The sequence below is a fragment of the Coenobita brevimanus genome, chromosome 24 (genome assembly GCF_032717465.1).
Source record: "Coenobita brevimanus isolate Jiangsu-jjx chromosome 24, ASM3271746v2, whole genome shotgun sequence".
Taxonomy (NCBI): Eukaryota; Metazoa; Arthropoda; class Malacostraca; order Decapoda; family Coenobitidae; genus Coenobita; species Coenobita brevimanus.
In genome coordinates this window covers 12,802,207-12,932,850 of record NC_136977.1, presented here as the reverse complement: position 1 = coordinate 12,932,850, position 130,644 = coordinate 12,802,207, and the positions used below count along the sequence as shown (strand labels likewise).

At 45.5% G+C, this 130,644-nt stretch overlaps 1 non-coding gene and 1 pseudogene across 4 annotated transcripts; one reads left to right on the top strand and one right to left on the bottom strand.

Annotated features, from left to right (window-relative positions):
- Positions 1-40,488: 40,488 nt before the first annotated feature.
- LOC145393494 (methionine-R-sulfoxide reductase B1-like) lies at positions 40,489-111,038 on the top strand (annotated as a pseudogene). 3 transcript variants are annotated; one of them, XR_013896193.1, is made up of 4 exons: positions 40,489-40,655; positions 50,028-50,176; positions 98,024-98,141; positions 108,786-111,038. The product of XR_013896193.1 is annotated as a methionine-R-sulfoxide reductase B1-like, transcript variant X2 (transcript). The 3 variants fall into 3 exon arrangements; XR_013896194.1 differs by lacking the exon at positions 50,028-50,176 and adding an exon at positions 48,892-49,034; XR_013896192.1 differs by lacking the exon at positions 108,786-111,038 and adding an exon at positions 71,075-71,308 and having other exon boundaries at positions 98,024-98,116.
- On the bottom strand, positions 87,904-88,022 carry LOC145393609 (5S ribosomal RNA). The gene has a single exon (XR_013896207.1). It is a non-coding gene; the product is annotated as a 5S ribosomal RNA (ribosomal RNA).
- Positions 111,039-130,644: the final 19,606 nt, after the last annotated feature.

The following is a 130,644-nucleotide window of genomic DNA, read 5'->3' as shown; positions in this document are numbered from 1 at the left end:
CCCAGCTAATGGACATCACTCTGTTACCTGGTTATATGGTGACCACCCAGCCTTGTAAACATTTTCCTCAGTTATGGGAAATGATTAGCCTTGTCACTTGGTACAGAGCCGCATGAAGTGGAAAAAAGAGTACATGTAATAAAATTTGATCGAAAGGAAAGGGAGAAGTAGGGAGAGGATTAGACAGATACAATGAGAAAGGAAGGAAGAAATGGGCAGACTGCATAGAGTGAATGAATGATGGTTGCCAACACATACTACTTTGTATCATAATGTAAGGGGAGTTTTTGTTTTCCAGTCTGGCCTTGTAGTTGCCCTGAGTGCAATGAGTCTGGGGAGGCACTGTCCTGTAATATCTTGTGCATGGTCCTTGAAGGTGTCTGATGTCATGTCCCTAAGGATCTGAGTGGAGGGTGTGTGTAGCACATAAACATTGACTTTGGGGGGAGGGGAGTGGTACCTGCAGAATATTCTTTACTGCAGGTTGAGTGCTGGGAGGGATCAGGCTGGGGTGATCATTACTCTGCTGTCTTCAACACTGCAGTGTGTTCCACGGGGTATTTCTTCACCAGTGTGTTGGCTGTCTGTATTGTGGTGTGGCCATGGTGATGTTATATGCATAAGAGGCAATGTTTGCGGGTGGTCGGGATGTGGGAATATGTATGTGTGGGTTAGAGAATTGTCTTGTGGAACTGGTACGGAAATTATTTGTTTGTGATGACTTTCCCTGAAATGTAATGTGCTTTTCTACCAGACAAATAGTTGGAAAGCCAGTTTGGTGGTGGTCTTCATGTTTGCATTATTTGATTAGTTTGTTCTGAGAGAGTATCAAAGAATTTACTGGTATTTATCTTTAAGGTAGGTGTTATGCTAGGCGTTTTTAGGCCAGCTTCACGCACTAAGAATGCCTAGGGTATAGCTGGTTTCCCTTTCTAGACCGGAGCTTTGACAGTATGAGAGGAACAGGGCATAAAAACACAAGGCAACAACCTTACACGTATATTAGTAAATTCTCTGCTACAGAACGGGAAGACAATTCTCACGATATGCTATACAAAGTTAATAAACAGGCAGGGGGATTGGTTTCGTGTATCACGCAGGATACAAGATATGCAATGGGCTCAGTCTGGATAATAGGTAATACACAGTTTCACAGTCCTTGTATGTGAGGCTCGCCTCACAGTGAGAGGGTGAAATATAGGTTTTACTGTGCCCGGGATAGTCCGAGTCCTTATTCTGGCAATGACTTTTTCTATGAATGTAGAATATATATATATATATTGTCACTGGATTTTACCTCTTGGTTTACACAAGGTGGATACGCACTGTCACAGGAGTTATTATTATGACACCGAGTTTTGCCTCATTTTGCACAAAGTGGGTATGCACTGTCACAAGCGTCTTTATTACTGGCACTGGAATTCTCTGCTTATCTGCGCTGCACAGTCTTTGCCTCTCACTTTCTGTCTGTGGGGACTACGTATAACAATCATTGGTTGGGGGAAGGGGGAGGGCCTGGGGACTCTCAGTTGTCGGCCTGGCGTGGGTGGAGTCCCTTCGTCCCGCGGCCACAGGACAGCTCGCAGGGGTGTCGTCTCTCGTTGAGGGCTGTGGTTGGGTGTGGTGAAGGGCCCCTTGCTGTCGGGGCTGGAGACTAGGGTCGCCCTCAGGGCTGGGGCCGAACAGGTTCTGGAGGCGCTTGCGCAGGCGCATGGTGGGGGAAGGTCGTTGCCTTCGTCGAGGAGGGGAGAGGTCTCGTCCAGGGGTCCTGGGGGCACCCTCAAGGATCCGTCAGGTGTGGTCTCCTTCCTGTTGCGCTACCGTCAGGGTGGGGCAACGGCGTCGCTCCCCTAGCACCGAGGTTGTCAAATATATATATGGGTGGGGTGATGAGAGAAGGAAAAACTTAAGTAATGGAGAGAGGGATGGCATTGGTAATGCTACTTACAAATACCGAACAAGATCTTGGTAGGGTAGTGCAGAGTTTTGCTGATGTCTGTGAGCGTTGTGCCTTGAGGGTAAATATAGAAAAGAGTACAGAGATGGTAATCAAAAAAGAATGACTCCCAGTGCGATGTTACAGTGAATGGAGAGAGACGAATTGGTGAGTTCAAATACCGGTGAAATGCGTGGCTTTGACGGACACACATATGGTACTCCGGAATATTCCGGAGAATACCATAGTATCCCCGACAACGAGGCGAACCAGAAACAACGGAGTTCGCCCACGAGAATGCCGACACCCCCACTCGGACCCCACGGGGTAGCCGCCACCAGCCACCACCATTCCGGGCAACAACGACGTATGTCAGCCCGGGCCGTGCGACCCTGTGACATTCAACCACCACGCCGCCGCCGCCGTAGGCGAAAGACACTACCTTCACGTGGCGGAATCACCGAGTTAGCTAGGGGTGGAGTCAGAAACTATACTCCAGGCAGCGCCCCTAAGGTAGAGACGATCTATGGTCGCTCTGATAGTGCTAAGGTAGAGACGATCTATGGTCGCTCCCATAAAAACCCGGTAGAGACGATCTATGGTCGCTCCCATAAAGCTCAGGTAGAGACGATCAACGGTCGCTCCCTCAGCACTCTGGTAGAGACGATCAATGGTCGCTCCCCTAAAAATCAGGTAGAGACGATCAATGGTCGCTCCCTGGAAGCTCAGGTAGAGCCGATCAACGGTCGCTCCCTCAAGCACTCCGGTAGAGACGATCAATGGTCGCTCCCCTAAAAACAAGGTAGAGACGATCAATGGTCGCTCCCCTAAAAACAAGGTAGAGACGATCTATGGTCGCTCCCATAAAAATCAGGTAGAGACTATCAATGGTCGCTCCCATAAAAACAAGGTAGAGACGATCTATGGTCGCTCCCATAAAAATCAGGAAGAGACGATCAATGGTCGCTCCCTGAAAGCTCAGGTAGAGACGATCCACGGTCGCTCCCTCAGCACTCCGGTAGAGACGATCGATGGTCGCTCCCAGGGTATAGTAAGGAGGAAAGACCTCCCTGTTTCCCCCGGCCTCTGTTCCCTGCGCGAGGCCCTTGAGAAGACCCACCTGTCGGGCCCCCGTGACAGCCGCTGCTGCAGTCCTCCCCTGTCGGCGCCCCTGCTCATAGGAGACCGCAGTCCGTCGCCTCTTCCGGCCCGCCCTAGGACACCCGGGCGAGACCTCACCACGCCCCCGCGACGCCGGGACCTGACCCAGAGGTTCCTAGCCCTCTTCGGCCCCAGTCCGGAAACCCCCGGACGTGAGAGGACGCCCTAGCGAGTCGCCCCGTGCCCTCCCGGCTCGCCCTACCCTGACGACACCCTCAGTCCGACCAGATCATCACTGAGGTAACCGTGTTTCTCTCCACGAGAAATACGAGTGATCCTGTAATAATCGTGAAGTAGGTTAAGTGTGACTCCTTTCCTCTTAGAATAAGACTAGTGCAGTAATTTCATGTAATTTCCATTGGGGTAAACCAGGACATAATACTCCGTTAAAGGGCGAGAATGTGGGTAGAGACCTCAAGTGAAAATTCGTGCGAGTGTCATCCCGAAGTTTTCTAAGGACTTCTCTCTAGAGCCCGAAGAAAGACTAACACATTATTGGAGTGCTATTGGCTAAGCTCTGAGTAATATAGTGGAATAGAATTTTCGAGGGTTCCGACTTTGTTACGCGTTGGGAAGTGCGAGTCTACATAACATACCGGGGAGATGTGTAATATAAAAGTTGTGCCGACAGAAACCTAGTGTCACCAAAACAACGAGGACAGCGAGTAATAACTATATTCCCCTGCTCCGCACGCTATCCCTAAAAACTCTCTCCATTCCTCACCCCCGCTCTTAAAGTCCAAATAAGAACCAGAGTTAATTGTCAAAGAATTCTTGCCAACAGAAAACACCTAAACTCCCTTGCTAATATCGGGCCTCATTAAATATTACCATAACTTCCCCCTCGCCTTTTTTAAGTCACTCTCCGTGTCTCCCTACTTCCCCCTCCCTCCTGGTAGATCACAAACCCCCTCCCCTTCTCCCCTCACGCGCTCCGCGCGCACGGGTATTTACTGTACTCCTATAGTCTGACAGATCGAAACGTAGGGTTTTGGTGGAGTCACCCCCTCCCTGCACTGTTGCCACGTTTCCGAGCTGACCTCTCCATCAGCGATGACCTTGACACTGTTTCCCTCTTGTGATCTCCGTTTTTCTAATACCCCCTATACCCCTGCCACCAACACCCCCTATACCCCTACCCCCAACAACACCCCCATCAACAACACCCGCTATACCTCCACCACCAACACCTCCTATAAATATAGACCCCCACCATCAACACCTGTATAATAATTAGCCGTTGATAATTGCTATACTTTTATTGAGAGCATACATTCTACCCTATTGCTCAAACTCCCTAATCTTACAATCCCATCTGTCTTAATCCTTCCCACTGCCTTCGTTCCTAAATCCCTTAATTGATCTATTTTTAACCTAAGTGTCCCCACACCTTTTAAACCATTTACCTCTCTGTCACTATTCTCCACCATATGTATCAACTTGTATTATATTGTGTATAGAACTTTCATACTGTATGCTGTACTACTGTATAATGTATAAGAATACCCACTGTTTAGTGGAAATAAAGTTTTATTATTATTATTATTATTTCTCTCTCTCTCTCTCTCTCTCTCTCTCTCTCTCTCTCTCTCTCTCTCTCGCTAGATTTTGTTATGTGTCATCCATGGTTTTTTACTTCCATTTTTATGTATGGATTATAATTTTGACTTTATTTCCGCACCACCCTTGAGGTAAAAGTCACGGCGCGTTTTTTTTATAGAGGTTTCCCCAATAGGCCTAAATCCTGTAGGGGGTTGGTGACCTCCCACAGCGTACACACAAACACGTGTCGCGTGAGTGCTGCCACCCCAGAGCTGTTTGATATATTTATTTTAATTATGAAAGGATCGCCTCTTCCCACTTTTATCCCTTCAAATTTTCTTGCAATTATACTTGCTAAATTAATTAGCAATGTTAGAAGTGTTGGGGAAGTAAATAATAATTAGAATATTTTTAGAGCAACACTGCCAAATTTTTATGCCACGTTTCTCTATTATCGTATAATATAGTATGCAGAATAGTTTTATTCTTCCTTGATACATGTCAGCACTTTCATTACAGTTATATTAGTATGAGTTATGTTTATGTATCATTCCTACTACACAAACCACAGGCGTTATACATCGTAGGGTTAGGAAACATGGCAATAGTGTAGGGAGGGGGTGACTCCACCCAAACCCTATGTTACGAGGAGGAACACTATAGTACTAAGATTTGTTGTATTGTCATTAATATCTAGGAAGCTAGTATCCTGCGAGATACACAATATTTTAGATAAGGTTTTGTATTGCTCTATATTGTGATGTAATGTCTACTGAAATGTCTTGTGTCTGACTGAAATAATACACGTGTATGGTGTTGCCGAAGGTTTTTATGTCCTGCCTCTCTTCACTGCACTAGCTCCGGTCTCGAAAGAGGACCCCGCTCCGTGTTGAGTTGATTTGGGACGAGAAGTCGAGCCAAATTCTACTCAGCATTACAACCTGGGTACAGTGATGGAAAAGAAAATGTGGAAAAGAAGTGAAAAATAAAGTGACACAAGGAAGGAAAGAAGATGGTGCAATGAAGGCCTTGATAAGAAACAGGCTTGAGTGTTGCAGCTGTGCAAGGCTTATATGAAGTGAAGGAGTGTTAGTGCCAACCTTAACATACGGGTGTGAGAATAAGATGTGGCAAGAAATGGAAAATCAAGAGAAAGCAGTGGAGATGGGACTGCCGAGGAATGTATGTGGAGTACAGAGTGGATAGGATACGAAATAATGTGATTCGTGAAAGATGCGGAGTGAGGAAGTCTGTGGACACCGGAATAACTTGTGTACTGGGATGGTATGGTCATGTGGAGAGAACTGATAAAATAGAATGGTGAAAAAGGTATATGTGAGTGAATTTGAAGGAGGGAGGAAGCGAGGTAGTCCACGGGGAAGGTGAAGGGATATGGTGGATGAGTGTGTGAGGAAGAATATGGAAGTTGGTGAGGCTAGGGGACTGACAAGAGATTGTGCTGGCTGGAAGAATGTTGTGTGAAGAGGTGCATGATCAGGGATTTGGCACCCCTTTGTAACATGACAGCGTTCAGAGTGACCATCGGATACGTTTGTGAAGCTACAGAATATGGTGAAAGTTTTTTGGCGTATCAGATAGAGCCAGGATTCCGGGGGCTTGAATGATGAGTGAATGGAAGTGTGAACCATTGGGCCGGTCATATTTGGGCTGTCTGGACTTTGCTACTCCTCACCCTGCCCTAGGGTGGGAAAGGAGGTCTGGATGGTTATTTCTATATCTATATGTACATCCATCTCTCTGTATATATATATATATATATATATATATATATATATATAATCAGCCATTGAGGTCCACTACAGGACCGGCCTATCCCTACCGCAGCAGGGACGATACAGCCTATGCATCTCTACCAAATGGCTTAGGCTGTCTGGTAGAGATTATATGTAGGGTGAGAGGTGTTTGTAAGTGTGATTGTAGTGTTGTAGTGGCTTTGGATGTGTGTGTAATCTGTGAACCAAGTGTAATCGACCCGCGTAAGCAGACCGGGTGCAAACATACTTTACAGTATGCGACACTGGTTCAACCACAGCATCCCTGGTGTCTGCCAAAGCAGTACATGGCCGAGAGGACGCTTCCTGAGTTTATTACCCTTGCGGGGTGCGAACCCTCACTCTCCAGTGTACGAAAATCCACACTTTACCAATGTACCACATAGGCTCCGTATATATATATATATATATATATATATATATATATATATATATATTTGTAGTTAAAATGCAGTATAGTGCCACAGAGGGCGACCTAACACCCCCAGAAGAGCCCACAGAGGAGCACCGACAGCGCACCGGGACTCGGGGCGACAACGACGAGTCTGCCTGGGCCACGCGCCCCTATGACCTGGAGCTCGCCTGCTGCCACCATAGCAGGAATACAAGACTACCTTCCGGAAGAGCCGTCCCCAACCAACATTGGGGTGGAGCTGTTACTCCAGCTCCAGTCAGCACCCCTGAGATGGCCAGTAGCCGCTCAACCCTGCTACAAGAGACGGCCTGCAGCCGCTCTGAAGGAAAACAGGAAACAACCTGTAGCTGCTCCCGCCTTCGTCAGGAGATGGCCTGTAGCTGCTCTGAAGGTGCCCCTAATGAGACAGCCTGTAGCCGCTCAACCCTCCTGCAGCCACTCCTGTAGCCACTCCAGAGGGAATCAGGAGACGGCCTGTAGCCACTCCTGCCTTTGTCAGGAGACAGCAGATAGCCACTCTGATGGTGCCTCTGAGTCGGCCTGTAGCTGCTCCTCTCCCCAGGCCACGGCTGGTAGCCGGGCCTAAGCTACGGCCTGCAGCTGCTCCCACAGAAGGCCATGGCCAGTAGCCGGGCCCTAAGGCAGGAGACGCCCAGCAGCCGCTCCTCTGTCAGGTGCTGACTCCTGCTTATCAACCTACGAAACAGAGGGAGCTCCCAGCCTGGAAGAGTACTGGAGAGGCCCCGTGACTTCCACCGGCTCTTCTCCCTGCAGCCGGATCCAGAGAGGACCCACCTGGCGGACCCCGATGTAGGCTGATGCCGCAGCCCCTTCCTGACAGCGTCTCTGAACACCAGGGACCGCAGTCCTTGGGACCTCCAGACCGCCCCCAGGACCCCCGGGTGGGACCTCCCTACCCCCAGACGCTGAAGATCTTTATCCTCTGTCAGGTGCCTGAGCGAGAAGTTCAGGCAGTTATTCGGCCCCAGCCCCGAGGGCCAGACTCCCGCCTCAAGCCCCGAAAGCGCGGGGCCCTTCGCCACCCACAGCCCCGGACAAGAGAGGACGCCCCTATGCGTGATCCCGTGGCCCTTGAACACAGAGGCCCCCGGCGGTACCCCACCCCATTAGTAGGGAAACTGGGCCTGTAATGCTAGGTGGAAAAAGCCCGACTCCTCGGTCCTAGAACACCTAACGTGTAGCGGGGTCCTCTTTTGAGACCGGGACTTAGTGCAATAAAGAGAGGTAGGACACAAAAACTCCAGGCAATAACCTTTACACGTATATTACCACAGTCAGACACAGGACAAAAACAGCAGATAATACAACACAATATATGGTGGAGAATAAAACCTTAACTAGATAATCAGTATCTCACAGGATACTAGCTTAACAGACACTGATGCTAACACTCTAGATTTAGTGCACAGGTGTTCTTGGAACACAGGGTTGCGGCGCACGTGGGAGAGTAGGAGTGGGTCTTACGTGGGGGGGGCGAGGGGTGATGCACGGAGGGTCAGATTATAGTTATAGTAATATTAGGAGGTAAAATGCGTGGCTTGAACAGTGCCCCTGAAGAATACCATAGTATCCCCGACGACAGGGCAAGCCAAGAACAGCGTAGTGTGCCCACAAATATGCCGACACCCCCACACGGACCCCACGGGGTAGCCGCCACCAGCCACCACCACTCCGGGCAACAGCGACGCATGTCAGCCCGGGCCGTGTGCCCCTGTGACATGCAGCCACCACGCCGCCGCCACCGTAGGAGAAGGACACTACCTTCATGTAGTGGAATTGCTGAGCTAGCTAGGGGTGGAGTTAGAAAACAAACTCCAGACGGCGCCCCTCTGGTAGAGACGATCTATGGTCGCCCCCAAAGTGTTTCGGTAGAGACGATCTGGTCGCTCCCAAGGTGTTCAGGTAGAGACGATCTATGGTCGCTCCCAAGGTGTTCCGGTAGAGACGATCAATGGTCGCTCCCAAGGTGTTCCGGTAGAGACGATCAATGGTCGCTCCCAAGGTGTTCCGGTAGAGACGATCTATGGTCGCTCCCAAGGTGTTCAGGTAGAGACAATCAATGGTCGCTCCCAAGGTGTTCAGGTAGAGACGATCAATGGTTGCTCCCAAGGTGTTCAGGTAGAGAAGATCTATGGTCGCTCCCAAGGTGTTCCGGTAGAGACGATCTATGGTCGCTCCCAAGGTGTTCTGGTAGAGACGATCTATGGTCGCTCCCAAGGTGTTCCGGTAGAGACGATCTATGGTCGCTCCCAAGGTGCTCCGGTAGAGACGATCAATGGTCGCTCCCAAGGTGTTCAGGTAGAGAAGATCAATGGTTGCTCCCAAGGTGTTCAGGTAGAGACGATCTATGGTCGCTCCCAAGGTGTTCCGGTAGAGACGATCTATGGTCGCTCCCAAGGTGTTCCGGTAGAGACGATCTATGGTCGCTCCCCAAGTGTTCCGGTAGAGACGATCTATGGTCGCTCCCAAGGTGCTCCGGTAGAGACGGTCAATGGTCGCTCCCAAGGTGTTCAGGTAGAGACGGTCTATGGTCGCTCCCAAGGTGTTCCGGTAGAGACGATCTATGGTCGCACCCAAGGTGCTCCGGTAGAGACGATCTATGGTCGCTCCCGTCCTCGTGAGACGATCAATGGTCGCTCCGAGAGTGTCGTGGTAGAGACGACCTATTGTCGTTCCCTCCCTCGTGAGACAATCTACGGTCGCTCCGAGGGCGTGCAGAGTAGAGAGACGTCCCCACGGCAGGAGACTGAAGCCCAGGCTTCATGTCCCAGAGTGACCCAGACAGGCCTCCCAGCCTTCCTTGGTCTCTGTTCCCTAGGCCTGGCTCTAGAGCAGACGCACCTGACGGACCCCAGTGGAAGTCGCTGCCGCAGTCCTCCCCTGTCGGTGCCCCTAGACGCTGGAGACTGCAGCCCACAGTCTCTCTCGGTTCTCCCCAGGACACCCGGGCGTGATCTCTCTACGCCCCCACGACGCTGGGACCTGTCACAGAGGTTCCTGGAGCTATTCGGCCCCAGCCCCGAGGGCCACACGCCGGAGCCAAGTCCGGAAGCCAAGGGGAGTCCAGGACACGAGAGGACGCCCTTCCGAGTCGTCCCGTGCCCTCTCGGCAAGCCCCGCATTGACGGTGCCCCTAGCCCAGCAGGATCACCGATGACATGTTCCTGCCTATCCCCCTGATGAATACGTGTGATATTGTAATATGAGTGATTTAGGTTAAGTGTGATTCTCCCCTAGTGTAAGTATTGTGCAGTGATTTCATATAGTGAATATCGGGGTAAATCAGATCACAGCGAGAAGTTAAAGGACGTGAATGTGGAACAAGATCTGATTGACTATACGTGTGAGTGACATCCCTGTTATATAATTAATAAGCCTGTGCCTATAAAGACATACCCCCATTACTGTGAAGGAATATTGTGAAAGGAAGTATTAATAGTATTCTATCTTTCCTCCACGCTGTGGAACAAGATCTGATTGACTATACGTGTGAGTGACAGCTCTGTTATATAATTAATAAGCCTGTGCCTATAAAGACATACCCCCACTACTACGAAGGAATATTGTGAAAGGAAGTATTAATAGTATTCTCTCCTTCCCCCACGCTACCCATAAAATCTTGCTTACCGCTCGCTCTCACTATCTCAGGTAAGTGTAAATCAAGGATAAGATCAATTACCAAAGTATTTTGGCTAGTAGGAACCATATAAATTTCACGGCTAATACCTGCCGCCTTCCAGTATTACCATAACTTTCTCCTAGCCGTCCCAAGTCACTCCCCGCACCTCCCCTATCTCCTCCTACACTCCCCCCCCCCCGCGCCCCCGCGGGCGCGCCTATATTTACTGCACTCATGATACACTAGGATTGTTGTGTTGTCATTAGTATCAGAGAAGCAAGTGTCCTGCGAGATACACATATCCTAGATAAGGTTTTATATTGCTATATATTGTGCTGTAATACCTACTGATTTGTCCTGTGTCTGACTGTGGTAATATACGTGTAAAGGTTGTTGCCTAGAGTTTTTGTGTCCTGCCTCTCTTTATTGCACTAGCTCCGGTCTCGAAAGAGGACCCCGCTCCACGTTAGGTGAAATAGGAACGAGAAGTCGAGCCTAATTTCACCTAGCATTACAGGAGGGAATTGATGTTACGGATTCTGACTTAGTATTTTCTGGTGGCAAGGGGATTTTGATAGTTGATTATATTGCTAGTCCGGGTTCTTACATACGCACTGACTGCTGAGAGGAGATTTATTAAGGGAGGGTGGAAGGCACTGAAAGTCTCGTTATGTTTATGGTAATACGAGCGGGAGGATATTATTAACACTTTCTCTTCACTATTTCCTGGTAGCAAGGGACGTTTGGATATTTTACTAAGGAGAATCTCTCGTGCTAGGAGTCTTACTGATTTTATACAAGGGCGTCACCCGTGAGTCAGATTCACCAGAACTTAGTGTCTTCACTCGTCCTTGTTCATCCGCCCCGTGATATCGCATATTCTCCTGTTATCTTCTGAACACTTGCCCTGTTATTCAACATATATTAAGTCACTGTATCACTTACACTAACTTTGGGGCAACATCACACTTAACATAAGTCACTTATACGGTGGGGGCGGCGGGGAGACACGCCGGCGACAATTCTGCCGGAACAGGGGCACTGCCAGGGAAGGGCATGCCGAGAGGGCATGGGACGACTCGCAAGGGCGTCTTCTCTTGTCCAGGGCTGCAGGTGGCGAAGGGGCCTGTATTCTCTGGGCTGGGTACAGGGGTGTGACCCTCAGGGCTGGGGCCAAACAAGTCCAGAAATCTCTGGCTCAGGTCTTGGCCAGAGGTGAAGGTCTTCGCCGTTGGGGCGTGGGGAGATCTTGCCCAGGCGTCCTGGGGAGGGCCTGGAGTACCCCAGGACTGCGGCCCCCAGAGTCAAGGGGCGCCATCAGGGTGGGGCTGTGGCACCGACCTGAATTAGGGTCCATCAGATGGGTCTTCTCCATGGTCAGGCGTAGGGAGCAGAGGCCGGGTGAGGCTGTAGGGCCTCTCTGGGGTCCTTCTGCGTCGGGGGTCTGGACACTCGTCTCATGCTGGGGCGGTGACACTGCTCTCACCTCTCTCTGGCCGTGGGGCCCAGCTATTGGCCATGGCTGCCCAAGGGCGCGACTATGAAGCTCAAAGGCCCGGCTATTGGCCATGGCTGCCCAAGGGCGCGACTATGAAGCTCAAAGGCCCGGCTATTGGCCGTGACCTGAGTGGGGGAATCAGCGCGCCTCTGGACACCTTCGGAGCGGCTATCGGCCGTCTGACAAAGGTGGGAGCGGCTCCAGGCCGTCTCCTGCAGGAGGGAGGGGGAGCGGCTATTGGCCGACTCGGAGGCAGCACCTTCGGAGTGGCTATCAGCCGTCTGACGAAGGCGGGAGTGGCCTCTTGCCGTCTCCTTCTGCCGGACGGAGGAGCGGCTATAGGCCGACTCGGGGGCAGCACCTGCGGAGCGGCTATCGGCCGTCTGACGAAGGCGGGAGCGGTATCTTGCCGTCTCCTTCTGCCGGAGGGAGGAGTGGCTATCGGCTGACTCGGGGGCAGCACTTTCAGAACAGCCATCAGCTGTCTGCCGAAGCCGGGAGCAGCCACTTGCCGTCTCCTGCCGGAGGGAGGAGTGGCTATCGGCTGTCTCCTGCAGGAGGGGGTGTAGGGTGGCTATCGGCCGTCCCTGGAAGGACACCTTCTGATGAAGGCAGGAGCGGTTATTGGCCATCTCCTGATTACCCTCAGGTCGGTGAGACACCGATTCCCTTACGAGGGCCAGGAGGCTATCAGCCATCCCAAAGGAGAAGACACCTTCGGAGAGGCTATGGGCACACTCCTGTAGAAGGCGGGAGCGGCTATCGGCCGTCTCCTGAAGGGTGCTGTTTGGAACTCGATAGGCAGCTCCACCCCAATCTGATCCGGCGTTACCTCTCCCTGAAGGTAGTGTTGAATTCCTGCTAGGGCGATGGTGAGGAGGCTGAGTGTTATAGGGGCGCACAGCCTGGGCTGACTTGTGCCATTGTCGCACTGCATCCTGTGGTTCGGCTGCGGCTGCTCCGTGGGGTCCAGTTGGGGGTGTCAGTGAGTTTCCGGGGGTACTATGCCGTAGCTCACACATGTTACCTGTCGGGGAGTTTCTGGGGGCACTATGCTGTAGCTTACGCATTTTAGGACCACTTTCGCCGCCCTTGTACCTGACCACCACGACACCCAGACCCGAAAAGAGTGGCAGTGAAAGCAGTGTCTGTGACTTAGTGACGTGAAGGCAGAGCAGTGAATTAACCAGATAAAGGTAGTCAGTGCGAGAAGACACCAGTGACAATAAAAAAGTGGTGGAGTACACAAAAACAACGGTGAAACTGGGAACACGGCCAAACCGTGAAATACGGGTCGATTACAGTGAATACGCTACCATCTAGTAACGTCACATCACGCTAAGATCATACCCAGACCCCAGTGTTAAAATAATAGTTACCAACAGTGAAATTGTGCCACCCACTCCACAAATATTTAACCTGGACTTCCTGCAATAATAATATAAATAAACCTCTGCCCTAAGTGCTATTCACCCTACCCAACCTTGACCTAAGTAGTATCCTGCGTGATACTAATAACCCATATCTAGGTCTAAGAATTATAAATGACCAGTGTATCTGTATTCGTGACAGCTACCCGTTCTGCTGTAGAATTTAGTAATACACATGTAAGGTTGTTGCCTTGAGTTTTTGTGCCCTGCCTCTCTCCTATTTGTCTAAGTTCCGGTCCAGAAAGAGAACCCAGCTACACACTAGGCATTAGAGGGCCGGGAAGCCAACCCTAAAACACCTAGCATTACACTGGTGGACAGTGGTGGTTCTTGACCTGGGCATACGAGAGAGGTAATCAGGAAATACCGGAAAAATGGCAACCAAACTGTAATGCTAGGTGTTTTAGGTCCGTCGTCCCATAAACGCCTAGCGTATAGCGAGGCTTTCTTTCTGGAACGGGGCTTTGACAAATAGGAGAGAGGTAGGACACAAAAACTCAAGGCAACAACCTAACACGTGTATTACTTAGTTGGACGGGGGAAGGAGTAGATGTCACTGACACAAATGCACTGGGCAGTTACAAGCTCTTATGTCTAGATATGGGTTATCAGTATCACGCAGGATACTGCTCGGGTCACAGTGAATAGCACTTGAGGCAGAGTGTTATTAATTATTGGAAGCCCGGGTTTTCTATATTCATGGAGTTACTAATGTTATTCCCTGCTGGTGAGTGCTACTTTGGCACTGGGGTCTGAATATGGTCTTAGTATTAGGTGGTATTTTCTGATGGTGGCGTATTCACTCTGTTAGACTCGACTCTCAGTGGCTGGCCGTATTTGTGTTTAGTTGTTTACACTGTCGCTGTTACTCCACCACTTTGGTATCATCACTGATTTCTATTAGATGGATAGTTCACTGTTCCATCTTTATATCACTGGGTCACCGACACTGTATACTGCAGTTGTTGTTCACTCCACTGCTTGGGTATTATCAGTGACTTCCATTGGAGAGTTAGTTCACTATTCTGCCTTTATATCGCTAGGTCGCAAACACTGTACTCTCACTCTCACTCCTGTCGGGTCCAGGCGTCGTGGCGGTCAGGTGCAAGGGTGAAGGGGTGTCACAGCTCCGCTACTGATGGGGCTGGGCACCACCGGGGACATCTGTATCCAGAGACCACAGGATCACGCGCAGGGACGTCCGTTCTCTTCCTGGGCTGTTGGTGGCGAAGGGTCCCATAATCTGAGGGCTGGGGACGGGAGTGCATCCTCAGAGCTGGGTCTGAATAACCGCCTAAACCTTTCGTTCAGGCTCCTGATGGAGGACGAAGATCTCCAATGTCGAGGTGTGGTGAGTTCCTGCCTGGGAGTCCTGGGGCCTGTGTGGGGTTCCCAAGGGCTGCGGTCCCCAGGGCTTGGCGGTGCCGTTAGAAAGGGGCTGCATCACCGGTCTGCGTTGGGGTCTGTCAGGTGGGTGGCTACAGGCCATCTCCTGCTGGCGGGCCCGGCTACTGGCCATGGCTTCCTGGTGGCGCAGCTACAGGCCGTCGCCAAGGCCAGGCTACTGGCTGTCGCCTGGGGGAGTGAGCAGCTACCAGCAGACCCAGAGGCACCTTCGGAGCGGCTACAGGCCGTCTCCTGACGAAGGTGAGAGCGGCTACAGGGCATCTCCTTCAGGAAGGTTGAGCGGCTACAGGCCGTCTCCTTCAGGAGGGTTGAATGGCTACAGGCCCTCTCCTTCAGGAGGGTTGTGTGGCTACAGGCTGTCTCCTTCAGGAGGGTTGAGCGGCTACAGGCTGTCTCAGGGAAGGCACCTTTGGAGCGGCTACAGGCTGTCTCCTGACGAAGGCGGGAGTAGCTACAGGCTGTCTCCTGACGAAGGCGGGAGTAGCTACAGGCTGTCTCCTGACGAAGGCGGGAGTAGCTACAGGCTGTCTCAGGGAAGACACCTTCGGAGCGGCTACAGGCTGTCTCCTTATTACCCTCAGAGTGGCTACAGGCCGTCTCCTTCAGGAGGGGTGAGCAGCTACAGGCTGTCCCCTTATTACCCTCAGAGCGGCTACAGGCCGTCTCCTTCAGGAGGGGTGAGCAGCTACAGGCTGTCTCCGTCAGGAGGGGTTAGTGGCTACAGGATATCTCAGGGGTGCTGGCAGGAGCTGGATAGACAGCTCCACCCCGAAGCTGGTTGGGGAAGGCTCGCCTGGAAGGTAGTCTAGTATTCCTGCTATGGTGGCGGCGGGCGAGTTCCTGGTCATAGGGGCATGTGGCCCGGGCGGACTTATGCCGTTGTCGCTCCGAGTCCCTGCATGCTGTCGTTGCTCCTCTGTGGGCTCCTTATGGGGGTGTCTGGGTGCTTTCGGAGGCACTATACTGCATTTTACCACTGTCTGCTGGGAAAAAGTCACGTCCCTGTGACTGGAGGTAGTAAACTTTGGTGTCGTAGGTGATGTAGACTGACTGTAGGTGTTGGAGGAGGGCGTGCCAGACTGTGGTGGCGGAGTTTTTGTCTTGTTTCTCATCACAGGTGAGGAAAAGGGTGGATGAGGCGGTGGAGGAGCGGAGGAGTTGCAGGAGGTGGTGTGGTCCTCGGACTTGCTGGTTACGTCCAAGGGACGGCGCCCATACAGCTTGCTGTATCTTCATGGTGCTGGTTGTTGTCCGTGGAGTGGGGATGTGTTGAATGCTGGAGATGGATGGTCAGTGTGAGGTTTTATGGCGGGGTAATGCGGTGTAGCATCTCTGGGGAGTGTAAGTGGCCGGGATTTGTGCATGGTGTATCATGAGTGTGAGATTATCTAGGGCAGGGGTAGGGGTGTGATTTTGCGGCGAGGCAGGTAGGGTTGGAGAGTGGATGTATCTGGCGGGTGGGTGGGGGAGGCACCCGGAGTGTGTAATGGTTGTTTTGAGGGTGGGTGTGGGTGGTGATGTGGCTGTGTGGGGTTGGCGTGTGTGTGAGGTGCGTGGGGCATGCAAGGGCGGCCATGGAGTGGCAGCAGTGTGGGTGCCACGGCGTGGGGAGCAGGGTGTGGGACGAGTGGGTAATGGTGTCGTGGGGCCATGGACGGTGCAAGTGGAGGTGGGGGGATGTGTGGGCGGTGGGCTGGGAGTTGCGGGGGCGGTGGTGGGCGGCAGTTGGGGCGGGGGTGTGGGGATGGGGGCGGGACACGTGGTACTGGGCGTGGGAGAGGTGGTGGCGGGTAAGGAAGAGGTGGAGGAGCGGTGGGGTGTTGGTGGTGTCGGTGGGTTGTCAGGTGAGGTGTGATGCGGCGTGACGGAGAGCTAGGTGGTAGCGGTGGGGGAGGGGGAGGGAGAGAGAGATGGGGAGGAGGTGATGTAGCAGTCATAGGTGGTAGGAGGGGGTGACACGGGAGTAGCGGGTGGGACGGGGCGCGGGGCCGGGGTGGTGGGGGCAGGAGAGCGGAAGGGGTGCACATGCTGGTTTCAGAGGGTGCGGGGAGTGCCGTGGTACTCGACGGTTACCTGATAGGGGTTAGGGACGCGGATGATGGTGTGGGGTCCCGTGAAACGCGGCACGAGCTTGTGGGGGCTGGGGAGCTGGGCTATCATCAGTGTGTCACCCGGCTTATAGGGGTTGGAGGCAGTGTCGGGGCTGAGGTCCAGGTTGTGTTGGAGGTGGGTCAGGCGGCGTTTGAGGTGGTGTAATGGGACTGTTGTGGGGGTTGAGGTGGGGGGTTGTATATGCTTCCAAGGGGGCAGGAGGAGGGGTGTTTCCCCAAACACTCGCTCATATGGTGAAATTCCGTCCTCTTGGGGGCAGGAGTTGATGCCCCATTCCACGATTTTTACATGGGGGGGCCAGTCATCATTCTTGGTGGCTTCTATCCGGGTGCAGAGCTGATTCATTAGTGTGCGATGGCTGCGCTCACATACGGCATTTCCTTCTGGCCAGTAAGGGGATGAGTGGGAGATGTTATACCCGAAGATATGGGCCAGCTCCTCCCAGATCTTACTAGTGAATTCGGGTGCATTATCTGAGTGGATTGCTTGTGGGATGCCAAAGTAGGGGAACACGAGCCGAAGTAGGGCGTCGACCACTGCAACAGCGTGGTGTTCCTTCGCTGGGCAGGCCACGACGAATTTGGAGTACGTGTCGACGAAAGTGATAACATACCTATAGCCTGATTTTGGAGGTAAGGGTCCCACCACATCAATCGCTAACAGCTGCCAAGGTCTGTGGACGATAATATGGCCCAACGGACCTGCGGTATGGGTGATGTCTTTACCAAGGGCACAGGTGTGGCAGGTTTGGATAATTTCCTTGGCAAGGGCAGAAGGATTTGGCACCCAGTAGGTGTCATTGAAGACCTGCAGTAGTTTTTTCGTACCCTGGTGAATGCCGTTGTGGGTGTGCAGTGTCGTAGGGCGTCGAGGGTGGTGTCAGGGGCTAGGAGGATATGGCCTGATGGGGTCAGTAGGTGGTCACCCTGGCGATACAGTTTCTTGAAAAGGTGCAGGGGGATCCAAGAGGGTCACTCCTTGCGATGCCACTGCTGGAGGAGGTCTGGCTCCGGCTGGGCGGTGTGGATGGGGAGCTGAGAGAGGGTGTCTGCGTTGGTATGGAGTTTGCCGGGGCAGTACGAGATTTCATAGTTGAATTTCTCCAGGGTTTCGCGCCATCAGATGAGCTGGGCATTGTGGGTGTCAGACTGCAGAAACCACTGGAGGGATTGGTGGTCAGTAATGATAGTGACTTGGGTCCCTGAGAGGTATACCCGGAAGTGCTCAAGTGCCCAGATGATGCCTAGGCACTCTCTCTTAGTGGCGGGATAATTCTTCTCCTCCAATTTAGGGTACGGCTGGCACAGGCGATGATGTGCCCGCAGTCCTCTTGGACTTGCGCTATCACAGCGCCGATGGCAATTAGGGAGATGTCGGTATAGAGCCGGAACGGGAAGGCATAGTCAGGAAAGGCCACGATGGGGGCAGAAACAAGCTTATCTTTAAGCTGTTGGAAGGTGACTCGTCTCTCATCCGTCCAGAGGAACGGTTCCCCCTTACGGGTCAGGTCGTGGAGTGGTTTAGCAATGTGGTCAAACCCCTTCACAAAATGGTGATAATAGGACGTCAAGCTGAGGAAGGCCCGGATCCTGTGAACGTCTTGTGGTGCAGGTATGTCCGCGATGGTGCAGAGTTTGTCTGGGTCAGGAGATATGCCCGCCTGGAAGATGACGTGCCCCAGGAATGAGACGGTTCTGGCGACCAGGATGCACTTGGTGGGCTGGAGTTTAAGGCCTGCCTGTCGGATCCTGGTGAAAACCCAGCTAAGGCACTGCCAGTGGTCAGCCCAGGTCTAGCTGAAAACGATGACGTCGTCCAAGTACGCAAGACAGATCTCCCACGTGAGACCACTGAGGACGGATCCATTAACCTGGAGAAGGTGGCGGGGGCGTTACGGAGGCCGAAAGGCAGAACATTAAACTCATAGTGTTCCCCGTTGCTAGTCGAGAAAGTGGTTTTGCCTCTGTCCTCCTGGTGCACAGGGACCTGCCAATACCCCGACTGGAGGTCGAGGGTAGAGAACCAGAAGGCTCCGTATAGGGAATCCAGGGAGTCGTTGATATGTGGGAATGGAGTGGCGTCTTTGGTGGTTAAATCGTTAACCCGGCGGTAGTTGACGCAGAACCACATCGTGCCATCCTTTTTCTTCACGAGGACGACGGGGGAGGACCAGGGGCTGGTGGAGGGGGAGACAACTCCGGCTTCAATCATCTCCTGTACCTGGCTTTCTTCCTCTTCCCGTTGTTTGGGGTTCTTCCATCGGGATGGCTGTCGAATCGGTGGGCCCGTCGTATGAATCTCTTGAGCCAGGTAGGTGGTGTGCCTGATGTCGGCTGGTCCCACCACAAACAGATCCTGGAAATCCAGGAGTAGGTGGTGGAGGGTGTCTGATTGGTGAGCAGAGAGATGGTTTGGGATAGGGGGCAGGGGGGTGGGGAAGTGGGAGGGGGAAGGGGCACAGGGCTCAGCTTCCTCCATCTCTCCGATTATGAGCCCTTCAGGGAGGGTGAGGGGTGAGGGGGCGAGGTTGGGAATCCAGACTGCCGTGTGATGCAGGGGAAGGAAAGTTTGGGGCAGAAGGCAGGCCGAGAGGGTTCCGGGAGGCAGGAGTAGGGAAATTTGGACTGAGGGGCCGGAGAGCTGGTTGAGGGGCACCCAGGCTTCATGGTAGGGGGGAATGGTGAAGGCAGAAGAAATGATGGCAGGAAAAGAAGGGGGGGAGAGGAGGAAAGGGGGGGGCAGAGTCTTCCGGTCGGGGCCGGGGCCAGGGGGTGCAGGTGCAGATGGCCCGAGGGGGGGTGACTGGGTAATATACATAACTGGAGCTGTCTGTTGCGGCAATCTATGGTGGCTCCTACCTTCTGCAATAAGTCCAACCCCATGTATCCGTCATAACTGCGGCAGGAAGAGTCGAATTTTATGAACTGGTGTTGGGTCGACACCGGTTGATGGGTGTCGACTCTCAGGGTCTGTGTTTCCCCACGGATGGGCAGGAGGCCATCCCCTGCAACCGCAAGGTGAGTAGCCATTGGGCGGAGTGAGCCAAAGGTCGATTTGTGGAGGGAGAAGTAGTGGCTATATAGGCAGGATCTGGCCGCTCCCGTATCGACCAGAAGTCTGGCTCTCACCCTGTTCAGCTTCATCTTGTGGTAAACTGGGGGGCGATATTTGGGGGAAATGGCCCCTGCCACCGTGGGAAGGTGCGGGGGCGGTCCTAAAAATCCAGCTGTCTGGGGCCTCCTTCTTCTTGCTCCAGCTTCTGTTCCCCAGGGTCGGTCTCCTCCACAGGTGCGGGTTCATTCTCTGTTACCTCATTCTCTAGAGAGGAAACTTTGCGTTGGCCTGGGGTGGTAGTTTTCCGTCGTGCAGCTTTTAATTGATCTCTGATATTGTGCAGTGGGCACCTGGAGCTGCATGTGGAGAATTACCAGGGATTCACTAAGATGAGGTTGGGGTTCTCCCTGTGGGTGGGGTGCCGGTGGGTAGGGTGTGCCCTAGGCGGGCTGGGTGCTGGGGATGGGACTGGTACGGGGCATAGGCGGACGTGGCTTGACTGGGGGAGCCGGAATCTTTGTGGGAAACTTCCTTACCACGTTGATTTGTTGGGGTGCAGGGCGGGAGGTCAGGAGGCACCGTATCAGTTGAACGTCCTTATCCATGTCTCCAGTCGGGTCATGGATTGTAAAGTGCTCTTTGACTATGCTGGGGAGCACTCTCAGATGAGTATTAAAGGTGTGTTGCTCCCGGGTTTCATCATCTGCCTCCGGGTATGCAGCAGCAATCAGGCGTCTCACCTGGATTAAAGTATCATCTAAGTTGCCATCGAAAGCTAAACTATCCAGTTGGGATAGTGCTGCCACTTTCCCTAGTGATGGGGTGATGGCTTGGATCACGAGTCTCGTGAAATTCTGCCAGGTGAGCCCCGGGACGATTTTGGGTGCTATATTAGCTGCCGCTTTGCCCAGCAGTGGGAGTGTGACTGCAGTTTTCTGCTTGTCATCCTCAAAACCGATATCTAGCAAAGGTTTAATAATTGCCAGGTATGTGTGAACATTATACTATTCGGGGTCAAACTTAGGTAATTGCACATGCGGTTTGGTTCCCATTTTTCCAGTATTTCCTGATTAGGCTACCTCTATCGTATGCCCAGGTCAAGAACCACCACTGTCCACCAGTGTAATGCTAGTTTTTTTTAGGTCCGGCTTCCCGTCCCGTGAACGCCTAGTGTGTAGCAGGGCTCTCTTTCTAGACCGGGGCTTAGACAAATAGGAGAGAGGTCAGACACAAAAACTCAAGGCAACAACCTTACACGTGTATTACTAAGTTGGACAGGGGAACGAGTAGATGTCACTGATACAAATACACTGGGCAATTACAGGCTCTTATGTCTAGCTATGGGTTTTCAGTATCACGCAGGATACTGCTCGGGTCACAGAGAATAGCACTTGAGGCAGAGTGTTATTAATTATGGGAAGTCCAGGTTTTCTATATTCATGTAGTTACTAATGTTATTCCCTGCTGGCGAGTGTTACATTGGCACTGGGGTCTGATTATGGTCTTAGTATCAGGAGGTACTTTCTGATGGTAGCATATTCACTCTGTTAGATTCGACTCTCACTGGGTGGCCGTATTTGTGTTAACACTGTCACTGTTACTCACTCCACCACTTTGGTATTATTACTGATTTCTATCAGAGGGGTAGTTCACTGTTCATCTTTATATCACTAGGTCACAGACACTGTACACTGTAGTTGTTCACTCCACCACTTTGGTATTATCACTGACTTCCATTAGAGGGTTAATTCACTGTTCTGCCTTTATATGACTAGGTCACAAACACTGTATTATCACTGGCACTCCTGTCGGGTCTGGTCGTTGTGGCGGTCAGGTGCAAGGGTGGAGGGGTGTCACAGCTCCGCTACTGGCGGAGCTGGGCACCACTGAGGGCCTCTATATCTAGAGGCCATGGGTTCAAGCGCGGGGGCATCCATTCTCATCCAGGACTGTGGGTGGCGAAGGGTCCCGCGCTCTGAGGGCTGGGGACGGAAGTGCGGCCCTCAGGGCCGGGGCTGAATAACTGCCTAAACCTTTCGTTCAGGCTCCTGACTGAGGACGAAGATCTCTGACATTGAGGTGTGGGGAGTTCCCACCCTGAGTCCTGGGGGCGGTCTGGGTTCCTGAGGGCTGCAGTCCCCAGGGTTTGGCGGCACCAACAGGAAGGGGCTGCGGCACCAGTTTGCGTCAGGGTCCTTCAGGTGGGTCTCCTCCAGATCCGGTTGTAGGGAGACGAGGCCGTGGGAGACCAAGGGGCTTCTCCAGTACTCCTCTAGGCCCGAGACTCCCTCTGGGGACGGAGGAGCGGCTACAGGCCGTCTTCTGCCATAGGGCCCAGCTACTGGCCGTGGCATCCTGGGGGCGTGGCTACTGGCCGCGGCCTGGGGGAGTGAGCAGCAACCAGCAGACCCAAAGGCACCTTCGGAGCGGCTACAGGCTGTCTCCTGACGAAGGCGGGAGCGGCTACAGGCCGTCTCCTGGTTCCCCTCAGAGTGGCTACAGGTCGTCTCCTTCAGGAGGGTTGACCAGTTACAGGCCGTCTCAGGGAAGACACCTTCGGAGCAGCTACAGGCCATCTTCTGACAAAGGCAGGAGCAGCTACAGGCCGTTTCAAGGAAGACACCTTCAGACCGGCTACAGGCCGTCTCCTTATTGTCCTCAGAGTGGCTATAGGCCGTCTCCTTAGTGAGGGGTGAGCGGCTACAGGCCGTCTCAGGGGTGCTGGCAGGAGCTGGATAGACAGCTCCACCCCGAAGTTGGTTAGGGAAGGCTTGCCCGGAAGGTAGTCTAGTATTCCTGCTGTGGTGGCGGTGGGCGAATTCCGGGTCATAGGGGCGCGTGGCCCAGGCAGACTCATGCCGTTTTCACTCCGAGTTCCGGCACACTGTCGTTGCTCCTCTGTGGGCTCCTTGTGAGGATGTCTGGCTGCTTTTGAGGGCACTATACTGCATTTTACTTTTTATAAGTTATTCGGCAATGTGTGTGTGTGTGTTTTACACGGTACTTGTATGATTTTTCGTTAAGCTCTGTCTATCTACATATCTGTCTGTCTGTCTGTTAAATCGTGTTGACAACTGGCTCAGTTTTTGTTGAATTGGTGGAAATGGTTTTGTGGCATTCAACATAAACATTGGCATGTAGCATGCTACATGAAACAACAATGTTGACTTGTCGCAGTCAACATGTCTCATGGTTGAATGCCGCATTCAACATACATGTTGAAAGCCAGGCAAGTCACATGCTACATATGTTGCCTGTGCTGTCCCGGTGGAATCACACCTTCAGACGCCAGGGGCCCAGGATGGCGTTGGTGTTATCTACACCACCGACGCCCATGTCTTTTGAAATCAGCCAGTGAATTCGGAAAATATAGTGCCATGGCCCACTGCTTAGCTTATGCAAGCAACAGCGAAACAGAAACAGCAAGCTAAGAACAATGATCCAATGGGATGCTTTCAAAGCTAGTATTCTGGTAGATGTCACAAGCATTGGGACAAACACATTCCCTGAACTGTTTAAAAAGAATATTTTTCTTTGTTAAATATCTACACTGTTGTGTGAAACTGTGAATCATGGTAATGTCATATACCGTATTATAAATAATACAAATAGAACACGTATATAAAGCGTAGCGTGAATTGTTTATATTTATCATAAACGGAAATTAAAATATCACTGATGGCATGTGATGGCAACCCGCCATTTCAGTGCTCCTATGTTATTTAATTTGTGCTACATTTAGTACAAGTTAGGTTCTTAATTCATAGATTGTTCAGACTGTAAATTATGCCTAGTGGGTATCTTGACTCATTCAGTCTCTATGTGGGCAGAAATTTAATGTTGAGTAAATACTGGGACTCAACATTTTGCTCACTCCCTTGCATGCACACAAGACAGTCCAGTGTTAAAGTTTTTTTCCTTGAGAGCTTTGTCTTCAAAACAATCGCACGAGGACTAATGCTTAAAATAATGCAATTTAGACTACTTGTGGTTAATATGCCTGCCCCCGCTGCCGGACCCCCCACATCTCTATGGAGCCGCAGCCCTATCCCTACCCCAGGAGGACACCACGGCAGGCCAGGTGAGTGCGGGATCGGCCCAGAACAAGACGGGCGCTGGGGCGCCCCGACCTTGTGTCCCTCTTCCTCCCAACCTACCCAACCACGACGTTGCAGGAATGCGGCACTACTCCTCAACCAGACCAGCCCTCGGCTGGACTTGGGTGGGGCTGCACCAAATACAGTCCCATGAGGCAGCACCGCGGTAATGGCCATCATCCATACCGGGGAGGGAACAGCCATCGTTCGTCCCTCAGCTGTTTCCCCCTGCAGCGCTGCGGTAACGGCCATCGTCCATACTGGGGAAGGAACGGCCATCGTAAGTCCTTCTGCTGTGCCAGATCTGGTGACCGCCTCGGCGAGTTAGCTATTGAACGCTCACCAACTGGCACAGGAAGGAGGAGTGGGACCGAGATGACGGCCATCATCCGCATCGGGGAGGCAACGGCCATCGTACTTCCATCACCCACTTCCTCCTCCTACGGGAGTAGCCCTGGAGTTGGTGAGTTAGCTATTAAGTGCTAACTGACAGAAGAAGGCAGGAGAGGTGGAGCCGTGGTAATGGCCATTGTCCGTACTGGGGAGGGAATGGCCACCGTATATCCCTCAGCTACTTCCTGTAGGGCAGGCAGAGCTGCAGTAATGGCCATCGTCCGTACTGGGGAGGGAACGGCCATCATACGTCCCACATCTGCCTCTTCCTCCTTCGGGAGCAGCGCCTCGGTAACGGTCATCGTCCGTACCGGGGAAGGAACGGCCACTGTACGTCCTTCTGCTGCTACCCCAGAGGGCTGTGGAGTCGCAATGACAGCCATTGTCGGCATCAGGGAAGGGACGGCCATCATAAGCCCTTCATCCACAGCTCTCGGGGTTTCCCTGGAGGGGAAGGTCCTTTGCACGACCCGCCCTCCACCTCTGCACTGCGTGGGATGTCCGTCTATCTCTCCCTCCAGGTGTGGTTCCCCAGAGGTGCTGCCGTCCCAGGAGTGGTGGCTAGGTCCTGCGACTGAAGGCAAGGTCCGCGCCCTGCACCCAGTCCCTGGATGACGCCGGTTCCTGACGGACACCCCGCAGGCGAGGTGCCGCAACCAACCCTTGATGGCTCCCCAACCTAAGGGAGGCCACAGTTCCAAGTCTCCCAGGTCCAGCCCGCGGACCCCAAGGCAGGACAGCTCCGGCCCCACTCGCCGTTGGCCCTCCGCTCAGAGTGAGAGGCAGCAGGCCCTACTCCTGGCCCTGTTCGGCCCTAGTCCCGAGGGCCCCCTACCAGGTCAAGGCCCTAACAAGGAAGGGCCTCCCTGCATCCCAGACCAGACACGCGCCCGGGCCACCACGCCCCCGAGAGTGATCCAGTGTCTCCTGCAGGAGGACTGTCTGGAAGGCCTCCCTCCTAATCCCTGGTGCCACCTCAGGTAAATCCAGGCCAAATGACACAGTGACGATGCCCTAACTCCCAGTGTCGTGTGAAAAGACAGTAGTAACAGTGACCTCCAGTGATACAGGGCAGTGAGACGGAAATAAAACCCACAAGGGTCGCTACTCCAGTCAACCCTGAGTATTGTGCCTATAACTAAGTTCCCTAGAAACAGAGTGATACCTAGAGTGTGTGACTCTGAGACTAACTCACTACCAACAGTCCAGTGATATAAAGTATGTAAACCAGTGTCGCCACAGCTCTGTGTTATTCGCCCTATATTGACTCAGATGTAAAGATCATGCTATGTACTGTGTTATTAGAGTACAAAGTTCCCTAGAAACAGAGCGATATTTAAGTGTGCAACTTGGGGACTAACTTACTAACAACAGACCAGTGAAGTAAATTGTATAAGTGAACGTCACCACAACTCTGCTATTCACCCCCACGCTAACTCAGGTGTGAAGACTGTGCCCATGATATGTTATAGTAATATTACCCCTGGGGGTAGGGGGGGTTTTCAAGAATACTCCCCCAGTATCCCTGCTTGTCGTAAAAGGCGACTAAAAGGGTTGGCGGAGGGTTAGTGCCCCTCCCCGGAAAACAACTATCTAAAAAGACAAACAAGAAGCCTCAGACAAGGACTGACCAAACGATGACGACCCAGGACCGGACAAAGGACTTGGAAATGGCAACATGTAATGTAAGAGGAGCGAATGATGAGGTGAAAGAGAGAGACATTATCCAGGTGCTTTGAGGGTGCGAAAGTGGATGTATGTGGAATAACTGAAACAAAATGGAGAGGAGAAAGTGTGAGAGAATGGGAGTATGGATGGGGTACATGTGCAGGAGTAGGTGAGAATGAGAGGGCAAAGGAAGGAGTATGTATAGTTGTGAGTAAAAGATGGAAGAAGAGCATAAGACAATATGGATCACTTGGGTCAAGGATTGTGTGGGTAAAGCTGAAAGTTGGAATACAAATGTGGGCGATTGTGTGTGTGTATGCACCAACGCAAGATCGTGCTAGTAGAGTGAGAGAAGAGTTCTGGACAAATGTGGAAGTGTGCATGGAAAAGTTTGGAAGGAATGAGAGAGTGTTTTTGATCGGTGATATGAATGGTAAAGTAGGGAATGTGAAGATGGATGGAATAGTTGGTGAGTGGGGTGTGCCTACCGAGATAGATGAGAATGGCAGTGCGTTAGTGGACATTTGTGCTGGGAGGGGGTTGGTGATAGCCAATACCCTCTTCAGGCATAAAATGATCCACAGGTATACATGGCGAGTGATGAGAAGGGTGGGTGGTGAACTGAATGAAAGGAAGGTAATGATTGATTATGTGTGTGTGGATGAAAGCATGCGAAGATGTGTAATGGATGCAAGAGCTTATAGAGGTTGGGGGAGTGGACTTTCTGACCACTACTTGGTGGTGGCCAGAATTAGGATCCAAGTAAGATGGAGAAATAGAAGAAGGGAAAGACGAGAGGAAGGAGTAGTTGCAAGGAGAGTGGAAAGGTTAGAAGAGGATGAGAAAAAGGCAGAGTATAAGAGAGAAGTGGAGGAACGATTGGGCAAATATGAATTGGAGCAGATGGGGGACGTGTGCAGGATATTTACAGAAGAAATATTTGCAGCATGTGATGTGGTGTGTGGGAGGAAGAGAAGATGGAGGGGGGTGCAAGGAACAGCGTGGTGGACTGAAGAGGTGAGACAGGCTGAGGCACAAAAGAAGAAAGCATACAATGAATGGATGAGAAATAGGGACGTGGAAGAAGTTGAGAGGCGGAAGAGAGAGTTATATGCAGAAAGAAAGAGAGAGGTGAAAAGATTAGTAAGAGAGAGTAAGAAGAAAGTGGATGAGGAATTTGGAAGGAATTTAAGTGTAAAGTGGAGGGACTGTAAGAAAATGTTCCGGAAAAAGGTGAAGAGAGTAAGACAGGGTGGATGTGAGGTTAACAGGGGAGTGAAAGATAAAGATGGTAGATTACTAGTGGAGAAGGGAGAAAAAGTGAGCAGATGGTGAGAACACTTTAAGGAATTGTTGAATGTAGAGGATGGAAGTAATGCGAGTATAAGTGGCTGGGGAATGGCTGGGAGAAGGAGGGAGGTGAGATGACAGGAAGAAATCAGTAGGATAGAAGTTGTGGAAGCAATGAAGAAAGTTAAATTGGGGAAAACCCCAGGAATTGATGGAGTGTGTGGTGAAATGCTGAAGCATGGGGGAGAGATAGTGCTAGAATGGATGTGGAAGATGTGCAGATTGGCCTGGGAGGTAGGTAGAGTTCCGGAGGATTGGAAGTCAGGTATAATTATTCCCTTGTACAAAGGAAAAAGGGAAAAAGAAGTGTGTGGTAATCGTAGGGGCATTTATCTTCTTAGTATAATAGGAAAAGTGTATGGTAGGATACTTATTGCCAGAGTTAGATAAAGAACAGAGGAATTAGTTGGAGAAGAACAGGGAGGCTTTAGAAAGGGAAGAGGTTGTGTAGATCAGATATTCATTCTTAGATCTTTAGTGGAAAAGTTTCTAGGCAAGGGAAAGAAGTTGTATGCGGCTTTTATGGATTTGGAGAAAGCATATGACAGGGTGGATAGACAAGGATTGTGGAAAGTATTACGAATATATGGAGTAGATGGGAAGTTGTTGAATGCTGAGTATGTATGATGGCGCTAAGGCTGCATTGCGTGTGGATGGTGAACTAAGTGAGTTTTCTCTTTGAAGGTTCGGTTGAAACAGGGATGTGTCTTGTCTCCATGGTTGTTCAATCTGTACATGGATGGGATAATAAAAGAGGTACAAGGTAGGGTAGTGGATGTTGGAGTGGCCCTGGTGAGAGAGGATAGTGTTTGGAAACTCCCTGTACTGTTGTTTGCAGATGATACTGTGTTGTTGAGTGAAGACAAAGGGGAGCTGCAAGGCTTGGTGGATGAGTTTGGGAGAGTGTGTAAGAACCGGAATCTAAAGGTGAATGTAGGGAAGAGTAAAGTGATAGTTTTTGAGAGAGGTGAAGTCAGTGAATGTACAGCGAGGTTGGATGGTGAGGAATTGGAAAATGTGAGTACATACAAGTACTTGGGTAGTGTGATGAGTAAGGATGGAGGTTTGGAGGGTGAAGTGCTTGAAAGGGTGGAGTAGGGAAGAAAGGTTGCTGGTTCTTTGAAAGCAGTGATAATAAACGGGGAAGTGAGCATGGAAGTGAAAAAGTTACTACATGAGAGTATTGTGATACCAACTCTAACGTATGGAAGTGAAGCTTGGACGTTGTTGGAAGAGCACAAGTCAAGAGTGATAGCAGTGAAAATGAGTTATTTAAGAGGAGCTTGTGGAGTCACATGAAGAGACAGGCTGACGAATGAGGATATAAAGGAGCATTGTGGTGTGGATGTGGATATGATAGGAAGCGTTATGAGGAACACACTGAGGTGGTTTGGCCATGTGGAGAGGATGAAGGGGGAAAGACTGACGAAGAGAAGGTATGTGAGTGAGGTGGAGGGGGAAAGAGGGAGGGGGAGGCCGAGGATGAGATGGAAGGATGGGATGGAGAGGTATATGAGAGAGGAGGGAGTGAGTTGGGAGCAGGGCAGTGAAATGGCTGGGGACAGGGCGACGGGGAGGGGATTTGTTTGTGACCACCCCAAACGGGATTGAGGCGTTTGGCAATAGATAGATAGATAGAATATTAAGTCCCCTGTCATTTTATTCCAATCATATCCATTGTACTGTACCTCTGCATGTATATTGAAAGGAAATTGATCCAAGGCAATAGATGTGTTAAAGTGTCCTGCCTAGTTTTTATGCCCTGTTCCTTTGTAAGTGCTCTACTTCTGGTCTAGAAAGAGGACCCCGCTCAGTTGCTGGTCGATCCAAAGTCAACCAGCATAACAATGGTGGCAAGCGGTGGTTCTGGATCCGATTAGAACATGGAGGAACAAAAACGGAAATCTTGCACAATGGCGGCCAAACCACACGTTCAATTGTCAAAGTTCAATCCCGAACAATACGACATCGATGTGTACTTGTTTATGGTTAAATCCTTATTGGACATAGGGTTTGATACCGATGTAGTGCCACACATTTGATATTCATGTATGTGTTTAGTAGTACTGTAATTTTAAATTAGATAGGGTGTAACCTGAATATTAGTTTATAAGTTCCTATCCTAAGTAGTAATTCATATATTAATAATTAATGTAGGGTTAACTATTTTTACATGTATGTATCTCTGTATCTATGCAGTGGGTGATGTAATTGTAGATGTTGAGCTATGGGAATTCCTCAGTCAAGCCGAGTAATGAAAGACACATGCGAGCAGCTTATCCCCTCCCTTTATGCGTCGTTGCCGGGCGCCGAGTTTAAACCTTAAACAGAGTAATGATGAATATACAATTCTTTCCGTAACCTAGTTGTGAAATGTTTGCTAATGAAGCTGCTAGAACACAAGTATGTAAGATTAGCAGTCCAAAAGGCCGAAATAATGTCATTTGTGAGGATTTAAAGTCCCGTTTATCTTGGCCGTCACTAGATGGCATGAGCTGCTCTCAGATTCAAATTGAGATAGTAATAGAATCAGTATCTAAATTAAGTAAGGAATAAATCCCAAATTTTCCCCAATTCAATCAAAAGTCCTGGCGTCATGAGTACACTGCTAAATAAATAGTAAAGAGAATTAAAACCCACCATATCGCAAAAACACAATCTCATTTGATCTAGCAGTGGCGTCCTTTGGTGCCCGACAGGCCCCACTAGCTGCCCAGACATCGTGTGTAACAGACGTTCGTTCAGGTGAGTCGTCCACATTTCTTCCTCCCCCTCTTTTTCTTTGTTTAATCCTTACTTATTATGGACTATGTGAAGTAATATTGTTGAGAGTTTAACGTAGAGTGACTTGCTGCCCAGACATCGTGTGTAACAGACGTTCGTTTAGTCCCCAGACACCGGCGGCGACGTCAAAGTGTACACGAGGCCTCCTAGTGGTATTGCCCGTAGACTTTTTACATACACATTTACAATACCCACAAAGTATTTTACTAACTGAAAGTAGTTGATATGTTATTAATGATCCTATCAAGTGAACTTCTTTTTGTAGATAAGGAATAGAAATATAAAAGTGATATGTTCTGTAACGGAAAGGAAAAAAATTCAAATTCATTAACTGTTCTCTTTCTTTAAAAATTAGTTTATTAGAAAAAAATAATCAGGAGCGTGGAAGGGAACTTGCTGATTGTGAGCAATAATGTGATATTTGAGTTGTACCTCGAGGCTAAACAAGCCTGAGTGATTGGGTGTTCCTGGAGATTATATTTCTTTTTTTTAATTATTCCTCGAGGCTAGACAAGCCCGAGAGGTTATGTATTTTCTAGTGACTATATAACATTATTGATGATGAACTGTAAATAATACTGACGATGTGGGAATCGAGAAAGGTACACGAGGAGAATATATTACATGGGTGAAAGATGAATACAAATAATCATTCTTATTATTTCGAGGCTATACCAGCCCGAGCAGACAATTCATACCCGTAAAAAAAAAAAATGTCCCTGTCTTGAGGCCAATGTTGAGCCCAAGAGTGGCGGCCAAAAGGAAAGGAAAGTACAACAACTCCATACCTCGCGTATACCAAATTGTTCGTCTGGTAATAATGTTAGAGGAATGATCACCCAAAAGCCTTAGTAACATTTACAATCTTCTCTCATACTAAAAAGGGTTATGTAATTAAAAATGTTTTGTGGAAATTAACAGAAGTATTAAAGTAAAGTATATATTATTTTCTTTTCTTTATTAGTATACCTAATCAAGGAAATTATGTCCTCAAGCCAAATTCACTCCCCTTCCAATTCAAGATTCCTTCGCTGAGGGAACGACAACCACCTGGGGTACCGACAAAATCTAATCTCGGCCAAAAACTACAAACGCTGCCACAATTCATTCTTTTCATAAATATTTACCATCCACTATACTAAGTCGAGTACCACTTGTATATCCATGGGTGAGTTGATCAATACCCACAACAGGTAAGAAAATGCATACCCCTATCATCATTACACTGGTGTCAGCCAGTGGCATAAAAATTCTTAGCATCACACTGGTGAATACCGGTGGGATAACAGGTCATTACCATTACACCGACAGGGAGATAATTGCAGTCACACTACCTCACTTGGGCAAAATTGTGGCAACCATAGCCACAAAAATCGTCCCTGACTTAAAATGGGACCAATTCACGCATATCGTGAAACAGGCTGTCATGCCTTTTTTGGGTAGAGTTGTTGCTGTTTCACAACTGGACGCCCTCACTTGCGGCGGTAGCCTCGATGACACTTTCATCCAGGCACAGCGACTCGTCACCGCCGCCTATCCCGAAGCCAGCACTGCCACTCGGGACCTACATACATTCAATACCCTGCTGAGAATCCTCCCGAGCACAGTCAGGGAACACTTCACAATATACGATCCTTCGGGAGACATGGACCAAGACCTACAACTTGTACGCAGCCTCCTCGTCGACCTCCCCACACCTCAACCTATACATGCAGTCAGTAATTTCCCCACAACCAAGGCGCCACCACAAAAGCAACGAACGCCCCCAACATCACCCACTACGCAGCCGTCACCTGCCATACCCAGAGCTCACCCTCAAAAGAAACGCCCTAACCTCAGAAAAAACTCCAACCTGATCTCCATAAACCCATGGGAATTTACCTCCTGCAGTTGCAGCTGCCCTCTGCATGATATATGCGAGCAACTGAAGGCCACACGACGCAGAGCGACCCCACAAGGGCGCCGGAAGATGTCATCTTTGGACAACGACGCACCAGATGATGACGCTCCACCCCTCCCTTATACAGACCCAGGAGAAGTGGAGCCCGATGAGGAGAGCAACATACAACAGGTGGATTTTTAGGTCCGCCCCCGCACCTCCCTGTGGTGGCGGGGGCCACTTCACACAATACAGACCCCCAGTCTACGACAAAACGAGGCTGAATGGGGACAAGGCAAGACTATTGGTTGACACGGGAGCAGCCAGATCCTGCCTCTACTCGCATTTCTACTCCTGCCACAGTTCCGCCTTCGGCCCCCTTCTCCCCACCTCAGCCAACCTCATAGACACGGGGGATGGCCCCCTGCCTATCCGCGGGGAAACCCGTGACCTGCAGACTGACACCCACCAACAAGCCACCGCAAGACACCCCTTCATTGTCTTCGACTCCACCTGCCATGCATACAACGGCTACCTGGGGCTGGACCTCCTACAGAAACTCCACACCAACATCAACTGCCGCAAGCACCACCTCCACTTCCATCCAGCCCCCCCCTTCCCACCCTAACCCCCCATACAGCAGGCGCACACCTCCACCCAACACATCCCCACTCCCGCCATCCCCTCAACCACTCTGCACATGTATCTCAGCTTCACCCTCATCCCTCCCATCCCCCACCATCATGCCTTCTCACCCCCACTCCTCTTCTCTTTCCTCTCCTACACCGCCTCCTCTGCCTCCAACTTTCCCTGCCACCATTGCTTCCGCCATCACCATTCCCTCACATCACGAGGCTTGGTTACAATTAAACCGGCCCAGCAATACATCCGTACTATTTTCACCCAACTTACCATCCGGGCACCTCTCATCATGTTTACTCTCTCCCACATTTCTTCCCCCCCATGTTCAAGCCGTGTGAATCGCCAACCTCGCCGCCATGCCACTTACCCTCCCTTGAGATTTACTAGTAGGCGACATGGAGGAAGCCTAGCCTTGTGAGACACCCTCCCCCATTCCCGCCACGTTACCTACCCTACCTGACCACCTCTCCACCCACCAGGCAAACAGCCTCTGACAACTCCTGGACTTCAAAGACCTTTTTTCATCTGGCCCTGCAGACATCGGGCACACCACCTACCTGAGACACGAAATTCACACCACGGGACCACCCATCTGCCAACCCTCACGACGCAAAAACCCCAAGCAACAGGTAGAGGAAGACCAGCAGGTCCAGGACATTCTTGATGCCAGTGTTATATCACTCTCTACCAGCCCCTGGTCCTCCCCCATCGTGCTTGTTAGAAAGAAGGATGGCACCATGCGGTTCTGTGTTGACTACCGTAAACTCAACGATGTCACCACCAAGGAGCCACTCCTCTACCCAGAATAGACGATTCTCTTGACTCACTCCACGGCTCTTCCTGGTTTTCCACCCTCGACTTGCAATCAGGATACTGGCAAGTCCCTGTCCACCCAAAAGACAATCAAGAAACAGCCTTCTCCATCAGTAATGGCAAACATTACGAATTTAATGTCCTCCCTTTCGGCCTCTGGGGGGCGCGGTAGCACAGTGGTAGCACGCCGGACTCGTAATCGGGGGATTGCGAGTTCGAGCCTCGCCCGGGCTGCCATGCCGGGAGTGGTAGCTCGCTCCTGTAATCCTAGCGGGGCTATATAGTCCAATACAGGGCTTAGCTCGGGGGAACTCCATTTCTCCCATTTCTCCCCTTTCGGCCTCTGCAATGCACCAGCCACATTCTCCCGTCTCATGGAGTCAATCCTAAGTGGCCTGACCTGGGAGATCTGCTTAGTGTATCTAGACGATGTCATCGTGTTCAGCCGAACCTGGGGCGACCATCTCCACTGCCTCAAACAAGTATTTACCAGAATATGCCAGGCCGGACTCAAACTCAAACCTTCGAAGTGCATCCTAGCCGAGAGATCCGTCTCATTCCTGGGACACGTGATCAGAGCCGAGGGCATCTCTCCTGACCCCGACAAATTGCATGCCATCACTGACCTCCCCCTACCTAAGGACGTCCACTAAACATGTGTCTTCCTTGGACTTACCTCATACTACAGGCGTTTCGTCAAAGGCTTCACTGACATTGCCAAACCCTTATACGATCTCACCAAGTAAGGCGAACCCTTTGTCTGGACAGATACCCGGGTAGCAGCTTTCAACACCCTCAAAACCAAACTCATCTCGGCCCCAATTGTCGTTTTTCCTGACTATAACCTACCCTTCCGCCTATACACTGATATTTCCTTGATTGCCATCAGTGCAGTCCTTGCACAAGTGCAGGACGGACGGGAACACATCATCACCTGCGCCAGCCGCACCCTCAACCAAGCAGAGAAAAATTATGCTGCAACTAAACGTGAGTGCCTGGGCATCATTTGGGCTTTAGATTATTTCTGATCCTACATATCTGGCACCCATGTAGTCATCATCACCGACCATCAATCTCTCCAATGGCTATGCTCATCTGATTCTATGGAGAGAAGCGCTTGAAGAATTTGACTTTGAAATATCATACCGACCTGGGAAACTACACACAAACGCCGACTCCCTCTCCCGCCTACCCATCAATGCCATCCGCACCAACACAGACCTCAGCCAAATGTGGCAGGCCAAGCAACGTCCCCCATGGATACCGCTGCACACCTTCGCCAAACTACACCAACATGGCGAACACCTGTTCAACCAGGATGGCCACATTGTCTTGGACCCCGACGCCGTGCGCGACGCCATGCTTCACCTCCATGCAGACAACGGTATCCACCTCGGCACAAAAAAATTACTGCAAGTTTTCAACGACATTTATTGGACATCCAACCCCTCGACCACTGCCAAAGACACCATTCAATTGTGCCGAGCCTGCTCCTTGGGTAAAGATATCACGCGCACAGCTGGACCTACGGGAAAAATCACGGCAAGTAAGCCATGGCAATTGCTAACGGTTGACCTAGACGGGCCCCTAACACCCAAAGCAGGCTACAAATACATCATTACCTTCTTTGATGTATATTCCAAATTTCTCATCGCCGACCCTGCAAAAGAACATAACACAGTGACAGTAGCGGATGCAATAGTCTGCCACGTTTTCCCCTATTTCAGGATTCCCCAGGCCCTACACTCTGATAACGCTACCGAGTTTATCGGCAAAGTCCAGGACGAATTAGCCAACCTGTTCGGCTATCAAATCTCACACTCCTCCCCATACTGTCCCCAAGGAAATAGTATCTGTGAGAGAAGTCATCGTTCCCTCCTTAATTAGGTACTGACAAGAATTTTACAAACAGGCAACGACGACTGGCCAGCCCACATGAAAATTGTTCAGTGGGGTTTAAACACATGCCCTAGGGATGATGGAACCACCCCTCACGAGCGAGTTTTCGGGGAAACCCCGCTCCTACTGCCCCTCCGTCACCACCTCCAACCACCCGCCACACCCACCACCACCGACCCCCTACACCACCTCAAGAGACGCCTCCACCATCTTCAACAACAACAAGATCTGCAACTGGACACACTCAGCTCCAACCCCTACAAACCAGGAGACTCTGTTGTCATGGCACACTTACCCACCCCAGACAAGCTATCTCCCCGATTCGATGGCCCCTTCACCATCATAAAAGTCCCTAACCCCTACCAAGTCACCATCCAACAGCATGGGCGCCCACGCACGTACCGCAACCGCCACGTGCGCCCCTTCCCACCCACCAGCAATGACATTCCCCCAGCCTGGGTGCCACACACCTCCCGCCGTGCAGCAGCCACCTCCACTCCTTCCGAGAATCAACCCCACGATTGATACTCCTGCTCCTTCTCACCCTCCCTCGCCACCTCACCTACCACGACCCCCCCTCCCACTACCCCTCTGCATGACCCGACGCTGACATCCTCCGATTCCACAACATCACCAGCCCCCCCCCCCTCCTCGACACCCAACTCAGACACCTCGCCATCACCTCCTCCACCTTGCCCATCACCATCCTATACTCCCCACCACACTTCAGCCACACACCACTCCATGACAACTCCTGCCACAACCCCGGTGGAAACAACCACCCGCACCTTGCCACCATGATGCTCACCCCCACCCACCCACACTCCCCCTGCCACCATCCCCCGTATCACTGCACCAGCAAACCTCCCACGTCCACTACCCACCACCCACACCACCCAAGCAGCCACCCCTACCCACCCATTACCCACCAATCATGCCAACTACACTCGCCACCCCTCACCACCACCTGCAACCATTCATGCCCAAACCATGATGCCCACACCACCACATGCCTCCACAGCTTCACCCCTCATGCCCGTCCTCACTACAATGACCACCAGATCTGCACGCCTCTCACGCCCACCAGCCAGATATACCCCGATGCCCATTCCTACATCACTGACACCACTACACTCACCCCCACACACAACATCCCCCCCCAATATTAGGCCCATCACCCTCAGCCTCCACCAGCCAAATTCCCCAGGGGAGCTGTCGCTTCGCCCCTCATCTCTCCCATAAAAGCCCGAGGACTTCACCCCTAGCCAGCATACAGCCACCAACCCTGCACCAAGCACAACCACCAGAGATGAGGATCCACAGAATTGTTTGGCATCCCCCCCACGGACCGGGACAGAGAATACAAGGGACGTAACACCTCCTCCACAGCCTTTGTCACACCCAACACATTTCCACATTCCACATCACACTTAACCCCCACCAAGAACCTAACCATATAACACACCTCTGGACCGCCTTCCTCCAATCACACCCGCACACCAGACCTCCACTACAACTACATACCTCCTCCAGTCACGGGGCCGTGACTTTCTTACCACAGACGGTGGTAATATGCCTGCCCCCACCACCGGACCCCCCACACTGCTATGGAGCCACAGCCCTACCCCCACCCCAGGAGGACACCATGGTGGGCCAGGTGAGTGAAGGACCGGCCCAGAACAAGACAGGTGACAGGGCGCCCAGACCTTGTGTCCCTCTTCCCCCCAACCTACCCAACCACGACGTCGCAGGAATGCAGCACTACTTCTTAGCCAGACCAGCCCTCGGTGGGATTGGGGTGGGACTGCACCAGATACAGTCCCAGGCAGCGCCGTGGTAACGGCCATCGTCTGTACCGGGGAGGGAACGGCCATCGTACGTCCCTCAGCTGTTTCCCCCTGCAGCGCCACGGTAACGGCCATCGTCCGTACCGGGGAAGGAACAGCCATCATACATCCTTCTGCTGTAGCCACATCTGGTGACCGCCTCAGCGAATTAGCTATTGAGCGCTCGCCGACTGGCACAGGAAGGAGGAGTTGGACCGCAAAGACGGCCATTGTCCACATCAGGGAGGGAATGGCCATCGTACGTCCCTCACCCACTTCTTCTACGGGAGCAGCCCTGGAGCCAGTGAGTTAGCTACTGAGCGCTCAGCGACAGAAGAAGGCAGGAGAGGTGGAGCCACGATAACGGCCATCGTCTGTACCGAGGAGGGAGTGGCCATCGTACGTCCCTTGTCCACCTCCTCCTCCTCCTTCGGGAGTAGCACCGGGATAATGGCCATCATCCATACTGGGGGGGGAAACGGCCACCGTACGTCCCTCAGCTACTTCCTGTAGGGCAGGCAGAGCTGCGGTAATGGCCATTGTCCGTACCGGGGAGGGAACGGCCATTGTACGCCCCTCATCTGCCTCTTCCTCCTTCAGGAGCAGTGCTGCGGTAACAGCCATTGTCTGTACTGGGGAAGGAACGGCCTCCGTACATCCTTCTGCTGCTACCCCAGAGGGCTGTGGAGCCGCGACGACGGCCATTGTCCGCATCGGGGAAGGGATGGCCATCGTACACCCTTCGCCCACAGCTCTTGGGGTTTCCCCAGAGGGGAAGGTCCCTTGCACGACCCGCCCTCCACCTCTGGGCTGCGTGGGACGCCCGTCTCTCTCTCCCTCCAGGTGTGGTTCCCCAGAGGCGCTGCCATTCCAGGACTGGTGGCAAGGTCCTGTTGCTGAAGGCAAGGTCCGTGCCCTGCACCCGGCCCCTGGAGAGCGTCAGTTCCTGACGGATGCCCCACAGGCGAGGTGCCGCAGCCAACCCATGACGGCGCCCCAACCTAAGGGCAGCTGCAGTTCCAAGTCTCCCAGGGCCAGCCCAAGGACCCCAAGGTGGGACTGCTCCGGCCCCACTCGCCGTCGGCCCTCTGCCCGGAGTGAGAGGTAGCAGGCCCGACTCTTGGCCCTGTTCGGCCCTAGTCCCGAGGGCCTCCTACCAGGTCGAGGCCCTAACAAGGAAGGGCCTCCCTGCACCCCAGACCAGACACATGCCCAGGTCACGACGCCCCCAAGAGTGATCCAGTGCCTCCAGCAGAAGGACTCTCCGGAAGGCCTCCTCTTACTCCAGGGCACCACCTCAGGTAAACCCCGGCCAAATGATACAGTGATGACGCCCTAACTCCCAGTATCATGTGAAAAGACTCAGTAGTGACAGTGACCTCCAGTGATACAAGGCAGTGGGACAGAAATAAAACCCACAAAGGTCACTATTCCATTTAGCCCTGAGTATTGTGCCTATAACTAAGTTCCCTAGAAACAGAGTGATACCTAGAGTGTGAGACTCTGAGACTAACTCACTACCAACAGGCCAGTGATATAAAGTATGTAAACCAGTGTCGCCACAGCTCTGTGTTGCCATATATTGACTCAGATGTAAAGATCATGCTATGTACTGTGTTATTAGAGTACTAAGTTCCCTAGAAACAGAGTGATATCTTAAGTGTGCGACTCGGGGACTAACTAACAACAGTCCAGTGAAGTAAACTGTATAAGTGAACGTCACCACAACTCTGTGCTATTCACCCCCACGCTAACTCAGGTGTGAAGACTGTGGCCATATGTAATAGTAATATTAAGTCCCTTGTCATTTTATTCCAATCATATCCATTATACCTCTGTATGTATATTGAAAGGAAATTGATCCAAGGCAATAGATGTGTTAAAGTGTCCTGCCGAGTTTTTATGCCCTGTTCCTTTGTAAGTGCTCTACTTCCGGTCTAGAAAGAGGACCCCGCTCAGTCGCTGGTGTCTGGCGCGAGAAGTCGATCCAAAGTCAACCAGCATAACAATGGTCTCGTTAGGGTAGATAAAGTAAGGTACTGTAATTGCTTTGGAGGGTCTGATGGCTCATTGCCTTTGGTTCCTTCTTCCCCCCCCCCACACACACACACAAAAAGCACCACGTCCTTCTCAAAACGTGGCAACATGGGTCTTGTAGTGTGCATGGGTGAAGGGAGTGAGCAAAATGTTGAGTCCCAGTAATTACTCAACATTAAATTTCTGCCCACGTATAGTCTCAATGAGTCAAGATACCCACTTGGCGTAAGTTACAGTCTGAACAAACTATATATTAAGAACCTAACGCGCTAAATGTAGCAGATTTTAAATAATATAGGACCACTGAAATGGCGAGTTGCCATCACATGCCATCAATTATATTTTAATTTCCGTTTATGATAAATATAACAAAATTCACGCTACGTTATATATACGTGCACTATTTGTATTATATTACGGTATATGACATTACCATGAGTCACAGTTCCACACAACAGTGTAGATATTTAACAAAGAAAAATATGATTTTTAAACAGCGCGGGGACTGTGTTTGTCCCAATACTGGTGACATCTACAGAAATACTAGGCTTTTCAGAAGCACCCCAATGACCCCATTGCAGGTTACACTATGTAAAATGTCCACGCCAGTTTTTCTATACGGCGTGGTGTTCTTTCTGACTTTTTCCTGCCGGCTTCGCTGGAGGGTTTGGAGGGCGGGGGAGAGCCTTCTTCTTTGCTATCCTTATCTTATTCTAGTAGTTCAGTTACTCTTCTAGGAGCTGCCTAGCATGAGCCAACCGGCCTACTGCAGTTATCCTCTCTTCTTATGTTCTTATTACCATTGTGGACTGGAGTCGACGAGTGGTGGTGTTTGAATATGGCGGCCAAAGCTATACGGTAGCTGCGGAGATAGCCTCTATGGCCTCTCCATATTACAGAGCTCAGTGGCGAAGACCCACCAGCTTTTGTTGTATATGTACTCTGTATAGCTTTACAACAATAAATATTTCCTTCAGGTAATAAATCTGTAATTGTTTGATGGCAGTGATCTTTGTTAATAAGAAATCAGTACAACTTTAGCATAAAGTAACTAAAATAAACGCTTGGCGTAAATTTGACACTTCAAGCATCTAGCAACTAGCATAATAATGTAAGGTGTCGCAACTTGGCCTTGGCCAAAACTTCCCCTCTTCTCCTCAGGGCCTCACGCAAGAACATTCCACGGAGGTGCATTAAGTGAAGACCTCTTTCAACCAAGAGATCATGGCCTTTTGTTCGTGGGTTAAGGAAGAAGTATATCGAGATCATTTTGTACCAGGTCAGTTCCACTGTTTTTAGATAAGCATTTTTCAAAATGCTTGATTGTCCTTGCTGGCTAATGTGATAGGTAGAGTGCAGAATGCATGTTAGTCCTTGCGGGCAACCTCACTTCCAAGCAGTCCACAGTAGGTAAGAGTTTATGTTCCACCTGCTTAATGCCCCCTTACATTCTCAGTTCTAACGTTCGTAAGGAAAGTGATTTTAGTACAGTATGCAACCTAGATAACTGCTTGTTGATTTTTAGACAGCAAAACGTTTGTGGAACAAACAAATGTGACATATTTTGGGGTATTCAAGGAAGCTGCCTAACTTCCTGGCAATTTGTTCACTGACGATCACGTCAACCAAACCCCAACGGGGGGCTACACCCTCCAGATTTCCTCTGCTTTTAACCACATAAGGCTGCCACTGAACCTAACGTTGGAAGCCCCCTGTTCCTGTCAGACTGAAACATACCGTACCCAACCCACCCAAATTGACTTGTTAAAGACCCATTTGAATAGGAAATTTGGAAGACCTGTGCCTGTGTGGTAAAGTATTAATGCAGGACCTATCTATCTATTGTCTGATGCTATAATCCCGTAAGGGGTGGCATTTGACTTTGAGTTATTTGTTTTACGGGGAGGGGCACTAACCTTCCACCAACCCACTTGTTGACACGTAGGAAGGATGTATGATTTAGTTATGAATGTAAAATTTTAAGGTATAACTTTAGATGTAACCAGCGTTACCAATTTTCATTATATTACGTCCCTGAACTATTCTAAGACTTAACTTTTAAGCCTAGTTTGAGTTGGAGGAGCAAATTCTGTAGGGGTAGTCATACAGTGACTTAGGCTATCGCTCAGTAGTGGATGAATGTCGCGCCATATTGGCTGGTGCAGGCGTGTGCACTCGGTCTTATGTCAGGCCCTAGGTTAGGCCCAGGTTAGGTTAGGTTAGGTTGTTAGTTTGGGTTCGTTTAATGCAAAATAGTGTGTTTTTAATTAATTTTTGATCTTGATTTTGGGGGATAAACCCTCTTTTGGAGATCTTACTCAAAATTCCAAAAGGGGGATTTTCCCCCCAAAATGAAGGTCAAAACTAATTAAAACACAGTATTTTGCATTGGAAAACATAAAAATAATAATAAAAGAAAACGTTGGTTACTTCTATAAATTTACCAGTTTTAAAATAATTTTTACATGGCTGTAACACCCAATTCCAAGGAAATATTGGGAATCTGTATGTTGCATAGTTCAGAGTTAGCTTTCTAGTGTGACATTTTCCAAGCAAATTAAATATAAGCGAGAGTTTGGTCTGAATGAATGTTTGTGGTGGTGGTGGTTTGTAAATGTTTACAAAACCCTAAACCAGGATTCGTGAGAAATAATGAGAATCAGCACATTACACAATTATAAGAATCAGTACATTGCACAATTCTAAGTCAACTTCTGTCATGTTTCTTCAGCAAATATAAAGTTAAATGAGATACTGTGGGGTCTTTGATGTGGTGTATTGGCTTTGTAAACATTAACCCCATACCAGGTACCATTTTAGGCATTAACCCACCCAAATGCCTGTTAACCTAACCTAGATCTGTTTCATTCGAGCCTAACCAAGACCAGTTGCCAGTATTATCCCTAGTCATCAGTGGAGTCCATATTGACTGATTTCATCTTTGAAAATCTGAGACACCTGCTTCCGGCAGTCTCATTGGCAGAACCATAATGCATCAGAAGTAAAGCATACCACCTATGATTATAATGCACCACTAAGAAACAAAAACACATCGCTTTTAGTGGATGTAAACAGACCGCCAACACTGGCACACATTAAAGACCCCACAGTATCTTGCCTATTACACTAATTTGCGGAAGAAATGTTACAAAAGAAAGTTGACATAGAACAGTGGAACGCATTGATTCCCAATTTCATAGCTTTGCAACCTGGTGTTTTGGTTTTGTAACCATAATCTGATTTGTTTATGTCCATTAAAGACAATGCGATACCTGTATTCTCGTTTCAGCTTGTAATCGATCCAGTTATTTAATAGGTGTTCTATGCAATAGGTAGATCTCATCAGTGCAAATGCCTGTTCTTCTCTGCCTCTTCTGTCAGAAATCATTAATAGTTAGATCTCATCAGTGCAAATGCCTGTTCTTCTCTGCCTCTTCTGTCAGAAATAATTAATAATGGAGGTATAAAAATTTTTAATCTAGTAATTTGGCAGCCAGGATGAAAGTCATGTCAAATTATAAGGTCTTGGGACCTCTGTTGTTTGTCCTGTTAATCAACAACCTGCCAGAAACAGTCTAATACAACATTTAAGTTTATCTGTACACCAATAACACCAAGATCTTCAGGAGAATTAGGAGTCAGGAGGACTGCAAGAAACTGCAGATTGATCCGGATGAGGTCAGACGATAGACAGGAAAATATGTGCTGTACTTTTACCCAGAAAAAAACAAGTACCGGTATGTGAGGATTGGCAGATCTGAGATTGAAGATCATGATTATAGACCTTATGTACGACAGGATCAGCAGGACCAAGACAAAAAGTTATAGCTATGAGTAATCATTGATGGTAAACTCAAGGTGACCAGAGTCCCGCTTGTAGGCGGGACAGTCCCTCATTTTTGACGTCTGTCCTGCTTATTTATTGCGACTAAAATGTCCCGCATTTTTAGCAAATTATCTTACATGACCCGCTTTCAGAATATTATTACATTAGATATAAGATGACCTTCTTTTATGAAACTATGATGAATTAGTAAAATTATGCATAATTAAACAAAATGAAATTCCGAATTATTAATACGGAATCTGTTATACTCATTAACTGACATCTTTGATCGGCTATTCACTGTACCATACGGTATGTTCGGAGTTTGTCTAAGACTGTTAGTGTTTGATTAGCAGCCTCAGAGTGAGTGCAGCTCTGTGTGTACATATATATATATATATAAATATATATATATATGTATACACACACACATGATAATGTCACGCTTTTAGCCCCAGTAAATCTGGTCACTTTAGGTAAACCATCAGTTACAACTGCCTTGCATAGATGATCAACATAGCTGACAAAATAGTAGATCTGATAAGAACCTTTGTCCACCTGGGTACTGCAGTACCGGGTATTCAAGCCCATGTACACAGCTCTAGTAAGACCGCAGTTAGAGTACGGCTACTAAATCTGGTGCTTACACTTCGTAAAGGACACTGAAGCAGAGGAGAATGTGCAATGCAGGGCCACCAAGCCAGTCCCCCAGGTTAAGGATGTGTCATGTGAGGAAAGGTTCCAGAAATTGGGATTACCAACATTAGCATACAGAAGATCAAGAGACCAGATAGAGAATTACAAGATCATATCCTACTACCAGGCATGCACTGAAGGACTGTTCCAGATGTGACAAGGCAACTCTGCCTGAGGGAATGCTAAGGAAATATCAAGACCAGAACAGCTGTGATCCTCTGGAAGTACTCATTTTCAAACAGTGATTAGCCCTTCCACCTCAGGGTGTTTTTTTTTTTTTTTTTTTCTTTTTTTTTTTCTGGATGTCCCTTATGTGGGGGTTTTGAGATATATAAAGAAAAATTTTCTGGTAAAATATTCCACACCAAAAAATAGACCATAGTTTTCTAAGTAAAATGATGTAAAATATAATGTAAAGAAAAAATAATTACAGGTACTTGTTTTTTCAGCTGTCAAAAACTGTGACATTAGATAGACGTACAGTGGGGCACCAATTTTTGCGCCTAATTGGGTCCAAAAATAATGCGCGAAAGTGGAATTAGCGAAAGTTGGGGCATTGTCTTTATGGCAAAAAGGCTAATTGGTTCCCGGTTATCCTAAAGTAACATCAGATTTTCATTTTCACTTGCAATACAGTACATCAAATCACTATTGTACATTGCATTGTGAGATACAAACAATAAAAACTGTACAGTACACATTATATGAGGAGAAACATACCACAGAGACCAGGTTGAGGTGTTTAATGGATGTAGGGGGTAAGTATCCGAGGCGCGTGGCGGGCTTATTTAGCCACGCCAGACGTATTGGCGGCACCTCTTGCTACCTCGCTACCACTCTCTCTCTCTCTGCCTCCTCAGATGCAACCACCAGGCTCTTCCCTCACACCACCAGGCCCTTTCCCCACACTACCAGGTATAGTAGAGGCCATTGAACCGTGAGAATCCAACACAATGGAGCTAGCACGCTCGTACACAATGGCGGGAATGGGTGGACAGTGTTGACATGACGTCATTCAAGATGGCGGTGGGTTGCGGGCGGGCGGTGCAGGAAATTCAAAGTTCAAAATATTGTCCCAAACCCAAAATTTGTGCGCGAAAATCGATTTTTTTCAAGCGAAAGTGGAAGTTAGGGAATATTTGGTGCATGCCGCGAAAGTGGATTCCGCGAATCCTGCTGTAGCGAAAGTTGGTGCACTACTGTATGCCATTCAGTATAATGATGAACTCGAAGCTGCCTTTTTTTTTTTTTTTTTTTTTTTTTTTTTTTTGAGCACAATGTCAGCAAAATAAGTTTTTTTACATTTTCACAAACCTGAAAAAATAGAGCGGGAGGCCACCGTGGCAGCAGAAACATCTCGTACCACCCGCATCAGTGTACAGTACATCTGGTCTATCTATCTATTGCCAGACGCCATAATCCCGTAGGGGGTGGCCATTTGACTTTGAGTTATTTGTTTTACGGGGAGGGGCACTAACCCTCCACCAACCCACTTGCTGACACGTAGGGAGCACATATGAGTTGGTTATATGGTTACCTGACAAATATAAGGGACATTAAAATAGTCCTCGCGTGATGGCAACACCTCAGTATTGTCACCTCCTGGTACGTGAACCATTGTTGGGTCCCCAGTGCTGGCGCGCAATTATGAAAAGTCCATGACACGTACAGTATACGTGTTGACTGATGGCTACAAACATTTTTGTAGTGGCATGTACATGTGCTATCTGATGTGAAAGGGTTAACAGCTGGAACAGGTTGCCAGAATGGTTAATAGGGGCTAAGTCAGTAGAAAAATTTGAGGCAAATCTAGATAAATTTTGGGAAGACCAAGAACAGAGATTTGATTATAGGGCACGAATAAATTTTGGAAAGACCAAAAACAGAGATTTGATTATAGGGCATGAATATCCACCACATGAAGCCACCTTCCAAGTAGAGATGAGAATAATCAGCTGTAGTCACAGGCATAACAGCCTTTTCCAGGACATCGTGTGTATGAGTCTGTATGCTTTAGCCAGTCACTCACTGGCTCTGGCTGAGTTGCTGCCACTTGGCAAATTGGTTTTGCCATGGCTTCTGTGAAAGTAAAGGGTGGGCTCTCATCCCTGTTCTTGTTTTATCAGGAATGTGAGGCTGATAACTAGGGTAAGGTTGGATTTTGTTTTGGTTAGGACTGATTTACTCAGGGTCTAGGAAAAGTTAAAGTATGTTGTCATGGTACGGTAGGTTAATGCCTTAAATGGTTTGTAATTCACTTATTTTGGAGGAGGGAAACATATCTCAGAAACTAGTTGTTTCTAAAGGAAATGAAGGTAAATAATGAATGAATCACGTAAAAAAAAGGAAAAGCCATAGTTTCACCACCATTTGGAGTATGGGCTAAAACAAGAAAATTACCGGCAATGTGACTTTGGCATAATTCAGTACTATATTCAGGCTTGGCAATAAGATTTACCAATAAGATCCATAGGTTCAGCAATGATCTGCATAAACCCTGTTGCCCACCTTAGTATGCCTCATTTCCTTGTACTCCTACCTCTTCTGAAAAAAATTTATGGAAGTATTTATATTTTCTGATAAAATATTGCACTGATTTGTCATTGCTTAATGTCTCTTGTTGAAGTGCCTGTTTGCAGTTGTTTGGAGCGACCTTTTGTTTTGGCATCTTGAAAAAGTCTCTTGGATTTATAATTTCAAATCCATTCATAATTTTGAAGATCTCCATCATATTTCCATTTTCCCATCGGTTCTTCAGTGTTGGTGTGTCCTCTTTGTAGGTATTTTTCACAACATTGGTTTTTAAGACTGTCATGCTGCCATGTTGCAGAACTTCTTACCGGAATTCTTTTATTCCCTGAACTACATCTCTTTGGAACTCGCTTCCCCAGAATAGTTTCCTTCCAAACTTCAGTGTTCGACAGTTCAAGTCCAGCTGTTATAGATTTTTATGAATGGAGGGCACCTGTAATCTGATACAGAATATGGATTTTTTTTTTTTTTCTTGCTCTGTTCATCTTCTGTAAAAAAAAAGAAAAAAGAAATGGATGTTTCCAGGGTGATTTCAGTTGTGCAAATAAAAAAAAGGTCCACAGGGGCCAAATCTGGAGAGTAGGGCAGCTGGGGTACAATAATCATCTTGTTATCCACCAAAAAGTCATGGATAAGGAACAATGTGTGAGCAGGTGCATTGTCATGATGCAACGTCCAGGTTTTGTTTGTCCTTGCCTCAGGCCTCTTTCTTCACATTGTCTCTCTCAAATGCTTTAGGACACCCAAGTATAACTCTTCATTGACTGTCTGACCATGCGAAACAAACTCTTAATGAATGACACCCTTCCAATAAAAATAATTGATCAACATCACTTTCACATTTGAGTTACTGTGGCTTTTTTTTTTTTTTTTTTTTTTTTTTCCCCCCCCACAGTAACCATGTTGCAGCCCACTGCAATGATTACCTTTTGGTTTGACATTGTAGCTATGCACCCACATTTCATCATCTCTTATGACATTTTTCAGAAAGTTTTCATCAGTATTCAAACAATCAAAAAGCTCCTGACTGACTGTGACACAGTTCTCTTTTTGTTCATCTTTCAGCTGATGTGGCACAAATTTTGCAGTAACACAATGTGTCTTCAGTTTTTTGGTTAAAATTCTGTGGCACGAATGTTAACAGATGCTTACTTCTTTGGAAATGTCACGGACAGTCAGCTGATGATTTTCGTGAATCACGGGACGCACGTGCTCAACATGATCGTCATTTCTTGACGTTGAAGGCCATCCAGATTTTGGATCGTTTTCGGTGGATGTTCTTCACGATTTGAACTGCTGGACCCACTTATGACATTGCATACAGGTCAAACAGTTATCCCCATAAGCCTATTGCAACATTTGAAAAGCATCTGTGAAAGTTTTTCCCAACTTGGAACAAAATTTCATGTTAACATGATGCTCTTCATGATCCATCATTTTTCAACTTGCAACAGATCAGTAAGTGCACCAAACAGTAAACACACTTGAGCATATGTACCCTGGTGGCTAAGTGACATGGCATGATCCAGCTAGTGTTTGACTAAAGCTCAAAGTTGCCACCACACAATGCTCCTGTCGTGATCACACCGGCTGGCAAGTTGGTGCGCTATTTAAAAAGTTTGGTTTCTTTTTGGACAGACCTCAAACAAGCATCTCTTAACTCTCTCCTTGTCTGCTGAGGGGAGGATGGTGACCTGCAGGAGAAGGAAAACTTGAGCCTACATTGCACTGAGTTCATGTCCTGATGGGCCAAGAACCACAATGACAGTAGCTTGTATAAGCTTCATTTATGCAGTAACTTTTATTAAGTTTTGATATGCATGTGGTAATGTGAGATTTTGTCTAGGGAAAGATAATCCACACATCAAGTTAGAGCATCATTCTCTCACTTGATGTAGTGCTGCCTACTTCTTCCTTCATCATCATCACTCATTTTCTGCATCTACCCTCTTCTCTTCCTGTTTCTCCCATCTTACTGTCACTTTATTACTCATCTTTCCCTTTCAGGTGGCTTAAAATTGAGTGACAAACCTAATGGTTTCCTGTAAACCAGGAAACCATTTACTGTGCTGGGTGGTAACCACATAACCAACCCACGTGTGTTGTCTACATGTCAACAAGTGAGTTGGTGGAGGGTCAGTGCCCCTCCCTGTAAAACCACTAAGTGAAAGACGAATGACCACCTCTTACAGGATTGTGGTGTCTGGCTATAGATAAACAGAAAGAAGTTAGAGCAGGCTAGCTGTTAATGTTAATGTGTCTGTGGTGGTGTTATTGAAATTAGTACCAGTACTATACCAGTGCAGTATAAGTATTGTGTTGATTCAGGAGTGGGTCATAGAATGTAACATTATTTTATTCTTCATTAACTGTACCGTACTGTTATTTCTTAAGACCTGTTTATGATAAGTGCTAGTTGTAAAGTCTGTAATTCTAATTTGATAGTGTACGTTATTTCCAGGGTTATATGTTTGCCGAAAGTGTGGACATGAATTATTTGCAAGTAGCATGAAATATAAACATGATACCCCATGGCCTGCATTTACAAACACTATCAGAAGAGACTCAGTCCAAAAGAGGAAAGAGAATAAACTAGCTTTGAAGGTAAATCAGCAGCTGCCACATTTTTTTTTCCCCTGCCTGCAGCAACATACAGAGTTGCAGTAACATGCAGTAGCAGTGCTCATGGTGTTGTTGCTTAACCCTGGTGTGTCTGCCTGTAGGAGAGCCTGTATAAACAGTACAGTGGTATCTGTACTACACTGATGACTAAGTTGGTATTGTACTGTTTATTTTTGCATTGTGTGGTGTTTTCTTTTGAGGAGTGCAATGTTGAATGTAGTTTTCTAGATCATATAAGATTTTTTTTTTTTTTTTTTTTTTTTTTTTAATACTAAACAAGCTCTTATTCCCAGAGAATATTAATGATAGCTTTTTTAAAAGATAAGTACTAAAACATTAGTACCTCTCTCTCTACCAAGATCTAAGTTGTTCAATTGCAGGTTATATATGTTGAGACATTCCAACTCTGGTGATTTTCATAAAGCACTGTATATGCTGTTGAATAAAGCAAATTAGTGGATGTGCTTGTTAGTACTGTAGTGGAGAGCTTCAGTTTGAACCTGGTTGTTTATTAAACAGTGCTGGCAAAGTTATGAAAAGAAGACTTCCAAAGAGAGTATGTTAGGCATAAGTACAGTAATTGGAAATATGGCTGGGAGAAGATCTTCAAGCTGCAAGGATGAAATGAGTTGAATTAATTGCAAGTGAGAGCCAGAGGGGGGAAAAATAATGACAAAATGAGAGCAATGGGTATGGAAAGGCCAGTAGCCCAGAGAAATTTTTATCATGGCCACCCTTTGTGAAGGCAGTACTGTGAGGTAGCAAGGCATCAGCGAGATGATTCTAGTATTGATACTGTTGGATGTTCCCTGGGGGGGGAAAAAATTGTTTACTGCATGTAAGTGCATAGTTTTCTTGTTGGTATTTCCTGTAGTCTCAGTAGGGGAAAAATTGTTGTGAGTTAGGAAGAAAAAACTAAATCTTTGCATGACCAGAATTTGTGCTTATTAACCCAGGAGGGTGGTTGGGTTACAGGATTGTACGTTTGTGTGGAGTGCGGCAATGATTTATTCTCCAGTGTGACAAAGTATGAGCATGACAGCCCCTGGCCAGCCTTCACACGCACCATCCACAAACACTCAGTAACCAAGGTTCCAGAGGAGAAGCGACCTAATGCTGTCAAGGTGAGACCATAGAGAATTTATGTACAGTATATGTGTAGATGTACAATAACCATTCACATGAAAACACTTCTGTTGTTGCCTTTACTCCTTTCTTGAATGGGCATCCATGGGAGGGTGGAGCATTTTTACACTCTTTCCATTGTAGTCTTGTAGTAGTCCAGAAAACTGGCTTATCCATTTTTAAAGGGAGTGTGCATTTCTCTGAGGTCTGCATTAATACCTTCTGCCTCTGCATGCACATTAAAAATCCAAAAAGTATACCAAAACACACATTTTAAAAATATTTTTGTTTACTGTGGGAGGTAGGGGCGCTTACCTTCCACTCACTCGCTATAGTACTGCTCTCGGGTGACTGCTCTTTCCTTTCTTCCTTCCATCGTTCCTCATCTGTCTTTCTTTCCTTTTCTCTTTCCTCTTCCTTTTGTGTATGGGTGACTCTACACTGAGTGACTAGCCAAATGGTTTCCTGTACACCAGGAATTTAATGTGTTAGGTGGTAACAATTTAACCAGACTAAGGCACCTTGTGGCATAGTGGGTAATTAAGGCACTCCAACAAGATTGAGCTTATGTAGGTTTATATCCAAGAGGTGGTTGGGGTTTATTGCTCACGTAATGCCACTCGGGTGAGTAAGGCTGGTCACTTTTGTCTTAAATGTCAGGACCAACTCGCCTAGCCTTAGGCTCCTATGCTTCTCATGGGACAACATAGGATGAGATGATGTACGGCATGCATATATGTATGAAATTTCAGTATTTATAATGCCATTTGTAATTGGAGAAACATCCTGATGGTTGATGCAAGTATTTTTTCCTCAGATAATTTTTCTGCTAGATCAAACATTCCAAAACACTGAACTGTGCAGGGTTGTTATGATTTAAGTCAAATGATTTAAATCGTGTGGTAGGTGGAGGCACCCATCATCCACCCACTTACTGTAGTGGTACCCTATTTTTAGGGTAGCTCTACATCAAGTGGCAAGCCAAATGATTTCCTGTAAACCAGGAAATCATTTACAGCGCTGGGTGGTAACCTTATAACCAACTGACATGTGTTCCCTACGTGACAGCAAGTGGGTTGGCGGAGGGTTAATGCCCCTCCCCCGGAAAACAACTAACTAAAAATACAGACAAGAAGCCTTGGACCAGGACTGACCAAAAGATGATGACTAAGGACCGTACAAAGGACATGATACTGATGGTGACCTGGAATGTAAGGGGTGCAGATGATGAGATGAAAGAGAGAGAGATTGTCCATGTGCTTGAGGGTGCAAAAGTGGATGTATGTGGATTAACTGAAACTAAATGGAGAGGAGAAAATGTGAGAGAATGGGAGAATGAATGGGTATTTGTGCAGGAGTAGGTGAGAATGAGAGGGCAAAGGAAGGAGTGTGTATTGTTGTAAGTAACAGATGGAAGGAGAGTATAAGAGAGTATGGATCACTTGGCTCTGGTATTGTGTGGGTAAAACTGAAAGTTGACTACAAATGTGGGCGATTGTTTGTGTGTATGCACCAATGCAAGATCATGCAAGCAGAGTGAGAGAAGAGTTCTGAACAAATGTGGAAGTGTGCATGGAAAAGTTTGAAAGGAATAAGAGAGTGTTTTTGATTGGTGATATGAATGGTAAAATAGGGAATGTGAAGGTGGATGGAGTAGTTGGTGAGTGGGGTGTGCTCGCCGAGATAGATGAGAATGGCAATGCTATAGTGAACGTTTTTGCTGGAAGGGGGTTGGTGATAGCCAATACTCTCTTCAGGCACAAAATGATCCACAGGTATACATGGCGAGTGATGAGAAGGGTGGATGGTGAACTGAATGAAAGGAAGGCAATGATTGATTATGTGTGTGTGGATGAAAGGATGCGAAGATGTGTAATGGATGCAAGAGCATATAGAGGCTGGGGGAGTGGACTTTCTGACCACCACCAAGTGGTGGTCAGAATCAAGGTCCAAGTAAAATGGAGAAATAGAAGAAGGGAAGGACGGGAGGAAGGAGTAGATGCAAGGAGAGTGGAAAGGTTACAAGAGTATAAGAATAGGGCAGAATATAAGAAAGGAGTGGAGGAAATATTGGGTAAATGTTAACTGGAGCAGTTGGGGGACATGGAAGGTGTGTGCAAAACATTCACAGAAGAAATATGTGCAGCATGTGAGATGGTGTGTGGGGTGAAGAGAAGACGAAAGAGGGTGGATGGAACGGCATGGTGGAATGAAGAGGTGAGACAGGCTGTGGTACAAAAGAAAAAAGCATATAATGAATGGATGAGAAATAGGGGCATGGAAGAAGATGAGAGAGAGAAGAAAGAGTTATTTGTAGAAAAGGAAGAGAGAGGTGAAAAGATTAGTAAGAAGAGAGTGGATGAGCAATTTGGAAGGAATTTGAGTGTCAAGTGGAGGGAATGTAAGAAAATGTTCTGGAAAGAGGTAAAGACAGTCAGACGGGGTGGCAGTGAAGTTAGTAGGGGAGTGAAATATGGTAGATTACTAGTTGAGAAGAGAGAAAAAGTGGGCAGATGAAGAGAACACTTTATTGAATTGACCTTAGAGAATGAAAGTAATGCAAGTATAAGTGGCTGGGTAATGGCTAGGAGAAGGAGGGAGGTGAGAAGACAGGAAGAAATTAGTAGGATGGAAGCTTTGTAAGCAATGAAGAAAATCAAAATGGGGAATGTTCCAGGAATTGATGGAGTATGTGGTGAAATGCTGAAGCATGGGGAAGAGATAGTAGTAGAATGGATGTGGAAGATTTGCAGATTGGCCTGGGAGGAAGGTAGAGTTCCTGTAGATTGGGAGCCAGGTATAATTATTCCCTTGTACAAAGGGAAAGGGGAAAAAGAAGTGTGTGGTAATCATAAGGGGATTTGTCTTCTTAGTGTAATAGGAAAAGTATATGGTAGGATACTTATTGACCGAGTTAGGAAAATAACAGAGGAATTAGTTGGAGAAGAACAGGAAGGCTTTAGGAAAGGAAGAAGTTTTGTAAATCAGATATTTATTCTTAGATCTTTAGTGGAAAAGTTTCTAGAGAAGGGAAAGAAGTCATATGCATCCTTCATGGATTTGGAGAAAGCATATGACAGGGTGGATAAACAAGGATTGTGGAAAGTATTAAGAATATATGGAGTAGATGGGAAGTTGTTGAATGCTGTGAAGAGTATGTATGAGAGTGTTAAGGCTGCAGTGCATGTGGATAGTGAAATGAGTGAGTTTTTCTATTTGAAGGTTGGGTTGAAACAGTAGTGTGTCATGTCTCCATGGTTGTTCAATCTGTATATGGATGGGGTTATAAAAGAGATACAAGGTAGGGCAGTGGCCCTAATGAGAGGGGGCATTGTTTGGAAACTCCCTGTACTGTTGTTTGCAGATGATACTGTGTTGTTAAGTGAAGACGAAGAGGAGCTACAGGGCTTGGTGGATGAGTTTGGGAAAGTGTGTAAGAAACGGAATCTAAAGGTGAACGTAGGGAAGAGCAAAGTTATGGTCTTCAAGAGAGGTTAAGTCAGTGATTGTACAGTGAGGTTGGATGATGAGGAAGTGGATAATGTGAGTACACTTAAGTCCTTGGGTAGTGTGATGAGTAAGGATGGAAGTTTGGAGGGTGAAGTGCTTGAAAAGGTACAATAAGGAAGAAAGGTTGCTGGTTCCTTGAAGGCAGTGATAAGAAACAGGGAAGTGAGCATGGAAGTGAAAAATTTATTACATGACAGTATTGTGATACCAACTCAAACAAACAGAAGTGAAGCTTCGACATTGTTGGAGGGACACAAGTCAAGAGTGAGAGCAGTGGAAATGAGTTATTTGAGAGGAGCCTGTGGAGTCACATGGAGAGACAGACTGACAAATGAGGAAGTGAAGAAGCATTGTGGTGTGGATGTGGATGTGATAGGAAGCGTTAGGAGAAATACATTGAGGTGGTTTGGCCATGTGGAGAAGATGGAGAGTGAGAGATTGACAATTTTTTTTATTTATTTATTTATTATTTTTCTGGCCTATTGACCATAAGTGCCAAAGCCCCTGGTCATTAAGGCCATATATGTATATATACTGTATATGTATACACATATACACATACATATGCAAACATACATGTACTGTATACAGTTCACACACACACACACACACACTTTCATGCACACGTACATATATATATATATATATATATATATATATATATATATATATATATACATATATATATATATATATATATATATATATATAAACGAATTAATTTCACTTCACTATGGGGTTGGTGGAGGATTAGTGCCCCTCCCTGTAAAACAATTAACTCTAAGCCCTTGACCACCCCGTTTGGGATACATGGCGTCTGGCAATGGATGGATATATATATATATATATATATATATATATATATATATATATATATATATAATTTTTATTTTATTTTATCTTTTTTGTATTTTTGTTTTCATTTTTTATTTTATTTTTTTTTATTTTTTGACCTTACATTATTCATAAACAAAAATACTTAATCCAAAGACCCTAAAACGAATCACCTAACAAACAAATTGCTAACCTATACTAAATCCTAAGAGACAAATAACTAAACCTACACTAATGGTAAAAAAAGCCTCGACCAAGAGAACACCATCGACTGCAGATATGTAATGCCTTTCTGCATTACATACCTGCTCTCATCATCTGCTGGCTGTCAGTCGAGGCACAGCCTAATATAGGGGACATCAGTAAATGAAAGGGAGCCAGACGAGTCAGGAACATTTCCATATATGTCAGCTGTCGGCCCTAATCAGAATAACTTAAACAGGATGATATAATATCAGTCAATCAATCAATCATTTCCTGTGGCACCCCATGGGATGCATAGGGCCTCAATGAACTCTCTCCACCAATATTTGTCTCTTGCTATCTCCTTCAGGTCCCACCAACACTCTTCTCCAGCTTCCTTTTTCAATGTCCTCAACAAGGTTTCCCTCAGCCTACCTCTACCTCTTCTTCCTCTAGCAGTCCACTCTGGCACATCCTGTATTAAACTACCTTCTTTTCTGTATATGTGCCCCAGCCACTTCCAGCGAGACAGTCTCACATATTCATTAACTGGTCCACTCTCGTAATATCCCTTACTCTTGCATTTGTAACTCTGTCTTGCCACTTTACCCCAAGAATCCTTCTCAGTATTTTATTCTCAAATCCTAATACTTTCTGATCTGTTGCAATTGTACTGTACCATGACTCATGCCCGTAAATTAAAATTGGTCTAACCATGGACTTGTAAATTTTCACTTTACTATGTACCGAAAGCATATTATTATTCCAAACAGATTTCAACATTCCAGCAGCTCACCAAGCCTGTCTAATCCTCTCCTCAATTTCATTGTTTAATGATCCATTAGATGATACAATTGTTCCCAGATATTTAAAGTTTTCTACATCCTTCACCACATTATTCCCAATTACACAATCGATTTGGTTCTCCACGTTCATATTAATAATTTCAGTCTTTCCACAATTTATTACCAATCCCACTTTTTCTCCTTCCTCCACCAGACAATCAAGCACCCTCTGCATCTCGTAAATACTTCCGCAAATCAGTACAATATCATCAGCATAGTCCAAATCCATCAGCTTCTTAACCCGTCACGTCCCGAGCCTTTCCGCACCTATGACATCCCCCAGTCCCGAGCCTTTTTGGAAAAAAAAATTTTCTTATGAAACTTCCGCTTAGGTCGAGAAACTATGGAAAATCTTGAAGAAAGTGCTCTCTGCGGTCTATAAGTGGTCTATACAGGTGCGGTTTCCCCTCGCAGGTATCGTATCCTGTAATGGGCTGGATATGCGTTAACGTTTTCTATGGTAAGGAGTAATGGAACAAACAACACACAACACCTCTACATTTATTGAATTTGTACTAATAAACAATAACAGTAACAATATAATGTATTTCAGACACATATATAGGAAAAATAAGCATTGTACCATCGCGCGAGCATAGCGAGTTAGGTCCGAGTCGTATCATGCTATCTGCTAATTTTCTGTTATGAGTCTACCGATCATTTTTTCTACTTGTATACTTCTGTTTCAATGACAATTTACCAATTACAACTGTTTGTAAGTGATTTCAGATGTTTTCATTCATTTTGTTGACATGCAGCATAAATTTAGCGCACATCAGCTTAGTAAGCGCACTCGCTATGACTCGTATTTCAACATACCAAATTGTTTTATCACTTTCCAATTATTTTCCCATTTACATAGAACCTTTCCCCCACCACTGTGAAGGTTTTCAAATATTTTCATTCATTACGAGGGCATTTAACGATATGCTAGCGCCTATTCACGTAGCAACCACGATCTCAAACACTCGTGTTTCATCATCTACTTTATTTATTCACTCCAATTATATTTTCCCACTTACATTACACACGTTTACACCCCTCCAATGCACTGTACATACTTAGTGCCATTATTTATTCAAGTGAGCGTGAGAATATCGCCTGAAAATACCCTCGCAAGGAATGTTACGTCATACATAATACTCACACACACATATACTAATTCACTCACACACTTATATACTAATTATTCACTTTATCACTTGCTGACTTTTATTTTGACTAATACGTGCCTTATTCATTCGACTAAGCGTCAGGAAATCTTATCTTTATAGACACGCTATGAATATTTGACTTAGGAAATACATCATCATATACAATAATTTGAACTTATATTATACCCGTAAGAATGTCACATAATAGAAAATTTATAATAAGGGGCCGTATTTATTGCACTGAGCGACAGAATATTGCATCAAACAACCCTCTCTATGTAAGTTTCAACTTAGGGCAGATTTATATACTTACACCCAATGTTTGCACTTATGTTCTACCCGTAGGCACTTTATACTAATATTTGACGATCCACATGACTGATATTTTCACAGAGCGTCTGTCTGTCGCATTTACATCATAATTTCAGCGTCCTTTCGCATTCACACCATGCTAAAATTGCAGCAACGTGTGATATTCACTAAAACATGGGTGAATACACAGACCTACGTCACACTGCACGCACTCATAGCGGGTGTCCTTCCTCTGTGTCGTGAGTCTCACCTGGGAATGACTGCACACGTGACACCTGCGCTGGGGCCTAGGTCTGTTGGGCTGGGGCGGGATAGGAGTGGGGAAATGGCGGGCGGATATTCTCTGTGGAGTGTGGGTAATATGGGCAGTGCGGGGGCGCTGTTGGGGCCTTTCAACAGCATACTTTGCAAAGATTTCTCGTGTGAGCTCCCTCACAAACCCTTCATAGGTTTCCTGAACTCCTGTGGTCATGGCGTGAAGGTGGTGGCAATTCAGAGCAGTGATATCTAGCAAGTGAAAGAACAGTTTTTTATACCACTTCATCGTGGTCCTGGCACACTCTACCGTCGATATCATGGAGTCTGACTGGTCCACGAGGCGCATGTTTATATTATAGTCCATGACACATTCAGGTTTCCAAACACGACGCCTGCTCTCGCTATGGTAATCAACAGAATCAGTACGGTGCATCAAGGGGCGGTGAACCGTGGACAAGAGGCTTACTTCTCTGTTGTGGTTCCACATTGTTGCAAGGATGTTGTTGGCTTTGAAGAAGACAACCTCACTCCTTGCAAGTTTCCGCCCTACCTTGACCATGTGACGCCGGTTCACCTTCACGGTTCCACAGACTCCCGTTTCATGTCTGTGAAGATAACGAGCGAGAAGAGGGCTAGTGTACCAGTTGTCGAGATAGAGAACGTGACCACGATGAAGGTAGTCTTGTATCATCGTCTTTACCACTGCTCCCGAAAGTCCTATACTTCGATCTTCTATTATGTCTGTCTGTGCACCGGTGTACAAGACTATGTCTTGCACGTATCCAGTCCTACAGTCACACATAACAAAGATCTTGAACCCAAAACGGTGCCTTTTGCTGGGTATATACTGTCTGAATGAAATATTGCCTCTCCACAACACGAGACTCTCGTCTATGACGAGATCTCTATAGGGATAGAATGAGGATCGAAAGGTTTGCCTGAGGTGATCAAAGACCAGCCTAATTCGCCTCATTTTGTCCGTGTTGTTTGCATTTGCAGGGTCATTAGCATCATAAAAATGGAGGCGACTTAGAATTTGTTGAAACCGATTACGGCTCATCACTTGACCAAATATGGGGGTAAACATAACGGGTCCGTAGTCCAGTAAGCAGGAATTCTATTTTTTCTTATTATACCCATCAAAAGGACAAGGGCAAAAATAAGAACATTTCTGGAATGGAGACAGGGTAATCATAAATCATTGAATGCCTACTCCTTGTTCCCAATCTTTCACTTTCTAGCCGCTGGCCGCTTGCAAACAGGTTTGTTTGAAACACGATCTGATCAACGAAGGCCTCACTGAAAAACAGGTGGAAAAAATCCAACCTGCTTGAATTACAGTGAATACCTGGTGCAATGCAGCCAGATCGCCCCTGCTCAGTGAAGGGGTGAATGAGGGGAGAAAATCACTCCCATCCTCCCAATCCCACGACACAAATCCCTCGTCCCCATCACTGCCTTCGTCTGGGTGGGGAGGAGATCCTGGTTGGGGAGGTTGGGGAGAAAGAGTACGGAGGGCTTCCCCACTGTCACTCCTCTTCCCTCTGCCTTTACCCTTTCCCTTTCCCCTTACCCTTACGGCCTTGAGGAACATTAGGGGGCTGTGGGGATGAAATAGTTGGATATTGGGGAGCAGAAGATGTGCTGGGGAGTGGTTCCTCCCCACCTTCCCCCTCCATTACCACACCACGTGCTCTCTCACGCAACCTTGCTCGACCACGTGTTAGGGGATATTGGGGAGCATAAGACGTGCTTTGGAGTGGTTCCTACCCACCATCCCCCTCCCCCCCCAACCCAAGGGATAAGGAACGCACCCGCACTGGCCCACGTGATCCACTCTGCCGCCTCACACTGCGTAGGGAGAGCAATGACTCACCCACCTCACTCTCACTTTCCCTAATCCCAGGAATGTCCATTTCACTCCCCACTCCCTCCACTTCACTTCCTACCGCCCCAAACAGAATGCTAGGCCCATACCTGCTTAGACGAGGTGGTGTGCGCTCTGGGCCACGATACGTAATCACCTCCCGCCCATACCACGTGGCAGCACGTCCCACGTCTCCGTCCTCGTCCTCGACCTCGAATTCGGCTTCCAAGGCACGCTGGGGATAGGGATATGACATACCACGTGCCTTCTTTGCCTCCTGCCCCTCTCTAGCAGCACGGTAAGTCACGTACTGCCGCTTCCTTGGTGATGGAACTTCCTTGTCACTGCTGGTGGTTTCTTCCTCCTCTGGCTGCACATAATCTTTGTCCATCTCCTCGTCATCCAGTGGGGAATCACTGTCGCCGGTAAAGGTGTCCAGGGCGACTTGAATTTCGCTCTCTGAGAGACCTCTCTTAGCCATGTCTGAGCAGTACCGTGGCTACCAGGTGAGTGGACGAGTGGCGGGCTAGCGCGGGTTGTGCGGGGTCGCCGAGTGTCCCAGCCTGGTGGCAGGTAGGGGAAGGTCAGGCGAGGGTACATACCGCAAATCAAGCGCGAAATTTGAAAATTGTCGAAATTATGCACATTGCAATTGCACGACGTACTGGTATGTCGCCGGGACTGGCAAATGCAAATCGTGGTGACGTACCCATACGTCATCGGGACGGGGCGGGTTAATATCTTTCCAGTTAATTCCTGCACCTGTTCTCCTTACAACCTTTTTCATAACATATTCTATAATCAAAACAAACAACAATGGCGAAAGAACTCCTCCTTACCTAACTTGAAATGGATCACTCAAAGACCAACCCACCATTACCTTACAAAAAGTACCTTCATGCATGCTTCTAATAATATTTACAAACTTCTCTGGTATACCATAGAATCTCATAATTTTCAACATAGCTCCACGTGAAACACTATCAAACGCCTTTTCAAAATCCACAAAACACATACTAAGTGGCATTTTCATCTCAACTTGTTGCATTAGATGCCTTGCAATAAAAATCTGATCATTACAACCTCGACCCTTTCTAAATCCCGCTTGTTCTTCTCTTAAAATTTTATCAATTACTGGCTCTATTCTGTTCAACAAGATTTTGGAAAAGACTTTTGCAACTACAGGTGTCAAAGTTATCCCCCTCCAATTGCCACACACACTTCAATCTCCCTTTTTTGGTATTTTTATAATCACTCCATTTTTCCACTCTTCTGGAATTCCATCATTATCCCAAGCCACATTAAAAAGTTTCAAAAGCGCATTCATCAACTCGTCATTTTCCACCTTAAGCATTTCAGGGAATATTCCATCCTCTCCTGGGGCCTTAAAATTCTTTAACTCCTTTATAGATTTTGCTACCTCTTCCAAAGTTATATCCCCTGTTTCTATCCATAAATCTCTCTCGGCTGGCAAAATGTCCTCTTCAGCTGGGATTGGTCTATTTAGAACAGATTCAAAGTGCTCTTTCCACCTTCCTTTTATATCCAAATCTTTTAGTCATCAAATTACCATTTCTATCTCGTACAGGTATTTCCTTCCTTCTCTTTTCAGTCCCAGTTAACTCCTTTATGGCCTGATACGCTGCTCTTGTGCTCTGACTGCCATTTTTACTTAATTTAATTTCTGTCTCTGTCGCCTTTTCATCATATAGTCTCCTCTTATCATGTCTAATGAGTCTCTTTACTTCAGAATGTAAACTCCAGTACTTTGCTCTAAGTACTTCAGCTACCTGGCCATCAACATGTTGTTTTTCACTTCTTAACTTAGCCTCTTTCATTTTCTGAATTGCATTCCATGTTTCATTTGACATCCACTTCTTTCTTCTCGCTTTTCCGTTTTTCTTAATAGTAACCTTAGCACTCTCATGCATAACCTCTTTTACCTCTCTCCACATTTGATTAATATCATTGTCTTCAGATTCCATCAAAGTCTTCAGGACTAGAAACCTGTTCCTACATTCCCACTGAAACTTTTCCCTCGTGCTCTCATCACTTCTCAGCTCATCCAAATCATAATTATTCCCTCCTGTACAATTACCATTAATGTTTCTCTTAAGTTTTATTTTAATCTTTGACACAACAGATATATTTACGTAATATGTACAAAAAGTGAAGGACCTCGCCCAACCGACCACCATCGACTGCAAGTGCCCAATACCTTTCTGTATTGCACACTTTCACTCATCAGCTGATGACTGTCAGGCGAGGAACTGGGTTTAATGTAGGGGACATCAATATTAGAAATAGATCAGTGGGAAGGAGGAACTATTTCAAATATGTCAACTGTCAACCCTAATTAATAGTACAGTATATACATAATTACAGTTGAGAAAAACCATAACCATACAGTACAGTAAAAAAGTCACATCACTCTGGTCAGTCTGGTCTCTCTCAAGAAAGCCATCAATTTATCAGTCATAACAATGTTATCATCACCCAGGATGGTGGAAAGGATGAAGGGGACATCTGCTGCGCCACAGTAATTCATAAGTGAAGCCCTTTCACGAATAAATCGCCAACAGCACAGGATGATATGACTGATAGATAACACCGCATCACAGATGTCACATTGCGGTGGGAATTGTCTTTCCATATAAGGTTTCATGTGCGTTAGGATGGTGGCATTAAGCCACAAACGAGCCAACACTTTTTCTTCCAGGCGACTGGAACGGTTGGCAGTATCCCAGTCACCCAGGTACGGCTTGCATGTTGGAATATTTAGTGTGGTCCACTGACCTTTCCACAGAAGATTTATTGATTTCTTTCCAAGAGAGAGACTCGACCGTAGATCACGAGGAACGTCCCAAGTCTCCTCGAGCTCTACAGCCGACTTTGCAAGTAAGTCAGCCTGCTCATTGCCGTAGATACGACAATGACCAGGCACCCAGATCAGCATGAAGGACTTGTTGCATGAATGCAGTTTATTAACAATGTGGCCCTGGATCTCATTAGAATCCGTAGTGCAAGAAGCAGTTGCCTGAAGGGCTGATTTTGAATCTGAAAATATGACAAATGAGTCATGCCTAGAATTGAGAGCATAGTCTATGGCTTTGTCAATAGCAAAAAGTTTGGAGGTAAACACACATGTATGAGTCGGCAAACGATACCTGAGGGCACATTCGGTCGACCATACACTTGCACTCACACATGCACTCGACTTGGAACCATCGGTGTACAATTGGTGGGACCCCTAGTGACGCACGATGTTGTTATGAAACCAATGGTGGACCTCTGCCTCCGGCACCGTGGCCTTTGGTGCTGGGAGCCATGATGCGTCAATGGTAAAGCCGGATGGCTCCCAAGGCGTTATATTTTTTGACACCAACTTGTCACAGTCACTGAGGTCCACACCAAGCTCCTGAGTCAGTAAGTGGAGGCGAACGGCAAGTGGCTGACGCACCCCCCGCATGAGATGGTGGTATTGACGCGGGGGGTACAGGCCACATTGCCGATATTACTTTTCCTTGATGTTTGTATGCCGTATGATAAGGCCAGGTGGTCACGGTGAATACAGAGGAGAGGCACATTTGCCTCCACTTCCATACGAGCTACATGGGTACACCGAACAGCTCCAAGACACATTCGCAAACATTTATTCTGCAACACATCCAATCCTTTCAGCGTGGCATCGGATGCCGAGCTATACACCTGTGCGCCATAGTCTAGTTTTGATTGAATAAGGGACTTATACACCATTAATAAAGATTTTCTGTCGGCACCCCATGTAGTACCCGCTAGGTACTTGAGGACATTTAAAGGTTTATCACAACAGACAATCAAATTATTAACGTGAATTTTGTAGTTCAAACGACGATCAAAAGGTATTCCCAAAAACTATACAGAGTTTTGAAAAAGGTACTGCCTGATTATCCAAAGTTAAGCACAAATTAGGTACGTTGCGAGTTGTACAAACTACAGCGGCAGACTTAGGGATGGAAAACTTAAATCCCCACTGCAAGGCCCATTGGTGGATGGAGTTAACGGCTGCTTGAATCCGCCCAGCCGCAAATTGTGCATTATGGGAAGAGTGCCATATTGCACAATCGTCAGTGTAGAGCGAGTATTTAAGATTCCTCGGGATAGGAGCTGATGACAGAATATCATTGATCATAATGCTAAATAAAGTAGGACTAAGCACACTTCCCTGCAGCACCCCGTTTTCCTGGATAAATATATCCGATGTTACGTTACGAGGCAATTGGACAGAGGAAGTCCTGTCCCGTAAGAAATTTGGAATATAAATAGGTAAATTTCCTCTTAAACCATAAGCATAGAGCTTCATTAGTATACCGTGTCGCCATGTCATGTCATAGGCTTTATGGATGTCCAAGAGCACCCCTATCATGAATTCTTTATTGGAAAATGCCTCTGAAATACAATGCTCCAAATTCATTAAATGATCTAGTGAACTTCTGTATTTACGGAAGGCACATTGTTGATCATTTAACAAATTCTTCGACTCTAAAACAAAAAGAAGCCTATTGTTTACCATTCGTTCCATGACCTTACATAGACAAGAAGTCAACACAATAGGACGAAATGAAGTGGGATTCACAAGACGACCAGCCTCTTTGGGTATCGGTATGACGTGTGCAAAGTGCCATGAGTTTGGAAACGTTCGAGATGCCCTGATTAAGATGCTGGATCATACCATACATGATGGTGTCTGGTCCAGGGCTGGTGTCTTTACAGGATTTAAGGGCAAGGAGCAGTTCATCTAGCATAAACTCTTGGTTGTACGGGGAGTCTACGACTTCTGTGGCAAAGTCTATGATCTGTAGCTCAGCCGTGCGTTTATGATGTTGAAAAAGCGGATCATAATTGGCTGAGCTACTTCATCCATCCATCCATCCATCATCCAATCCTGTGTTGCCCCATGAGGAGCGTAGGAGCCCGGGGATAGGCAGTTGGTCCTGACATTTAAGATGAGAGTGACCAGCCTCACTCATCCCTGAGTGGCATTACGTGAGCAATAAACCCCAACCACCCCTTGGATATAAACCTTCACCAGCTCAATCCAATTGGAGCACAATAATTACCCACTAAACCACCAGGTTCCAAAATTTGGTTATATGGTTACCACCCAGCGTAGTAAATGGTTTCCTGGTGTACAGGAAACCATTTGGCTTGTCACTCAGTGTAGAAACACCCATGGGCAGAAGGAAGAGGAAAGAATGAAGGAATGACAGACAGAAGAGGGAGTGTAAAGTCACCCGCAGGCAGAAAGACGAGGAAAGAATGAAGGAAAGAAAGACTGAAGACTTACATGAGAAAAACTCTTGGCGAGGATGTTAGCAAAGTCCACGGGCTCATCATATATAGTGTTGTTCACCTGCAGGGTTGTGACAGGGAAGTTTTGGCCTTTATTATTTAATATTCTTATAGTGGACCAGACTTTACTTAATGGTGTACTTAGTGGTGTAGTACGAGTCACCATGGACACAAAGGACCGCCAGGAGTCACTTTTGGCTCATCTTATTATTCTCCTTGCCTCAGTCCGTGCCTGTTTGTATGCAATAAAATTTTCCTCAGTGGGCTGACTATCAAAAATCCTGTATCTCCTATTGCGTTTCCTTAATGCTTGTCAGCAGTCCGGCGTCCACCAATGTGCTCTATGCTTCACATGAACTGTAGAAGTCTTGGGAATAGCAGCCTCAGCTGCATGTATTATGGAATTAGTTACATTTTCGACCTTAACATCTATGGTCTCCCCAGATATATCTAAATTGGCGATTCTTGAGAAGGATCCCCAATCTGCTTTCTTATAGTTAAATTTTGGGGATGGAGGGTCCGAAATGATGTCGCGTATATAAGAAAGACAGATGGGTAAATGATCACTTCCCAAAGAGTTGTCATAAGGGTCCCATGAGAAATCTTGATGTATACCAGGGAAGGCCAAAGATAAGTCAATGGCCGAAAAGTTAACAGTTCAATCATCTGCACGAGTCGCTCTACCATCGTTCAGAAGACAGAGGTTGGACTCTAGTATTAGGTCGGCTATTTGCTCCCCACGACCATCGATCCTCAAGTTACCCCATTGTTAGTGATGGACGTTAAAGTCGCTCAGCACTAAGTTATTCCCTGGAAGATGTTCAGATAGTGAATTTAAAGCATCGCTATCAATGAGGGCGTGTGGAGGACAGTACAGAGAGCAAATAGATAGGTATGTATTTTTAAATTTTACTCTGCATGCGACAGCTTCCAGAGTAGAATTTAGAATCACTTCCATTTGTGGGTGTGATTTGTGTGTGTATATGGCAACTCCGTGACCTTCATATCTTCTATACGAGTGGTAGTGTTTGAACTGTGGAGGATCAGGATGATCCTCCAGGCGCGTCTCCTGTAAACAAACAACGTCTGGCCTGTGTATTGAAAGCAAGGTTGCTAGATTTTGTAATTTATTCCCAATACCTCTACAATTCCACTGTAATATAGTGAAAGCAACGGTTTAAGATTTACGTTGGGGGCCAGTATGCTTCGTCTTTTTTTGCTGCCCTCCAGCAGGCGAGCAACTACCGGGGGACCTATTCCGGTGCTTGTTGACGGAAACCTCCATATTTTCATCAATAACTAGGCTCCCAGCCTCCCCCGAGGAAGAGCTAACCTTTCTCTCCCTCGCTGGAGCAGGAACCAGAAGAACATGAGGACGTGACTGTTTCATGAGGGTGGTCATGTTACTCTATAGGCTTGTCAGATTTTGGTTTAGGTTGTACTGATGGAGAGGCAGCAGCAGCCTGAGAATATGTGGAAGCCTGAGGGATGTCAGTGATAGAGCTGGAGTGGACAGGAGGCCGAGATGGAGAGGTACTGTGAGTGGCAGGAGGGAGAAGGACAAGGTCAGTTTGCGTCTCAACAGAGCACATCACAGGACGGGACATTACTGTCGAAGCATCGGACCTATTCGGCATGGGAGTTGCATGCAACTCCTTCGCCTTTTTCCCAGCTTCGTAGAAGGAAATACCCTCAGTTGCCTTCACCATGCAGACCTTCTTCTCCTTCCACTTGGGACAATCCTTAGAGGAAGTGGAGTGAGTACTCTTGCAGTGAAAGCAACATGCTCTCTCAGATGTGCAATGTTCCGCATCATGACCCTGGCTTGCACACTTGCCGCACACTGGCTGGGAAGCCCGACAAGTCTTAGCACCATGCCCATACAGCTGGCATTTCAAGCAACGCAAAGAGTTAGGGATGTACGGCCGAACATGAATGATTTCGTAACCAACTTTGACATAACTAGGAAGAGAAGCTTTGCCAAACGTCAAGATAATAGTTGCTGTCTTCGTTCTTGTGCCTTCCTAGTAACGAGTAATGAATTTAGCATCAGTTACATTTTGCTGCGCCAATTCACTTATGATCTCATCCTCGCTCATCACCATGAGATCCCTGCAAGTGACAACACCCTTGCAAGAATTCATGGAGACTGGGATTTTCGATTCAACATCGTAACAGTGGAATTTACGCAGTTTCAGCAAATCTTTCATCTGTGCCGAGTTTACAGTTTTGACCAGATCTCCGTTAGCAAGTTTTTTAACTTGTTCCACGTCGCCCGCACAGTGGTCAGTCACCATCTTGATAAGGAAGGGATTGAGACTAGACAGGGGAGTGGAACTGAGAGCATGGATAGTGACGTATGTTGCATTGTTTACGGGAACATCAAGTGGAGCTCGAGTCTGGTGTTCGTCAGTCTGGGGGTGGTCAGTCACGTTAAAATTATTGTCGTCAGGACCACCTCCACCCCTGAAGGGAGGAGAGGCAGCAGGGGCGTCTGCCATAGTAACCACTTCTCCCGTGAGGGGGAAGTGGGAAGAAAGAGAAGAACGAGCAAGGGACAGAGCACCTGGGGAAGACACACCTAGTCTGAGATTACCCTCTCAAACCACTCTCGGGATGATGCGCCAGTGTGTCACTCACACCCCAGAGTTATCAGTGGGGGGTACACTCCAGAGGCTAGTAAGCAAAGGCAATCTCAGGAAACAGATATAGACACTTAATATATCTCTGAAGGGCTGGGAGGAAAATTAGTAATAGCTAACCTAACTTTTATTCACACTATTTACAAAACTAATGCCAGTGAGGCAGCCCTGAAAGCTAGAGGAGAGCTCAGAAGAAGACATGTCTGCACTCCCCACGACCATGCATCAAAGAGAGACTGACGAGGAGAGTGTATGTGAGTGAGTGGGAGGGGGAGAGAGGGAGGGGAAGGCCAAGGATGAGATGGAGGGATGGGGTGGAGAGGTATATGAGAGAGGGGGGAGTGTATTGGAAGCAAGGCAGTGAAATGGCGGGGGACAGGGTGACGTGGAGGCGATTTGGTTGTGGCCACCCTGTATAAGGGATTAAGGCGTCTTGCAATAGATAGATAGATAGAAAGTAATGCTGTATGGTAGTGAGACTTGGGCAGTAAAGGAAGAGGATATTTGCAGGCTTAAACGTTCAGAAATGACAATGATTAGGTGGATGTGCAGTGTTTCTCTGAGTGTGAGTCCTGGAGGGGTTAGGTGATGGAAGAGTTGAGATGTAGGATGGGACTTGTGTATTGGTGTTGTGATGAGGATAGGTAGATGGAGATGGTTTGGGCGTGTGGATAGGACGGGGGATGATAACTGGGTGCAGAAAGTGAGAAGTGTTAATGTTAGGGGTATGGTAGCGAGAAGTAGACTGAGAAAGACCTGGAACGAGGTCATTGAGTGTGACCTCAGGGCTAGGGGACTGAATAGGGAAGTGGCCAGAGATTGAGCAGTGTGGAGAGCTGTAGTTAGGTGACCAAGGCCGACACATGCAAGCATATTGGAGCCTTCAAAAACGAAGTGATGCTGGATAAAATGTGTGTCTTAGTGTGATTTGAGTTACTGTACTGGAGACTCAAATCAAGATACCTTCAAGCTTTAAATCAAATTCCAAGTTTTAAGGAGTCCTGAGTCATTTCACCCAGTCATTGAGTCAATTTTTAAGACACAGATCTTCCAGAAAAGCAGGGACTTGGGTCGGATTCACCAGTGAGCAGCAGACTCGAGCTTCTATCACAAGTAGGAAGAGGCAAGAAGGGAGGCAGGAAGATAGATAGCAGCAGGGAGGGAGACAGGGAGGTGGGTTGAGGCAGGATGGCAAAAAGAGGCAGGGAGGGAGGGAAGATAGCAGATTAAAGGAAGGGAGGGAAACAGGAAGGTGGTCAGTGCAGGCAAGAAGGTGGGTAGAGACAGGGAGTGGGGCAGGAAGGTGGGTAGAGATGGGAAGGTGGGTAAAAGTAGAGAGGGAGACAGGGAGATGGGTTGAGGAAGGAAGGGAAGCAAGATGGTGGGTAGAGATAGGGACTGAAGCAGGAATGTGGGTTGAGGTGGGGAGGGGCAGGGAGACGGACATGATGGTGGGTAGAGGTAGGAAGGTGGGTAGAGACAGAGAAATAGGCAGGAACATGGGTGGAGATTGGGAGGGAGGCATGAAAGTAGGTAGGTAGCAGCAGGGAGGGAGATATGGAGGTGGGTTGAGGCAAGGTGAGAGACAAGATGGTGAATAACAGGAGGGAGGGAGACAGGAAGGTGGGTAGAGGCAGGGATGGAAACAAGAATGTGGATAGAGGCTGGGATTGAGGCAAGTTGGTGGGTAGAGGCAGGGAGGTGCTCTGAGGCAGGGAGGGAGACAGGGCAGTGCATTGAGGCAGGGAGGGAGACAGGGAGGTGTGTTGAGGCAGGGAGGGAGACAGGGAGGTGCGTTGAGGCAGGAAGGTGGCAAGCATAAGGGAGGGAGACAGCGAGGTAGGTTGAGGAAGAGAGAGAGAAAGAGGGGAATGTGTAGAGTCAGGGAAGGAGATAGACATGGCCTGAGGCAGAGAGTGGGGCCAGGATGGTAAGATAGAGGTGGGGAGGGAGGCAGGGTGGTGGGTGAGGGCAGGGAGAGAGGCAGTATGGAAGGGAGGGAGGCAGGGTGGTGGGTAATGGCAGGGAGAGAGGCAGGATGGTGGGTAGAGGTGGGGAGGGAGGCAGGAATGTGGGTAAAGGCAGGGAGGGAGGCAGGATAGTGGGTAGAGGTGGGAAGGGAGGCAGGATGGTGGGTAGAGGTGGGGAGGGAGGCAGGATGGTGGGTAAAGACAGGAAGAAAGGCAGAATGGTGGGTAGAGGTGGGGAGGGAGGCAGGATGGCCGATGAAGGCAGGAAGAGAGGCAAGAATGTGGATAGGGACAGGGAGGGAGGCAGGAATGTGGATAGAGCCAGAAGGTGGCTAGTCTGATGGAGGGAGGCAGTGAGGTGGGTTGAGGAAGGGAGGGAGATATGGAGGTGTATAGAGGCAGGGAGGGTGACAGGAAGGTGTGTAGAGACAGGCAGGGAGGCATCAAGGTGGGTAGAGATAGGGAGAGAGAAAGAGAGATGGTTTGAGGCAGAGAGGATGACAGGTTGGTTGGTAGGGGCAGGTAGGGTTCCAGGAAAGTGGGAGGCAGGAAGGTGGGTAGCAGCAGGGAGGGAGATAAGGAGGTGGGTTGAGGCGTTGAGGGAGGTAGGATGGTCGGTAGAGGCATGGATATAGGCAGGATGGTGTATTGAAACAAGGAGGGAGGCAGGAAGGTGGGTAGCAGTAGGGAGGCAGTATGATGGGTAGAGGCAGTGAGGGAGGGAAGGGAGAGATGAAGTTGGACAGAGGCAGGAAGGTGGTAGAGGCAGGGAGGGAGACAGGAAAGTAGGATGAGGCAAAAAGGTGGGTAGCAGCAGGGAGGGAGGCAGGAAGATTGGTTGAGGAAGGGAGAGAGGCAGGAAGATGGGTACAGGCAGGAATGGAGAAAAGAAGGTGAGTAGAGGCTGGATGGTGGATAGAGGCTGGGAGAGACGCAGGGAGGTGGGTTGTGGCAGGAAGGTGGGTAGCAGCAGGAAGGGAGGGAGACAGGGAGGTTGGTTGAAGAAAGGAGGGATGTAGGATGGAGGGAGGAAAGAAGGGTAGAGACAGGGAGGGGTGAAGGAAGGTGGGTTGCAGCAGGGAGGGAGGCTGAATGTAGGATGGAGGTAGGGAGTGAGGCAGGATGGTAAAAAGATGTAGGTAGGGAGGGAAGGTGGTGGATAGAGGCAGGAAGGTGTCAAGAGGCAAGGTTGTGGGTAGAGGCAAAGGGGAGGACAAGACAGTGTAGGTGCAGGGAGGGAAGCAGAACAGTGTGTAGAGGCAGGGAGGGAGGCAGGAGGACAGTTTGTTGAGGCAGGGAGGGAGGCAGGACAGTGTGTAGAGGCAGGGAGGGAGGTAAGACAGTGTGTTGATGCAGGGAAGGTTAGACAGTGTGTAGAGGCAAGGAGGGAGGCAGGACTCTCTCTCTCTCCCTCTCATTCTACGGTATGTGTACTATCTATATATATATATATATATATACAATCAATCCTCCTACATTGCGTGTTCATAATGCACGGATTCGTACATCACGGCTAAGTGGCCGTCAGACTGCCGGCAACCTTAAATCACTGTTAAGTCACGAAAATCACAGACCTAGGCACCCAAGTGGGCCTTTTCTGAGGAGAACAGTAAACCACGTTATTCAAATTGAAACTCACGACCCAAGAACCAGCTAGTGACATAATGGATGTGATTACTGAGAAGGTTGATGATGCTGAGGCTGTTGTGGGGGCTGTTATAGAAGACGATGAGCACATGGAAAGGCAGACCAACCGTGAAGTGAGTGAAGTGAATGTGCAGGAACGTGGTAGGCTTTCTATGAAGGAGCTCACTGATTTGCATGTTTATATAGACTTGGCCAAAGAGATTGTGAAATCCATTGAACGTGATGAGGAAAGATGTAGTGAGAGTATTGGTTACCTAGAAAAAGCTGTGCATTTTTACAAGGACTTGCATAATCGCAGAGGTAATGAGAGACATTAGGATCACATCACCTACTATTTTGCCCAGGTAAGGGCAGAAGCTGAGCTTGAACCACAACCTGGCCCTTCACACACTGAGGACTTGGATGATGTAGCATCTGTCATCTCTGAGGCAGATTTTGAGGGCTTCCTAAGGGAGGCAGAGGAGCTGGAGATGGGAGAACAGCATGAGGGAGCACCCCCACCTCATGCTGAGAGGTTCTAAGTTCTTCCCAACACCACCCCACTCCATTGACTTAAGCAGTTTCGTCATAGGATTAAGGTGAGATCCCTTAACGTTGCTTTTTTCTATTTAATGCATGCACTGAATATTCCTAGATTTGTATGTTTGTGTTTGATGGTGCCTAGATAGGTGTAGGTAGGGTGCTGTGGGGGCTGGTTGGCCAAAGGCCAGACCCAAATTAATTTTTCACTTAAGACATATTATTCATAAATCATGGAATTCGTAAATCACGGCGGTGGTCCAGACCCAAATTGCCGCGATTTACGAGGATTGACTATACAGTGAGTCCTCGAAATACGAAAACCCGAAGTACGAATTCTCGATGGTACGAAATTGATTAATATAGGACAAATTCCACAGTACGAAAATATGTGTCTCGATGATATGAAAATCGATACTCGATACGAAAGGAAATACAGAGATAGCCTGATTATCCAGACTATATGATGTGAAGAAGTGCCTGAATAGTCTGAAATCACGATTAATCTGGCAGAAAAAAAACACAAGTACTGTTAGATTGATTTATTTACCGGTAAATGTACAGTGAAAGACACAACTATCTTCCCAGTTCAGTCTGAAGAAAATTTACACCAGGCAAAATACTGTACAATGAAAACCCTGCTTCTACTAGTGCATGTTTCAAATGGTTCGATTTTTCCACGCTATATTCGTCAGACTTTGGGAAGATACTTCTGTCTTTCATTGTACACTTGAAGCAGCAGAAAGACTTTACCAATTCAGTTCATAATCCTCCAGCTTGTTTCTGTAATTTTCTGCCAACTTTCTGTTTGGCGAATTACTTTTTATTGCTGAAAAATTTCCTCCCTGTTATTATCGTCACTTTCCCCTACGATCGTTTCCAGCGCAGTGGAAGAAACTCAGCGTGCTCAAAGGTGGATATCGTTTCCCAGTTTCCCAACTGGAGGTTAGGTTAGGTTAAAATTATTCTATCCATCTATCCATCATCCACTCCTACATTGCCCAATGAGGAGCGTAGAAGCCCAGATCTAGGCAGTTGGTCCTGACATTTAAGATGAGAGTGATATAGGTACAGATAAGCTTGGTTAGGCCAGGTTTAGTTAAACACTTAGGGAAGAACAGTCCTTTCTGCCATTATGTTAATGAAATAAACAAGAGTTGTCACACCAGAACAGCTAAAAATGACGGGGAAACAGATTTAATAAGAAACATTTACTGTATTTACCAACCCAGAAATAATCTGAAAAATATAACAGACTATCAGGAAGAACTGATTTGGTAAGGTGCTTTTACTGCTTAAAGTAAAACGTATGTTTAGCCCCCTCAGTGGCTGTGGGTTCAGATATTTGCATGCTCCCGTGGTCAGCCTTGGGACCATTTTTTCAAAGTACTAAAATCAATTTCTTTTTCTTACATATGTGAAAAGACTCGTCTGGCACACCGGGCTTTTTTTTTTTTTTCAACCCATCCTCTGATTTGCTATGATTCGTGTAAGAATTAATAAAATTAGGATGCGTGTAACATCAGCATGTATACATTGGCCGAAAACATCTGGGACGAAGTGAACTGTGAACGCCAGACTGCTTGAGGTGATAGAGTAGGGTTGTGCAAACACACCAGTGACCCTCATCCTCTTCCCATAATTGCTCGCAGTTTTTTATAGCTCACCCTAACTCAACGTCACTGACACCAGTACAGTTAGGCGTTGTTCAGGGTCAGCAGCTATGAAAGCGATAATGGAATACATTATTGTTTGTATCAGTCCTCTCTCTTTCACACATACACATAAGAACAAACAAAAGAATGAGAAGTAAATGTACACTAACTCTAAGGAGCAGAAATAACTGTGCTCATTCGGTCTGAAATATATTGGGAAGAGTGATACCGAACGAAGAATGTGGAACTGAATGCTAACCTACGAGAACATGTGGGACGAAAGAGTAATTTTTTTCTGATTAGCAAACATTTATGTTCCATATCGTCTCTTAAAATTGTAAAACCCACACTCTTTCGTGTAAGCATACAGCCTAAAGACCTTACCAATTCAGTTCCTATTCCTCTAGCTTGTCTTCTTTACTTTTCTGACTATTTTGAGGGTGGTAAATTATGTTCTCTTGCTGAAAGAAACTTACTCAAAATTAGGGCGCATGTAACATAAGCATGTTAAACATCGGCGAATACATGTGGAGTGAAGAGAACGCCTGACTGATGGGATGGTAGAGTAGGGTCATGTACACACACCAGTGACCTTCATTCCCTTCCCGTAATTGTTCGCAGTTTTTTATAATGTCCTAACTCAACATCATTGACACTGAAACAGTGAAGTGTTGTTCAAGGCCGGCAGCTATGAAGCGGTTAATGGAATACTGTATGAAAAATTCCAAATGGGTTCGGTGCATAGCACCACACTCGCGTGCCGAGAGAAAATGAACTAACCCCTCTCTGGTAAACAAATTTTCACGCGCTTCTCAGTTGAGTCCATGTCCCTCCTCTCCTCACAGCCTCGCTGTACGTGAGGATATTTTCGCAGCCCTTCACCTTTTCGTATTGTTTCGCCATGCCTCCCAAGTGCCCTGCATCATCTCCAGCATTGGGGGAGCCCGCCGCAAAGAAGCAGCAGCACCATACTCTAGTTCTTGAAAGGAAATTGGAAATTATAAGACCCCATGAGGAGCGGCAGGGAGTCTCGGAGATTGGGCATGCTTTAGGCCTTGCTGTTTCCCCCATTGGGCTGTGATGAAGAAAAAGGAGATGTACAAGAATATGGCCACCTTCTCTACAATTGTATACAGGTATTGCATACTTCTTAATAGGGGGGAGTGAAATTTAGGTGGGGGTCCGAGGGGGTCCTGGGACGCATCCCCCCATTTATATGTATATTTCAATGGGGAAAATCGTTCTGATATACGAAATTTCGAATTACGAAAGTTTTTTTTGGTCCCTATCCCTTTCGTATATCAAGGACTCACTGTATATATATATATATATATATATATACAGTATATATATAAATAGTAAATATATATATACGTATATACTGTATACTGTATATACAGTACTCTCGTGTCCAACACGGTGATATTGTCATGCATGGGTCACGTGTTGGACTAACAACAGAGCTTATGGGGAAAAATGAATTATGTCAGCAACCCTAGGAAAAGTCACCCTAAATACCTACCATATACCTATACATATATTGGTACTATTGTAATAATAATAAATGGTACTGTGCAATGAATGATAACTAACCTTTTAGGATAGTGTTGGTGGGCTTGCTGGGAATGGAAGGTGGTATCCAAGGCTGTAGGTAGTCCTACTGGGTCCCCGGAGGATGGCTGCTGGCATCACTAGTGGGTAATGGCTGTTGCTCCTCCTCAGCCTCCCTCATAAATCCTTCGAAATCACACTCAGAATCACTATCTTCGTCCACAGCCATGGAATGTCCTGCTTCTGCCTGTCTTAGCACTCTGTAATCCTCTGCAAACGGCATGCTTCTCACACTGTTGCCAGAGCCCCGTCTCGTGACTGTGGAAAGTGATCGCTGTCGCTGACTCGGTAGAGAATAAAGAGAAGCAACTTTGTTTATAAACTGGTACACACGCCGATGAGAAGGGTTTCAAAACGATTGATATTTATTCTAAAATATTAATATGTATTCAATGTCAGGCTAAATGTTCAATGCTGTAGTACGATACATTCTCTGTCGAGTCGCCTGGGCTTTGGTCACACTGTTTTGCCCGTCGTATCCTCGGCAGGAATCCATCCAGATGATTTCCAAATGCCCATGGTATCGTCGGCAATTTTACCACATTACCGTTCTGATTTACCATCGTATCCTCGACACACCTGGTATGAAGTGCCATGTGATAGCCTTCGGCTGCCAGGATCTTGTCTTGTTTTTTATTATGGTCCTCACGTTGGCTTCATTCATGTCGAAGGTCTTGGCAATGTCAACTTTCCTCTCCCCTTTCTTCTTCCTCTCAATGCTGTCTAGCTTGGTGGCCTGAGGGAGGTGCCGATGCTTCTTGGGGTTCTCAGAAGGCTTCCTAGGCATCGTGAGCAGGGTAAAATGCAGTAACAAGGGCAGAAAATGCAGCAAGAAAAAAGCACCTTCCAATGCAATTATGCGACTGAGTGGCGCTGTGACAGGAGAAATTTAAACAAAACATCACGTGACACCAGAAGCGTTTTTAATTGGGCGACATCACGATCACGTCACGATAGTGGGTGGGGATGGCTACTTGATCAGAAGTTTTCATTGGCTATCATCATCATGGGAAAGTCCAGTATGACCGTGTTGGACCGGGCTGATCGTGCTAGAGTTGAACTCTGCGGATTTCGCCCACTTCTCGGAGCTCTGTGCGTGTTATGCTAACACACTCGTGTTGCAGTAATTAAATCGTATTAAATAATACTAATTATTTGCTCTCCGTGCTGGACCTGAATCGTGCTGGACTAACACGTGTTGGACGCGAGGGTACTGTATATATATTTTTTTACATGTTCGACTCTGAGCAAAGGCTTCAGGGCCTATTTCTCGGGGGCAGTGACCAATCCCAAGGCCCAGTAGTCCTCCTACGCCTCCACATGTCACCACATCAGCACTAACATCCACCATCCATATTGAATACTTGCTAGGGCTGTCTCATACAGGACTGGTGTATTGGTATTAGCAGTGGTATTTTTACGACATGTTGGCAGGTCATGTGGTAGATCAGGAAAGTCTGCTTTTTAGGAAATTTAAATCCTTAAACTGTTCCCTGCCCTAGCCGGGATTCGATCCTGGGTCCTTCAGGACTGCAGGCTGCCTCTCTACCGATTCAGCCACTGCCTCCCCCAAATATATATATATATATATATACATACATACACACATATACATACAGTATATATATATATATATTGCGTGAGGCTGAGCTATGATCGTATTATATTGTGATTGAAATATATTCTCCCATAATGGATTTACCTGGTTTGTCAAAAAAAAAAAAAAAAAAAAAAAAAACAGGTGGCTCAGCTTTTATCATGCTGTGGTGTTGTGGTATCAGTGCCTGACTTCAGTCTAGAAGTCTTGGGTTCAGTTCCTGGTCAGGAGCATAAGAAACATTTGTACACACAAGTGTAATGTGTATGTCTCCAACATATAAAGACGCTCGTGTTGTGTCTTGGATAGATTAAAACTGGTGTGTCACTTGCTGAGATGCCTGGGGCTTGAGCAATAATCCTAGTGTGTTGTGATTAAAATATATCCTCCCATAATGGATTTACCTGGTTTGTCAAAATATATATACAGTATATCCATCCATCCATCATGCAATCCCATGTTGTCCCATGAGGAGCAGAGGAGCCCAGGGTTAGGCAAGTTGGCTCTGACATTTAAGATGAGAGTGACCAGCCTCACTCATCCCTGAGTGGCATTACGTGAGCAATAAACCCCAAACACCCCTTGGATATAAACCTACACAGACTCAATCCAATTGGGGTGCCTTAATTACCCACCAAACCACCAGGTGCTATAATTTGGTTATATGGTTACCACCCAGTGTAGTAAATGGTTTCCTGGTGTACAGGAAACCATTTGACTTGTCACTCAGTGTAGAGTCACCCATAGGCAGAAGGAAGGGGAAAAAATGAAGGAAAGAAAGACGATATAGGGAGTGTAAAGTCATCCATAGACAGAAGGAAGTGGATAGAATGAAGGAAAGACAGAAGAAGAAGGTAGGACGAGAGGAAAGAGCGGACAGCCAAAGCAGCACTACATTGAGTGAGTGGATAGTGTGTGCCCCCACCTACCACCTTAAATACCTATGTGTTAGGGTGGTCCGTAATTTTCATCTTGAAAAATTTGCTTCAGCTGCTGCAAGACTTCATTCCTATTGATTTAAAAATTATGTATGCAAATCCTCATGCTTGTTAGATAATTTTAACTTGTGCTGCATCATGCTCAAAGTTATACTGTTATGGCAAAATATAAATACAGTATGCTATTGGGTTACCTAGGTCCCCCTCTTTGCAGAGTATTAGCCCCTTACTGGGGGTGGTATCATGGGAACCTGACTTCCACCTATTGTTGCCAAGTTTTATGGCTTGTAACTGCTGCCAGCTGTAGCCTTCTTCACATCTGGATACACTTGCCTGTGTTGCTCAGTGACCTGGAGAAGAATCTGCTGTTGATCTTCGTTATTGATCAGCACTGGATTAAACTCTTGTATCAGTGCTACCTCTCTTTCAGCAGTCATTTGTTACCTGTAGCCCTTGGACAATGCACTCAGCTTCCTTGTAATCCTCACAGCTTTCCCATGTGGATGGATCGAATTCTAGGAATGAATGAGGAAGGCCAAGCAGTGTGAAGATCTTCTTGGTGTTACTGGTCACAAAACTTGAAACTGTTTTCTGATTCAGTGCTATCGCCTCAAGTTCAACTGTTGCTCTCTTTAATTGATCTTTGCTTCCTTCATTGTTAAGAGCCATCACCATTTTTCTCTTCTCTTTAGGGTCAACTGTTGGATCAAAAAAGGCCAGTCCAACTAATTGCCCTGACAAATACCACAAGTGACGACCAAATGCTTTCAAGCAGACTTATGAGATGTCCATATCAGGATAAAGTGACAATTCCTGGAGAAGCTTCAGATCGTTTGCTGGAGCTAGAGCTACTTTTGTTGCCATGAACCATGATTTCAGGTATTGCTTCATGATGAACACAACAAACCGCTTCAATCCTTGGCCTCGCTTCAGTGTGATGCATGTCTGATGATGGAAAAGATAGATTCTGATGCAAGACAGTAATCAGTCTAATATCCGGACGCCCAATATCCGAACATCCCCACTAACCGAACCTTATCGTCCTGGGATCAAACATTCCCAAAATGGTCCGAAAATCCAAAAAAATTGGAAAAAAAATCGATTTTTTGCCGTCCGTAATTTGAACTTGCCGCGCGCACCGCGTGAGAGCATTGTTTTGGTTCGTCATTCCTCCGACGTCCGATAGAGCGCCGCTGCATCCTCCCCACTTCCCGCCTGTCTCTCACCGCGACAAGACCTACGCTCTTCGCCATGGCTGCCCACGTGCTCGCTTTTGTGGTGGTGCCGTACTTGCTGCAAGGCCTCCTGCTGCTCTCTGCCCTACTCTTAGTGTGTGTGATGATGGCCCCGCCTCCTGAGAAAAGGAAGAGAGTGGTGTTGACTCTGGAGAAGAAACGGGAGATATTGGAGAAAGTTGATGCGGGTTGGTCTTCCTCTCGCATTCTCCGCGAGTTCAACCTGGCCCGGTCGACTTTGTTTGATATCAAGCGTTCCCGAGACAAGCTCATGCAGTACACGGCTGACTTCTCGTCGAGAAGCAAACGCAACGTGGAGAGGAAGGTTATGTTTACCCCCAAGTATGCAGAGATCGACCGCTCCACGTTGATTTGGTATCGACGCAACGTGCAGCTGGTGTGATGGTACGTGGAACGGAGCTGAAGGCTGCTGCTGAGAAGTTTGCAAGGCTTCACGACGCCCTAGACTTCAAGGCATCCGAGGGTTGGCTCTTCGCGTTCAAGTTGCGACATGGCCTTACTAACCGTAAAGCACATGGCGAAGCATTGGACGCTAACGAGGATGGAGTGGACGAGTTTCGGCACAAGGTGAAAGGCTTGATCGACAGGGAGGGCCTCACTCTCGGTCAAGTCTATAACGCTGACGAAACTGGCCTATTCTATCGCTCGGTGCCAACGAACACTCTCGCCGATGAGACGGAGAAGCGTGTACCTGGCCGCAAGCTTTCTAAGGAACGGATATCTGCTTTGTGTTGTGCCAATGCTAACGGCATGCACCGGCTTAAGCCCGTTACTGTTGGCCGTGCAAAGCAGCCTCGGTGCCTTTGTGGGGTGATGGATGTCCTTCCTGTCGTATGGTACCATTCTTTGAAAGCATGGTTCACAGCTGTGATTTTCAAAGACTGGTTTCACCATCACTTCGTCAAGGAGGTCATACATTACCAGACGAAGACACTGGGAATTCCTCGCGACCAGGTAAAGGCTCTCCTTCTCCTCGACAATGCACCTGCCCACCCGTGCGACAAGGACTTGGTTGCTGAGAATGGCCGTATTAGGTGCATGTTTCTGCCACCTAATACGACTGCTCTCATTCAACCAATGGACCAAGGAGTGATCGTGGCAACAAAGCGCCTGTACCGTCGGAAGTTCCTGGACGAGGGGATGGTGGTTCTCGAGGACGAGGACGAGCGCAGGGAAGGACGTGACACTCGAGGCAAGCGGACTTTGGAAAACCTTCGCCGCTACAACATCAAGTCTGCGCTGTACAACTGGGCTAGTGCATGGAAGGAAGTCCCTGTGAAAACTCTTGAAAATGGTTGGTCTCGTCTGCTTCTCGGAACAGATGTGGAGTACGATTTCCTAGGGTTTGACGTGGATGACTTCCATGCACGGCTACGTACGCACGGCGACGATGTTGATGTGGACGATGTTCGTGAGTGGTTGGACGACGACTTCCGGGCGATCCTGGGTATCAGACGTTGTCTGATATCGAGATCGCGTCTTCGGTTGCTGGTGTCAGTCCCGAACTTGAAGATTCCGACGACGAAGGCGATGATGATGCAGACTCCGCCCAGCAGGACACTACTCCAGCCATCCCCAAGCTGAGCGCACTCCGGGAACATCTAGAGTTCGTCCTAGACTACCTGGAACACCCGGACTGCGACAGGGAGATGGGGCCCTTGGGACTCGTGAAGGAAGTGCGTGCTTTCCGGCAGCGCATCATCAATCGCCAGAATCGTCAGTCCTTGCGTCAGTCAACGATTGACAGTTTTTTCAGGCCCGTGGACCCCCGCTGTGCCAAGCCCTGGTTCCACTCCGTTGCCTCCCCAAGACAGGCCTCATGCTCCGAGCCACAGCCCAGCACATCAGCTACAGTGGAGTCACCGCTCGACGTGAGTTTGCGGCTGTCTTCAGAGTCTTCTGTAGTCGGTACGCCATCACCACTACCCACCGATGCACCCTTGGACGCCTGCCAGTGATACTCTCGGGCTCTGACAGTGAATAAACAGCAAGAACTTCTCCACTAGACCACACGGGAATTTTGAGTGTTGTGCAGTGAAAAACGGTGTGTTGTGTTAAGGTTTTCAAGTTGGGAGAAAAGACTAAGTAGAAAAGAAATTTAACGTAACTAACCTTCTTTGTTTTGGCTTTGGAAACTTAAAAAAACTTGGGAAAAGTTAATGTGCAACACTTAAATTTAATGGAACATTATTTGGACTAAAGTGAACACTGTGAAAAGAATGGACTTCTGTGTGTTAGTGACTAAGTTCAGTGCAAGACTTCAGGAAGAGTGTAGTGCAAGTGCTTCAGGAAATCGTTCTTACTGTCAGAGTCCGAGAGGAGGCGGTTATTCATCGAGGTGGCCAGGGACTTGCTGTAAGTAGCCAAAATGTTTCATGTTGTACTATTTTCCATACTATATTTACCAGAATGTTTCATATTGTATTTTTTCCCATACTATACTTACCAGAAAGTGTCATACTGTACTTCTTTCCATACTAAACTTACCTCATGCATGTGCAGTAGGAATGTGTTTTTCAGAGTTCGGTTAGGTTCGGTTAGGTTAGGTTCGGTTAGAGTCCATAAGTACCAGAATGTTTATTAATGTATGAACATACTTCTAAACCCACATTTTATGTGTCTATTGCATTTATTTCAGTCATTTATGTGCCTTATTGGTGTGATTTGGGTGTTAAATAGGTGCTATGCATGTCCGGAGGGAGTTGTATAGGTGTTTCTCTGTGTTAGGGTCCGTAAGTACAAGTCCATAAGCTGGGGCCCAATATCCGGACAAAACCAATATCCGAACCTACCGATGGCTCTATTGATCCGGATATTGTAGTGATTACTGTATATAACTTTAGGCATTCATCTGGCATGGTGGCAAGCACCAGGATGCTGAAACCGTGTTCCATGGGGCAGTGCACCACCCAAGACAACAGTGGACGGTTCTATCAGTCCTCGATAATCATCTTGAGGTTGGCTTTCATACAAAATGCTATGAGCTCATTGCTCGCCGTCAGTCACCAGCGTTTACTCATCGTCATTCAAGGTCTGAAAGTGTATCGTGTCATATGGCTTTGAACTGCTTGAATATGTGAATGTCAGGACCAGAGGATGGTCCAAGGCAAATGGTGAAGGCCTTTTGAGCAAGTATCTAAAAAATGTGATGCTGGTGTAATGGGGTGTATAAAAGCCCACGTTGCCTGTAGGCAGAGAGGGGATCCTCTCTTTTGCTCAGTGGTAACGTGTGCGTATTAAGCGTGAGGGCCCAGGATCGAATCCCAGCCAGACCAGTGATTAATCTGCTAAGTTTCAGCTCGGGCCATTACAGCGGTTGGCAGCGGTGTGGGATGTGAGGCGGGGCTTGGAGGGCCATGATGTTGTTGACAGTATCTTAAACCTTACATCCTGGGGATGAGCTGTCTGTGTGGTTCGCGGGCTCCTCCTAATGGTGGCCTCCAGTGTGCAATGCTACCACGTGTGTTTGTAACTGACCAAATTAATCACCAGGGGGAGAAAAGAGTGATATAATGTGGTGTATAAAAGCCCGCGTTGCGTGTAGGCAGAGCGGGGATCCTCTCTTTCGTTCAGTGGTAACGTGCGCGCTACTAGGCGCGAGGGCCTGAGTTCAAATCCCGGCCAGACCACTGTGATTAATTTGTTAAGTTTCAGTTTGAGCCTTTACACTGACAAGCCAGGTGGGGGAGATCCTAGTGCAACTGTAGTTGAATAAGGGTGCATGCCCCTGCCCACAATCTGGTATTGCTGGCAATGGTGTCGAATGCCATTCCTGCCACACACTCAGATATACTGTAGTCATTCGAGGTTTCAATGATGACATTGGCCATGGCCTTTCCTGTCCCTGATTCCAAACTTGGAACATTCAGAAGCTTTGAAACTCCATCACCTGAGATGAGAATTGGAAAGCGTTCAGTGACATTTGCTCCTGATACATTGGAAATTAATTTTCCATCCCAGTGCACTGTAAGTGGCATAGTTGGATGGAATGATTTCTTCAGACATTTTGCAGATTCCCTCTGGCTTTTCATTCGATCTCGGTAGGTATATACTGTACTTTGCCTGTTGATAGTATACATTGGTGGATATTGTCCGCAGGCAGATATGGTCACAGAAAGCTCCTGCTTTTCATCACTGGCATTGACAATTTCATTTCAGTCATAGTAAATAAGTGCTTAAAATAACTCAAAAGGCAAATCCCTGAAAAAAATATATATATGGGTAATACTAGAATGTAGCCTTCAGTGAAGTATACCTAAAACAAACCCTTTTTTCAAGTAACAAATTAGATTATTCTTACAACAAGAATTTTGCATATTATGCTCAAACTTTTGGTAAGGTGCGGCACCAGTAAATATCATCCAGTTCGGTTAAAATTTGGTGTCTCGAGTTTACACCTAAACTTACAATATACACTTCCAGCAAATGAAATATAATAATCATCGTCATCATCATGTAGAAAGAAAGAGAGAGGTGAAAAGATTAGTAAGAAGAGAGTGGATGAGGAATTTGGAAGGAATTTGAGTGTAAAGTGGAGGGACTGTATCTGGAAAGAGGTGAAAAGAGTAAGACAGGGTGGAAGTGAAGTTAGCAGGGGAGTGAAAGATAAAAATGGTAGATTACTAGTGGAGAAGGGAGAAAAAGTGAGCAGATGGAGAGAACACTTTAAGGAATTGTTGAACATAGAGGATGGAAGTAATGCGAGTCTAAGTGGCTGGGGAATGGCTGGGAGAAGGAGGGAGATGAGAAGACAGGAAGAAATCAGTAGGATAGAAGTTGTGGAAGCAATGAAGAAAGTTAAATCGGGGAAAGCCCCAGGAATTGATGGAGTGTGTGGTGAAATGCTGAAGCATGGGGGAGAGATAGTAGTAGAATGGATGTGGAAGATGTGCAGATTGGCCTGGGAGGAATGGAAGTCAGCTGTAATTACTTCCTTGTACAAAGGAAAAGGGTAAAAAGAAGTGTGTGGTAATCATAGGGGCATTTGTCTTCTTAGTATAATAGGAAAAGTGTATGGTAGGATACTTATTGACAGAGTTAGAGAAAGAACAGAGAAATTAGTTGGAGAAGAACAGGGAGGCTTTAGGAAGGGAAAAGGTTGTGTGATCAGATATTCATTCTTAGATCTTTAGTGGAAAAGTTTCTAGAGAAGGGAAAGAAGTTGTATGCGGCTTTCATGGATTTGGAGAAAGCATATGACAGGGTATAGATAAGGATTGTGGAAAGTGTTAAGAATATATGGAGTAGATGGGAAGTTGTTGAATGCTGTAAAGAGTATGTACGATGGTGCGAAGGCTGCAGTGTGTGTGGATGGTGAACTAAGTGAATTTTTCTCTTTGAAAGTTGGGTTGAAACAGGGATGTGTCATGTCTCCATGGTTGTTCAATATTTATATGGATGGGGTATTAAAAGAGGTACAAGGTAGGGTAGTGGATGTTGGAGTGGCCCTGGTGAGAGAGGATAGTGTTTGGAAACTCCCTGTACTGTTGTTTGCAGATGATACTGTGTTGTTGAGTGAAGACGAAGGGGAGCTGCAAGGCTTGGTGGATGAGTTTGGGAGAGTGTGTAAGAATTGGAATCGAAAGGTGAATGTAGGGAAGAGTAAAGTGATGGTCTTTGAGAGAGGTGAAGTCAGTGAATGTACAGCGAGGTTGGATGGTGGGGAATTGGAAAATGTGAGTATGTTTAAGTACTTGGGTAGTGTGATGAGTAAGGATGGAGGATTTGGAGGGTGAAATGCTTGAAAGGGTACAGCAGGGAAGAAAGGTTGTTGGTTCTTTGAAAGCAGTGATAATGAGCATGGAAGTGAAAAAGTTACTACATGAGAGTATTGTGATACCAACTCTAAAGTATGGAAGTGAAGCTTGGACGTTGTTGGAAGGACACAAATCAAGCATGAAAGCAGTGGAAATGAGTTATTTAAGAGGAGCCTGTGGAGTCACAGACGAATGGAGAGACAGGCTGACGAATGAGGATATAAAGGAGCGTTGTGGTGTGGATGTGGATGTGATAGGAAGCGTTATGAGGAACACACTGAGGTGGTTTGGCCATGTGGAGAGGATGGAGGGTGAAAGACTGATGAAGAGAGTGTATGTGAGTGAGGTGAAGGGGGGAAGAGGGAGGGGGAGGCCGAGGATGAGATGGAGGGATGGGGTGGAGAGGTATATGAGAGAGGGGGGTGAGAGTTGGGAGCAGGGCAGTGAAATGGCAGGGAACAGGGCGACTTGGAGGCGATTTGTTTGTGGCCATCCCAAACGGGATTGAGGCGTCTGGCAATAGATAGATGCATAGATTGTAGCTGTAGTTTGTTATGTTGGTGAGTGCTTGTATGCTTTGTGGTCCAAGGCGTATGTTGCTTATGTTGTCTGGTCCACAGGCAATGAGTGCTTAAGGTTGCTAATGATGTGCTTCGTCTGGTTGTAAGTGAAAGGTGCATAGTCTAGGTCTGTGAGGAACTCTCTCTTACTTCGGATAACACATTGGTTTACAGGATGGGGGTTTAGGTGGCTGATTTGTGAAAAGTGATCGATGAGAGTGTTTGCTTGTTAGTTTGAAGGTATGGTGTCTGTTGTTGTGATGGCGGCATGTGAGTGTGTAGTGTTGCTATTGGAGAGTGTGATGCTGTTTAGTGTTTTGTAGAGTTTACTGGTGTATGTTTTGTGGTCAAGTGTTTGGAGATAATTATTCCAGTTAAGTGTTTTCTGTTCTGATATTTTATTGTTTATTTGAGTGTTGAGTTCTTGTATTTGTTGTATGGTGTCTTGTGTATGGGGTGTTGGGGAGCGTCGCAGTGTGTCCCGTTGTCTGATGAGGCCTTGAATTTCTCGTGTGAAGTTGGGGTTGTGTCTCCTTTTGTTGCCTCTAGGGATATGTCTTTTGTCTGCATTTTGTATAATTGTACTGAAAGTGTGCACAGCAGTGTTGATGTTTGTGATGGGTTTACTGTTTAGTGCTTAGAAATGTTGTTCTGTTTCAGTTGCAAATGCCTCCTAGTTGGCCCTCTTATAATTAGTGTATGTGTGTCTGTGGCCAGCTGGGTTGATTCTGATTTTAGTAGTGATGATGATTGGGAGGTGATCAGAACCTAGGATTTTGACCACTCTCCATGATGTAGTGGGGGCGAGGTTTGGGGAGCAGAAGATGATGCCTGGGGATGATGGGAGGAAGAGGGTTTGGTGTGGGGTATGGGTATGTTGGTCTAGATTGCTCAGTATGAAAAGATGATCTGTCTGAGATGGTAGTACCAACCCTCTGTCTGTGTCAGGGTTGTTGACATGCCAGGCCGACGACATAGCGTTGAAATCACCACCCAGGATGATGTTGGTTATGTTAGTGATGTGGTGTATTTGCGGAGAGTAATTGCGTGGTACCGTGGGGAACGATTGGGAGGGAATGTATGCATTAGCGATTGTTATGTGTGATTTGTTACCAGTGCGTATTTTAATTGATTGTATTTCTGTTGTGGTGTCATGTGGGGGGAGAAATGACTGCATGTGTGCACTGGTATCTGCATAGTTGATGGATTTGTGTACCAGAGTGATGAGTCCACCGCCACCGCTGTTGGCCCGGTCTTGTCAAATGGTGGTGAAGTTATGAAATGTTGGTGTTTTCTGTGTTCTGTGTAGTTTTGTTTCTTGTAAGATGGCAATGTGTATGTTCTGTTGTTTGATGAATTGTGTGAGTTCTTGTTTTTTGGTGTTTATGCCATCTATGTTTAACTGAAGGATGTTTATTTGTGTGTGTGATATGTGTAGGCTGCTGCAGCAAGGGGGTGAAGTGGTGTGAGTGGAGGGGAAGGGGCAGGAGGAGGTTGTGATGGAGGTAAGGGTTGGGGTGGATTAGGATGGGTTGGAGTGGGAGGAGTTGGGGGATTGGATGGTGTGGGAAGGATGGGTGGGTTTGGCTGTGGAGGTGTGAAGGAAGTAGGAGTAGGGTTGGTTGGTGGGTTAGTGGGTGGGGGGAAGGAGCATAAGGAGCAGGTCCAGGTGTTTGTGTAATGTTTTCTGGATGCAAGTGTTGTGCAGGTGCAATGGGTCCAGTTTTTGCAGGAATTGCACTGAACTGAACCCTTTGTCTGTCAGCTCGACGTGATAGGTTTTGAGCATGTTGGACATATGTATTTGTTGGTGGACCCTGGACTGGTCTCAGTGTCCCCGGTTAGAAGAAGTCATCGAGAAATGACTGCCAGGGAGTCATTTCTCGGTGTAGAAAACGCAGTGTTGTTGTGTGTGTTGTGTTGGGAGATGTGGCACTTGCCCAGGCAACCGAAGCCACTCCCAGGTACTCAGGCCCCGTGAGGGGCTGAGGGGGTTTGTGGTGGTTTGCCCATGCTGTCCTTCTCTTCTTTTCAGCAGCCTTTGGAGGGTAGACCCACGACGAAGACGCCACTGCTTCAGGTCTATTCGAACTTGTTTTTTATACCTGTAGTTTTCCTTATCTTGTAGCATCTTATGTATAAAGGGCATTTATTTGGTTAAGTTCTTAATTCAATACAGAAATGGCAGTAAATTCTTTATTGTTTTTAGTCACAACATTTATTAACCCTTTGAGATTCCGATGACGATTTTCATCTTCATTTCAAATCCAACCTCAGAGATTCCGATGCTTTTAACCCCTTATGGGCGGGCAACTTACCAATTATACGACCATGTGGGGCGGCATATATTCAGAAAAATAAAGCATCAAGGAATAAGCCCAAACATGCATAAATTGATGAAAAATGGATGAAAAACAATGGCAAGAGGTCTTATATGTGCGGTAATATGTCTCTGCTGGCTGTGGGAGGAGGAGGGGAGGAGTAAGGGAGGAGGGCAGGCAGGCAGCTTATCACCAGGCGCGCCTGGGGGGAGGCTAACAAACTATTCACTCATTTGCTTTTTCTTCACCACTGAATACCATATTTATCATTTACGCATTCATTACACTATTCTTTGTCTTTAAAATCTTATGTATGTGTTTTCTATTTTACTTGAACACTCATAACAATAAAACTTATGTACGTATATACTATTTTACATGAACAATTACAATACTCCAACGTATAGATTATGTATATTCTATTTTACTTGTTTCAAGGCTTGGGAGAGTAGAGGGCAGGACAATAGGTGACAAGGATTCCTTATCACCCAATTTCACCAATAATTTAGGACTGAAAATGGCTGGACGTTACATAACGTCGCCTTCCTCCTCATGCACGGATGTTGCATAACCTGCCTGGTAGGGGTTAATCGACATTTTAGGAAAGTTTTGTAAAATATGCATCATAAATCACATTTACGAGTCATAACAAAGAGACTCAATCCTGACGTAAAGGAATGGTTGCTCTATGAGTGGCGGGTACTGCATAGCTGGTGTGACTCATGGCTTTGTTTCTTTATCACTTTATTCTTGGCAAATATTTTTCTACAGCAAGGTATAAAATTTTTGGTTTTTGCCTGACTTCAACTTGTCACTTTGACTTTTGAAATTTTCATTCATTCATTCATTGCCAGACGCCATGTATCCCAAACAGGGTGGCCAAAGGCTTAGAGTTAATTGTTTTACAGGGAGGGGCACTAATCCTCCACCAACCCCACTTGACACGTAGGGAGAACGTTATGCCAACAGCATCTGGTGTTCCTAGGCGGTCACCCATCCAAGTACTAACCAGACCCAACGTTGCTTAACTTCGCTGATCGGACGGGAAGCGGTGTACTCAACGTGGTATGGCCGTTGGCTACCTTTTTTGAACATACTATAATAAAATACAACTATTCAGCTTCAAAATAATACTACAACCAGCATCCTATCATAAAAATTGTATTTACACTGGCTGATCAAAGAAAAAGATTGCAAAGCGAATATGGAGCTGAATAAAATTGTGCATCTCTCTCCTCTCACTTTACCGCACAATAAAATGAAAATATTACCATAATCTACATATCATTGTAAAGGTAATTTAATGTAGTGTTGCATGGTTTAAACCAGATTTACATATCTTTATTAATTTTTTTTTGCCGAATATCTTTCTACGGCATGGTATAAAATTTTTGGTTATCGCCTAACTTCAACTCGTCACTTTGACATTTTATTTTCCTTGTTCTCCTTTTTTGAACATACTGCGATAAAGTACAACTATTCAGCTTTAAAATGATACCAAAACCAACATTCCATCATGGAAAGTGTATTTACATAGAGGGACCAAAGAAAAATATCACGCCGTGAAAATGTGGGTCAGTGTGAGAGTGGCTGACTCTAGCACAGACACAGTGTGCCCAGCCCTGAAACCTGATAGGATTAATACGTATATTGCAAGGTCACTTTCATTTTCACTTGATCTCATTTTTATAGCAAGGTTTATTTTCATTCATTCATTCATTGCCAGACGCCATGTATCCCAGACAGGGTGGCCAAGGGCTTAGAGTTAATTGTTTTACAGGGAGGGGCACTAATCCTCCACCAACCCCACATGACACGTAGGGATGCCAACAGCATCTGGTGTTCCCAGGCGGTCACCCATCCAAGTACTAACCAGACCCAAAGGTTTATAAACTACAATATAAAACCCTCGTACAGTACATGCCCTGAAAATTCATCGTCAGTTTCACCCCAACACGAATTTCAATGACAAGCCAAATGGTTTCCTGTAAGCCAAGAAACCAGTTACAACGCTGGGTGGTAACCATATAACCAAACCATACGTACTCCCTACGTGGGTTGGTGGAGAGTTAGTGCCCCTCCCTGTAAAACAAATACAGTACAGTAGGATCTCACCAATAACGATTTCGACAATAACGTTTTTGGCAATAACGATAAGTTAGAACAGATACCCAGTTTCTATAATAACGTTTGGATTCACATGAATAACGGTTATTTAGTGAATGCCAAGTTGTTATAGTGCAAATATGTCCATATAAAGATGAGGAATGAAACAGACAAACAAGAAAAGATGAAGGAAATCGCCGAAAATGTGAGCAGTAGCGAGGAGGAGATGGAGGATCCTTCCCTTGCCACCTCCCCTGACTCGCCCACTGCCGTCCCCTCCACCTCCACTGCCCTACCTGACTCACAGTCTGCCTCCCCCTCCACCTCCACAGCCCCACATGACTCACCTGCTCCACCTGGCATACCTGCAACCCCTAATATAATGACTGTTGCTGCATTCTGGAAGAATTGTAACATTCAACAGGCCGTAAATTTCTTTGTCAATGCCTGGAATAATACAACATTGGCAACCATTAAACATGCCTGGTCAGCACTCCAGCCACAACTCAAGTCTGCTGAGACAGAGAGAGAGCATCCATCAGAATTAATGACTAATGATTGGACTTGTAAATCAGATTTCAAGAAAATACCAGAAACAGTATCACGATCGAGTGAATGCCCGCCGTCAGTCACTCATCACTCACTTTCTTTCACAAAGCTAGCCAGCCGAGGAAGAACAACAGAGAAGGGTTGAGTAGATGATGACATTGGGGACTTTTCTGAAGATTTTGACTTTATGGGGTTTGATGAAGTGTTGATGGAAGTGGGTGACCTTGGTGTGAGAGGCAGGAGTGGGGATGAGGCCAGCAAGGGGTCAGGGGGTATGATCCAGTAGCATCCATGCACAATCCTCGAAACAATCATCATGCCAAACACCTCATAACTCCATTAAGGTGAGTTTTATATTACTCATGATGATTTATTTCAGCTAAAAAAAAGTAGTGATAGGAGGACTCCAGGTGGGAAAAGTGGATAAAAGTCCTGGAGTGGTGGCACCAACAAACCCTTTATACATGTATTTTAATGTCACGCAAATAACATTTTCGCTAATAATGGCATTTTTCTGGCACCAATTAGGCGTTACTGGTGAGATCCCACTGTAACTCAAAGTCAGATGGCTACCCCTTATGGGATTATGGCATCTGGCAATAGATAGATAGACAATACAAAAGCACTATACACTACTTTCATCCATCCATCATCCAATCCTACGTTGCCACATGAGGAATGTAGGAGCCCAGGGCTAGGGAGTTGGTCCCAACATTTAAGATGAGAGTGACCAACCTCACTCATCCCTGGGTGGCAGTACATGAGCAATCAACCCCAACCACCCCTTGGATATAAACCTTCACCGGCTCAATCCGATTGGAGTGCAATAATTACCCACTAAACCACAAGGCGCCAAAATTTGGTTATATGGTTACCACGCAGCATAGTAAATGGTTTCCTGATGTACAGGAAACCATTTGGCTTGTCACTCAGTGTAGAGTCACCCACAGGCAGAAGGAAGAGGAAAGAATGAAGGAAATAAAGACAGAAGAGGGAGTGTAAAGTTACCAGTAGGCAGAAGGACAAGGAAAGAATGAAGGAAAGGAAAACAGAAGAGGATGGAAGGAAAGAAGGGTGGAGGAGAGGAAAGGGCAGACACCCAACAGCAGCACTACATCGAGTGAGTGGATGGTGAGTGCCTCCACCTACCACAAACTATACAAATACTTGCCTCGAAATATCACATTCACGTTTTCTTTAATGCTTGTGTTCTGTGCTGGATGATACAAAACCAATGTACAGTTTTTGTCATAACACTTATTTTCAGTACTGTAGTATTCCATATCTTGTATAGCTTATGTATTTTTTTCTTCAGCCTTATGCACTAAATGAATATCAGTTCATACTTTTGTAAACACTTATTCCCTTCACTAAAATTTTTCTTATTTTTCAGTACCACTAGTTTTTTCTATATGTATGTGCAAATTTACACCATATGTTACATTTTCCCACACACATGTGAAGTTTTAGGCCGGGGTGATGTGGATGATCGTGAGGGAAGGTGATGTGTTTGCGTTGCAAAGACGGTGGGAAGGAGGCCGAGAGGTCTTAAAAGGTGGCCATGGCACATCACTGTAACTCCTGCTCTTAGACGTCATCTTTCTACTCAGTAATGATGATACTGTCATCTTTAAAATTCTCCCAATCACACTGTCACTCAGTCTCTTGCCGGAGTGAGTGGAAGGCTCGGCAGGAGTGGGAGTGGCAAGGGCCGGCCGGTTTCCCTCAACAGCAAACAAATTGGACTATGTGGAATCGGTAATCATTGTTCCTACCTTTCCCATTTCCTAAGGAAGACAAGCCGTGTAGCTTACCTGCGTTCTGCAGATATACAGTATACCTATGTCATGCAATGGGTACCGTAGACAATGGGTAGGACTTCAAACACTAGTGGGAATTCAAACCAGCTATATCCGTCATCAGAGGCACCCCGAACACCTGTTTCATGATGACAGTGTCCATCATCTGAGCTGCAGAGGTAACATATTCATTATAATTACAGTAAAACCTCGATATAATGGACTTCAATAGACCAGAATTCTTTTTCATCGGACTCGAGGAGCTACCGGACTAAATTCCTATACTGTATATCAGAAGAAGTCCGATAAAGCCAGAATCAGTCTGGACTGCCTGACGACTGCAGCTATGTTCACCACAATAAAGTAAATAAAAGACATGTTTATCAGTGTACAGTTCAGTATTATAATATATAATACACAATTTGATTAATGTGAAGTTATAACACAGTACAGTACCGCAGTGATAGTCAAAACAGTTTAAAAACCATTCATGCAATCCGGACTAATGTCTGATATATCGGAAAAAGTCAGGATTAGCAGGGGGAAGTCCAGATGTTGCTTTTATCGGAATTTTGCATTTTTCAGAATGGTTTGGGCCCCAATTAGTCTGTTATTGTGAGGTCTTATTGTACTTTCATTTACATTATATATATGTACACCATGGTTTTTAACTCTTAAAATTTGTCAGTCCTCATAGTGAATGAATTTCTGAATACGGGCAGGTCGCCCCACATTTTCATTTACCTTTGATTTTTAACTGTAGGGAGTGAGAGAGAGGGAATTGTTGAAAAGGTAAGGGGAGAGGGGAGGAAGATAGGAGGGGCTGATGGGAGGAGGGAAAGAAGGAAAAAAGTGACAGAAATGAGGAGGAAACATTTACAAGAACAAGACAAAGGACAGCTTTGATAGCTACACCCACCCCTGCAGTACACTTTAGGGAAATAAGTTACCGGTATTATTTACCGGTTAAGCACTTAAATGACACCCCTCTGGATCACAGGCCATCCCTGTTTAGCCACCTCTCTACTTCAGGGAAGTGAGAGCAGGAAGGCCTGGTAGAGTGTTGCGAGTCATGACTTAGCACTCATAACCTCACATATGGGATGTTGTTTGGCAGTGACAAGCAACACACCATACCAGACTGTAGTGAAGTTTCAAGAACAATCTGGGAGTACTACATGATGCACAAAGTAACTATTAGTGCATGGGCTGAATATGTAAAATTTGTGTTTTATGTTGATTTTCCTGTATTTTGGAATGTTTGCAGAGGCACAACAAATTATCTTGGGACCAAAAATATTGAAATTAAGATAAACATTTAAGATACTCCACCAGATTAGTACAGAAAGATAGAATGACATTTAAAACTGCATATTTTTGGCCATATTTGGGTTTTCAGCACTTTTATGGAGGCAGAAAATAATGTAGGTCTCATGAGATTTGTTCACCCTCTTTTGATGTGAAATAGCCACTTTAAAAGGAAAATGTGAATGCATTTAAGTACTTGGGTAGTGTGATGAGTAAGAATGGAAGTGTAGAGGGTGAAGTGCTTGAAAAGGTGCGACAAGGAAGAACGGTTGCTGGTTCTTTGAAAGCAGTGATAAGAAACAGGGAAGTGAGCATGGAAGTAATAAAGTCACTGCATGACAGTATTGTTATACCAACTCTAATTTATGGAAGTGAACCTTGTTGGAGGGACACAAGTCAAGAGTGAGAACAGTGGAAATGAGTTATTTGAGAGGAGCATGTGGAGTCACATGGAGGGACGGACTGACAAATGAGGAAGTGAAGGAGCATTGTGGTGTGGATGTGATAGAAAGTGTTAGGAGAAATATATTGAGGTGGTTTGGCCACATGGAGAGAATGGAGAGTGAGAGACTGACAAGGAGAGTGTATTTGAGTGAGGTGGAGGGAGGGGGAGGAGAAGGATGAGGTGGAGGGACGGAGTGGAGAGGTATATTCGAGAGGGGGGGGAAGGCAGTGACATGGCAAGGGACAGGGCAACATAGAGGTGATTTGTTTTGCCACCCCTTACAGGATTAACCCACAGTGTGTCGGCCAACTTGTGACCCTCATGGTGCCAGCCATTCCCCCCCCCCCCCTTTATTTTTTATATTTTTGCTAGATAGGGTAGGAATGATGAGAAAATAACCATAAAAGCACTCACAGCAGCCTAAAAGGTCGATTTTGAGGTCAGTTCGTTCTCGGCTGTCACCTTAACCCTCACATTACTGGACAACACAGGCTGCATCCAACCGCAGGCAAGTACTCAGGATATGGGCTGGCTCGGCCTTGGCCGAGTGCCAGAAGAATCCCCCCTGTTTCCGTGCTCGCAGTACTTCTTAACCCTTTAAACGCGGATCGTCGTGTTTGCGACGCTCGGCGAAAAGGACATAACGGCGGAGCGTCGCGTTTGTGATTCTAGTAAATTTTGAATAACCGTGGGCAAGCAGGCTCCAGCTGGTATTGTCTATCAGTACCACCACCCTTTAGCTACAATTAGCATACTTTACCTTTGTACTACAGACCTCTGTTGTTGCCAAGTATCGCATTTTTCCCCCGTCCCCCCCCCTACCACGGCCCGGCCAGCCTGGCTGTGATACATGGCAGCGCTCTGAGTGCTCAGAACTGTAAATCTGCGCTCTCCTCTCACAAGCAGTTTATGCTAATAGGAAACGCTTGTTTCCCCAATTGTAACACTAGCTTTTTTTTCTCACGGTTTGCCCCTGTTTAGCGTCAGTTTACTGCAGGCTTTCAAAGTGACATTATGGCGAGTTCTAGCTCTTCCGAGTCAGTGCAAGCGGCCGACAGGAATGAGAATAAAGTGACGGGCGTAAGGCAGAATAAAAAGCGCGCCACGGTGATCTTTTGGGAAGTACTATGATTGAAAATAATGTAGTATACATGTTTTTAGCTCTGAAAATGGAAATGTTTGTTGAGTGACGGGAAGACCGCCGCCGCGCTGCATGTCGGCCGTACGCTTCGTTGATTTTAGCCTTATTTTCAGTGATTGTTGTACAAATACGGATTCCAAACTACCTTTATGTTGTAGTATAAAGTTTACTGTGACAGAATGAGGCTGTAGTAGAGGGGAAACCGGGTTGCTGGAGGTGTGAAAGTGATGATTTGGTTACCCAACTTTGCAAGTCTCTACAAGTCCTTGGGTAGTCCACGAAGGCTCAACACCTGTCTCTGGAGAAAGCTGAATGTAAGTACTATCTGCCATACCAAGTATAATGTTCTAGGGTTAATCTCTGATTTTTGGCTAATATTTTCCTACAGGTACTCAGACCACGATACAACCCCGCCACTTGGGGGGGGGGGCGACTGTTCACGGCCGCGTTTAAGGGGTTAAATATTTTATCCTCACACTCTTTGTTTTGCTTCTATCTGTGATTTTTTTTTATCTCGTAATCTCGAATAGTTGTACTTGCTTATGGTGTTAATAAAAACATTTTGTGAATATAAATTATGTGCTGATTCAAGATGTTTTTTTCTCTCCTTCATGTTTTCTAATAGAAGTATATGTTTTATGGTAATTGTTACTGAGAAAGAGTTTTAGGAAGTTTCATTAACTACATTTTGGTATATAAACATTTACTGTAGGACAATTTGGGTCGGTTTTACCTACCGCAATAGGAGATTATCTTACAGTCGTGCTGTAGTGCGGGAACGGTGTTTCACTAAATTATTATTTCCCCCTGCTTTTATTTATGCCTCTCTGCTAGATTTTTATTCACGTAATGTCGAATAGTTGTACTAGCTCATGTTGGTGATAAAATCATTCGGCAAATACAAATTACATGTATGCGCTAATTTATGATATTGTTTCTTTCCTTCTTGTTTCCTCATAGAAATATATGTTTTATGGTAATTGTTACTCTGAGTTTTAGGAAATTTCATTACCTACATATTGGTATATAAACATTTACTGTAGGACAATTTGGGTCAGTTGTACCAAATGCTAAAGGAGATTATCTTACAATTGTCCTGCAGTGCGGGAGCGGTGTTTTGCACGGCCAAAGTTGTTGCTAAATTATTTTTTCCCCTGCCTTTATTTATGCCTCTATCTGCCTGATATTTTATTCACATAATCTAGAATAGTTGTACTTGCTCATGGTGTCAATAAAAACGTTTGGCGAATATAAATTATGCACTAATTTATGATGTTTTTCTTTCCATCAAGGGGCAATTTTGTTCAGTGCAGCTTGTGTTGTCCAGTAACAAGTGGGTGAGTTTAGGTTCAACATAGCCTGCATCAACCAGTAACAAGCGGGTGACTTTTGCACCACTACCCTAAGTGTCGAAAATCTTAAATGTTCAGCCTGTCCGAGACACCCGATGAGTTGAGGTTGGAGATTGGCATTTTCTTCTTGGGTAACTGTCCCAAATGACCCACTGTCACTCTCAGAAGGTACATGGATGATGTTGGAACTGTTCCCAGGCATAATGATGTATGGGTGCTCATTACAATATTTGAGTGAGTGGCATTTATCAGGTAAATATTCGTGATTTTGGAGTTAGTATTATATATATGTAAAAAAGTGTTTGCATAGTCTTTATCAGCATCAACTGGTGAATCACATTCACCATCAGTGAGGACCATCAGGAGATCGTCAGTCTCATGTTGGGAAAGACCTTGGTGTGACATGAAAGTCGCTCACCCATAGTTAAAGTACGACTGAGGAGACAGCTACCCGCATGGCCTGTGGGAGGCGTGGATGAGTTATAGCGTCGGTACCAGCCCTACAGAGGTGCAGGACTATGCCTACCAAAAATCTCCTGCCAAATTTGGATTTTCGAATTTTGGCGGATTTTTCAATTGCAGACCATATGTTTACAGCTGTGGCAATTCGTGCACACACATGGCAGACCGTATATTTACAGCTGTGGCATACGGCGGGTTAAGGCGTCTGGCAATAGATAGATAGAAAAGCACTATGCTTTAACACTTTGCATACAGAAATTAAGTTTGTGGGTATCAGTGCCTGAGTTTTGATTTATGAAAGTTGCTAGATACTAACCCTCTGTTAGTATGTGAATTTGTAGTAGTAGGAGTTGCAGCCCCAGTTTCATCATACATGTGAATCCAGTGGACTGCAGGCTGAAGTTGCCCTTATCTAGCAGTCCTTTATCCCCTTTTCACCAGATATGGAAGGAATTGAGGGACATTTACACATTGGGCACTGTGCAGCAGGGCTGTCTGGCTACGTGGGTGCCACAATGTGAAAGCATCCCTTCACATTGCCATAAGTGGTCTAGTGGACTTCAAAAACAAGCTTCCTGATTTGTTCCGTTGTTGGATTCATAAATAGGGGGACAGCCACAATGAGTTTATAATTTTGTGTTCTGTGTGAAATTTTGCATTATGTAAACCCTCTATAATTCGGATTAATTGTGGGGAACCCTATGTCGAATTATCCAAAAATCCGAATTATTGGAGCTCATGCATGCCCCCATCCCCAAATCACACCCACGCTCACTAAAACATGGCCTTTTCACAAAAACATTGAACAGCACAGTACAGTATATTATTACTTTATACTCAAAGAGTGCACATTACAATAAATAAAATAGCATCAAACCTTGATAATGAAGTCTTGCAATACAGTAGTAGAGTACAGTACACTTAACTGTACTGGAGGTACTGTACACTTCTTTAGCATTATTTTACTGATATTTTTACCGTAAGTGCTCTGACGAACTTGCTTCAATTGTGCCTCCCTTTCACATTTTCTCCCAAAATACTCGGGCAGCTGGGAGCACCCATGAACTCACACTCTCTTCCCCGCAATGCAGAACCTCTGCTAATCAAAATTCATTTATCCCCAGAACTACTACTCTCTGGAATTCACTTGCTGGGAGTTGCTTCCCACAAACATTTAATCCACTTCTGTTTAAATCCAGTTGTTATAACTATTTTATGAATGGAGGATACCTTTTTTTTTTATTTCCTTTGTTTTTCCTTCATTCATTATGTATAAAAAAACACTTATCACTTCAAAAACTGTTCACGTCCACGTATCACTGGAACCCTTTTTGGACTTGTCTCACTTAATTCGAATTCCTATCTGAATTAAATTATTTGTCTGGTGGTCAAAAAAGATCCGAATTAACCGATTTCCAAATTATTCGGGTTCGAATTAGAGAGGGTTTACTGTATATGCAATATTGCTCTGTGGATGTTTGCTATAATTGAAACATGCATGTTTTTGTTGCCTTAATTATAGTAACTAACTTTCGTATTCTGTGGCACCACTTTATGCTGTATAAAAATCTCTTTGAAAGGTTACTGTAGGAGATTGTATTATGATAAGAAGAATGAAAATTCTGTAACAGCCGTATGTTTTTTTTTCTTCTCGTAAATTATTGTATTACACATTTGGAAGGTAGAAGGTACTGGTGAGGAATACTATCTCAGCTTCTGTGCCCTCCTGTTCCTATTCCTGGATCCCTGCCATCATGTATTAGTGGGAAATAGGGTTACAGTGACAATGAGAACTATCAGAAAAGAAACCAGTGGATAGTAAAAAACAGAGATTGGTGCTGTTAAGCAACAACGCAACCTTAAAGAATTCGGTTGTATTAGTATATACTCCACATTGATTTTTAGTATTGACTGGCAGGTGTCGTGTGGCAAGTGTGGGAATGGTCTCGGTCATGAGTTCCTAAAGGATGGACCTGATGGAGTCTCTTCTCGCTTCTGAATATTCTCACATGCCCTCAAGTTTGTGCCCAAAGAAGGTAGGATGTGTAACAAGTACAATATATTTAAATATAGGAAGTGAATATAACAAGTACAATATATTTCTCCCTAACAAGGAGTGTATGTTTGTTTGTTTGTTTGTCTGGTAGCAGAATAACTCAAACACTAAAGACAGATTTAGACAAAATTTTGTGGGTAGATTGCCCATGTCCTAGGGAACAGTCAGTTAACTTTTGGGCCCGATCAGGATCATTGCCCTTGTCAGAGAGGTGCGCTCCACTGAGTGCCTTTCTGGTTAAGTACAGGAAGTTGTCTTCCAGAATCTGGAAGAGAACCAGTCAAGAAGGGAACTTCTAGAATTGGGCATTGTCTTTCTTGGACCTGTTCCAGCAAGAGGAGTCCAATTCATAGCATCTGGGGTTATGCACCATGTTTAAATAATGTCAAAAGTTATTTATTCCCTGAAGGTCTTGATGTTTTGTGGCCAGTTCACTGTGACAGAAAGAGGAAAAAGAACTCCCAAGAAGTTTGTGTTTTTGGAGTACATGTTTTTCTGAAGATGTGGATAATGGCTCCCCTAGCAGCCAGTGCTCCATACAACAACATCATACATATGAAATCTCTTCTGAATTACACCACAATCAACCCTGCAGTATCAAAGGCATCAGCACAGAAATTTTCTATCACGTGTGATACCTGTCATTGGAACTACCTGTAAATATTAAACCAGTAGGGTCAAACATTTTTGCGAATATTTTTATCTGAAGTGTAACATTTCTAAGGGGGTAAGACCTATTATGTAAAAATTCATCTTTTCATCACCACTCTAGGGACACATCATGGTAGCTGCGCCCCTAGCATTGACTGGCACATATATGTATTCACCTGGTGGCACCTTCTGTCCCTTGCTAAACATAGCATGCCATGGAATGAAATATACACACTATTATAAATTAAATTATATAATAGTGTGTATATAGCCCATTGTATTAGCACATTATACAGTCAGGCCTCACTGTATGAATGTTTGCTGTGTGATAAATCATTACAACAATAATTAAAAAGTTATACCCTTTTCCAGAATAGCATTTAAGAACTGCTTGTGATTTCTCTAGAACAATATTTGCGATAGCAGCCTCTGAGAACCTCTGGTGGATGGGGTGACACACACAAGCCAACAGTCATCTTTCTGAGTCAACATGGCTGCCCAGTGTTTACATTTGCTGCCTTCGTGCCAACCCTTTGAGTCTCGCTCTCCCACTTGCTCACATGTCCGCACCTATGATTGTCCCTCCGTAGCATTCTCCGAGTTTCCTAACCATTTCTTCTGCCCAAGACCACTCCCATGCTATTACTAATGCCAGGTAACAGTGCAAGTACACTACGAATAGTGCTGCATGTGATAGTAAGTGTAAGTGCAGATCAGTACAATATCATCAGCATAGTCCAAATCCATCAGCTTCTTATTTTCTTTCCAGTTAATTCCTGCACCTGTTCTCCTTACAACCTTTCTCATAACATAATCTATAACCAAAACAAACAGCAAAGGCAAAAGAACTCCTCCTTGAATCACTCTTGACCTAACTTCAAATGAACCACTCAAAGAACCACCCACCATTACCTTACAAAAAGTACCTTCATGCAGGCTTCTAATAATATTAACAAACTTTTCTGGTATACCCTAGAATCTCATAATTTTCAACATAGCTCCTCGTGAAACACTATCAGACGCCTTTTCAAAATCCACAAAACTCATACTAAGTGGCATTTTCATCTCATTAGCTTGTTGCATTAGATGCCTTGCAATAAAAATCTGATCATTTCAATCTCGACCCTTTCTAAATCCCGCTTGTTCTCTTAAAATTTTATCAGTTACTGGCTTTATTCTGTTCAGCAAGATATTGGAAAAGACTTTTGCAACTGCAGGTGTCAGAGTTATCCCCCTCCAATTTCCACACACTTAAATTTCCCTTTTGGGGTATTTTTATAATCACACCATTTTTCCACTCTTCTGGAATTCCACCATTATCCCAAGCGACGTTAAAAAGTTTCAAAAGCGCATTCATCAACTCATCATATTCCACCTTAACCGCGGGGCGTCACTTTCATGATGCTTGGGAACAAGGGATCATACCGCGGGGCGTCACTTTTGTGATTCTGTGTTATTTTAAATTCGCCTGGGCTTTCAAGTGGTGGCTTGTATCATCTATCAGTACTGCCAATGTCCAAAGCTAGTCAGCACTCCTAATCTCATCTGTACTCCCATCCATTGTTGACAATTTAGCCATTTCTCCCCGTTCTTGACTTCCCTCCCTACCTCCCCTCCATTACCCTCTCCTCTTGCCTGCCCGGCCGCGCTGCGCTAAGTAAATCTTCCCCGGAATTTTCCACTGATTTCATCCATTGAAATAAGCCCTATGCACTATTCTTATACAAAATAATATATACAGAAAAGAAATAAGGTAAGTGATAGTGCCATACACCTGGAATTGGCTAATTATCACCTGACAACACCTCATGTGCACTCGTTCGCTAATTTTCCCTGTTTATTTCCCCTTGAAATATGCCGTATAATCTGTTCTCGTAATATAAATATATATAAGAAAAGGAAGGGAGAAGCCTAAGTGATATTTACATTCACCTGGATTTACCTAATTTATTATGTATTGTCTAGATTTCCTGCCAATCATTTCATAGCGCTTATATTAGCAGCTGTCACCATGCTGACATTGGCAGCCTTTCACTGCCCCTAGGCCACCACAGCATTCAGTTTACTGTCGTCTTTCAAGGTGAAACCATGTCGGATTCGCGCCTGTCCAATTCCGCCGCTTTTTAGCCCCATGCAAAGGGCCTTGTGACCTCTACCCCTACTAAACCTTGTGTGGAAAGGGGTAAAGGGCTAAGTGACTGCTGTGGAACGTGAACTGGCTAATTTATCAATGAAAATGATGGACAGTGACTACGATCTTGCTGGTGAGTAAAACAGTGCAAGTGGAAATGTAAATAATTTGTAAATAATGTGTAAACAGCAAGTGAAAGCAGTGAATGTAAATATAAGTGAACAGTGGAAAATAGTTTTTATAAGTTACTGCAAGTGACAGTGCATAACACAGTGTAAATGAAATAGAAATGTAAATAATGTAAATAAAATAGAGAATGTAAATAGAAATGTAAATGAGTAGTAATATAAAATACGAGTATATATACTAGGAGTAACGAAAGTGAAAGTTTCACTCTAGCATGTATGAATACTATGAGTTATGAAAGTGAAAATGAAAGTGACAGATTCGCTCTCAACGCTAGTATACAGGATGAGAAAGTGAATGCTATGTATTTTACTGAAAGAGAAATTGAATGCCTACAGTGACAATAAACTACTATTACTGAAGGAAACTTATGGATAAAGACTGCAGATTTATATAAGTGTTATATAATAATAGAAATATAAAGTGTGAGTGTTTTTATGAATAATGAATGACGGAATACCAGCGACAAACGAGCGCAAGTGGGAAGCTGGTACCCGCTCATAATTTTCATTGCATTGACAGTTTTTTTTTTTTTTTTTTTGGAGTATGGATTCCAAACTATTTGAAAATCATAGAATAGTGTTTCTAGTGATAATATCAGGCTGTGGTAATCATATTACGGGGTGTCAGGAAATGTAAAGTGGAGACTTCGTTACCCAGCTTCAGAAGTCTCCACAAGTCCTACGGTACTCGACGAAGGCTCAACAAACATCCCATGAGAAAGCTAAAGGTATGTGCCATATGCTTAGTTAATTATGATATTCTAGGGCTAATAACTGATTTTTGGCAAATATTTTTACAAAGTCTGTCGGAGCGGGAATATCCCTGCGGGACATGCAAGGAGCGCCAAAATAGCCCCGCAGTTTAGGGGTTAAGCATTTCAGGAAATATCCATCCTGTCCTGGGGCCTTTAAATTCTTTAATTCCTTTATAAGATTTTGCTACCTCATCCAAGGTTATATCCCCTGTTTCTCTCTGCAAATCTCTCTCAGCTGGCAAAATGTCCTCTTCAGCTAGGATTGGTCTGATTAGAACAGATTCAAAATGTTCTTTCCACCTTCCTTTTATATCCAGATCTTATAGTCAACAAGTTACCATTTCTATCAGGTATTTCTTTCCTTCTCTTTTCAGTCCCAGTTAACTTCTTTGTGGCCTGATACAAACTGTTCCTACCAAATTGAGCTCCACTGGAAATGGCATATTTGTCTTATCTTTTCATATATACTCGTATATATACAATATATATATATATATATATATATATATACAGTATATATATATATATGTGTATCCATCCATCCATCATCCAATCCTACATTGCCCCATGAGGAGTGTAGGAGCCCAGGGCTAGGCAGTTGGTCCTGACAGTTAAGATGAGAGTGAATATATCTATATATATATATATATATATATATTATGTACATACTGTACTTTAGAAAGTATCTGTGATTGCCAGACAGTTAGGTGATCACATGCATAAGAGTTTCTTGTAAATTCAACCAAGCTAACCTGTGATGAATTCATCACCTCTTGCCTCGAGGACGCATGGGGAAATTTCTATCTATTTATTGCCCGACTCCTCAGTCCCATAAGGGGTGGCCACAAACAAATCGCCATCGTGTCGCCCTGTCCACTGCCACTTCATTGCACTCCTCTCATATACCCCTTTCCCATATAACCCCTCTCTCATATACCTCTCTACTCCATCCCTTCATCTCATCCTTGGCCACCCCCTCCCTCTCCTGCACTCCACTTGACTCACATACACTCTCCTCATTAGTCTCTTGCTCCCCATCCTCTGCGCATGGTAACTTTTAGACAGAAAAGTGCATCTTAGATGCTGTGAAATATGGTACTGTACTCTTTTACAGCAGTGAACCAGGGTTCTTAAATTCTTACACTAACTAGTCTCTATTACTAACACATTTTATAATCAGTGAACCAAGGTGCTTAAATTCTTACACCAACTAGTCTCCATTACTGACATATTTTATAAGCAGTTAACCAAGGTACTTAAATTCATAAACCAACTAGCTAGTCTCCATTACTAGCACATTTTATGAGTGGTGAACCACGCACGGTACTTAAATTCGTACACCAACTACTGTAGTCTCTATTACTAACACATTTTATAAGCAGTGAACCAGAGTACAGTGAACTTCCAATAATCTGGCATCTGATGGTTCGGAAAACCCAATGGTTCAGAATTTTCAGCTCAGGGTCATTTTTAGCTTTCTTGGTTGAAAAAAATGGAGAAAAATCTGGAAAAAATGAAAAATATCAATGGTACTACAGTACCACCCCAACACTACTAGCACTGATATGACCTCAGACAGTCTACATCTGCACTACACTACAAAGGTAGGTAAAGAAAACTATAATTTTTTAATTATTGAAATTTATTATTATTTTTGGGGTATGTTTTGAACATTTTCAGGTACATGTCTGATAGTCCAGAAAATCTGATAATCCGGAAGGTCCATGGGCTACCGCGTTCCAGATTAAAGGACTTTTACTGTACCTAAGAGTCTCCATTACTGACATATTTTATAAGCCGTGAACCAAGGTACTAATTCATACAACAAAACTAGTCTCTATTACAAAACACATTTTGTAACCAGTGAACCAAGATACAGTGGAATCTCCTAAATTGTGCAATTCTTAATAGTGGGTTCATAATATGCAGCAACATCATGCAACAGTTTGCAATATTAGTAACTCGCGGAAATTTACACGAAATTTACAAAGTGTTAATATTTGGGGTGGGGTTATGAGGGGTAGACCAAGAAAGACATGGGATGAGGTCATTAAGTGTGACCTCAGGGTTAAGGGACTGAACAGGGAGGCTGTAGTGGATCGTGCAGCATGGAGAGCCGCCATTAGGTGACCAAGGCTGACTCATGCAAGCATGTTGGAGCCTTTAAAAACGAAAACGAGAACGAGCCTCAAAAGTGGTGCTTTTCTGATGCCTCATGTGTAGGCTAATAGGTGCCACCATTACCCCAGACCCATGCATCTAGCTGGGAGTAAATCAGTTGTAGTCAACCATGGCAGTTACTAAACCATATTCAGTCATATTCAAGCAAAGCATTAGAAGCCAGTCACAGCATTTGCCTCACTTCCCAAGCATGAAAGATTTGCGTGTTTGATGTCCTGGATCCCAGCTCAGTGCATTGTCTCCTCTCTGTTGTTAGTGTGTGGTTCCAGTGTGGTTTACAAGAGTTTTTTTTTTTTTTTTTTTTTTTTTTTTTTATCATCCCCCCATGCTTCCTTCACCTGCCCAGTGTTACCATGGCCGATCATAACCCTCATAAGCCAACAACTTCTTCAAGGAAGAGGAAGAGAAAGCCAACGTTAACTTTCACTCAAAAGTTAAATGTACGGTAATAAGGAGGATTTATGGTAGTGAGAAGAAAGCCAAAGTTGCCCACCATTACAGATTCAATGAGGTAATTCTTTGTCAAACAGGCGTGGCAATTCCATCTATATTATAACAAAATCACAATCTCAAGTAATTTTGGCATATATGCAGTACAGATAGTTAACTGTTGAATTATGGCTGCAAGAAGTGAGTGGAAAAAAACAAAATACAGGTAACTCGCACGGAACACGTGGGTTTCGTTCCTACCGTGCCGTGTTAGGTGCGAAATCGCGTATATTTAAACTACTCCATATTTTGCTCCCTAGACCCCCCAAATGTGTTGTTTTGCTGTTATCTGTCACTGGTAATCACTAGAAAGCACTTTAAGTGGTTAGAAGGTTTATTTAATGTTATAACTCACAAATACAGTACTCCAGAGCAAAACTTCAACACACAAATACTGTACGTAAACACAAGCAAACATTCCGACGCCGATCATAGGTAATCATATAAATCAGGTTAACTGGTACCAGTGCTTTAACATACAAGTACATACCAGAACAGTACATATTTAACTTAGAAATGCAGTACTGTGATATCGAATGATTTCACTACATAATCTGTTAGGAATGGCTGGAAAAAAAAAAAAATGTTATGAATACATTTTCACCTTTTTGATATATGTTTATGGTAGTTTCGAGTTATTTTTTACATTATCGTTGTGCCCATGCTTGGAAAAGGGAGCGAAAGAGTTGAATTTTCAGTCCTAAATGAGAAAACTGCACGTCCTCCAAGGCTAGATTCTGCCACGGGAGAATAAAGTGAAGGGTCAGTCCGATTAGCAATAAGGAAGTTGTGTCATAACTTCCAGCTCCCACACCACGAGAATGGCTAAAAATAGAATCGTAATGCAGTTTCAGAACTAACTAAATCTAATTATTACGAATACAGGTACAAAGCAGAAATAAATACGTTTACAGACGGGGAAAACGTACTTCTTCCGTCATAACATGTTCATCTTTATCATTTTACCTTGTTATTTTCGCAATATATATTGCTGTCTCGTAAACAGGGTGGTTGTTTGTGTTTTGCAAGGGAGGAAAAAGGTTGTATTTTCTGTCTGGGTCGAGATAATGGGTGTAACTATGTGTGGTTAGGCATGGCCACGAGCGAAAAAATCGTACATCCACTCATCACGATAGCAGGTGGTGAACTAACAGATGATACATGAGAGGGTGAAGTCAAGGTCAGTCTCATGTCCCAGATTTTCGTTCACTTCCCGAAAGTTTTCACAGTTTTCTACAAGTTGCAATGCATTAACCCTTTAACCGCGGGTGTCATTCCAGAATGACGTTGCAAAAACTGGACCAAACCGCGGGTGTCATTCTCGAATGTTTGTGAATATTTTGAATACCCCGCATTTTTTCCGTGCGCCAATTGTTTCAAGGGAGAGTAGCTATTAAGTTCTTTCACTCCAGCCGACCCCCACCTCCCTCTTCCCCCCCAGGGGCCCCACCTCCCACCCCCTGGGCCCCCCACCCCACCCCTGACCAAGCACGCATCAGTATCTGTCCAGCTGTGTGAGTGACAACACATGCTGATGTGGCAGTGAAGTGCAGGCAATTACAGTGCCTTTTACCTGTCTCAGTGAACACAGAGTGGGTGTTTATCGTATGTGCAGTGTTCATATATGTTTACAGTATTATTATCAGAATGTGATTGGCATTTGGTAATGGTGTGTGAGCGAAAAATAGTGATTACAACACCGCTGATGTGGCAGTGAAGTGCGGGCAATTACAGTGCCTTTTACCTGCCTCAGTGAACACAGAGTTGGTGTTTATCGTATGTGCAGTGTTCATATATCTTTATAGTATTATTATCAGAATGAGGTTGGCATTTGGTAATGGTGTGTGAGTGAAAAATAGTGATTACAACACCGCTGATGTAGCAGTGAAGTGTGGGTAATTATAGTGCCTTATACCTGCCTCAGTGAACACAGAGTGGGTGTTTATCGTATGTGCAGTGTTCATATATGTTTATAGTATTATTATCAGAATGAGGTTGGCATTTGGTAATGGTGTATGAGCAAAGGTAATGGTGTGTGAGCGAAAAATAGTGATTTTACACCCCTCACTTCTAACGGCGCTGCCCGTCCTGTGAAAGTCAATAAAGTCATGAAACCTACATCAATGGAAAGCTGAAGGTTAGTACTTTCTAATGGTACCTTATTTTTTTCTCTAGCTTTATTCTGTGCAGAGTTATTAAGGTTTAAAGGTTTGTTTACATTTGCCTGAAACCCCCGCGGGAGAGGACAGTCAGACCAAAACAATACCCGCGGTTAAAGGGTTAAATGATCCAAACCATTACAGCAAACCTGAGCAAATAGGTAAAGATACCAAGACAAAAATGTATTTTTCTCTTATTATAAGTCTTTAACGAACAAACAAAAATGGCAATATTCCGACGCCAATCATGGGTAATCATATAAATCAGGTTAACTGGTTACAAGGCTTTATTTAATGCTTTAATTGCTTACAAGTACATACCAGAACAGTAAGTATTTAACTTACAAATACAGTACTGTAGAAAAGCAGTACAGTAAGAGTTCAACGAACAAACAAAAAAAGGCAATATTCCGACGCCGATCATGGGTAATCATATAATTCGAGTTATCTGGTTACAAGGCTTTATTTAATGATTTAACTTTATTTAAGTGCTTACAAGTACAGTACATACGAGAACAGTAAATATTTAACTTACAAATACTGTACAGTACTGTGGAAAAAAACAAACAAATAAAAAAGGCAATATTCTGACGCCTATCAGGTAAACTGGTTATAAGACTTTATTTCTTGCTCTAACGTTATTTAATAGTACTTTAAGTTGCACATAAACTTACCAGAACAGTACAGTACTGTAAATATTTAACTTACAAATACTGTGCTACTGTACTCGGGAATGTCTCACTGAATAATTTCCCGCCTAGATCGTCACGTAATCAAAACAAACCGCGCGCTGCGGTGACGTTCGAGGATTTGATCTTTCAAAGGCCTCTCCTGCGTTAATTTGCAGTTTTCATAATGGTTTTTTAATCTTACATTGTCTTACATGTATCCCAGCCCTTACCGTGTATAATTGCGAGCGCGTTCCGTGAGATCGTGTTCCGTGCGAGTTACCTGTATACATATTTTGGGGTATTTAAGGAAGTGGGCGGGTCACCCGTGGCAATGTTAACTGACGATCTCTCCAGCTGGCCGCATTGTTTGCCATTAACTACTCTGGCTGGACGTGTCAGTGTATCATGCATTGTAAATCCTCCTATATAGCTTTTAGGGCTAAGTTTATAAAAATACCCAGCAGCTGCGGTAATTTAGGAATAATAAGAAGTAACCTGCAAAAGACTCATTTCAGTAGAAAATATGGAAAGCCCACACCCTTTTGGGAAAGAATTAATCTCAGTGAATCGATGACTCTTATGACGACACAAATGCAGCTGAGAGCAGTGACGACACCACGTCTGTTGTCTCCACACTGGATTTTGAGGGGTTCCTGAGGGAGGTATATGACGAGGAAGTGGCATAGAGGCAGCAGTGGGTGTAATCCACCTCAAACCACGGGACCCCTCCCCCTACTCTTATGACGACACAAATGCAGCTGAGAGCAGTGACGACACCACGTCTGTTGTCTCCACACTGGATTTTGAGGGGTTCCTGAGGGAGGTATATGACGAGGAAGTGGCATAGAGGCAGCAGTGGCTGTAATCCACCTCAAACCACGGGACCCCTCCCCCTTCTCTTGTCCATTCAAGCGACATTGCCAGAGTCAGATAAGAATCGTACAATATCATTCATTCCCACTAAATATGCATTACTGATATCTTTTCCATGTTGTAAGCCTTTGCTTGTGGCCAGTTTGATGTAGGTTTGGGGATAAGGGGGGAAACTTGTCCGAGATGACATGCCCTTAAGTAATTTTCCTCATTAGTTTAGTTATCTCTAACTCGCAGAAGTCTCGAATCACGGCATGTTCTCAGTCCATCAGTCCCATAAAGCCATGATGTGGGAGATTCCACTGTACTTAATTCTTACACCAACTACTCTCTATTATTAACACAGTTTGTGAGCAGCAAACCAGGGTACTTAAATTCTTACACAAATTAGTCTCTCTATTCAGCAGCACATTTTAGAATGATTCACCATGTTATTTATTTACTTGTTTATTTTTAATAGAGCACAGAAGTTCAGTCACTGTTATACAAATCCTGTTTGCTACTGAAATGGTGATTTCTTTATCAGGGAGTGAACAGGAGGGTGGTGTGAAGAATGTAACACAACCTAATGGTTCCTGAGGGACAAGAGATAAGTGTGGAAAATCTGCACAACCTTCAGATCTCCAGAACAACTGCAACCTCCTCTAGCTTCCTATCGTGCTTCAGTTGCAAGATTTCAAAAGTTACAGGGTTTTTACTGTTTATGAGTAATGTTTGAAATTATGCTTATTTAGGAGGGTTCAATTGAATAAATGTAGACAATAAACTATGGTTGTGAAGAATTATGAATACTAAAGGGTAGGGAAGGCTAATTCTCAGCAGCATACTGGACATCAACATTTTTGTTGAAATATAAATCATGTCTTTAAATGTATTTAACCCATTTAGTCCAGTGTTGCATTTTTGTAGTTTATTCTTGCAGCTGCTACACACTTTTAATAATTTTAGAAGAGTATCTCTGTTGTGAAGAGGTTAATGAAGATAATATCCAGCCTTCCAGTTTGAAAAATTTATTATTCTGAATTAAACTATATGAAGGTAGCAGGAATGAATTAGAATACTGTATACATAAGCAAGTTGAAGAAGTTAATGATTTACTCATTGTCAATTAATAATCCCATATGTGGGACAAGTAGAGTGAATCAGTTTTGTGACACTGCAGAGGCAAACTTATTTATTGAGACCTTTGTGGCTGATGGTACTACACTGAAGCACAATGCTTGTTTCACATAGATGAGTTTTACTCTTTATTATTTGTAGTTGACTGAGTGAGTGCCCTTGGATTAGCAGATTTTTCTCAAGTAGTGTACAGTACTTTGGATAATACGGGTTGCTGAGGAAAGTACATTAGCCTTTTAGATTATGAAACACTGGACTTTGGATACAGGAGGTAATGATTGTTATATAATTCTATAATATTTCCCTTTTGGTGTCTTTTAAAATGTTTATCCCCCCCCCCTTTTTTTTTTTTCAAATTACAGTGATATTCGATTTTTATGCAGAAAGGAAGACCAGTGGGATATCCTAAGACTAATTGGACTTGTTGTACATACTGGAAAGTGATATAGTGACGTTCTGAATTATAATTTTAAAGAATAACAGGTGAACTGTAGCAAAAATTTTGGATGTCTCATATAACATCGGTAACATTACTATTGTGATCATTATTTTCCTAACCCAACATTCCTTTGGAAATAGGGTGAGCAGGATTCAGAAGTAGGAGTAAAAAATTATTAAAGCAGGAGAACTGATAATAGAGTGCTCAGGAAAATTGGCCACATGCAGTAATGCATTAATCAGACCTTCAGAATTGTAGGCTGTACTTCGCAGGTAAATCAACTGTGCCCTTCCCCCTTCTCTCTCTCTCTCACTCTCTCTCTCTCTCTCTCTCTCTCTCCAGTTGGTACTGGAAAGCTGTTCAAAACTCAGTGAACCAGATAAGGTGAAACTTCCTGTATATTTTGTGCTTTTCTCCACATCCTGTGTTTGTATTGAGATGATTCAAACATGGAAAAATATTACCTCATCTTACTGTGACTTATTTCTGCTGCATTTTATGGAGTGTTAAGGTATTTCATGTGGAACAAGCAGAGTGAATTAGTTTGATGATGCAGCAGAGACAAACTTGTTCTTTGAGACCTCTGTAGCAGATGGTACTTCGCTGATACAGTATGCTTGTTTCATATGGGTAACTTTCATTGTTGTTACTTCTTAGTTGATGGATTGAGTGTCCTTGAATCTGAAAGTTCATATGGAGAGTAGTACAGATCTTGATTTTGGATCTTATAGGTTCTGGAGGACAGTATGCAGGTAGATTGATACCATATTATTCTTTGAAACTTTCCATATCCTATATGAACCAAATGAGATAACATTTGTTTGATATTTTGTGCTTATCTCTACGAGCCTGTGTTTTTATTAAGCTGATGGTACTGAACTAGAATTTCTAATATGATTGGATATTGCTCCATTATTATGCCATCCATTGTATAGTATCCTTTATGTGGTGCTACTGTATAACTAGTTTTATGAAATATCATGTAAACATTGCCTTATAGAATACAACATCCCAGAGTAAGGTGGTACAGAGTATAAAAGAATATGATGTTTGATGGAAACAATCTTCAGCTGATTTGTGTAGTGTGTGACAGCGAATATTGTACTTAAGAGAACTGGGTTTAGTGATCTTTAAATAAAAAAGTCCTTGTTGTATAATGCTTTATTGATTGTAATTGGTATATTTTATTAGCAAATATAGTTGCATGGTAAAAAAGTAACCCTGACACTCCTACATGATTTTTCATTCCTTGTTCATGCAAGCAAAGTCTGAAAAAGCAAATGACACTGCAGATAATCCAACACACTCGTATCTGGGCCAAAAAACCTAGGGGTTGTTGTTATTTGTTGTTATGCTACACCAGTCTGTTTGATCAAGCAAACCCATCTACAGCAGGCAAGCAACTACCTATACTGGACTATCTCATGCAGTGGGCTGAAAGTAAGAAAATTGAACAGAGAAGAGAATACAGTAAAGTTTGAACCAGACATTAGAACAGTACTGGAGGGTAGTGAGAGAATGATGATAATACAAGGTAAAGGAATGAAGAACGAAAGCCATTCAGCACTGTTCAGTCCTAGACGGAAGAATCAGATACAGTCAAAGTTGAGGTTGCTTGCTCCTCTCCACCCTTATTGAATGGTGGGTCATTGTTTGGTCATCCTCCCAGTACACCACCTTCAGCTGATGAACAGTTGAGGTATGATATTTTGGTTTCTCCATATGGCCTGAAAAATGGTTTTGCTTTCTGTAATGTATTAATTGATAACTTTTTTAGTGGTAGGTAAGGGCGCTTACGATTCACTCACGATGTAGTGCTGCTCTCGGGTGAATGCCCTTTCCTGTCTTCCTTCCTTCTTTCCTCATCTCTTTCTTTCCTTCATTCTTTCCTCGTCCTTCAGCCTACAGGTGACTCTACACTGACTGACAAGCCAAATGGCTTCCTGTACATCAGGAAACCATTTACAATGGTGGTTGGTAACCATATAACCAGATTATGATGCCTGGTGGATTAGTGGGTAATTAAGGCTCTCCAATCGGATTGAGCTTTTACAGGTTTATATCTGAGGGGTGGTTGGGTTTTATTGCTAACATAATGCCACTCAGGTAAGGCTGGTCACTCATCTTAAATGCCAGGGCCAACTTACCTAACCCTGGGCTCCTACGCTCCCCATGGGACAACACAGGATTGGATGATTAACTGAATGATTACTATCTATCTGTCTATTGCCAGACGCCTCAATCCCGTTTGGGGTGGCCACAAACAAATCGCCTCCAAGTCGCCCTGTCCCCCGCCATTTCACTGCCCTGCTCCCAACTCGCACCCCCCTCTCTCATATACCTCTCCACCCCATCCTCGGCCTCCTCCTCCCTCTTCCCCCCTCCACCTCGCTCACATACACTCTCTTCGTCAGTCTTTCACCCTCCATCCTCTCCACATGGCCAAACCACCTCAGTGTGTTCCTCATAACGCTTCCTATCACATCCACATCAACACCACAACGCTTCTTTATATCCTCATTAGGCAGCCTGTCTCTCCATGTGACTCCACAGGCTCCTCTGAAATAACTCATTTCCACTGCTCTCACTCTTGACTTGTGTCCTTCCAACAACGTCCAAGCTTCACTTCCATACGTTAGAGTTGGTATCACAGTACTGTCATGTAGTAACTTTTTCACTTCCATGCTCACTTCCCTGTTTCTTATCACTGCTTTCAAAGAACCAGCAACCTTTCTTCCCTGCTGTACCCTTTCAAGCACTTCACCCTCCAAACCTCCATCCTTACTCATCACACTACCCAAGTACTTAAATGTACCCACATTTTCCAATTCCTCACCATCCAACCTCGCTGTACATTCACTGACTTCACCTCTCTCAAAGACCATCACTTTACTCTTCCCTGCATTCACCTTTAGATTCCGTTTCTTGCACACTCTCCCAAACTCATCCACCAAGCCTTGCAGCTCCCCTTCGTCTTCACTCAACAACACAGTATCATCTGCAAACAACAGTACAGGGAGTTTCCAAACACTATCCTCTCTCACCAGGGCCACTCCAACATCCACTACCCTACCTTGTACCTCTTTTATTACCCCATCCATGTACAGATTGAACAACCATGGAGACATGACACATCCCTGTTTCAACCCAACTTTCAAAGAGAAAAATTCACTTAGTTCACCATCCACATGCACTGAAGCCTTCGCACCATCGTACATACTTTTCACAGCATTCAACAACTTCCCATCTACTCCATATATTCTTAACACTTTCCACAATCCTTGTCTATCCACCCTGTCATATTACCTGTTCGTATATTACATTGTTTATGATAACAGCACAGATAAGAATTAAATTATTATCACGTTATGTACCTACATTACTAAGGTTTCACATGAGGTGTGTCTTGGAGGTTGGAGGTTTGTGATGTTCAGCCTGATTCATTCAAGCATTATACATCCTCACAGCAGTAGCTAAAATGCAAAGCATAGATTAATGGAGTATGGTGTTGAAAAGATCTCCATTATCTTTCAGAAGAAAATTTCCCTATTTAGCCTATCACATTGAACCTTGGCTTATATGGATAACATGATGGGAGTGATTCTAACAAGAGCTTCCATTTGAAAATAGATTTTCTTTTTTTTTAATGCGAGGAAGAAGGAACCAAAGGCTGCGAGCCTGCAATTATTGTTCCAAGAGAAAACCAAATACGAGAGAGAGCCAAATTCAAGATCCGATAATTTCGAGATGCCTGGACACACTGCTATCCTGTCTCACCAGGGCCACTCCAACATCCACTACCCTACCTTGTACCTCTTTTATTACCCCATCCATGTACAGATTGAACAACCATGGAGACGACACATCCCTGTTTCAACCCAACTTTCAAAGAGAAAAATTCACTTAGTTCACCATCCACATGCACTGCAGCCTTCGCACCATCGTACATACTTTTCACAGCATTCAACAACTTCCCATCTACTCCATATATTCTTAACACTTTCCACAATCCTTGTCTATCCACCCTGTCATATTACCTGTTCGTATATTACATTGTTTATGATAACAGCACAGATAAGAATTAAATTATTATCACGTTATGTACCTACATTACTAAGGTTTCACATGAGGTGTGTCTTGGAGGTTGGAGGTTTGTGATGTTCAGCCTGATTCATTCAAGCATTATAAATCCTCACAGCAGTAGCTAAAATGCAAAGCATAGATTAATGGAGTATGGTGTTGAAAAGATCTCCATTATCTTTCAAAAGAAAATTTTCCTATTTAGCCTATCCCACTGAACCTTGGCTTATATGGATAACATGATGGGAGTGATTCTAACACAAGAGCTGCCATTTGAAAATAGATTTTTTTTTTTTTAATGCGAGGAAGAAGGAACCAAAGGCTGCGAGCCTGCAATTATTGTTCCAAGAGAAAACCAAATATGAGAGAGCCAAATTCAAGATCCGATAATTTCGAGATGCCTGGACACACTGCGTTTGAAAGACTGGAGGTCATAGGAAGTAGGAAATACAGACAGAGGGAGACAGTTCCAGAGTTGGCCTGTTGCATAAATAAAAGACTGGGAGTAACGGTTAACTCTTGCATGAGAGAGTTGGACAGAAAAGGGATGAGAGTTTGATGCTAGACGGGTGCTACGCGCCCATCGTAGAGGTGGAGGAATGAATGCAGACAGTTCAGAGGAGCAGTGACCATTGAAGTAGCGATAGAAAACAGATAAAGATGCAACAGTGCGACAAAGAGACAGAGGTTAAAGGGAGTCAGTAAGAGGAGGAGAGTTAATGAGACGAAAAGCCTTTGACTCCACCCTTTTGAGAAGAGCTGTATGTGGGGAGCCTCCCCACATATGAGAGCTGTACTCCACGCAGGGGTGGATAAAACCCCAGTATAGACTCAACAATTGTGCAGGGGTAAAGAAGGAACGGAGGTGGCTTAGCACACCTAATCTCTTGGAAGCAGATTTTACAAGAGATGTAATGCGATCTTTCCAAGATAAGTCCCGAGTAAATGAAACCCCAAGCATGTTCAAGAATGATGCAGGATTAAGCTGAATGTTATTAACACGTCACGTCCCAAGCTATTTCGCACCTCTGACACCCCCCAATCCCGAGGTATTTTCGAAAATTTTATTTTTGGCTAAAATCTCCGCTTTTGGCAAGAAACATCGAAAATTCATAGAGAAATCGCTCACCTGAGGTTTAAAATACTCGATCCAGGTACCAGTACCTCCTTACCTGACTGGGTTTTCTAACAGGCTGGCACCAAAGAAAACGAGTTCTATGGGAGGGTAACTATTTCACACCACTCATAAACTGTATTTATTTATTTACTTGGTACGAATTTATATGTAGTACGAGAGTATATTGGTTTTCAAACAGTAATACAGGCATTATAAGCATTGTTTCACTCACTAACTCATCACCATACCTGACCTTTTGCCACATTACCTGATCATTATTTCTGACTGTTTCTTCCTCTAATACTATGTAAACTTTGTCCTCCACATTGTCATCGATTGGGGAATCACTCTGGCCCTGAATGTCTTTACTGGCCAGGTCATTGGTAACAGGTGAATTGCTGAGACAATGGCGTGAGGGGGGGAGGGGGGAGGTTATGCAGTGTAAGGCATTGTCCCTGCTTGGCATCTTGAAGAGGAATAGAGGAAGGTGTCCCGTGTATACGTACGAAAAATCACGCGCGAAAATTGAAAATTGTGCAAATTAGGGACCTTGCAATTGCACGACGTACCAGTACGTCGCCGGGACTGGCAAATGCAAAATGTTGCAACGTACCCATACGTCGACGGGATGGGGCAGGTTAAACATTAGTAGGTATACCTGCGGAATATTTTGTCGGGTTGATAGGTGTAAAAACTGAGTCTTTGATGCATTAAAAACAACCAGATTATTTTTACCCCAGTCAGAGATACAAGCCAAGTCAGACATTAGGTGTGCCATAGCCTCGTCCCTTGTTTGTTGAAGTAACTGCTGAGATGGACGTTGCGGGAATCGAATGAATAGGTGAAGGGTGGAGTCATCAGCATATGAGTGGATAGGGTTAGATGTACAGCTTAGAAGGTCATTGATGAATAAAAGGAAGAGAGTTGGTGATTGGACAGAGCCCTGAGGAACACCACTGTTGATAGACCTAGGAGAAGAATGATGGCTGTCAACAACAGCGACTATAGAACGACCAGAGAGGAAGTTAGAGATGAAGGCACAGATAGAAGGATAGAAACTGTAAGAGGGCAGTTTGGAAATTAAAGATTTATGCCATACTCGATCAAAAGCCTTTGAGATATCATGTGCAATGGCAAAGCTTTCGCCAAAGTACCGAAAGGAGGAGGACCAGGAGTCTGAATGGTAGGTGAGAAGATCACCAGTGGAGCATCCCTGACGGAACCCATACTGATGATCAGAAAGAAGGTTGTGATAGGAAAGATGCCTTAAAATTTTTCTATTAAGAATAGACTCAAAAACTGTTGAGATACAGGATGTTAAAGCAATTGGACGATAGTTAGAGAGTTGGGAATGATCACCCTTATTTGGGACTGGCTGAATGAGAGCAAACTTCCAGCAAGAAGGAAAGGTATAAGTTGATAGACAAAGGCGAGTTTGCCTAGGCAAGGTGTAAGCACAGTTCTTGAGAACAACAGGAGGGACTCCATCAGGCCCATGTGCCTTATTAGTATTGAGGCCAGTGATGGCAGAAAATACATCAGCTGAAGAAATTTTAATGTCAGCCATGAGGAAGTCAGAGGGGGAAAGTGATGGAGGAACAGCACCGCAGTCGTCTAAGGTGGAATTGGAGGAGAAAGTCTGAGCGAAGAGATCTGCTTCATCAGTAGAAGAAATAGCTACAGAGCCATCAGAGTAGAAAAGAGGAGTAAAGGATGATGAGGTTAAGTTGTTAGAAAGTTTTTTGGCAAGGTGCCAGAAGTAGCGGGAAGAATTCTAGTTGGAGAGTTGAGAGCATTTAGTACCTGAAATCATTTTTAGCAGAGCGAAGAACAGACTTAGCACGATTCTGGGCAGAAACGTATAAAAAATGTGATTCAGGGGTGGGTTGGCTCTGGTACCTTTTATAGGCCCTTTCCTTGTGTCATGAATCAAATTCGCGACATTCCCCTTTTGTGAGAAGCCATGAACTATTAGTGGAAAACTCACTGTGTATCGCTCAACCGTTTCTCTCTCCATTTCGGGGTATACTTTTCAAAACATTCGTCACTGTTTTCAAAAGTGACCGATTTAATGCACGTCACTAAGTGCTGTACTGAGCGATACTATTGTTTATTGTTCGCCCCTGCTTGCCTCGACTGTTAGAAAATGCGGCCTACTGCTCCCTCTTTTGTTCCCACGACTTACTCAGTCCAGTTGTTGCTGTGACGGCGAGAGGTCCTGTGCCAGCAGTGTGAGAGGTCAGCTAGTACCCAAACTCCACTTCACAGTTCTTCAGTACTCCCATCCTTAGTTCAGCTTGGGTGATAAGCAGCATTCATCGACTATAGTATTTCCTTCTTGTTTTCCCTAGTCTTAAGAGATTAATTAAGGTGTTTTTTTTCTAGGCGTAAGGATTTAGCTTTTGCGTGAGTGAGTGAGTGCGGTCTCATTGATTTGATTTGAAATGTAACGTTAAATTTATTTTTTGTAGTCAATAAATTTAACAGTTCTTTTTCTTGAGCTTAGTGTAAAGTAAAATCTTGTTTCATTTCTCCAAATTAAGCTTATTTCCCACATAGCTCCTAGCTTGCATACACGTTTTACTATTCATAACTGGTACTTAGACCAGTCTTGTTGTATTAACTTAAAATCCGTTGTGCCAGGAGTTAAGCATCAGCAAGGACCTGATATTATTATTAGTATTAGTTATTTATTGTCAGGGGTGAAGTAACTTTCTCCAGAGGCTAACAGTACTAATTCAGCATTTGTGAGTAATTAGTCTCTGCTGTGTACTGTTGAGAAAGTTTATAAATTCTCGTTCTTAGAGAATCGTAGCAAGTCAGCGTAAAGTAATCGTTGCTTGATGTAGCAAGACAATCATTGTCCTTGCTCTTCAATATTATTGAATATTATTATCAATTAAATAATATTTAAGCATTTATTTTAAATACACCGTGATATTTAAAAAAAAAACCGTGACAATTGGCGACCTCATTCCAGGATATTAACTCCTAGCTATAAAGCTATTCACGAGATAGTGCTCACTCGTTCATATTTAGGAATTTATCATTAAAGTTTATAGGCACAAGTTTACTGGTGGTTACCGTTGATTTAGCATGTGAATTTTTGCTTTATTAATCAATAGAGTACTTAACTCTATTCTTGGTAACGCCAGACGATTTTATTCGCTCCTGGGAAGTCGCCGTACCCATTGTGTTTATTATTGAGTCTTCCCAGTCATTTACATTTTTGATTTATTTTTGCCAGTTAACTAGATAAGACTGGTCACCACTAGCTTGTGTCTGTACTCTTTACTTGTGTCATTAGCATTCGTTTGCGAAGCAGTCAGTGCTCAGTTTCGGGTTGCTCAATAAATTAGCGCCATGGCTACCGCTGTATTTTTACAGGAAGCCAAAGAAATGGGTCTTTCGGACCCAACCGAAATTAAAGAGTATATACTCTCACGGCATAATCAGGAGCAGCAGCGCGAGAATGATGCCCGTGAAGAGCGTAAGATTCAGCGCGAATACGAGCGAGAACAGCGTGCATATGAACAAGAGCAGCGTGAGAAAGAGCGCGAATACGAGCGGGAACAACGGGAATACGAGCGGGAACAACGAAACACGAACGTGCCGAGCGAGAAGCACGCGAAAAACATGAACTTGAAGTGCTGAAGCTCCAGCGAGATTCCTTGGCTTCAGACACGTCTGGTGCAGTTGGTCCAAGCTCCACGAGCGTTCTCCCTGCACATGTCCTGGCGACCCCACGCATCAAGCTTCCTTCATACAAGGAAAGCGAGCGAATCGAGCCGTACATAGCTCGTTTTGAGGACATGGCAGACATGTATCAACTGGATGAGGCAGCTAAGCGGATCCAATTTCTTAGTTTATTTGAGGGCCCTGCCCTCGATATTCTCCACAGAATTCGTGGAGACAATCTCACATATGAGATGATGAAAGCTGCACTCATTAAGGCGTATGGTCTCACAGTAGACGACGCCAAAGTTCAGTTCATGCGAGCTCGTCTCCAAGACAAGGAGACAGCTGTTCAGTTCCTTGATCGTCTCACAGCTTACTTAAATGAGTGGATGGAGAAAGATGAAACTCCTTCCACGCGTGAGGGGATAATTGACCTTATGCTGCGTACACAGCTAGAGAGGTCGTGGCCTGCTGAGCTCATAGCACAGCTTAAGATCTGCCAGGTGAAAGATGCCAGCCGAATGGCAGAAAAGGCTGACGCATTCTTTACTGCATACGGGTATCAAACTCGTAAGCAAAACACCTGGAGCAGAAAAGATACTGCCAAGTCTGGGAAGCCGTCTCAGACTGAATCCCAGCACCAAGGCCGTTCTCAGAGTAATGGTCAAGGTCCAAGCAACCCAAAGAAGGACCAGGGGCAAAATACACAGCAGCCCGCTTGGAAGCGGTACAACAAGCACCCCAGCCAGCAGCAGTTCCCCAAGCAGCAGCAGCAGCAATACAAGGACAAGCCACGTAACCCTCAGTCAGGTCAATTAGTGTATCGGAGGCAGGAGGCAAATGCAGCCTTCATTCCACAAGTACCCGGTGGTGCCATCTCTACCAGTACAGGTACTTCCCAACAGTTCACAAGTCTTCCTCCGACCATGAACTCTCCTCAGACACCTAGTTCCCAGGGCGCCACGTTTGCTGCATCGGTTGTTCCGCAGTCTCATGAATGACTGGCTGCTACCTCCTCAGACCCTTCCACCAGCAACACTGCCTTTCTTGTTCAGCCAGGGTCTGTGGGAGGTGTTTCTGTAAATGTCCTGAGGGACAATGGTTCCTCAGGTTGCTCCGTTAAGCAGAGTTTAGTTCGGCCTGATGAGTATACAGGTCGACAGATCCAAGTTAGACTTATTGATGGATCAGTGAGATTGTTCCCTGAGGCACGTATCCAGGTGGCGTCTCCATTTTTTACTGGCCTGACAGCTGCAGTTGTCATGCCAGAACCTTTATTTGACCTCATATTAGGCAACATACCTGGCATCAAAAATAGTTGCGCCGTAGATGTTGCTACTCAGACTTCGGCTGCTGCGGTAACACGAGCCATGGCCAAGGCTCCAAATCGCGTCACTCCGTTGACCGTCGCAACGCCGCAAGATCTGATTCGTAGTCAAGATGTTGTCCAAGAGCAACAGACTGACTCGACACTTGCCTCAGTGCGCAAGAAACTGGAGGGTAAAGTGATCAAGTATTCACGGGGAGGACAAGCCAGGTTCCTTCGTAAGCGAGGACGGCTGTACCGTGAGTCACAGACACCCCAGGGTGAGGTTCGACTGCAGTTTGTCATTCCTGCAAAGTATCGCTGAGCAGTGTTTGAATTAGGTCACTGTTCAGCGATGGGAGGTCACATGGGTCAAAAGAAGACCTCTGACCGCATCCATGCTGACTTTTTCTGGCCAGGAATGGGACGGGAAATAACGAGGCTCGTACGTTCCTGTGATGTGTGTCAGCGTACCACTGACCAGGGACGTGTCCGTCCTGCGCCATTGAAGCCAATGCCCATAATCTCTGAACCGTTCGAGAGAGTAGCAGTTGACATAGTTGGGCCAATCTCTCCTAGGGCTAGTGATGGATCAAAGTATATCCTCACTATAGTTGATTTCAGCATACGGTGGCCTGAAGCCGTGGCCCTTAAGAATATAGAGGCCGTCACTGTTGCTGAGGCATTAATTGAAGTGTTCTGTCGTGTAGGTATCCCTAAGGAGGTCTTAAGCGACCGGGGTTCGCAATTCACTTCGGCAATGATGAACGAAACGTTCAGGTTGCTGTCCATCCGAGGCTTACGAACTACGCCGTATCATCCCATGTGTAACGGGTTGTGTGAGAGGTTCAATGGAACTCTCAAGAAGATGTTGAGGCGCATGACCGCCGAACAGCCAAAGGAATGGCCGCGGTTCATTGCTCCTCTTCTATTTGCTTATCGAGAAGCCCCACAGCATTCATTGAAATTCTCACCCTTTGAACTGGTGTATGGGAGGTCGGTCCGGGGCCCACTTCAAGTCCTTCATGAGTTATGGGACGATGAAGAACCCGACCCTGAAGTCAAGACCACCTACACCTACGTCCTTGATTTGGCTGACCGCCTCCAGTCGACGTGCGAGTTAGCTAAGGAAGAACTGATCAAGGTGCGTGAAGTTCAAAAGGCTTATTACGATAAGAAGGCAAAGCTTCGGAAGTTTACTCCAGGCGATAAATGCTTGGTATTACTCCCCACTGCCCAGAACAAGTTGTTGGCGCAGTGGAAGGGTCCATTCGATGTAGTAGAGCGCATTTCAGACCTCAACTACATAATACAGATGGGGAATCTTCGTAAAAGGTTCCACATTAACATGTTGAAGGCTTATCATGAGTCAGACCCCGAGGAGACTGGCCTACGAGTAGCTGATGATAGTGACCAGCCACTGGAAGAAACCGGGGCAGCTGCGGTGATCCCAGCTGATGACCATGATGACGAGCCCTTAACCGCTCAGTCCCATCAGGAAGAGACTGTCGGAGATGTTTTACTTAACCCTGACTTAGCAGTAGGGGACCAAAATGCCTTATGGTCACTGCTCTGTCAGTATGCTGATGTCTTCTCAGACCAACCTAGACTTGCAGAGGTTGCATGTCATAAAATTGAGTTGACCAGCAATGCTCCTATAAAGGTTAAGCCATATCCGATTCCCATGCGACTACAGGGTGCAGTAGATAAGGAAATTGCTGACATGGAGACTGCAGGCATTATCGAAAAGTCCTCATCTCCTTACTGTAGTCCGATGGTAGTAGTCCGCAAGAAAGATGGTGGAGTCAGGATTTGTGGCGACTATAGAAGGCTCAATGCAATCACCAAAGTGGATGCTGAGCCAATGGGTGACCATATTGCCATCTTCTCCAAGCTGGCAGGGTCACGATATTTCACGAAGCTCGACCTAGCGAAGGGATTCTTCCAGATTCCCCTTCATCCTGAGAGTCGTCAGTTCACTGCCTTTGCTACTCCTAGGGGGTTGTACCAGTATAAAGTCCTCCCATTTGAACTTACCAATTCCCCAGCAGTATTCAATCGTGCCATGAGACAAGTGCTCCATGGTATTGTAGGAGTAGAGATGTTCGTTGACAATGTCCTCGTTCATTCCGCCACATTGGAGGAGCACCTCAGACTCTTGGAAATTGTCTTCAGTAGACTCCAGAGTTTCAACATGACTGTGAAGCCTAGCAAATGCAAGATTGCTCACAGTGAGGTGGAGTTCCTTGGTCATATTGTTGGCAACAACCATTGCAGGTGTCAGGGTGACAAGATCAGGAAGGTTAGAGAAGCCCCGAGACCTGTGACCAAGAAACAGGTTAGGGCATTTCTTGGCCTAGTGGGATATTATAGGAGTTTTATCCCCAACTTTGCTCTCATTGCCCAACCGTTGTACGAAGTGCTACGGAAATATGCTCCAAACACCATTGAATGGGGAGAAGCGCAAGAGAGATCTTTTGCCACCCTCAAGAATATGTTGTGCAAGGAGCCTATTTTGCAGTTGCCTGATTCCAGCAAACCTTTCATACTGCGCACTGATGCTCCACAAGATGGAGTGGGTGCCGTATTGATGCAGGAATCGGAAGGTGGAATCTTCCCAGTGGCATACCACAGCCGTAGGCTAAAACCCACCGAGAGGAATTACAGTACTGTTGAGAAGGAACTCTTGGCTGTGGTTGATGGTGTTAAAAAATATTATTATTATTTATTTGGGGCATCATTTGTTCTGGAAACTGACCATATGCCACTCACTAGTCTTAGCACGACCAAGACGGCTAATGCAAGATTGACACGCTGGACACTGTATTTACAGCAGTTTAACCTTGTTGTGAGATACATCAAGGGAAGTGATAACGTAGGTGCAGACCTGATGTCTCGCCTACTAACTGCTGACTAACATGAGCAGTTGTTGTATACTGGGTTCCGTGATAGGCATCCTCTGTCGGGAATTTAGGAATAATTCCTCCCATTTTCTATTTTAGTTGGTGATGGGCGAATAATATTTCACCAGGGTTTCCAGCTTTTATTTGAGTAATCCAAGGACCAGCCTGGTTCCCAGTCAAAAGTGTAGACCTGACGTCTCACTTGTTGGCCCCACAGGACACAGTATGTCCAGGGCCTGTACATACACGTGTACTGTAGGTTAAGGGGGAAGTGAGAACTCCGCAGAGGCGACTTGAGGCTATGGAAGACCCGAGTTTGCACGAGGATTCTCACCTCCCCGATACTAATATAAGTACTATAGGTTAAGGGGGAGTTCGAGAGAGAACTCCGCAGAGGCGACTTGAGGCTATGGAAGACCCGAGTTTGCACAAGGATTCTCAGCTCCCCGATACTAATATAAGCACTGTAGGTTAAGGGGGAAGTGAGAACTCCGCAAAGGCGACTTGAGGCTATGGAAGACCCAAGTTTGCACAAGGATTCTCAGCTCTCCGATACTAATATAAGTACTGTAGGTTAAGGGGGAAATGAGAACTCCGCAGAGGCGACTTGAGGCTATGGAAGACCCAAGTTTGCACAAGGATTCTCAGCTCTCCGATACTAATATAAGTACTGTAGGTTAAGGCACTTCCTCCCATTTTCTATTTTAGTTGGTGATGGGCGAATAATATTTCACCAGGATAGGCATCCTCTGTCGGAAATTTAGGAATAAAGGTTGAGGACCCGTGTGCAGTTCGAGGCTATGGAAGACCCGAGTTTGCACAAGGATTCTCAACTTGCCGACCATAATCGTGTGCTATAATTAATGGCGACCTCGAATGTACGTCGTAGCACTGACTGCTAGGCAGAGAGAGTAATTGTAACATAATAAAATTTTGTCTCATTGACACTTTTGATGCTCCACCTCAATTGGTTTTGCAGGTTCAGCAATGGGTGTAGCAGTTTTGCTGTGCGGGCCAGCTGATCGTCTGCCGCATGCTGCCGCCTCTTCTCCTCTGCCTTCATCGTCGCCATATTATTTACTGTGTCATTTTACACATAGGTACAGTTACACTACAACTGTCACACCTACACCGTGTATTACATACACCACGCTACACAACAATTAGTTGTCAGTGTAAATGTAGCGACTTTTCGCTCAGTTTGACCTGAGTACAGGAATTTCACCGTCGTCACGGAGTTTGACCCTCAAGCTTGCTTCTATTAACGTAAATACGAGGTTTTTTCGCTCACTGGCGACTGTGACTTTCTCCTGTAGCAGGATAGCACACACACCACAGTGTGAATCTTGTGTGACTGAGTTAGGATGTGTACATATATATATATATATCCACAAATTTTTTCCCATAAGGAAAAAATTTAATTTTGTAGGGGCGTAATGTCACGAATCAAATTCGTGACATTCCCCTTTTGTGAGAAGCCACGAACTATTAGTGGAAAACTCACTGTGTATCGCTCAGTTAACCGTTTCTCTCTCCATTTCGGGGTATACTTTTCAAAACATTTGTCACTGTTTTCAAAAGTGACCGATTTAATGCACGTCACTAAGTGCTGTACTGAGCGATACTATTGTTTCTTTATTGTTCGCCCCTGCTTGCCTCGACTGTTAGAAAATGCGGCCTACTGCTCCCCCTTTTGTTCCCACGACTTACTCAGTCCAGTTGTTGCTGTGACGGAGAGAGGTCCTGTGCCAGCAGTGTGAGAGGTCAGCTAGTACCCAAACTCCACTTCACAGTTCTTCAGTACTCCCATCCTTAGTTCAGCTTGGGTGATACGCAGCATTCATCGACTATAGTATTTCCTTCTTGTTTTCCCTAGTCTTAAGAGTTTAATTAAGGTGTTTTTTTCTAGGCGTAAGGATTTAGCTTTTGCGTGAGTGAGTGAGTGCGGTCTCATTGATTTGATTTGAAATGTAATTTTAAATTTATTTTTTGTAATCAATAAATTTAACTTCTTTTTCTTGAGCTTAGTGTAAAGTAAAATCTTGTTTCATTTCTCCAAATTAAGCTTATTTCCCACATAGCTCCTAGCTTGCATACACGTTTTACTATTCATAACTGGTACTTAGACCAGTCTTGTTGTATTAACTTAAAATCCGTTGTGCCAGGAGTTAAGCATCAGCAAGGACCTGATATTATTATTAGTATTAGTTATTTATTGTCAGGGGTGAAGTAACTTTCTCCAGAGGCTAACAGTACTAATTCAGCATTTGTGAGTAATTAGTCTCTGCTGTGTACTGTTGAGAAGTTTATAAATTCTCGTTCTTAGAGAATCGTAGCAAGTCAGCGTAAAGTAATCGTTGCTTGATGTAGCAAGACAATCATTGTCCTTGCTCTTCAATATTATTGAATATTATTATCAATTAAATAATATTTAAGCATTTATTTTAAATACACCGTGATATTTTAAAAACCCCGTGACACTTGTTGCGGACAGCATTAGAACAAGCGTGATTAAACCAAGGCTTTCTTGCATTAGTCAGAGGATATGAGAAAGGAATGTATGCTTACATGCCAGAGAGAATAACCTCCGTAATGCGCAAGGCACATCCAGATGGCTCCCGGCCATGGAAGCAATAATCATTCCATGGAAAATCAAAGAAGTACTGCCTGAGGGCCTCCCAATCCGCAGCTCCAAAGTGCCACAGACGTTGTTTCTTTGGAGGGTCCACAGGCCGTACCAGAGCGATAAGACAGGTTAAGGTGATAAGGTTGTGATCGGAGGTGCCCAATGGAGAGAAAAGATTAACAGTGTAAGCAGAAGGATTAGTAGTAAGGAAGAGGTCAAGTATGTTGGAGTTCTCTCCAAGGCGATCAGGGATACGGGTAGGGTGCTGTACAAGCTGCTCTAGGTCATTAAAGATAGAAATGGTGTAGGCAGGTGGATCAGTGAAAGAAGAGGAGAGCCAAAGGTGGTGGTGAACATTGAAATCTCCTAGAATGGAGATTTCAGAGAAAGGAGAAATGGATAGAATGTGTTCTGTCGTAGAAGTAAGATAGTCAAAGAATTTTTGATAGTCAGTAGAATTAGGAGATAAGTAAACAGCGCAGTTATATTTAGTCAGAGAATGACAGGAAAGCCGAAGCCAGAATTTAGAGAATTCAGAAGAAGCAAGTTCAGGAACACGAGAACAAGATAGGTCATTGCGTACATATACGCAACATCCACCTTTGGCTTTGAAATGAGTATAAAGTAGGAGGATACAGAAAAGGGTTTGCTGTCAGTTACCTCAGACAGCTGAGTCCCAGAAAAAGAAGATGAGGTTTAGAGAGGGAGAGGTGGTGCTCAACAGAGCGAAAGTTAGAGGAAAGGCCGCGAATGTTGCAGAAATGAAAAAGAAGAGAGTCAGACAGTGGTTCCAGGCAGCTCGAGTCATCACCGGGAGAGGGGTGGAAGGTGGGGGAATTTATGGTCCCCCCCCCTGGGGACTCCTAGGCCACGTGTAGTGCTGCCATGATTTTTTTTTTTAATTTTAGAAAAGGAAGTGTAGTGTGTACTTTGCATGTAGCTTGGTGTTGATAGAGAAACTTGTATTGGAGAGCATGCTGGCCTACTCTCTGTGTTACCGAGACACTGAAAAAGTTCAACAAAGGGGGATGGTCGGGACCTAGTCCCGAGGGCTGATGAAACGGGAGCTGCAGCTCTCCCTGGCATCAGCTTTCCATCTGCCTTGTGAGTACTGCCCTGCTTGACTGGTGCTACAGTCTATCCCTCTGACAGAATATACAGTAGGACATCATAACTAGGTGCAAGTCATAACTAAACAGAAAGGAAAGTGGCTGGACTGACTGCTGAATGAGTATTTTAATGACATCTGTAATGTGCAATTTTTTCAGAGAATATTGTAGTTTTCATATAATCCCTGGATTATCCAGACGTCCATTATCCGAACAATTCATTATCCAGATGCTGTGATCTGGCCATTTGAAATCATTATTTGTACATTTTTACATTTTATCCACACAAAATGCTTGCATCCAGGTAGAAAGTATAGCCACATCAACATTTTTGCCAGGCTTATCCAGTTTTTTTATGTTCTTTTTCATGTTGCTGGAAGGTATGGCCCTGCATTGGTGATTGTTTGTCTGTGGTTGATGGTCTCCTTGACCAGACAGAGGAGTGTTAAACAATAGGAACAAGTGTTGTACGATGTTCTGTGGTGGCCGTTTACAATGGTTTTAAAAGTTAGGTTGTGTACAAAGGGGGCCAGGGGAGAAGTCCATTGTCTGTATGGATTCACTTTCTGGACATGTCATTGGCTCTGTTATACTGGATAGGCCAATCGAGAGATTACCTTGTGTATATATATATATATATATATATATATATATATATATATATATATATATATATATATATATATATATATATATATATATATATATATATATATATATATATATATATATATTTATATATATATATATATATATATATATATATATATATATATATATATATATATATATATATATATATATATATATATATATATATATGAAGCCTCTGTGGTACTGTGGTAAAGTGTGCGTTTTCGTACACTGGAGAGCGAAGGTTCGCGCCTCACCAGGGTAATAAACTTTGGGAGCGTTCTCCTGGCCTCGTACTGCTTGGCGGACACAAGGAGTACTGTGGTTGAACCAGTGTCGCATGCTATAAAGTATAATTGCACCCAGTCGGCTTGCGCGGGCTGATTACACTTGGTTCACAGACTACACACACATCCAAAGCCACTCCAACACTACAATTACACTTACAAGCACTTCTTACCCTACATACAATCTCTATCAGACAGCCTAAGCCACTTGGTAGAGATACTTTGGCTGTATCGTCCCCACTTCGGTAGGGATAGGCTGGTCCTCAGTGGATACTCAAACCGCTGATGATGATGATGATATATATATATATATATATATATATATATATATATATATATATATATATATATATATATATTATATATATATATATATCTGTCTGTCTATCTATCTATATATATATATATATATATATATATATATATATATATATATATATATATATATATATATATATATATATCTATATATATATATATATATATATATATATATATATATATATATATATATCTATATATATATATATATATATATATATATATATATATATATATATATATATATATATATATATATATATATACAGTATTCTCTTATTTATCCGGACATAATAGAGCCAAAGGCATGTGTGGGTAGTGGCAACATCCGGATAATAAACACTATTCCCCTGATCACACCCAGATCCTACCTATACCCACCTCCAACCTATACCTAACTTATTTGTATAGTACCTATGCCTAATCTGGCAGTGTTTTCCGGTCATTCAGGCATTTTTAGACATCAAAACGCACATAGGAATATTCAGAGTTGTAATGCTAGGTGAAAAACGCCCGACTCCTCGGTCCTAAAGCACCTAATGTGTAGCGGGTTCCTCTTTCGAGACCGGGGCTTAGTGCAATAAAGAGAGGCAGGACACAAAAACTTCAGGCAATAACCTTTACACGTACAGTATATTACCAGCCAGACACAGGACAAAAACAGCAGATATTACAACACAATATATGACAAAGAAATAAAACCTTAAGTAGGATATTAGTATCTCACAGGATACCGGCTTAACTGATACTGATGCCAATACAGTAACTCCAGTGCACAGGTGTACAGGGAATACAGGCGCGTGTGGGAGCGCGGGGAGTGAGCCTCATATGAGGGGGGGGGGAGGAGAGGGACTCGCGGTGGGTCAGAACGGAGTTATAGTAATATTGGGAGAGGGTAAGTATTATTATTTCAAACTTAGTATCATCTGATAGCAAAGGGGTTTCGACATTTGATTCTATTCCTCATTTACGTTCACACAAGCTGCTGGAAGAGGGCTCTTTAGAAAGCGAGGGAGTGGAGGGCACTGGGAATTCACTGTGTTTACGGTAATACAAACGGGAGAATATTATTAACACTTTCTCTACTGTTTTCTTGTAACAAAGGACATGGGTGTATTTTACTACAGAGGATTTCTCGGGGGAATAGTCTTACTGGTTTTCTACAAGGGCGTCACTCGTGAGTCTGATTCACCAGAACTTAATTTCTGCGCTCGTCCTTACTCATCCACCAGTGATTTCACTCACCCCAATATTTAACATACATTAAGTCACTGTAACACTGATTCTGGGGCAACGTCACACTTAACGTAAGTCATTTCACTAGTTCTGGGGCAACACCACACTTAACAGGATTTGCTCATATAGTGGGGGCGGTGGGGAGACACGCCGGCGACAACTCTGCCGGGATAGGGGCACTGCCAGGGGAGGGGATGCTGAGAGGGCACGGGACGACTCGCAGGGACGTCCTCTTGCGTCCAGGGCTGCAGGTGGCGAAGGAGCTTGCAGTCTCTGGGGTAGGTTCAGGGGTGTGGCCTTCAGGACTGGGGCCGAACAGGTTCAGATATCTCTGGCTCAGGTCTCGGCCGGAGGTGGTCTTACACCGCATCGTGAGCGTGGAGAGTTCTCACCCTGGCGTCCTGGGGAGGGTCTGGAGTGACTGAGGACTGCAGTCCCCAGAGTCGAGGGGTGCCGTCAGGGAGGGGCTGTGGCACCAACCTGAACTAGGGTCCGTCAGGTAGGTCTTCTCCAGGGCCAGGCGTAGGGAGCAGAGGCCAGAGGAAGCCGTGAGGCCTCGCTGGGTTTCTCCGGTACTGGAGGTCCGGGCACCTGCCTCATGCTGGGGCGATGACACTAGCAACACGTTTCTTTGGCCGTGGCTGCCCAGGGGTGCAACTATGAGGCACCAAGGCCCGGCAATTGGCCATGGCCTGAGTGGGGGAGTCAGCGCGCCTCTGGACACCTTCGGGGCGGCAATCGGCCATCTGACGAAGGCGGGAGCGGCAGTAGGCCGTCTCTTTCTGGCGGAGGGAGGAGCGGCAGTAGGCCGTCTCTGAGGCAACACCTTCAGAGTGGCAATCGGCCGTCTAGCGAAGGCGGGAGCAGCAGTAGGCCATCTCTTTCTGGCAGAGGGAGGAGCAGCAGTAGGCTGTCTCTGGGGCAACACCTGAGTGGCAATCGGCCGTCTAGCGAAGGCGGGAGCGGCAGTAGGCTGTCTCCTTCTCCCGGAGGGAGGAACGGCAATAGGCCGACTCAGGGGCAACACCGGAGCGGCAATTGGCCGTCTGACAAAGGCAGGAGCGGGAGTAGGCCGTCTCCTTCTGCCAGAGGGCGGAGCGGCAATAGGCCAACTCGGGCAACACCTTCGGAGCGGCAATCAGCTGTCTGACGAAGGCGGGAGTGGCAGTAGGCCATCTCCTGCCGGAGGGAGGAGCGGCAATAGGCCGACTCGGGGATAGCACCTTCAGAGCGGGAATCGGCCATCTGACGAAGGCGGGAGCAGCAGTAGGCCGTCTCCTGAGGGGTGCTGTCTGGAGCTGATTTGGCAGCTTCACCCCTAGCTGATCCGGCAATCCCATTCCCCAAAGGTAGTGTCCTCCTCCTGCTGGGGCGACGGTGTGACGGCTGAGAGTTATAAGGGCGCACGGCCCGGGCTGCCTTATGCCGTTGTCGCACGGATCCCGTAGTTCGGCTGTGGCTACTCTGTGGGGTCCGGGTGGGGGTGTCGGTGCCTTTCCGGGGGCACTATGCTGGTCGTCACTCATCTCGT